Below are 121,896 nucleotides of genomic sequence, written 5' to 3' on the forward strand. Positions count from 1 at the left end.
AATAACTTGAGAAAATTATAGGAGAAAAGTAAAAATATATATTTTTGAGAGCTGCTGCTGCAGGGTTTGGTGAAGGGGAGGATTCAGTGAGATTCCTGGATGCTGTGCTGTCCTGGATAATTGCTCTCTCTCTCTCGCTCTCCCTGCCCAAGGCTCTTTTTGTACTTTTCTCCTACAAATTTCTGAAGTTATATCTCAATTGTGGTATTGGTCTCATGTCATGGTTATCAGTGGTTTCGTTATGTTGCTGTCATCATGACTTTACATCACTCGAAAAGCAAGGCACACTGGGAAATGTGCAAATTAGGCTTTACACCATACAGTGTGAAAACAACATCCCAAAATGAATTACTGTAACACTATAGGTGTTCATTTTCTGCTGGGTATTATTGCGAAGGAGTTTAGTTCCCTCTTAGCAAAATGTTGTGGTAGGATCCCATTTCTATCCATAGGCAAAGAAATGCATTGCATTAGGCCTACAGTGCTTTCCAGTACAACCTCTCATAATGACTAACATTGTATGGTAGCCATTCACCCATCACAAATAGCCCCCAATTAGGGCTTTCTTTGTTTATCCTGGCCTGTAGGTAGTTACATTATGAATGTATGGTATGTCCTATAAGTCTTGGAATATCATTATGGGACTTATTTGTCTGTATGTTAACAGTGGAACATATTTTTTGATTCACTTGTTCAGCCCTGAAGGTTGAGCCAGGGGACTTTGTGTTTGTGCTTTGGGGTAAATGTGGGAAGGTGGCTTGCTTATTATTGAGTCTTGATTTTAATAAGTGGATTTTTCATTGTGTTGCTTATGTTTTTGCCTCAGTATATTTATAATGGATTCCTCCGCAGGCAGACACTGGGCTAGTCTGAGAACTCACAGCCGCAGACATGATCATCAGACTGGGACCCCTGACCCCTGGATACTTCCGTCTCCTCCAGGTTTGAGTGTTTCTATGGATCATTTTAAACCTTGGTTTTGTAGCTTATGCTCTGCACACAATGTTTATCTATAGTTGATTTGTAAAGAAATGTGTTGATATTTTAGCATAGGATTCCATTTTACTGTAGGCTAGTTGTGATGGCTAAACTACACAGGATAAAGTAGGCATTAATATTTCATAGTGAACTATTGATTCAGGCCTTAAGTGATTATATAATACAACTGCCATGACTGTTTTTCTGACTGAATGAACTAGCTCATATTATTTGAAGCTTCTGCAGAATTGTACGTTTTTAAATAAATTGTAAATTTGTTGCTTGCATGCCCTTCTCGTGGCTGTAAATTAAATAACTATGCACCGAAGAGTGAATTCCTATCAGAAAACTAAAGTGTGTCACAGTGGTCTGATGAGACGTTTAAATATGAGCTGCCCCTCAGTGACAATGTTTCATGTCTACAGACTTTGTTCTCCGGGCCTCATACCACTGTGTTTCCTAAACTCAAATTCCCCGTTTCCCCTCTTAAAATGTTTCTAGTGTGGCAGTGCAGGCCAGCTCATGTTGGGTTGTGTACAGTTGATTCCCATATTGGGTTGTGTACAGTTGATGCTCATGTTGGGTTGTGTACAGATGATGCCCATATTGGGTTGTGTACAGTTGATGCTCATGTTGGGTTGTGTACAGATGATGCCCATATTGGGTTGTGTACAGATGATGCCCATATTGGGTTGTGTACAGTTGATGCTCATGTTGGGTTGTGTACAGATGATTCCCATATTGGGTTGTGTACAGTTGATGCCCATTATTAGCAAATGACACACACCGACCAAACCTTATCTGTCTGTCTGACTGGGTGTCTGACTGTGTGTGTGTGTGTGCGTGTGTCTGTGTGTGCATCGGTGTGTGCGTTAATGTGTGTTTCTCCTCACAGAGACAGGTGTCAGGTGAAGTCCAGATGCAGCCGCAGAACGGGTTAATCAACCAGATCGCCATGACGATGGCCACGGTGGGCATCACTGTGTCCTTCTACAGCACCCGGCAGATGGCGGATAGGGTCCGTCTCAAAGAGACAGCTCCCTGAACAGTCTGAGACCTAACCAGGGTTGGACAGTAACTGATTACATGTAATCTGACTACTTTTGAAAAACGACATAGATCATTACATCTAGGATTACTTTTAATGCGTTATGACACCTTTCTGTTTTCTCAATGACATTTCATTCAGCACTGAATAAAGGGTCAAGTTTAAGTTTGTTCCACCTGAGCAAGACTGACCACAAGTCAGAGACCACTATGATGTCAGAGACCACTATGATGTCAGAGACCGCTATGATGTCAGAGACCGCTATGATGTCAGAGACCACTATGATGTCAGAGACCGCTATGATGACACACCAAATGTGTTTAATGGATCCTTTTCATCGTCGTCTGTCTCCTAAGAGGAAAGTAATCCGAATGTAACTGAAAGTAATCCGATTACATTACTGAGTTTGGGTAATCCAAAAGTTAAATCACGGATTATAATTTTGGAGAGGTAACTGGTAACTGGTAACAGGATTACATGTAGAAAATAACATGGTAACCTACCCAACCCTGCTCCTAACTGGACCAGAGAGAGTAGAGGGAGAGAAAGGGAGGGAGGGAGGAAGAGAAGACCAGAGCAAGCTGCTGTGCTGCACTCCATCACCATACATTACAACGGTGGGCACCTTCACTAGACACTAACCCCACACAGCTACGCAACATGGTTCTGTGGTCTGTGTGTTTGTTGTTGTTTGAGAGATTGTCTGTGTTTGTTGAAAGAGGAATGGTACTGTTTTGAGAGTAAAACCATGCAGTCTTTAAAGAACTGCTGGGTTTGAAAGATTACCTGTTTGAAAATATGAGGGGTTCTGCATATATCTGCATATATCTGCATATATCTGCGACATTCTAAAGCATTCGCCATGTCAGGCCTAGTCGTTCTAGAATGTCTTTTGAATGTTGCATGAAGGCACATCAAACTGCTGGACCCCAGTAAGCATTTTTAATTTCATTTAGGGCTTTATCAGTTAAACATGAATGTCATGATGATTCTGTAGCTCTGTGGTTCTGACAGAATCGTTAGTCTCCTCAACGTATGCCACTATCAAACTAACTCTTAATGACATGTATATGTACCTTCTACTAGTTACAATTTTGAAAGACCAAATAAAACTCACTGTTAACTCAAAGAAGGTTAAATTATTTATTTTATTGGCAGCGTGAAGCACATAGGAAAATAATTGGATGTATTGGAATCATCATAGTCACTGATATATTCCTGTTTAATAACTGTGTGCCTATTTTATGTTAGTGATATGTCACCTATCAAGACTTGAGTAATGACCCTTTGTCATTCAACTTTGCAGAAACAGTTACGCAACTCCAAACTATCTTTCTAATTCTATGGTTAACCATGTAGAAGGTCCATTAGGTTAGGGAGTGATAGTGTCACACTGTAGGACGGCTGCACTGACTGTATGGGGTGATTGATGAGAAAATAACCTAAAGGAGAAAAATGGTTTAACTCTAAAGCTATGACACTACATGAATGAGAGATCCCATCACAGTGATGGGGCTTGCTGCATGTCCTACAGTGTGCCCCAAGACAAGGTTACAGGCTACACACTTTCTGACTGCTAGTGTTTACTTATGATCTTTATTGTGGAAATCTGCGTCAATTGGCCCATCATTCCCTGGAATCTGCCAGAAGCTCAGTCAGTCAGTCAGCCAGCCAGAGTCTGTGACTGTTAGAATACCTACTGGGGCCAGCAGTGGGATTCTGTGGGAACCAACCATGTTTAAGAAAGAATCCTGTGCCTAGTTAAACAGAAAGACATAGTAAACATAGTAAAGGTAAATCCGGGTTGCCCAAATTAGTACGATATGTTACGTTTCATATGGTATGTTTACATTTTTGGATGTCCATCATCCATTTCGTATGATATGTTAAGAATTATAATTTGTATGCTATGTAAGTCACAGGAGGCTGCTGAAGGGAGACGGCTCATAATAATGTCCGGGATGGAGCAAATGGAATGGCATCAACTACATGGAAACCATGTGTTTGATGTATTTGATGCCGTTCCACCAACTCCGCTCCAGACAATACCACAAGCCCGTCCTCCCCAATTAAGGTGCCACCAACCTCCTGTGATGTAAGTAGTTGCAAAGTTGGTAATTAGCTAAAATGGTAAAGTTGTCCGTGATGAGATTCAAACACACAAGTTTGCTAGATGTTCGAGTTATCCACCCCCTCATCCACCACGATCAACCACCCTACTTTCATTTTTGCCTTATATTGTCATCTGTCTTTGTAAACTATACCAAATGTGACGTATCATACCAATTTGAGTGTCCCGGATTTACCTTTACTATGTTACGTCTAGTCTATGAGACCAGGCTGCTCAGTCAGACAGGGATGTCATGAAGAGATAGCAGAGAGTCTGTGTTCAGTCAGACCGATATGACATGAGGAGATAGCAGAACTAAAACTAAATGCATGCTCTTCAACCGATCGCTGCCCACACCTGCCAGTCCGTCCTACATCACTACTCTGGACGGTTCTGACTTAGAATATGTGGACAACTACAAATACCTAGGTGTCTGATTAGACTGTAAACTCTCCTTCCAGACTCACATTAAGCATCTCCAATCCAAAATTAAATCTAGAATCGGCTTCCTATTCCTACAAAGCCTCCTTCACTCATGAAACCAAACATACCCTTGTAAAACTGACTATCCTACTGATCCTTGACTTCGGCGATGTCATTTACAAAATAGCATCCAACACTCTACTCAGCAAATTGGATGCAGTCTATCACAGTGCCATCCGTTTTGTCTTCAAAGCCCCATATACTACCCACCACTGCGACCTGTACGCTGTCGTTGGCTGGCACTCACTTCATATTCGTCGCCAAACCCACTGGCTCCAGGTCATCTATAAGTCTTTGCTAGGTAAAGCCCCGCCTTATCTCAGCTCACTGGTCACCATAGCAGCACCCACTCGTTGCACGCACTCCAGCAGGTATATCTCACTGGTCACCCCCAAAGCCAATTCCTCCTTCGGGCGCCTTTCCTTCCAGTTCTCTGCTGCCAATGACTGGAACGAACTGCAAAAATCACTGAAGCTGGAGACTCATATCTCCCTCACTAACTTGAAGCACCAGCTGTCAGAGCAGCTCACAGATCACTGCACCTGTACATAGCCCATCTGTAAATAGCCAATCCAATTACCTCATCCCCCATACTGTTTATTTTATTTATTTTGCTCCTTTGCACCCCAGTATCTCTACTTGCACACTCATCTTTTGCACATCTATCACTTGTGTTTAATTGCTATATTGTAATTTTTCGACACTATGGCCTATTTATTGCCTTACCTCCCTTATCCTACCTCATTTGTACACACTATATATATAGACTTTTCTATTGTTATTGACTGCATGTTTGTTTATTCCATGTGTAACTCTGTGTTGTTGTTTGTGTCGCACTGCTTTACTTTATCTTTGCCAGGTCGCAGTTGTAAATGAGAACTTGTTCTCAACTAGCCTACCTGGTTAAATAAAGGAGAAATACATTTTTAAAAAGCAGAGAGTGGGACTGGGACAGAGAGATTAGTGTGCTTTCCCACGCGGCTCACATCGAGCGCCCACAGACGATGGGATCTGACACACAATGCCTCTGCTTCCTGGTGCTTCCTCCTTGCCTTTCACTGGGTTCATCCAGAGTTTAATGTGGTTGGTATAGTACAGTAGTCTGATTGGTATGGCCGCCCAGTTACTATGGCAATTGGTATCTGACAACCAATTAGAACTGAGAGATTCAAATAAGTAGACTCTTGGATGAATTCTTTGTTCTTTGAAGCAGGTCATACCACAGACCACCTGTTCATCAAACTGCACAAAAATGTCCTCTGTCTTTCCTTAATGCACCATGAGAAAAGTGTATTCAAATTCAGCCATGTCCCCATCCCATTCCCAACAGCTCTCCTCTTTAAAGAGTCTACACTACTTTGGTTTCCATCTGTTCCGTAGTGGTAGATGTCACCATCAAAACAAGAAAAAGGACATGACGACTAGAGTGCTTCCCATGTCCAATAGATCTCACCTTATAACACTAATCAGCACAAGACGAATTGGAGATGTCAGAGTGGAGACGTCAGAGGAGAAAGAAAGCTCACGTCAATCACTGGAACAAAGATTGTCTATATTGACAAGATGGTTGAGTGACCACGCTAACAATGGAAGTATATGTCCTCAAAGATGGAAGGCAGGTGAGAGGAGACAAGAGCAGGTTGGACCAATCTAACCAATGAGCGGGCAAATACGCGGGTGAACAATGGACCATAGAGATAGATAGAGGACTTTCCTTTGTATCTGTGCCATTATAACAGGTTTTCCCAAACTCGGTCCTCAGGACTCCAAGGGGTGCACATTTTGGTTTTTGCCCTAGCACTACACAGCTGATTCAAATAATCAATGAATTATCAAGCTTTGATCATTTGAATCAGCTGTGTAGTATCAGGGCAAAAACCAAAATGTGCACCCCCCCGTTGGAAATGCTGCATTATAGCATTTGTGACAGCCTCAATGGCACTGTCCATGCTATCTTCATTTTAAAGTAGTCAATTTTCTTCTTCATTGGCTGATTGCTCCCAACTCATAGGAATCCCCACCCAGTTGAGTACTTTAAAATGGTGGGAGCCCTCAATGGCAATGTCCATGCTAAAATGGATTATATTCATGATGAGCCCTCTCACTATCTCTATAACAACAGGCACAAAGTTGCCGAAATGCCATGTGCGTCCACTTATATCAGTGCATTCATAACAACCTAACCATTGCGAAACTTCTATTCGATCACATAAGCCCCACATAGCAAATTTGACACTCTCTCATTGACCTCCATACAAAATGTATTATATTTGTGGATTTTGGCCGGAGAAATCCCCTCGCTTCGCCTCTTCCTCTCTGACTGAAATCAAAACAATGGACAGTGCAGGCAAATGCCGACTGATTGATATACAAATCACCTTGCATCATAAATAACTACTCATTATTATTTGTAGATCAGTCAGTCAGTACCCATTTACCCACAATGCATCATGGATTTGATGCTCTCCAACATAGCCAATGATTTTGTCTGGAAAGTTCAAGACATCCAGCCAGAGATCTGTCGATAATGCAGAGGAGTATTTCTGTCTGTAATAAAGCACTTTTGAGGGGGAAAAAACTCATTCTGGTTGTCTGGACCTGGCTCCTATGCCCTCCCAGGCCCACCCAAGGCTGTGCCCCAGTCATGGGAAATCCATAGATTAGGGCCAAATGTATTTATTTTGAATTGACTGATTTCCTGTTATATGAACTGTAACTCAGTAAAATCATTGAAATGGTTGCCTGTTGTGTTTATATTTTTGTTCAGTATGGTGGCTGCATAGTTTGGGTGATGTTGCATCCACAGAGTCGGTCTCTTCAGACAAAGCACCCTCACCAATATTGTTCCAGGTCTGGCTTTACCAAAAGCATCATGGCACTAAAATATTATTTTGTCCATTTAGTTTCCATTAAGATGATCCGTGCTACGATGCTTTATGGAAACCCAGACCAGGAAATGAGGCACAAATGGGAGTTGATTGTTTCCCCCTTAAATGTAACAGCTATTCCTCTTTAAATGCTCAAACATTTAAACAGCAATTGAATCATCAACAACGGGGTTAACGAGTAATGGGTAACTAACGGCACACATAGGCCTTGTTCGATATGATCAAACGCGCAATATATCGTGAGTAAATCGTTACTGACTGGCCGATCTACAAATAATAATGACTTGTTATTTATGATACAAGGTGATTTGTAGATCAGTCAGTCGGCAGTCCTTCTGATGCTCTCGAACATGGCCATGGAGTGTGTCTGAAAATGGGCGTGTCAACAGAAGTGGGAGGATCAACAGAGATGGAAAGCAAATCAGCTAATTGGGCAGATTTGTTGCCACTCATGACCGTATTTATTTTTAGTCCCCAGTCACCGCAGGAGGCATTTTGCCTTTTGGTAGGCCATCATTGTTAATAAGAATAACCCTAACCCCAGGAAGAGTAGCTGCTGTCTTGGCAGGAACTAATGGAGATCCATAATAAACCCCAGGAAGAGTAGTTGCTGCCTTGGCAGGAACTAATGGAGATCCATAATAAACCCCAGGAAGAGTAGTTGCTGCATTGGCAGGAACTAATGGAGATCCATAATAAACCCCAGGAAGAGTAGCTGCTTCCTTGGCAGGAACTAATGGAGATCCATAATAAATCCCAGGAAGAGTAGTTGCTGCATTGGCAGGAACTAATGGAGATCCATAATAAACCCCAGGAAGAGTAGTTGCTGCCTTGGCAGGAACTAATGGAGGTCCATAATAAACCCCAGGAAGAGTAGTTGCTTCCTTGGCAGGAACTAATGGAGATCCATAATAAACCCCAGGAAGAGTAGCTGCTTCCTTGGCAGGAACTAATGGAGGTCCATAATAAACCCCAGGAAGAGTAGCTGCTTCCTTGGCAGGAACTAATGGAGATCCATAATAAACCCCAGGAAGAGTAGCTGCTTCCTTGGCAGGAACTAATGGAGATCCATAATAAACCCCAGGAAGAGTAGCTGCTTCCTTGGCAGGAACTAATGGAGATCCATAATAAACCCCAGGAAGAGTAGCTGCTTCCTTGGCAGGAACTAATGGAGATCCATAATAAACCCCAGGAAGAGTAGCTGCTTCCTTGGCAGGAACTAATGGAGGTCCATAATAAATACAAATGCATCAATTAGGTGCCTGATGGCGCAGTCAATGATGTGGTACGCATCCATTGGTTGACGCATGCAACGTGTCACCAGGGGAACGCGACCAATCTGAGTGATGCTCTAGCATAGGTGTCAACCTCATTCCACAGAGGACCGAGTGTCTGCGGGTTTTCACTCCTCCCTTGTACTCAATTGATGAATTAAGGTTACTGATTGGTTAAGAACTCCCCTCAACTGGTTGTCTGGGTCTTAATTGGACACAAATTCAAAATGTATTGACCAAAACCAGCAGACGGTTGGATTGGAATGAGTTTGATAGCCCTGCTAAGTTTAGACAGCCTTATACAGTAGTCTATCTGTGAGAGAAGGAAACAGCACACTTTGACCTGCTTATGTAGACTGGGATCACGTTACAACAGCTGCTGAGGGGAGGACGGCTCATAATAGTGGTTGGAACGGAGCAAATGCAATAACATCAATCACATAGAAACCCTGCGTTTGATACCATTCCACTCCAGCCATTGCCATGAGCCCGTCCTCCCCAATTAAGGTGCCACCAACCTCCTGTGCTTTACAACTACTGTAACTAGCACTTTTATGTTGGCGTTTTCAGGGCATGACAATCAGACCTTTGGTTGAGCTACTGGCTGTGAAGCGGAAGGAGAGCAAGCCTTCCATCAACCAGGAAATTCACACCGAGGTGATGAGCAGTATTATATGGGATACTAAATATTATACTGTTTTTTTTTTAGTTTAATATTATTATTTTATATGTATGTGTACACTCTTAGTGTGTTTTTAATCAGAAACACACTTCATTTTCTCTCTTAGTTCCTGGACCATCTCCTTACAGGCGTTGAGGGTGTCTGTGGTCATTATGGACATTATCACTGGAAGGAGAAGTATGGACGCCATTCCAAACATACTGGATGATTGATAAACTTGTGTTGCCATTTAAATGTCCACATATCACCAACTTTCTCACTCTTTCTCCCCCGTCCTTTCGCTCCCCCCCCCCTCTCTCTCCCCCGTCCTTTCTCTCTCTCTCTCCCCCCCTCTCTCCCCCGTCCTTTCGCTCTCTCTCCCCCCCGCACTTTCTCTCTCTCCATTCCTCTCCTCTTATCATATCAGGCTGAACCGCTTCAACAAGATCTATGTCCAGAGGTGGCTGATAGCTGGTGAGAACTTCATGGAACCCGAGTTGATCGCCTTCTACCCCAAGATGGAGCTGAAGCAGGCTATCATGCTGGTGGAGAGTGGGCAGCTGCCCTCTGCCCTCCCTTCCATGGTCTCCATGGAGTAAATACTGTTTCTGTTTAACGTTGCTTTTTTCTTGTTTTCTTTTTTTTGTTTGTTTAAGAAGAAGAATATATTTAATTTTGTTCCTCTGCAACCCGTCCTTAGTACTTATCATCCATGCAGTTAAGGGCCCATTACTGTCCACTTCCTCTCCACCAGAGTCCTGCTTGACAATGCATGACAATGACCAGGAGTTGGCAAGACGGTGTAAACCGATCTGGGACCAGGTTAACAGTAGTCTGAGTTTCTGACTTAAACTGGGACCAGGTTAACAGTAGTCTGAGTTTCTGACTTAAACTGGGACCAGGTTAACAGTGGTCTGAGTTCCTGACTTAAACTGGGACCAGGTTAACAGTAGTCTGAGTTCCTGACTTAAACTGGGACCAGGTTAACAGTAGTCTGAGTTCCTGACTTAAACTGGGACCAGGTTAACAGTGGTCTGTCAGAGTTCCTGACTTGGGTGTGAAGGCATTTTGGTCGTTCCTTTCTGATCTGTGTCTTCCCAGGAACATCCAGCCCAGAGCGACTCTACGGCTTTCTAAGAAACGTGAGGAAGAGATCAGAAGGATCCTGAGGTCCAATCTACAGAACAACAAGCAAAGAGTGAGTTGGACACTTTCAATTACAAGACTGAGTTGAAGTTGAATATCTGAAGGAAATACCACTCAGATGTGCTCCTTCTCTTACAGCAGATACACCCTGTTCCCTGTCTCCTCAGATGTGCTCCTTCTCTTACAGCAGATACACCCTGTTCCCTGTCTCCTCAGATGTGCTCCTTCTCTTACAGCAGATACACCCTGTTCCCTGTCTCCTCAGATGTGCTCCTTCTCCTACAGCAGACACACTCTGTTCGACGCCGATAAGGAGGACAATGTGAGTCAGTTGCATCTGAGGAAGATGGAGAGGAGGGTCAGTATGATGGAGGAGAGGGCCAGTGGGATGGAATGGTCCCCAGTCTAGTGTTCTTTCTTGGCTATGTCTCCAACACTGTAGAGATTTTACCTCGTTGCAATAATGAAGCCTATTTGTGATGTTGTAACATTATTGTCTCTGCAGATGAGCCACTACCTTACTGTTCCAGCCAACTGGGAGTCACCTAGGCCTGGAGTCTGGAGATTCCGGTTTGAATCAGGTGAGTCAGTCTTAACACAGGGTTTCCTGAACTCGGTCCTAGCCCTAGCACTACACAGCTGACTCAAATAACCAACTCATCATCAAGCTTTGATTATTTGAATCAGCTGTGATGTGTTAGGGAAAAACATTTTTAAATGTGAACGCAAGGTGGGGGTGGCGGCGCAGGACTGAGTTTGGGAAATCCTGGTTTAACCCCTGGGTCGTATTCATTAGGGTAAACTGTAGCACAACGTGAAATGAAAACTACAGTTACTTAGTGGACAAGTTCAGATAGTACATCCCTGTTTTCATCCTTTTGCCTTGTTGCTTCTGTCCGTCACCATAAAGCTGAAACCGTTATAATGTTTTTAAAAAATGTGTCAATCGATATCCCCATTATGTTGTGTTATTGAAAACAAATGGCAATATGTATTAGCAAGAGTATGGTCAGAGTCTTGTATCTTATTCAAATCAAATCAAATCAAATGTATTTATAAAGCCCTTCGTACATCAGCTTATATCTCAAAGTGCTGTACAGAAACCCAGCCTTAAACCCCAAACAGCAAGCAATGCAGGTGTAGAAGCACGGTGGCTAGGAAAAACTCCCTAGAAAGGCCAAAACCTAGGAAGAAACCTAGAGAGGAACCAGGCTATGTGGGGTGGCCAGTCCTCTTCTGGCTGTGCCGGGTGGAGATTATAACAGAACATGGCCAAGATGTTCAAATGTTCATAAATGACCAGCATGGTCGAATAATAATAAGGCAGAACAGTTGAAAGAAACTGGAGCAGCAGCACGGCCAGGTGGACTGGTGACAGCAAGGAGTCATCATGTCAGATAGTCCTGGGGCATGGTCCTAGGGCTCAGGTCCTCCGAGAGAGAGAAAGAGAGAATTAGAGAACGCACACTTAGATTCACACAGGACACCGAATAGGACAGGAGACGTACTCCAGATATAACAAACTGACCCTAGCCCCCCGACACATAAACTACTGCAGCATAAATACTGGAGGCTGAGACAGGAGGGGTCAGGAGACACTGTGGCCCCATCCGAGGACACCCCCGGACAGGGCCAAACAGGAAGGATATAACCCCACCCACTTTGCCAAAGCACAGCCCCCACACCACTAGAGGGATATCTTCAACCACCAACTTACCATCCTGAGACAAGGCTGAGTATAGCCCACAAAGACCTCCGCCACGGCACAACCCAAGGGGGGGGGGGGGGGGGGGAGCCAACCCAGACAGGATGACCACATCAGTGACTCAACCCACTCAGGTGACGCACCCCCTCCAGGGACGGCATGAGAGAGCCCCAGTAAGCCAGTGACTCAGCCCCTGTAATAGGGTTAGAGGCAGAGAATCCCAGTGGAAAGAGGGGAACCGGCCAGGCAGAGACAGCAAGGGCGGTTCGTTGCTCCAGAGCCTTTCCGTTCACCCTCCCACTCCTGGGCCAGACTACACTCAATCATATGACCCACTGAAGAGATGAGTCTTCAGTAGAGACTTAAAGGTTGAGACCTTTATCTTATTGATGTATAATACTCTACTCATTTATTTTAGACAACCAGGTTTTCAGTGCCGACAGTGTCCCTACCGTCCATTTTGAGCAGCCTTCGACTCCAAGAACACCTGACACGGTCAGCCTAGAAGAGGAGGTATCCAAGGTAACCTGATGGCGGATGGCGGAGGACCCAGGGGTTCTGTATCAGACAGCAGCAGGGAGAGCTGAACTACCAGAGAGACTAGCACGCTGTCTGAGCGACCCCGGTCCCAATAAGGTTGAGAATGATCCTTTCATGTCCTGATAAAGCACATATTTTGAACTAAAGTACATGAAGTTGGCCAGACTGGCCAACTACCAGTCTGTTTGTGCTAACATTCAAATCAAATGTAGTCATGTGTGGTATGATACAGAGTACAAGGAGTGGTATGTTGGCACAAAACAGGTCTGGATTTCAGGCTAACATCCAGTGGGGAGGATAATAATTCTCTTTGGCATTCCTTTGTGTGAGATGAAGACATCTTCAAGTCAAATTATGTCATGGTATTGAAGGATATTAGTTTCTCATTTATCCACGTTCCATTATTGTATTTTTCATGTTCTTTGGTGTTTCCTCTTGTGATGTGAGATAATGTTAATGATTTGCCAATGGATCACATACCATTTTTTTTGTCACGAAAGCAAGTGTCAAGATTTGTTTGCTTTTTAAGATTTTTTTTAGTGATGTAATATCATTCAACTTCCTACTGACTGCCTCACGGGGTGGACGGCCAACTACTGACTGCCTCACGGGGTAGACGGCCAACTACTGACTGCCTCACGGGGTAGACGGCCAACTACTGACTGCCTCACGGGGTGGACGGCCAACTACTGACTGCCTCACGGGGTAGACGGCCAACTACTGACTGCCTCACGGGGTGGACGGCCAACTACTGACTGCCTCACGGGGTGGACGGCCAACTACTGACTGCCTCACGGGGTGGACGGCCAACTACTGACTGCCTCACGGGGTGGACGGCCAACTACTGACTGCCTCACGGGGTAGACGGCCAACTACTGACTGCCTCACGGGGTGGACGGCCAACTACTGACTGCCTCACGGGGTGGACGGCCAACTACTGACTGCCTCACGGGGTGGACGGCCAACTACTGACTGCCTCACGGGGTGGACGGCCAACTACTGACTGCCTCACGGGGTGGACGGCCAACTACTGACTGCCTCACGGGGTGGACGGCCAACTACTGACTGCCTCACGGGGTGGACGGCCAACTACTGACTGCCTCACGGGGTGGACGGCCAACTACTGACTGCCTCACGGGGTGGACGGCCAACTACTGACTGCCTCACGGGGTGGACGGCCAACTACTGACTGCCTCACGGGGTGGACGGCCAACTACTGACTGCCTCACGGGGTAGATGGCCAACTACTGACTGCCTCACGGGGTAGACGGCCAACTACTGACTGCCTCACGGGGTGGACGGCCAACTACTGACTGCCTCACGGGGTGGACGGCCAACTACTGACTGCCTCACGGGGTGGACGGCCAACTACTGACTGCCTCACGGGGTGGATGGCCAACTACTGACTGCCTCACGGGGTGGACGGCCAACTACTGACTGCCTCACGGGGTGGACGGCCAACTACTGACTGCCTCACGGGGTGGACGGCCAACTACTGACTGCCTCACGGGGTGGACGGCCAACTACTGACTGCCTCACGGGGTGGACGGCCAACTACTGACTGCCTCACGGGGTGGACGGCCAACTACTGACTGCCTCACGGGGTGGACGGCCAACTACTGACTGCCTCACGGGGTGGACGGCCAACTACTGACTGCCTCACGGGGTGGACGGCCAACTACTGACTGCCTCACGGGGTGGACGGCCAACTACTGACTGCCTCACGGGGTGGACGGCCAACTACTGACTGCCTCACGGGGTGGACGGCCAACTACTGACTGCCTCACGGGGTGGACGGCCAACTACTGACTGCCTCACGGGGTGGACGGCCAACTACTGACTGCCGCACGGGGTGGACGGCCAACTACTGACTGCCTCACGGGGTGGACGGCCAACTACTGACTGCCTCACGGGGTAGACGGCCAACTACTGACTGCCTCACGGGGTGGACGGCCAACTACTAAAAGCACAACCCTTTGCAGCAAAAAAAACACTACGGTAACTACAGAATACCAATTAGTGGAAAAAGATCAGAATTGGGCTGCCTGTGTAAACGTAGCCTAAATGCTCATGCCGTTTCCAGTATTTATCTGGATAAAGGCCTTTTCATAGGAAGAAAATATCAAAATAGAGCCCATATCAGGCCTTGTCTCCACTGTATTTTTTTTGGGGGGGGGTACACCTAAGATACCTGTCAAATAATATTTTGTTTTGTATTAAAAAAAAGGTCTACAAGTGTGCCAAGTTTTTAATATTTTTTTAACAAGAAAGACGATGTATTTGAAATGAAAATGGTTGAACTGTTTGCTGTTGGTAGTGAGAAGAAAAAAAGCTTTACAGATTACATGCATCAGAAATGAAGATGACTATGTGAGTTCACCAATAAAGTGTTTATAAATGTTTTGTTGGACATTTCAACAATGGAATTTGATGTAAAAAATAATTCAGATGTACTACCATCAGGGGTCAGTGTGTAACGGGAGGGGGGGGGGGGGGGGGGCAAGATGGGGGATGACTGAGAGATTATCAAAATCCAGGAAAGAGCTGTTGAATTCTACAACCATCTAAAAGGAAACGATTCCCAAAACCTTCCATTACAAAGCCATCATCTACAGAGAGATGAACCTGGAGAAGAGTCCCCTATGCAAGCTGGTCCTGGGGCTCTGTTCACAAACACAATTTTTTATTTAACTAGGCAAGTCAGTTAAGAACAAATTCTTATTTACAATGACAGCCTAGGAACAGTCAGTTCTGCCCCTGCCTTGTTCAGGGGCAGAAAGACAGATTTTTTCCCTTGTCAGCTCGGGGATTCAATCTAGCAACCTTCCAGTTACTGGGCCAATGCTCTAACCACGAGGCTACCTGCCGCCCTTACCTGCATACTCTTGCTATCTGCATACTCTTGCTGTCTGCTACCTGCCCCACAAACAGAGCGCCAAGACAGCAACACAATTAGACCCAATCAAATCATGAAAAAACTAAAAGATAATTACTTGACACATTGGAAAGAATTAACAAAAAATAGAGCAAACTAGAATGCTATTTGGCCCTAAACAGAGAGTACACAGTGGCAGAACACCTGACCACTGTGACTGACCCAAACTTAAGGAAAGCTTTTACTATGTACGGACTCAGTGAGCATAGCCTTGCTATTGAGAAAGGCCGCCGTAGACAGACCTGGCTCTCAAGAGAGGACAGGCTATGTGCACACTGCCCACAAAATGAGGTGGAAACTGAGCTGCATTTCCTAACCTCCTGTCCAATGTATGACCATATCAGAGACACATATTTCCCTCAGATTACACAGACCCACAAATCCTTTGAAAACAAACTATTTTGATACACTTTTTTGATAAACTCCCATATCTACTGGGTAAAATTCCACAGTGTGCCATCACAGCAGCAAGATTTGTGACCTGTTACCACAAGAAAAGGGCAACCAGTGAAGAACAAACACCATTGTAAACACAACCCATATTTATGTTTATTTTACCTTTAGTACTTTTGTAACTATTTGCACATCATACAGCACTATATACATAATGAAATTTGAAATGTATTTATTATTTTGGAACTTTTGTGAGTATAATGTTTACTGTAAATGTTTGTTTATTTCACTTTTGTTTATTATCTACTTTCCCATGACAATAAAGCCCTTCACTTGAGAGGAGTGGGTGGAGAGGGGGGGGGGGGGGGGCGAGTGCACGCTTCTACTGTTCCGTGTTGAAGAATTCTGAACATGCTTGAACGACATCTGATTATGAGTGGCTTCACGGTTCGTTCATCCATAAAATCACCTTCGCCGTGACGCAAGCGGACTGGGTGCTGTCTCGTCATACATTTTCACTTTAATGATTTTCTTCATTATTTTGTAGCGTTCAAGAGCTAAAATGTAAGGAGAGAACAACTTACCTATTATCAACAATTTTGCTTTGTGTTGGCAAACTGAGACAAGATTATTTTCACAGGTAAAACTTCAGTCGTGGGTTTTCGTTTACCTCAGAAACGTATATTCTTACTATTTCTCTGAGGTTTAGGTTTTGGATCCTTGTTCTTTTTCCTTCAAGCAACTTGTTTGAACCTTCTTTTTCAAAACAATCCGGTCCTTCGGACAGCTCTACAATTATCTGTGAATAGACACCATATGGGCTCATTGGAGCCCCTACATTGGATATTGCTGTTACGTTCACAACCAAATGTGAAACATAAACGAAAGGAGTCAAATATGTATTTTCCGTTGAAATTTAACCATCTGGTGATACCGACAAGGTGTATACAGGGCGCGTGGTCATATCCAATAGCACAGCGCTCACCTGTGAAGTTGGGGAACTGTATGGTGAAACAGACAAAAATGTTGCCAATTATGTAAACCTAGTGAACCCGAATCTCAGCAGTGTCCGGTGAAAGTCTACCTCGTTGAGATTCGGGTTCACTAGGTTTACATAATTGGCAACATTTTGTCGGTTTCACCATACAGTTCCCCAACTTCACAGGTGAGCGCTGTGCTATTGGATATGACCACGCGCCCTTGTCGGTATCACCAGACAGCCCTGTCTGCATTTCCATATGGTATCCTAATAACACATGTGTGGAGGAGGCAGGAGGGTGAGCCCTTACAGGCTAATGTATGGACATTATGTTTTTACTTTACTATGGGGTCCACAAAGAAGATGTATTCAATTTGAATCACCATTATTTCATGCTTTTTTTAATCACGTCTTTTTTTATTTGGCTTTTCAGTATTTTACACGCAAATGGAAAAATCAAACAACCAACTCTCTACCCCTTCCCCACCATCACCACCCTCAATCCCATGCTCTAACAGAACCCTACCCCCCCCCCACCACCACCACCACCACCACCCTCAATCCCATGCTCTAACAGATAGATAAGTGAGGATTTGTACAGTCAGCCACTTGCATGAATACAGAAATTAGTTATATGAAAAGCACAAACATTAAAATTCCCTTACACATGATCAGTGCATGGGCAGAGTATGGTGTGCATGGGGAAAGTCTGATTGGCTGAAGCCACGAGCTGGAGGTGATTTTATCACTCATGTGAGGGGGAGCTAAACTACTTGTTGCCAGCCAGACATAAACAACAACAACAAACAGGCTGGAAATGAGTCCCACAATGCCCTCTGCAGGGGGATTCTGTAACAAAGCCAATGGCATAAAAAAGGTGTAAGGCCTAGCTTTGGTTTGGTGTTGTAGGTAACCCTTCATTCCAGGTCCTGTGGTGACGCTTTCTTGGGGATGGTGTCATACAAGGATGGGCAAGCATCTCTCTGAAGACTTGTGTAGTCGTCATCCTGTATGTCATTATATTCATAAGGGTCTAGGTGCATATCATCAATGGTTTCATAGATACAGGCGCTGGTCGTCTCACTCACAGCTGAGTTTGAGGAATCGTTATTGGCATAATAGATGGTTTGTGTGTCTGCTCTGACATCACAACCTTCTCTGGATCCACTTCCTCCTCTGACATCACAACCTCCTCTGACACCACTTTCTTCTCTGACACCCCTTCCTCCTCTGACACCACTTCCTCCTCTGACATCACAACCTCCTCTGACACCACTTCCTCCTCTGACATCACAACCTCCTCTGACACCACTTCCTCCTCTGACATCACAACCTCCTCTGACACCACTTCCTCCTCTGACATTACAACCTCCTCTGACACCACTTCCTCCTCTGACATCACAACCTCCTCTGACACCACTTTCTTCTCTGACACCCCTTCCTCCTCTGACACCACTTTCTCCTCTGACACAACTACATGGTCTGACACCCCTTCCTCCTCTGACACCACTTCCTGCTGTGCGTCTCCTCTTCAGTGTACAGTAGATGAGAACTGAAGCTTTAGCAGCCAGGACAACCCCAACCACCCCCAGTACAGAAGCCAAAACAGACACTGGAAAAAACACACCTGTGTTGAGGTCCAAGGCAGTAGAGTTCTGAGCTCCCATCTTGTTCTCAGCCCTACAGTAATACTGGGTCTTGTCTCCCAGACTGACATTGGGGATGATGTACTTGTCTCTTCCTGCTCCTGTCTGTAAGACGCTCACTTCAGTCCCATTCCTCATGTACCAAGTGTAAGACTTCACTGGTGGGTTGGCATCACTGCTGCAGGTCAGAGTCACTAGACTGCCCTCGTCTATTTCACCACTAATGGACACTGAAGTGTTCTTAGGGCCATATCTCACAACCAGTGTAGCAGCAAGGGATGGAAAATCCTCAAAGCCTCTTACAACACAGAAGTATCTGCCTGCATCCTTACTGCTGACGGCATCGAGAATCATGGTCTTGGACTTGCCAGTGGCAGAGGCGTTGTTCTTGTACAAAAGTAAGTCACTGAAGTTTGGACAGGAGGTCATGCAGGAGATAATGACGAGATCTCCCTCATTTGCAACAGGAGGAGTAACTTCTACTTGTAAGTTTGTGACAGACAGATTGACCCCAAATGGATCACTGTACTTTGGAACCCCTTGCGTTTCTAATGAGAATGTGTAATAACCAGAGTCACTCTCTCTCAGGTCTGTGATTCGCAGGGTGCAATCGTTCTCCTTCTTACCACGATACTCTATGCGATCATTGTCCAAGTATTTGACACCAGATTTTGACCAGATTGTGTCTGTGATGGTTTGATTACTGGGATATGTGTAATTGCAACGGAGTTCAATGTTAGTCCCGGCGAAGGCGCAGATGGTCTTGTGTTGGTGTGTCACATCCCAGCAGTTACCAAGGAGACAGAGTGCAGGGGAGTGGAGCTTATCACTGTCTTTTACAGCACAGATGTAACTGCCTGCATCCTGACTGCTGACTGGGTCTAGGTACAGGTTGACATTCAGGGTCTTTGGGTTGGTGAGCTGTTGTCCGTTCTTGTACCAGATGTAGTTGGGGTTGAGATTGTCACTCAGAGTACAGGTGGTGCTACAGGTCAGTGTTACTTTCTGTCCGTTGTTCACAGTGGTTGTATACTTTGTCACCTTAAGAGCTGTGACAGTAACAGTGATTCCAGTTTTGATTAATTTCCATCCGGAGTTCTCTGACGGAACCATAACGCGATAGACAGCGGTGTCACTCTTTCTTAGATCTTTGACTTGGAGAGTTTTCGTGATAGAGAAGGAGGCGTTGTGTTTTATAAACCTTCCTGAAACATCAAACAGCCACTTAAAACGTCCGGAATACGCTTTGTCATCTGTCAAGTCCTCGGGAATGGTCTTGTCCTTCCATTTCTTCTTGTTGTCATTGTTAAACCAGAATAAATTGCTAATATCTGACAACAAATTGTCATCGTCATTTGAGAAATTGCAGCTCATGTTCACTGACGATCCCTCTAAAACACAAACGTTCTTCTCATCGCAACTCATTGCATCTACAGCCAACAGACTGGATATAAAGAGGAGTAGACCTGCAAACATGTCTCTTGCCGATGTGACGGGCATCAGTTAGAATGTGAAAGAAAGCTCACAGTCGAACAAAGTGTTGAGAATGGGTCTTACTGCCTAAAGGAGGACGAGCCTAAGTTCCTGATACAGATCTGAACTTTCGAAGTGTGTTTTTTTTTATCAAGATAAGCATCTTACAGGGTGGACATTGATTGAGGCCACAATGAGTTATGTTGCATGCACTTAGGCCCACATTAACATCCATGTATATGTACAGATGTGCATATGGGTAGCCTGTGCACATACCCAAGGACTTATAGAGAGTATAAGTAGATTCATAAAAGTATAAAGTACTATATGATGACTACATGGAGGAAATGACTAAATATGACCAACTTGAAGGCCTAGTTTACAGTCTGTTGACTATGGAATCACGTTGATCACGTTATTCTTTCTAGGGGGTTGAGGCAAATATGTTCAGGTCTTATACAAACATATGTGTAGCTATAACTGTTTTTATTCAAAAAGCTATATTCAACTGCTCCTTTGCCAGAGAGTGACCCTAACAGAGCGGAAGACCTAATCTATAACATCTAACACGATGCTGCTGTTGTTAGTTCCTGTTGAGTAATTTCACAAGATGTGTTGTTCTCACAACTTTGATAAAGATCGAGCCATCTCACTTTTCTTTTAGTGTGTGTGTGCGTGCGCGTGTGCTTTTTTAATAAAAAAAAGAACTTCTTTATATTCTATACATTTCCCTAGACTTCTTGGTTCTCACACAGAGGTCCAAAGCACTGCGTGATCAAGCGTCCTTAGAAGTGTGAACATCTTTTCCATAGCAGGAAGTCTACACATTTTGATGTCAGCATCTTCTTCAGTTGCTACTTTAACTTGCTACTAAAGTCCTTTTTGAAATATGATTATAGTGAGTCAAGATCTGAAAGTGGTTGCATGGAATGAAGTTAACCTATAAGACTGTAGGACCCGTGCAGAGCCTAGCGCAAATGCCTAGCGCAAATGCCTAGCGCAAATGCCTAGCGCTAATGCCTAGCGCTAAAGCCTAGGGCAAATGCCTAGCGCAAATGCCTAGCGCTAATGCCTAGCAGTAATGCCTAGCGCTAATGCCTAGCAGTAATGCCTAGCAGTAATGCCTAGCAGTAATGCTAACGGCTCAAGGCACATATATTGCTCCACACTAGCGATCGGGGTTCAATCCCTGAGTGTAGGACGTTGACAGAAACAATTGTAATCACACAGCTCCCTCTCTCCTATGACTATTCTCCAGCAATATACATTTTAATCTAACCTAACATCCAACAGTCACTAAACTGGGCCTAACCTGAAAACCAACTTCATGTACTGTAGAATGGAAATCATTGTCCGGTTCTTGCAGTTAAAGATGGGATTATACTTTTGTTTTACAGGCTCTGGAGCAACACTGTTGACTTGCCATAGGGTTTTTTGGTATCGTCAATATCTACGGCCACATTTGGGCTCCCGAGTGGCGCAGCGGTCTAAGGCACTGCATCTCAATGCAAGAGACATTGTTGTAGTTTCTGATTCGATTCCAGGCTGGCTGTGATTGGGAGTCTCATAGGGCGGCACACAATTGGCTTAGGGTTTGGTCGTCAGTAAGAGTTTGTTCTTAACCGACTTGCCTAGTTAAAGAATAAATGCTGAAGTGTGTGAAGGAAAACTTTGAAAATGAAGGAAGGAAAACATGAAAATGAAAAGTGAAGGAAAACATGAAAATTTTTTCATGTGTGCTATTTTCTTAATTTTTCTGTGCTTTCCACTACTGGCTCAGTTGGTAGAGCATGACACTTGCACAACCTGGGTTGTGGGTTCAATTCTCCATGGGGGACCAGTGTGAATAAATATAAAAATGTATGCACTCACTATTATAAGTTGTTCTGGATAAGAGTGCCTGCTAATTGGCTTAAATGTAAAACATAACACTATTGTATAGAATGTGTCAGTGTTTGCTTCCTATTGTGTTCAGGAAGCAAACACTGTGTTTTGCTCTCTCCTCGTATGTTTTCATCTCCGAGGCCTTGCCCTTAGAGAGACAAAAGAGTCACTTTGATTCAACTGCAGAAGATGGATGGTCACATTAGTCAGTGAGACATATCTCTGACTTGGAATTGACAATGTGTCTTCACTGGGAAAGCATTTTCTGTGAACCATCAGAAGCCAACAGTGAGTACCTATAACCATCTACTTCTTTTCATCTGTGAAGAAAATACTAAGTAACCAGAACTTCAGAACTCAGTTGTCTGAATGTCAATATTTATCTGTGAAATATCCAATGTGCATTAAAATGTTCTGCTATGACAAGAAAATAGAAACATGTCTCGGTGAATGCTTTTCTGCCCTTGACAGTTATTTGTGTTGTCAAATCATTTAAATGTCTCCGATGGATTTCAGCACTTCAGCACTTCTCCCCCCCCCCCCCCAAAAAAAAAAATCTCTGGTGATAGTGACCAATATGTGTGCGTGAGAGGAACAAAGTGAGAGAGAAAGTGGGAGGGGAGAGTTCTGTCTCAATGAAGACACCTGTCACAACATATGGACTTACCATCCATTTGATTTGCCTCGAGGTTAAACTACTGCAGCAGCAAGTGGACTGGGGTGGACTGGGGACAGCAAGGAGTCATCAGCCCAGGTAGTCCTGAGGCATGGTCCAAGGGCTCAGGTCCTCTGAAAGAAGAGAGAAGAGAGAAAGAGAGAGTTAGAGGGAGCATACTCACAATACTGAAGGAGCCAACAGGTCCACTGAGCTAAACATGGGTATTCAATAGAACATGATGAAGATCCACAGTCAGGAGAACCATGAGGAGTTTCCTAGAAAGGCAGGAACCTTAGCTGTACCTGAGATGCTTGTCAAGATGCACAAGGGTCTCAAGCCAACCACAATCATTGAGCAGAAGGGTGACGACTACACCATCAAGAGTTGAGACTCCTCTCCTCTCCGCACTGTCACCAACTCATTCAGTATAGGAAAGGAGTCCGAAATCATGGATAGGGGGGGTTAGGGTATTGAACATGTCGTCTGTGTTTCTACCACACTTTATGAATGAGTTTAGAACTACAGACACATTAAAACTGAAGTGAATGTATTGTATGTGGCATGATCGACCATAGACCTAGGCATGACTCTGCATGATCGACCATAGACCTAGGCATGACTCTGCATGATCGACCATAGACCTAGGCATGACTCTGCATGATCGACCATAGACCAAGGCATGACACTGCATGATCGACCATAGACCTAGGCATGACTCTGCATGATCGACCATAGACCTAGGCATGACTCTGCATGATCGACCATAGACCTAGGCATGACTCTGCATGATCGACCATAGACCAAGGCATGACACTGCATGATCGACCATAGACCTAGGCATGACACTGCATGATCGACCATAGACCTAGGCATGACACTGCATGATCGACCATAGACCTAGGCATGACTCTGCATGATCGACCATAGACCTAGGCATGACTGCATGATCGACCATAGACCTAGGCATGACTCTGCATGATCGACCATAGACCTAGGCATGACTCTGCATGATCGACCATAGACCTAGGCATGACTCTGCATGATCGACCATAGACCTAGGCATGACTCTGCATGATCGACCATAGACCTAGGCATGACTCTACATGATCGACCATAGACCTAGGCATGACTCTGCATGATCGACCATAGACCTAGGCATGACTCTGCATGATCGACCATAGACCTAGGCATGACTCTGCATGATCGACCATAGACCTAGGCATGACTCTGCATGATCGACCATAGACCTAGGCATGACTCTGCATGATCGACCATAGACCTAGGAATAACTCTGCATGATCGACCATAGACCTAGGCATGACTCTGCATGATCGACCATAGACCTAGGAATGACTCTGCATGTCTCACCTTGTTTAGCCAGGAGACACTAGAGAGCATTACAAAGCTTTGTTTATTTGCATTAATCAATCAGATGTATTGATAAAGTCCTTTTTACATCAGCCAAGTGCTATACAGAAACCCAGCCTAAAACCCCAAACAGCAAGCAATGCAGATGTAGAAGCATGCTGGCTAGGAAAAACTCCATAGAAAGGCAGGAACCTAGGCTGGAACTTAGGAAGAAACCTAGAGAGGAATCAGGCTCTGAGGGGTGGTCAGTCCTCTTCTGGCTGTGCCGGGTGGAGATTATAACAGTACATGGCCAAGATGTTCAAACGTTCATAGATGACCAGCAGGGTCAAATAATAAGTGGTTTTAGAGGGTGCAACAGGTCAGCAGCTCAGGAGTAAACGTCAGTTGGCTTTTCATAGCCGATCATTCAGAGTTAGAGACAGCAGGTGTGGTAGAGAGAAAGTCGAAAACAGCAGGTCCGGGACAAGGTAGCACGTCCGATGAACAGGCCAGGGTTCCATAGCCGCAGGCAGAACAGTTGAAACTGGAGCAGCAGCAGGTGGACTGGGGTGGACTGGGGACAGCAGGTGGACTGGGGACAGCAAGGAGTCATCAGCCCAGGTAGTCCTGAGGCATGGTCCAAGGGCTCAGGTCCTCTGAAAGAAGAGAGAAGAGAGAAAGAGAGAGTTAGAGGGAGCATACTTAAATTCACACAGGACACTGGATAAGACAGGACAAATACTCCAGATATAACAGACTGACCCTAGCCCCCGACATAAACTATTGCAGCATAAATACTGGAGGCTGAGACAGGGGGGGTCGGGAGACACTGTGGCCCCGTCTGATGATACCCCCAGACAGGGCCAACCAGGAAGGATATAACCCCACCCACTTTGCCAAAGCACAGCCCCCACACCACTAGAGGGATATCTTCAAACCACCAACCTACTACCCTGAGACAAAGCCAAGTATAGCCTACGAAGATCTCTCCCACAGCACAAACCCGAAGGGGATGCCAACCCGGACAGGAAGATCAAGTCAGTAACTCAATCCACTCAAGTGACGCACCCCTCCTAGGGATGGCATGGAAGAGCACCAGTAAGCCCGTGACTCAGCCTCTGTAATAAGGTTCGAGGCAGAGAATCCCAGTGGAGAGAAGGGAACCGGCCAGGCAGAGACAGCAAGGGAGGTTCTTTGCTCCAGTGCCTTTCCATTCACCTTCACACTCCTGGGCCAGACTACACTCAATCATATGACCCACTGAAGAGATGAGTTTTCAATAAAGACTTAAATGTTGAGACCGAGTCTGCATCTCTCACATGGATAGGCAGACCATTCCATAAAAATGGAGCTCTATAGGTGAAAGCCCTGCCTCCAGCTGTTTGCTTAGAAATTCTAGGGACAATTAGGAGGCCTGCGTCTTGTGACCGTAGCGTACGTGTACGTATGTACGGCAGGACCAAATCAGAGAGATAGGTAGGAGCAAGCCCATGTAATGCTTTGTTGATTAGCAGTAAAACCTTAAATGCAGCCCTAGACTGCACAGGAAGCCAGTGTAGAGAGGCTAGCACTGGAGTAATATGAACACATTTTTTGGTTCTAGTCAGGATTCTAGCAGCCGTGTTTAGCACTAACTGAAGTTTATTTAGTGCTTTACCCGGGTAGCCGAAAAGTAGAGCATTGCAGTAGTCTAACCTAGAAGTGACAAAAGCATGGATACATTTTTCTGCATCATTTTTTTACAGAAAGTTTCATATTTTTGCAATGTTACGTAGATGGAAAAAAGCTGTCCTTGAAACAGTCTTGATATGTTCGTCAAAAGAGAGATCAGGGTCCAGAGTAACACCGAGGGCCTTCACAGTTTTACTGGAGACAACTGTACAACCATCAAGATTACTTGTCAGATCCAACAGAATATCTCTTTGTTTATTGGAACCTAGAACAAGCATTTCTGTTTTGTTCGAGTTTAAAAGTAAAACATTTGCCGCCATCCACTTCCTTGTGTCTGAAACACAGGCTTCCAGGGTTGGGCAATTTTGGTTTCCAATCTCTCCAAAAGAATGTGGTGATCGATTGTATCAAAAGCAGCACTAAGGTGTAGGAGCACGAGGACAGATTCAGATCCTTGGTCTGAATATTAAAGTCACCAAAAATTAGAATATTATCTGCCATGACTACAAGGTCCGATAGGGAATTCAGGGAACTCAGTGAGGAACGTTGTATATAGCCCAGGAGGCCTGTAAACAGTAGCTATAAAAAGTTGAGTAGGCTGTATAGAGTTCATGATTAAAGCTCAAAAGATAAATGCAGTCTTTCTTTTTTTGTAAATTGACATTTGTTATTGTAAATGTTAGCAACACCTCTGCATTTGCAGAGGGGGGGGGGGGGGGGGGGAATTTGGTCACTAGTGTATCCAGGAGGAGAGGCCTCAATTAACACAGTAAATTCATCAGGCTTAAGCCATGTTTCAGTCAGGCCAATCACATCACGATTATGATCAGTGATTAGTTCATTGACTATAACTGCCTTGGAAGTGAGGGATCTAGCATTAAGTAGCCCTATTTTGAGATGTGAGATATCACAATCTCTTTCAATAATGACAGGAATGGAGGAGGTCTTTATTCCAGTGAGATTGCTAGAGCGAACATCGCCATGTTTAGTTTTGCCCAACCTAGATCGAGGCACAGACACGATCTCAATGGGGATAGCTGAGCTGACTACACTAACTGCTAGTGACAAACCACTAAGATGACAGGCTGGCTAACAGAGGAGGCAGGCCTTTTCCTTTTTCCCGAGGTACTGGCGTAGCCTCTTCCACAGAGAGGCCTTCTTTTTTTGGGGGGGGGGGGGGGGGGGGGGGGGGTTGAGGCATATTCCTCTGCCCAAGTGGTGACCCATCATTCACGGCAGGTGGGGCATGTTATTTTGGCATTAATATGTGTCACATATCAGTTTGCAAACAATGTAAGAAAAAAAAACATTTAGTTAATAAATCCGCATACAAACATGGTCTCTTTTTTGCTTTCTAGAGTAAGGCAGCTCCAAAATACATCACCGCAAAATCTACAGGGGTGGTTAGAAAGTTCAAGCCCCTTGGGTGCTGCCATCGAATTACATTAGAAGTGCCCATCCAGGAAGGCTCAAGGTCATTGGCCACAGATAAAATGACATAAAATCACGTTATATCTACCGTTGATTTGATTGGACTGATCATGTCAACATCATACTTTCAAAATCTTAGCTAGCAAGCATCATCATCAAATTGACAATCTACTGGCAAATCCTTTTCATATTTTTTTTACCTTTATTTAACTAGGCAAGTCAGTTAAGAACAAATTCTTATTTTCAATGACGGCCTAGGAACAGTGGGTTAACTGCCTTGTTCAGAGGCAGAATTACAGATTTTTACCTTGTCAGCTCGGGGATTCAAACTTGCAACCTTTCGGTTACTAGCCCAATGCTCTAACTACTAGGCTACCCTGCCGCCCCAATATGAAGAGAAATTATAGATAAAATGTATCGATGCTCATCGGCCATTGGACATAAAGTTGGAAATCGCAAGTTCAACAATGAGTGGTTTGGAAGGGATCAGTGGCTAACTATAAGCAGTGCAAAGCAATCACTAGCCTGCTATTCAGTGAAGTGGGTGTGTGGTCCAAATCTAGGGTTTAAGGGTCACTTTTCCAAGCTTAAAAGGATAAACATTCAACTTTGGCCATGCTGTCAGTCCAGCATGACTTCTGCCGAGTTGACAACAACTAGAAACTCGGGAATCTCAGACTTCAGTGAGTTCAAGACAACTGAGAACTCGTTTTGAACAGTCATCCAACTCAGAATTCCAAGTCGGCCTCTTTCTAGCGCTCCGACTTGAAAGTAATGCTAAGTGTAAGTTGTGTAGTAAGCTGTTAGTAGTCCATGTGCCACACCCTATTAATTTGGTCCCTTTCCCCCTCATAACTTAGCCTACTGTTCTGACTTGGTGGTGCACATGTAGCCTATAGTCTGTTCTAGAGAAATTTACAACATCGAATATTGTAAGAGCTTTCATTGTCTGCTTATGACCCCTTACTTATCCCATGGCTCTGACTTGGCATACAGGGAGAATACTGTAAGAACGGCCCATGTTCTGAATTCTGACGCTGTACATTTCAAAAGTGCTGAAAAAAGAGTTATATTGACTACGTACGTCCTAGCTCACTCATTAATGACTTAATCTAAATTATGGATTGCCTCTTATCCGCTTGTCATCCCCTTATGCCATAGTTTGTACAGCTCCGTTGTCAGTAGAAACCACATTTCTTTAAGCTAGTCAGCCATATCAGCTATGTTTTTTTAGAAGGCAGTAAATGAGACTGAATGAGCCTTTTCGCTGTCAGACAAGGCTCAGCTGATAGCCAGGTGTAGCAGAGGTAAGGTGTTGGGACAGTTTTATGTAGGGCTTAACAGTTTGTGGGCACCGTTTGTCACCGTTATAGTGCAATTCATGTATTGTTTAGTGTAGTTTAGTGTAATGTTTGCCACTGCTCAGCCCACATCTCTGGTTGGGTGTCCACAGGCAGGCTGATGTGGTGGCAGACTTCCAGAGCCTAATCCTCTGGGATACTTGCTATGGTCTGTTGTGAGCATCTTTCCCCCAGTGACTAGGGTCAAGATGCTAAAGGTAGAGGTGGGAGCTCCAGGAACTGATCATGATCCTCACAAGGGGTCTGAAGCGAAACCACCTTTTACATTTTACGATGGACTAATTTGATCCATGATGAGAGCTTTTGATCAATCGATAGTAATAAAGGAAGATAATTTATTTTAACCTAAATATACAGTGCATTTGGAAAGTATTCAGACCCCTTGACTTTTTCCACATTTTCTTATGCTACAGCCTTATTCTAAAGTTGATTTTTTTTATTTTATTCATCATCAATCTACACACAATACCCAATAATAACAAAATGAAAACAAGTTTTTGGCAATTTTTGCAAATGTATTAAAAATAAAAGAACCGATACCTTATTTACATAAAAATTCAGACCCTTTGGTATGAGACTCGAAATTGAGGTGCATCCTGTTTCCATTTATCATCCTTGAGATGATTCTATAACTTGATTGGAGTCCACTTTTGGTAAATTCAATTGATTGGACATGATTTGGAAAGACACACACCTGTCTATATAAGGTCCCACGGTTGACAGTGCATGTCAGAGCAAATATCATTCAATTTTCTGTAGAGCTCTGAGACAGGGTTGAGTCAAGGCACAGATCTGGGGATGGGTACCAAAACATTTCTGCAGTATTGAAGGTTCCCAAGAACACAGTGGCCTCCATCCTTTTTAAATGGAAGGAGTTTGGAACCAACAACACTCTTCCTAGAGCTGGCCACCTGGACAAACTGAGCAATTGGAGGAGGAGGGCCTTGGTCAGGCTGGTGAACCTGAACCTGATGAACCTGATGAACCATGAACCTGATGGTCACTCTGTTAGAGATCCATAGTTACTCTGTTTTGATGAGAGAACGTTCCAGAAGGACAACTATCTCTGCAGCACTCCACCAATCAGGCCTTTCTGGTAGAATGGCCAGACAGAAGCCACTAATAAGTAAAAGGCACATAACAGCTTGGGGTTTGCCAAAAGCCACATAAAAGACTCTCAGATGATGAGAAACAAGATTCTCTGGTTTGATAAAACCAAGATTGAACTCTTTGGCCTGAATGCCAAGCGTCACGTCTGGAGGAAACCAGGCACCATCCCTACGGTGAAGCATGGTGGTGGAAGCGTCATGCTGTGAGGATGTTTTTCACCGGCAGGGACTGGGAGACAGGATTGAGGGAAAGATGGACGGAGCAAAGTACAGAGAGATCCTTGATGAAAACTTGCTCCAGAGTGCTCAGGCCAACACATTTTTTTTTTAAATTATGCAAGCATGGAGTTTTTTATTTAACTAGGCAAGTCGGTTAAGAACACATTTATATTTACAATAACGACCTACCGGGGAACAGTGTTTGTTCGGGGGCAGAAAAATACTTTTTCATCTTCTCAGCTCTGGGATTTGATCCAGCAACCTTTTGGTTACTGGCCCAACGCCTCAAAATGCAGGCATTAATGATACAAAATTCTATAATTGTATTATTATTTTACCTAAAAAAATTGTCATAATTACAGGCAGTTTACAGGTAGCATACCTAGTTGGGACTGGCAACAAAACCCACCGAGATTATTTTATGTTACTCTTTAACAAAACCACCTACTCAGTACCTACAGTAGGGATATTGCTGCTTCCTCAGCACGCTGTGAAAACGGCACCTAATGTGTTTATTTGTGTGTTCATGCAGGGCTCATCTGACTCCCTGGTCATACACAATTTAAAAAAGAAACAGCAGATGTTGCTGATTTTGTTTGCGCTTTCACTTGCTTACAATTGCGCGAAGTAGAACACGCGCCTGCGCATTCCTTCTTCCACGTAGCTGCGCCACAATCTCTGTCTGCGCATAAAGCCAAAACATAGCAGAAATATTTGCTGTAAAGCTGCGTTCTTGCTGAATATTTTGAACATGGCCAGATATTTGAGACCTCCAAATACATCGCTTTTCATCAGAAACATTTCCGATGAATCCAGGTGAGTACACATTTGGAACAAACCCCCCTAGTCGAGTCAACTAAATACTTCGACGCCCCGAGCTAGCTAACATTAGCCCAATGCTAGTCGGCTAGCCACGCGCTTCGGCCTGACTTGACCTTATCGGGGTAGCTAGACCAGAGGTGGCTAGACTGAAATCCTAGTCCATAAAAATCAAAAGAAAGCTACTATCATTAGATCAGATTGAAACATACGTTTGTATCTATATCAATCTGGCAATAATTCGAAGTAGTTAGTTGTCCTGCCTAATGAGCTAACGTCGTTAGCTTGCTGTAGCTTCCGGTGCACACTTCGGTGGGAAAATAAACTCCGCTTTTGCTTTATGGAATTCTAATATAAATGGCTTAAACATATGACTGTTAGAATGACATATTACCCATATCTAGTTAACAGCCAGGTATTTTATTTGCAAGAACAACACTACATACACAGGCCTACACATAGTAACACAGTAGCCCAAAGGCAGGCAGATGGCGATACTGAGGTTTAACCTTACTGTCCAAAGGGGAATGCAACGTTATGCAGCCAACTAACTATACACTCATCTCCCCCGTGGACCGGTTTATACTTTAAACATTCTCAATTCAGGCAAAAAAAAGTCGTCGATAATCGTTTTAATGTCGACAAGGCTATAAATATATAACCTACTTTAATTAATGAAACGCCATTTTCCACTACCATGCTACTGTGGCTAATGCTAGTCTCGGATGTTGCGTATCGCGTTCTACCAATCATGTTGCAGCAGTCTGTTTTTCCACAGCTGGTAAGATGGTTTCAAAATAAGTTGTTCCCAGAAATCCTTTAATATAATGTACCATATCACCCAGTCATCTGTCATCACACTATCACAATTTCCTCACCAAGACCAGTATACTGTCTCCTCGAATAATGCACAGTCCAGTTTATTGTCTGTTTACATATTGAAATAATTTATTTGATTAACAAATATAGTGTGTCAATCTTAACTGATTTATGTATCAGGAAATGGAATGCGGCACACTTCAATCAATCACATTTATTTTGTAAAGCCCTTTTTACATCAGGAATTGTCAGTGTTTTACAGATATCCAGCCTAAAACCCATAATGAATACAGGGTGCGGACACTTCAAGACTGTAAGGACAGGTGGTCTTTAATGTTTTAGGCAGTCAAGGGATGTGGTGGTAAGAGGCATGGTAGTCAGAGATCAGTCCAGGGCAAGCCAGCTAGCCTGCAGCATGGGATGGGCAGGTCAACCAGGTGGATTGGTGACATGCAGAGCTGGGAATCCTCAGGCCAGGGTTTCCTCAGGCATAGTGAGAGAGAAATGGGGTTATTGGTGGCAGCATTCGGATCCATTAAATAAAAAAAAGTATAATCATTTATTTACTATTAATGACACTTTTCAGATTGCACAAGTTTATGAACATATCACTTAATAGACCTGTAAACAAAACAATCATTACATTAATTAATGTGGGTTAAAAATCAATGTATTCTACTTTAAATCTAATTTAAACCTGATCATTTCACATCGTAAATGTTTCATCTTATTAAAACTGAATATCGTTCTGTAAATTAGTTCATGCTAACAAATCCAATACATGCCATTGAAACTATCAGAACGGGGGGAGAGACTGCTGCAAGTCTATTGCCGCACTGGTGTGTCAATTTCAGTAACATAATAAAAAGCAATCCATCAATATCCGTCAGTTTAAGTTAGAGATGTTTTTTTTTGTTGCATGAACTGCATATCAATAGGCGGCCTTCCGCATCTGCGGTGGTAGATAACCGAGCTACAGTGACGTTTGTCAGACCATGAGACATCCCGAAAATCGGTCTTCTCACGAAGACGTCTGCACGGTTTGGCTCTGCGGCCCCCACAATTGTCACAGGTCGGAAGTCTGTGCAATCCGTGTCAACTTCTGTTGGTAACGTTTGGGCTACTAACTGTGACCCCACCGTGGAAAAGGGAGATTCTCACGAACATGTCTCCGTTTTGCTCTACGACTCCCACAAATGTCACGGGACTCGTGACTATTATTTCTACATTGTAGAATAATAGTGAAGACATCACAATTATGAAAATACACACATGGAATCATGTAGTAACCAAAACAGTGTTACATCAAAATATATTTTAGATGTGAGATTCTTCAAAGTAGCCACCCATTGCCTTGATGATACACACTCTTGACATTCTTTCAAACAGCTTCATGAGGTAGTCAGTCACCTTGTTAAAAGTTAATTTGTGGAATTTCTTATCTTAATGTTTTTTAGCCAATCAGTTGTCAAGGTAGGGGTGGTATACAGAAGATGGCAAGAACAGCTTTAACAAGCAAATAGATAAGACAATCCAATTCTTAAGACATGAAGGTCAGTCAGTCCGGAAAATGTGAAGAACTTTGAAAGTTTCTTCAAGTGCAGTCGCAAAAACCATCAAGCGCTATGATGAAACCGGCTCTCATGAGGACCGGCACAGGAAAGGAAGACCCAAAGTTACTTCTGCTACAGGAAATAAGTTCATTAGAGTTACCAGCCTCAGAAATTGCAGCCCAAATAAATGCTTCACAGAGTTCAACTAACAGGCACATCTCAACATCAACAGTTCAGAGGAGACTGTGTGAATCAGGCCTTCATGGTTGAATTGCTGCAAAGAAACCACTACTAAAGGACACCAATAAGAAGATACTTTCTTGAGCCAAGAAACGCAGGCAATGGACATTAGACCAGTGGAAATTGGTCCAAATGTGCGATTTTTGGTTCCAACCGCCGTGTCTTTTTCAGACCCAGAGTAGGTGAACAGATGATCTCCACAGGTGTGGGTCCCACTGTAAAGCATGGAGGAAGAGGAGGTGTGATGGTGTGGGGGTGCTTTGCTGGTGACACTGTGTGTGATTTATTTAGAATTCAAGGCACACTTAACCAGCATGGCTACCAAAGCATTCTGCAGCGATATCCCATCTGGTTTGCGCTTAGAGGGACTATAATTTGTTTTTCAACTGGACAATGATCCAACACACCTCCAGGCTGTGTAAGGGCTATTCAACCAAGTAGGAGAGTGATGGAGTGCTGCGTCAGATGACCTGGCCTCCACAATCGCCTGACCTCAACCCAATTGAGTTGGACTGCAGAGTGAAGGAAAATCAGCCTACAGGGGCTCAGCATATGCGGGTACTCCTTCAAGACTGTTGGAAAAGTTTTCCGGGTGAAGCTGGTTGATAAAGCCAAGAGTGCAAAGCTGTCATCAAGGCAAAGGGTGGCTACTTTGAAGAATATAAAATATATTGTTATTCAACACTTTTTGTTGGTTACTACATGATTCCATATGTGTATTTTCATCATTTTGATGTCTTCACTATTATTCTACAATGTAGAAAATAGTAAAAAATAAAGAAAAACCCTAGAATGAGTAGGTGTGTCCAAACTTTTGACTGGTACTATGTATGTTAATAAAACATTTTAAAAATCCTGAGCTCTTATCTCATCCTAGATATAGCAAAGACATTTTTTTGCCATTTATGAATGTGTTATTCAATGCGTATGTATGGACTATAGTAGTAAAGGCCAAATTAATTATTTTATCCTAAAATTCACGGGGGATACGAGTGTATAGCTGGCTGCATAATATTCCCATTGGCCGGTAAGCTGAAACAACTAAATATTGCGATCTGCCGGCATTTGGGCTACTAACACAGAGGATTTGAACAATTCTTGGAACTAAGATACATTTCAGAGTGTGCATGAACCTCAAAAAAAGTTTCAGTTGTGTTTTTAATGCAAAGAAGTGGTATCTTCATATTGCCCAACAGAAGCCACCGGTCTCAGCGGTCTGTCCGTGGCTCCCATGGTGGTGCCACTTTATTCTGGAACTTAAGACTTTTCCTCCAGGTCATTGAAGTGAAATTTCTATCTATTTACGGTATTCAGGCCTGAGGATTTGCGGCGTGAGTTTGGTCGCTATGGGCCTGTAGTAGATGTCTACATTCCACTTGACTTCTATTCACGCCGACCGAGAGGATTTGCATATATTCAATATCCTTTCCCTTCTACAGTGAGCGTTATGAAATGTGTTTATCTCTTTTTGTTTTAATTTTGAATGTGGTGTAAACTTAACATGCTTCCTCAGACGGTGTCTTCAAGCATTGAGTTTTGGTTGTATAATTGATTTGCTGTGACTGTTTTCTGTATGTACACGCTGAAGAACTTTTTAATATCTAACTTACATTTCTCTGTTGCCCCAGAAAATGTAAAGGTATCCAGTTGTTGTGGAAAGTCCGGTGTAGAGTAGATCTAAAGACAAGCAGCAAAAGACCGCCAGGATGCAAGAAACAGAGAGAGGGAGAAAGGTTGAAAAAAAGAAAGAGAATTTAAAGCTTGAAGAGACAAAGGAAAAGGGGGACGGAGTCGAGGCTTGGATATGTCATCAAAAGAAAGAGGCAAAGGGAAGAGATTTTAAAGGGCAAAGACGAGCAGGAAACCCAAGTTCTTCTGGGAGGCGGTTAAAGAGCTTAAAGATCAAGATGTAAGTCAAAGTCGAGCGTGTTTAAGGTAACAAACCTGAATTATTTTGTATCCTCTCCAAAAAAAATGAATCGACAAATATTACAGGAAAAGCAATCGATACATAGCCAATATGCTAAATTTGATTCTTAATTGAACTAAGAAATTATAATTGTACTCTCATCAATATATTTTGCACTCAACAATATCATTTGAAACTAAAGCAGTATTGGTTACTTGGTAAAGGCCATAAAATTAGCGACACATTATTGAAACATGTTTGCCTCATCTTTAATCTTCAGAAGAACCCAACATGCACTTAACAATTGTTCCAGAACCTACGTTTAGCTTTATACTGTCAGCCAATATGGCTTCCCTTATGATTAAGTGGCAGAAGATGCATTGTATTACAACAGTTGTGCTGAAAAGAATTTAACCACATGAGACCAGAAGGTAAGAACCTTAACAGCTCAGCAAGTTTGAAGATGTGCGCGACGCAGAAGATGCTCTTCACAACCTGGACAGGAAGTGGGTGTGTGGCCGACAGATTGAAATCCAGTTCGCGCAGGGAGATCGAAAGAGTAAGACAGTTACCCCAATTTATTGTTTGCTGAAGTAACTATGTACCATATCGAGCAATTTACTGATTTTATTTTCAGCTGTAAGTTCAAATACATGCATTTCCTACCTGACGTGGTACAGCTGTAATACTTTCAAGTAGAGCTAAAGCATTTGGTACTGTATGTCTGCTAGTTGGGTTTTTCTCTCTTTACCCAAGCACCCTTATGTTTCCATCACAGCACCCAATCAGATGCAAGGGAAAGAGGGGGGATCTTCGCGCAGCTCTTCGCGGCATGATGATCGTGATTATGATCGGGACAGCCGTCGTAGGCGCTCTCGCAGCCGTAGCTACCAAAGACGCAGGTCACGCAGCCCATCTTACGAGCGCCGGCCCAGACGTTCTGAGAGTCCCCGAGAGTAAGGCCCTTTCTAGTGTTTTCCAACTAGCATGCTTCAAATAACTCTATTTGGGGGGGGGGGGCGTTTCAAGCTGCGAAGCTTCTATAAAATGTCAGTTCTGCTGAGTACATTCTGCTTGACAATATACTTTTGTTACCCAGCTCCCGTGGAAGGATGTATGGTGGTAGAGGAAGAAGCAGGAGCCCGGAAAACGACAGGTGGGTCCTTCACAGCTGAACCACTGACAATGATTGCATCCCAAATGGCACCTCTATTCCCTATATAGTACATTACTGTTGACCAGGATTTATTGGGCTTTATTCAAAAGTAGTGCATTATATAGGGAATATGGACCTATTTGGGAGGTACACAGAGCTATGTTCTGGGCACTTTCAATTCATCTATCAATCATTAGTTGGCTGTGATCTTCTGTCACTTCTGCTGTCTTCGTCAGTGGAAGCGTGATTCTAATAATCCGATGGTTTTGTTCTTTATGCAGGCACAGGCCACCCCCACGTGACCACAGACGACCCCCTCCTGGGCACTCCCCTCACAGCCAGTCCCGGTCCCCTTCTCACTCCAGATCCAGGGCCCAGAGGGAGTCCAGAGGGAAGTCTCGTTCCCACTCCAAGTCCCTGAGCCCACAAGATGGCGACTTCCACCAAGCCCCCGGTGGCTATGAGCCCCGGGACGAGGCGTCGTCCCGTATGCGTTCCCTGTCCCGCTCGCGTTCCCTCTCGCGGTCCCGCTCTCGCTCCAGGTCCTGGACTGGGCGCAAGTCAGGGGGACACTAAACATGTTTGTTGGATCTTTTTGACAGTAGTTTTCTTGCTGGATAATTGAATGTTCATGGAACAGTTGTTGGTTGGTTTGTTTGTTTGCAAAAATGATATTCCTTTATTTTTTTTCCCCTTTTTTTTTAAATTTTTTTTTTTTGGAGGAAAGAAAAACATGGTATCCTTCTGTTTTTAAATCCATCAATCCCAGAAATGTCCTGTCGTTTACACCCTCTGTTTCTAGTCATTATATCTTATGTAAAAGGGTTGTCTTTCATAAGACCCAGGGCTATAAGTACTGTACAAGCCAAGATCAAGGCCAGGATTGCATCCCATCAGTGGTAGGTTTGTGTAATAACACACACATGACATTTTAAAGGTCATTTCCGTTTGAGCCAACATATGCAGCGTTTACTATGAATGCGGTCTCAGCAAACGAGGGAATATTGCTTTTTTAAAGTTGCAGAGCTGAAAAGGGCTGATCAGAGTGAATCCTGGCCCTTGTCACTAAAATCATTACCTTGACTGTCTAGTCGGGTACATTGGACACCGTTCCACACAGTTGGGATGATTTGTAGTGTAAGTTACCTGGCCTGTATAAGAGCCGCTAGCCACTGGTGGGACAGTTCATTTTCTAATGCTGTTTTTTTTTTTTTTTAAGATTTGTTCAGCGATACAGGCCCATGTTAGTCCTGTTTTGATTTAATACATTCTGATAGCCCTAATTTTCATGCCTTCCAGGAATTCTATAATAATTTCAGTAGTGTCATCCTGTCAACGGAAGGTTTGCTTTAGTTGCTGTGGTTTTTACAGAGCCTGTTGTATTTTGTTTTGTTTTCTGACATAAAAACATGACCTTGATCCTTCTCTCTGTGTTAGTGCTTCATACTCAACGGTTCCTATGGTGGCTTGTATTATTCTATAATCTTTGTTTCCTTCGACAGAAACTCAAGAAGTGTAGTCTTCCTTCCTTCTAAATATCAGTTATACTCCACTGTATATGCACCTGTATCTTGAGTAATAAATGTGTAAAAATGAATGGTAGCTATCTAGTTTGGGTGGCATTCTATCGGACATTGTTTGCTTGCATTTCTGCATGTGAGGATGTTTTAGAATTCAATAGGGTGTGCAATCATCAGTCTTACTGAGACGTCGACTTAAATCAGAGGATATCTGTACCTGGCAATCTATTTGATTCTGTAATATCACTATACACAAAATACCTTGAATGCTAATACCATACACGTGATTCGGGAGGAATAATTCATTTTCATCTTGATAAAGGTCAGACAAGCTTATTCAAATCTAAATAAATATAAGTTGGATGGATAAAATGAGAGAGTAGGATTTGAATTTGGTATGAAGCATAAACTTTGAACTGAGCTGAACAGTTGGAACAACTGCAAAGTAACCAAAACATTAAAATATATCAATCAAATATTCCACTCAATTGCTTACATGTTCCATTTGATTCCAATTTTAACTTGTAAGTTTTGGTACATAAAATAATAAATTTCGCAATGGAATGTGTAAGGTAACCATAGCAACTGCAAGTGTGGGTGTTCAGTCATGATGCTTATTTTTTTAAACATTCTCAGTTTTTGGATTTAAAGATACTCCATATGACTTACATTTAGTCCTGCATTTTTTTCCAATACAAAAGAAAATCTATTTTAATCCCGTCTGTGCTGTGCATAGTTTTCCCAGATCATTGCTCATACTTTCCGTGATCACAATTGCTGTGTATAAAATGCCCAAGAAGGGGGAGCACAGAAAGCACTGTTTCTACAGAAATTAATGACAGTCCTCAAATAAATAACAATTAAATTGGTGAAAATATTACATAATACACTCCACTACAGACAGCAACAAAAACAGTTGAAACCAAGTAGTATTGCTGTGGTAGAATACCAATTTTACAGCAAAATAGTTCCTCCAACTTTGAGGTCAGATGCTCTATTTAGTGCCAAAGCTTGGTATGTGCATTACTCCATTACTTCATAGAACAACAAGCAGTAACAATATAGCCTGGGTGTCGGTCTGTTTCTGCTCCCTTGTCAACTAATGCCAAACAATGGAGTAGGCAAGAGCACAAACTGATATGGGACCAGGTTAGTAACAATGAGGCAGGGCAACCAAGAGGGACTGCAGACTTAATACAACAAGACTGATGCTTCATTCTACTGCTCTGACTGCTGCTTCCTTCTACTGCTCTGACTGCTGCTTCCTTCTACTGCTCTGACTGCTGCTTCATTCTACTGCTCTGACTCCTGCTTCCCTCTACTGCTCTGACTGCTGCTTCCTTCTACTGCTCTGGCTGCTGCTTCATTCTACTGTTCTGACTCCTACTTTCTTCTACTGCTCTGACTGCTGCTTCATTCTACTGTTCTGACTCCTGCTTCATTCTACTGCTCTGACTGCTGCTTCCTTCTGCTCTGGCTGCTGCTTCCTTCTACTGGTCTGACTGCTGCTTCCTTCTACTGCTCTGACTGCTGCTTCATTCTACTGTTCTGACTGCTGCTTCATTCTACTGTTCTGACTGCTGCTTCATTCTACTGCTCTGACTGCTGCTTCATTCTACTGCTCTGGCTGCTGCTTCCTTCTACTGCTCTGACTGCTGCTTCCTTCTACTGCTCTGACTGCTGCTTCATTCTACTGTTCTGACTCCTACTTCCTTCTACTGTTCTGACTGCTGCTTCCTTCTACTGGTCTGACTGCTGCTTCATTCTACTGCTCTGACTGCTGCTTCCTTCTACTGCTCTGACTGCTGCTTCCTTCTACTGCTCTGACTGCTGCTTCATTCTACTGTTCTGACTCCTACTTCCTTCTACTGCTCTGACTGCTGCTTCATTCTACTGTTCTGACTCCTGCTTCCTTCTACTGCTCTGACTGCTGCTTCATTCTAATGCTCTGACTGCTGCTTCATTCTACTGCTCTGGCTGCTGCTTCATTCTACTGCTCTGGCTGCTGCTTCATTCTACTGCTCTGGCTGCTGCTTCATTCTACTGTTCTGACTCCTACTTCCTTCTACTGCTCTGACTGCTGCTTCATTCTACTGTTCTGACTCCTGCTTCCTTCTACTGCTCTGACTGCTGCTTCCTTCTACTGCTCTGACTGCTGCTTCATTCTACTGCTCTGACTCCTGCTTCCTTCTACTGCTCTGACTGCTGCTTCCTTCTACTGCTCTGGCTGCTGCTTCATTCTACTGTTCTGACTCCTACTTTCTTCTACTGCTCTGACTGCTGCTTCATTCTACTGTTCTGACTCCTGCTTCATTCTACTGCTCTGACTGCTGCTTCCTTCTGCTCTGGCTGCTGCTTCCTTCTACTGGTCTGACTGCTGCTTCCTTCTACTGCTCTGACTGCTGCTTCATTCTACTGTTCTGACTGCTGCTTCATTCTACTGTTCTGACTGCTGCTTCATTCTACTGCTCTGACTGCTGCTTCATTCTACTGCTCTGGCTGCTGCTTCCTTCTACTGCTCTGACTGCTGCTTCCTTCTACTGCTCTGACTGCTGCTTCATTCTACTGTTCTGACTCCTACTTCCTTCTACTGTTCTGACTGCTGCTTCCTTCTACTGCTCTGACTGCTGCTTCATTCTACTGTTCTGACTCCTACTTCCTTCTACTGTTCTGACTGCTGCTTCCTTCTACTGGTCTGACTGCTGCTTCATTCTACTGCTCTGACTGCTGCTTCCTTCTACTGCTCTGACTGCTGCTTCCTTCTACTGCTCTGACTGCTGCTTCATTCTACTGTTCTGACTCCTACTTCCTTCTACTGCTCTGACTGCTGCTTCATTCTACTGTTCTGACTCCTGCTTCCTTCTACTGCTCTGACTGCTGCTTCATTCTAATGCTCTGACTGCTGCTTCATTCTACTGCTCTGGCTGCTGCTTCATTCTACTGCTCTGGCTGCTGCTTCATTCTACTGCTCTGGCTGCTGCTTCATTCTACTGTTCTGACTCCTACTTCCTTCTACTGCTCTGACTGCTGCTTCATTCTACTGTTCTGACTCCTGCTTCCTTCTACTGCTCTGACTGCTGCTTCCTTCTACTGCTCTGACTGCTGCTTCATTCTACTGCTCTGGCTGCTGCTTCATTCTACTGCTCTGACTGCTGCTTCATTCTACTGTTCTGACTCCTGCTTCATTCTACTGCTCTGACTGCTGCTTCCTTCTGCTCTGACTGCTGCTTCCTTCTACTACTCTGGCTGCTGCTTCCTTCTACTGCTCTGACTGCTGCGTCCTTCTACTGCTCTGACTGCTGCTTCATTCTACTGCTCTGACTGCTGCTTCCTTCTACTGCTCTGGCTGCAGCTTCCTTCTACTGCTCTGGCTGCTGCTTCCTTCTACTGCTCTGGCTGCTGCTTCATTCTACTGCTCTGACTGTTGCTTCCTTCTACTGCTCTGACTGCTGCTTCTTTCTACTGCTCTGACTGCTGCTTCATTCTACTGTTCTGGCTGCAGCTTCCTTCTACTGCTCTGACTGCTGCTTCCTTCTACTGCTCTGACTGCTGCTTCCTTCTACTGCTCTGGCTGCTGCTTCCTTCTACTGCTCTGGCTGCTGCTTCATTCTACTGCTCTGGCTGCTGCTTCCTTCTACTGCTCTGACTGCTGCTTCCTTCTACTGCTCTGGCTGCTGCTTCCTTCTACTGCTCTGACTGCTGCTTCCTTCTACTGCTCTGACTGCTGCTTCATTCTACTGCTCTGACTGCTGCTTCATTCTACTGCTCTGACTGCTGCTTCATTCTACTGCTCTGACTGCTGCTTCATTCTACTGCTCTGACTGCTGCTTCCTTCTACTGCTCTGACTGCTGCTTCATTCTACTGCTCTGACTGCTGCTTCATTCTACTGCTCTGACTGCTGTTTCCTTCTACTGCTCTGACTGCTGCTTCATTCTACTGTTCTGGCTGCTGCTTCATTTTACTGCTCTGGCTGCTGCTTCATTCTGCTGTTCTGACTCCTGCTTCCTTCTACTGCTCTAACTGCTGCTTCATTCTACTGTTCTGACTCCTGCTTCCTTCTACTGCTCTGACTGCTGCTTCCTTCTACTGCTCTGACTGCTGCTTCATTCTACTGCTCTGACTGCTGCTTCATTCTACTGCTCTGACTGCTGCTTCCTTCTACTGCTCTGACTGCTGCTTCATTCTACTGTTCTGGCTGCTGCTTCCTTCTACTGCTCTGACTGCTGCTTCATTCTACTGCTCTGACTGCTGCTTCCTTCTACTGCTCTGGCTGCTGCTTCCTTCTACTGCTCTGGCTGCTGCTTCCTTCTACTGCTCTGACTGCTGCTTCCTTCTACTGCTCTGACTGCTGCTTCCTTCTACTGGTCTGACTGCTGCTTCATTCTACTGCTCTGACTGCTGCTTCCTTCTACTGCTCTGACTGCTGCTTCCTTCTACTGGTCTGACTGCTGATTCCTTCTACTGCTCTGACTGTTGCTTCCTTCTACTGCTCTGACTGTTGCTTCCTTCTACTGCTCTGTCTGCTGCTTCATTCTACTGCTCTGACTCCCCAAAAACACAAGTATTGCTGAGCCTGCTGTGCTGTACACACATTTGACTATAACCATGAAGGTGAGTGGGGAGGGGTGTCCAGTTAACAGTACTAATCTTTGTTCTACAGTATGTCCAATTTTGCTCAGTTTTCATCAACTTCTAAGCAAATGATGTGGTGTTTATACAACATTGATATATGAAAGGTTGTACTGTATGTGTCACACACACTCGCTCTACAATTCATCAATGTAGGTATATTGGCAATTGACCAGATTATTCAAATGAGATATACTTTGAGACATCTTGCCAACAAAGCTATCCAGTTTTCTTCCAATGCGCTCATTTGTGAGTCAACTGATTGTAATCTTTCATGGTGAATTTCAATAAAAATTCAGTTTGAGCTTTTCAAATAGCCAGATTGGTTATAAGTGCATCACAGGTTGCTGTGAAAATGACAAACATTGGTTTAACTTCCAACAAGCTCCTACTCCTGACAATCAAAGAGTACAAAAACGTTAATCTGACTGGGTCATATTCACTAGGAGCCAAACAGATGGAAAGGGGCAGAAACGGAGAGGGACTACCTGAACATACTAAGAAATAAGAAGATTGTTTCCATGTGTTTAGGTCAGATACAACAACACCACCAGCACAGTTCTGGTTATACGGGAGAAAATGTGTATTGTTGTTGGTCTCTGCTGGTGTCTTCTACCCGAGGCTTCTGCATACTACAGAGAGATCTCTCTTTCTTCTTCTTGTGAACAAATTGACCTGATTATTGAAATGAGATATACTTTTGAGACATCTTGTCAACAAAGCTATTCCGTTTACTTCCAATGCCAATGTGCTCAGTTGTGAATCAACTGATTGTAATCTTCTTTTTTGCGAGCAGAATCAGGATGAACCTCAGTAACTGTTACACTGCTCCTTGATGCTGCATGTTCATGTTGGTCACAGACGGGAACCTTTGCCCCTGCTCTGCTGCGTGTTGACACGGTCCTCCTACCACGCTGACTTTACTTTGTCACCTGGTAAGATGTTTAAAATGTACATAAAAACATGCTTGGATACAAAAGCATCACTAACTAACCAGTTCAGAGACTTATGTTAAAGATACTAGCCTATGGCTCTGAACCAAGTAGAGAGTTACCCTCAGTTATGACACATGCCATTGCTTTGTTCTGTACTGATGTTATGGTGTTTGTGTTTTTCTGTGTTGAACATCAGTCAACCTCCGCAAACACTAGACTACTTTGTACCTGGAAAGTGAATCAATGAGCGGCTAAAGTTAATAATAGCAAGTAAATCATTTAATGATGAACTAACGTTAGTGCAGTCTATTGACTTTAATTAACTATGCGACCCAGACCAATGATTTCCAGACCGATGGTCATTTGTCACTAGTTACTACAGCCATAATGGCAAAATTGGCTATGGGAAAAATTCATGAACATTTTTTGGTCATAATTTAAGGTTAGGCATAGGGTTAGTAGTGTGTTTAAGGTTTCGGTTAAGGTTCAAATCTGATTTTAAGAAGATACATTTTTAGAAATACGCGGGGTTTAGCGATGAACTATGACTTTGTGGCTGTAGTAACTAGTGACGACCCAGACTAACGGGGTAACGTAGAGGATAAAGAGAGGCCCAACTCGGCGGAAAATCTGTCCCTCTCCAGCAGGTGGCGTTTTTTTCCTTGTTTCGCCTACCAAGCAAGGAGTTTTTGTATGGAGGTCAATGAGAGTGTCGAATTTGGTCAACAACAAAAATGTATGGCTTATTTGACAAGTTTTTGTATTTGTCTTTAATTGGGATCCCCATTAGCTGCTGCCTGCCGCAGCTAATTTTCCTGGGGTCCAAACACATTAAGGCGTAAAACAATCCAGTTTACACATTACACCTAAAACAAAAATATAAAACAGTACATCATATAACATTAGTACACCACTACATATCTACAATACAAAACGTATAATACCACCATACAACAATATTACAATGTACGTGTATGTAGAGTGCGTGTACTAGCGTTTGTGTGCATCACAGTACCCGCTGTTCCATAAGGTGTATTTGTATTAAATAAATATATGATCCTACTGCTGCATCAGTTACCTGATGTGGAATTAGAGTTCCATGTAGTCATGGCTCTATGTAGTACTGTGCACCTCCCATAGTCTGTTCTGGACTTTGTGAAGAGAACTCTGGTGGTATGTCTTGTGGGTATGCATGGGTGTCCGAGCTGTGTGCTAGTAGTTTATCAAAGAGACAGTTCGGTGCATTCAGCTTGTTAACACTTCCTACAAAAATAAGTAGTGATCAAGTCAATCTCTCCTCCACTTTGAGCCATGAAAGATTGACATGCATATTACTAGACTGCTTTGTACGACTCCCATTGTTAGGGCGGAGAGACACGTATCTTGTCAGTGTATCCATAATCTTTGGGAAACATTAGCTAATGCCTGCATAGCTCATATAGATAGATGTTATTAAATTACTAATTAGTATTAGCTACGTGGCTTTGGTAGAACACTAGGAGCGGGCAGCTATATTATGCAAGCTATATCGCCTATTATTAGCTGGCTAACGTTGAACTTATCATTTTGGTTGTTAAAAGTAAATACGTTTAATTTGATAAAGTAAAGATATTACTTAAATCGGTCAGCTAGCTAGCTGTGTTATTAACTTTTTAAAAAGGAAGCAAAATTCATATTTCGGTCTGAACTCCGTCCAGTAAGTGGCGGTGAAGGCAATTAAAGGTGTGACATCTGCCTTAAAACGAAAGTTAGATGGAAGAAGACGCCATTTGAACCTTGTTATTTAGCAAGCGAGTGATTTAACAAAACACCGATAAAAAATAAATTAGAAGACAAGATAGCGCAAGACGGGACAGCCAATCTTCATTTACTATTAGCAGCTATCCTACATTTTGACCGACACCCCTCCCCCCAAAAAGAAGTTGTTTCCTGGACTAAGTTAGCTACCATGGCGTGCACAGCTACTTTGAAGCGTTCAGTGGAGTTGGAGGCCCTTCACAGCCCTCAATCTCCAAAACGGCGAAGGTGCAGCAATCTGCCAGGGACTCCGGTCTCCCCGTCTCCAAAGCGATGCAACCTGCTGTCTGCTACAGGTGACAACAGTTCGATGTCACCCCAATCGACTTGTGGAGGAGAACACAGGCTCACCCCAGGTTAGTCGAGTGCCCGAATTGAGCTGGATGGACATTGTAGTAAAAGAGGCTATCTAATAATAATTAAGCCTGATTTTTAAAGTCTGTAGCTAATAGGCCTACACTGAAGCAAGACAAGATCATTATGATGTAAAAGGCATACAAATATAATATGTAGTTAGCAAACGTTAGCCACTAGTCTCAACTCACAAGTTTTCCAGAATGAACCCGGCCCTGATTGTAACATGTTTATCCTAGCTAGCTAAGTCAATTCGTTTCTAGTCGATGACAATACCTAGGTAGGAAACAGTGGTGGGTGGAAAAAGTACCAAATTGTCATACTTTAGTAAAAGTAACGATATCTAAAATAGAAAATGACTCGAGTGAAAGTCACCTGGTAAAATTCTACTTGTGAGTATATGTCTCAATTTCTTTCATGTCAAAAATCGAATCAAATTATATTTGTCGCATGCGCCAAATACAACAGGTGTACCTTACGACAAGCCCTTAATTAACCAACAATGCAGTTCAAGAAATATAATTAAGAAAATATTTACTAAATTAAACTGAAGTTTAAAAAAGTAACATAATAACAATGAGGTTAGGGTAAGAGTCTATGTGCGGGGGTACAGGTTAGTCAAGGTAATTTGTACGTGTAGGTAGGGGTAAAGTAACTATGCACGGATAACAAACAGGGAGTAACAGCAGTGTAAAAACAAAGGGGGTGTCAATGCAAATTGTCCGGGTGGCCTTCTGATTAATTGTTAACTGACATTGCCTAGTAGATACAGTTTAAGTCAGAAGTTTGCATACACCTTAGCCAAATACATTGAAACAATTTTACATTTTTCACAATTCCTGACATTTAATCCTAGTAAAAATGATCTGTCTTAGGTCAGTTAGGATCACCACTTTATTTTAAGACTGAAACGTTAGAATTATCAGAGTGATTTATTTAAGCCTGTATTTCTTTCATCACATTCCCAGTGAATTAGAAGTTTACATGCTCTCAATGAGTATCTGGTAGTGTTGCCTTTAAATTGTTTAACTTGGGTCAAACGTTTTGGGTAGACTTGCACAAGCTTCCCACAATAAGTTGGGTGAATTTTGGCCCATTCCTCCTGACAGAGCTGGTGTAACTGAGTCAGGTTTGTAGGCCTCCATGCTGGCACATACTTTTTCAGTTCTGCCCACACATTTTCTATGGGATTAAGGTCAGGGCTTTGTGATGGCCACTCCAAATACCTTGACTTTGTTGTCCTTAAGCCATTTTGCCACAACTTTGGAAGTATGCTTGGGGTCATTGTCCATTTGGAAGACCTATTTGCGACCAAGCTTTAACTTCCTGACTGATGTCTTGAGATGTTGCTTCAATATATCCACGTAATTTTCTTTCCTCATGTTGCCATCTATTCTGTGAAGTGCACCAGTCCCTCCAGCAGCAAAGCACCCCCACAACATGATGCTGCCACCCCCTGTGCTTCACAGGTACACCTCCACTTGACTCAAATTATGTCAATTTGGCTTGCAAGCCTCCCCCTTTTTCCTCCAAACATGATGGTCATTATGGCCAAACATATTTAATTTTGTTTCATCAGACCAGAGGACATTTCTCCAAAAAGTACCAACTTTGTCCCCATGTACAGTTGCAAACCATATAGTCTGGCTTTTTTATGGCAGTTTTGGAGCAGTGGCTCCTTCCTTGCTGAGCGGCCTTTCAGGTTATGTCGATATAGGACTCGTTTTACTGTGGCTATAGATACTTTTGTACCTGTTTCCTCCAACATCTTGACAAGGTCCTTTGCTGCTGTTCTGGGATTGATTTGCATTTTTCGCACCAAAGTACGTTCCTCTCTAGGAGACAGAATGCGTCTCCTTCCTGAGCGGTATGACGGCTGCGTGATCCCATGGTGTTTATACTTGCGTACTATTGTTTGTACAGATGAACGTGGTACCTTCAGACATTTGGAAATTGTTCCCCAGGATGAACCAGACTTGTGGAGGTCTACAATTTTTTTTTAGGTCTTGGCTGATATTCTTTTGATTTTCCCATGATGTCAAGCAAAGAGGCACTGAGTTTTTGAAGGTCGGCCTTGAAATACATCCACAGGTACACCTCCAATTGATGTCAATTAGCCTATCAGAAGCTTCTAAAGCCATGACATTTTCTGGAATTTTCCAAGCTGTTTAAGGCACAGTCAACTTAGTGTATGTGAACTTCTAACCCACTGGAATTGTGACACTGAATTATAAGTGAAATAATCTGTCAACAATTGTTGGAAAAACCTGTCAGGATGCTCTCGTTGGTGGGCTGTATAACTTTTTGAGGATCTGGGGTCCTAGGCCAAATACCTACATGTTTAAAACAGACCACCATAGTCCCTGTGCCCAAGAAAGCAAAGGAACCTGCCTAAATGACTACTGACCCATAGCACTCACGTCTGTAGCCATGAAGTGCTTTGAAAGGCTGGTCATGGCTCACATCAACACCATCATCCCAGAAAGCCTAGACCCACTCCAATTTGCATACCGCCCCAACAGATCCAAAGATGATGCAATCTCTGTTGCACTCCTCACTGCCCTTTCCCACCAGGACAAATGGAACACCTATGTGAGAATTGTATTCATTGACTACAGCTCAGCCAGCGTTTAACAACAACAGTGCCCTCAAAACTCATCAATAAGCTAAGGACCCTGGGACTAAACACCTCCCTCTGCAACTGGATCCTGGACTTCCTGACGGGCCGCCCCCAGGTGGTAAGGGTAGGTTACAACACATCTGCCACGCTGATCCTCAACACAGAAGCCCCTCAGGGGTGCGTGCTCAGTCCCCTCCTGTACTCCCTGTTCACTCATGACTGCTCGGCCAGGCATATCTCCAACACCATCATTAAATTTGCAGATGACAACAGCGGTAGGCCTGATCACCAATAACAACAAGACATTCTATAGGGAGGAGGTCAGAGACCTGGCCATGTGGTGCCAGGATAAACACCTCTCTCTCAACGTAATCAAGACAAAGGAGATGACTGTGGACTACAGGACAAATTGGACCGAGCACGCTCCCATTCTCATCGACGGGGCTGTAGTGGAGTAGGTTGAGAGCTTCAAGTTCCTTGGTGTCCACATCACCAACAAACTATCATGGTCTTCACAGTCGTGAAGAGGGCACGACAAAACCTATTTCCCCCTCAGAGACTGAAAATATTTGGTATGGATCCTCAGATCCTCAAAAGGTTATACAGCTGCACCATCGAGAGCATCCTGACTAGCGGTCGACCGATTAATCGGAATGGCCCATTTAATTAGGGCCGATTTCAAGTTTTCATAACAATCGGAAATCTGTATTTTTGGGTGCCGATTTCCGATTTATTTTTAACATTTTTATTTCTTATTTTTATACCTTTTTATTTAACTAGGCAAGTCGGTTAAGAACACATTCTTATTTTCAATGACTGCCTAGGACTGTGGGTTAACTGCCTTTTTCAGGGGCAGAATGACAGATTTTCACCTTGTCAGCTCAGGGGTTCCAATCTTGCAACCGCACAGTTTACTAGTCCAACGCTCTAACCATTGCACTCCACAAGTAGCCTGCCTGTTACGCGAATGTAGTAGAAGCCAAGGTAAATTGCTAGCTAGCATTAAACTTATCTTATAAAAAAATAATCAATCATAATCACTAGTTATAACTACTAATCCAGTTTAGCAGGCAATATTAACCAGGTGAAATTGTGTCATTTCTCTTGGGTTCATTGCACGCAGAGTCAGGGTATATGCAAGTTTGGGCTGCCTGGCTCATTGCGAACTAATTTGCCAGAATTTTACGTAATTATGACATAAATTGAAGGTTGTGCAATGTAACAAGAATATTTAGACTTAGGGATGCCACCCGTTAGATAAAATACTGAACGGTTCCGTATTTCACTGAAATAATAAACGTTTTGTTTTTGAAATGATAGTTTCTGGATTCGACCATATTAATGACCAAAGGCTCGTATTTCTGTGTGTTATTATGTTATAATTAAGTCTATGATTTGATAGAGCAGTCTGACTGAGCAGCAGCAGGCCCGTAATCATTCATTCCAACAGCACTTTCGTGCGTTTTGCCAGCAGCTCTTCGCAAGCACATCACTGTTTATGACTTCAAGCCTATCAGCCCAATGGCTGGTGTAACCAATGTGAAATGGCTAGCTAGTTAGCGGGGTGCGCGCTAATATTGTTTCAAACATCACTCGCTTTTAGATTTGGAGTAGTTATTCCCCTTGCTCTGCAAGGGCCGCGGCTTTTGTGGAGCGATGGGTAACGCTGCTTCGAGTGTGGCTGTTGTCTATGTGTTCCTGGTTCGAGCCCAGGTAGGGGCAAGGAGGGGGACGGAAGCTATACTGTTACACGGGCAAAACTATAGTGCCTATAAGAACATCCAATAGTCAAAGGTATCTGAAAGGTATATTTTACATGGCACATATTACTTTCTTCTCCAACACTTTGTTTTTGCATTATTTAAACCAATTTGAACATGTTTCATTATTTATTTGAGGCTAAATTGATTTTATTGATGTTTTATATTAAGTTAAAATAAGTGTTAATTCAGTATTGTTGTAATTGTCATTATTACATATTTAAAAATTGGTATCGGCTTTTTTGGTCCTCCAATAATCGGTATCGGCGTTGAAAAATCATAATCGGTCGACCTCTAATCCTGACTGGTAGCATCACTGCCTGGTATGGCAACTGCTCGGCCTCCGACCGCAAGGCACTACAGAGGGTAGTGCAAACGGTCCAGTTTTTTTGTCTTCACTATTATTCGACAATGTAGAAAATACTACAAATAAAGAAAAACCCAGAAATGAGTAGGTGTCAACTTTTGACTGGTACTGTACATACGGTCACTGTAGGGACGACGACGTCGTCAATGCACTTATTGATGAAGCCGGTGACTGAGGTGGTATACTCCTCAATGCCATTGAATGAATCCCAGAACATATTCCAATCTGTGCAAGCAAAACGGTACTACAGCGTAGCATCCACATCTGGCCACTTCCGTATTGAGCGAGTCACTGGTGCTTCCTGCTTTAGTTTTAGCTTGGTAGCAGAAATCATTTAAAATTCCTTAAATTAAGCAAACGGCACCATTTTCTTTTGTATTTATGGATAGCCAGGGGCACACTCCAACACTCAGACTTAAAAAAAAATATATATATTTTTTTACAAACGTGTGTTTAGTGAGTCCGCCAGATCAGAGGTGGTAGGGATTCCCTGGTCATGATAAGTGCATGAATTGGACCATTTTCCTGTCCTGCATTCAAAATGTAACAAGTACTTTTGGGTGTCGGGTAAAGAAGTACATTATTTTCTTTAGGAATGTAGTGAAGTAAAAGTTGTCAAATATAAATAGTAAAGTACAGATACCACAAAAGACAACTTAAGTCGAAATTGAGTATTTTTACTTAAGTACTTTACACCACTGCTAGGAAGTCATTTATACATCCATCTACCTACCAAATTGAAAATATGATGGGTTGATTAGGTGCATGCATGTGTGACCATGTTTTATCACGCAACCGAGAGACATGTGGGAGGCCTGGGTTGATGCGTGAGGAAACACTCATTCCAGGATACGCCAATCATGTTAAGATTACGTTTTCTGTTTCTCCTCTCCACAGAGCAGATTGTCCAGAATCTTAGGCAAGAATACAGCCGCTATCAGAGGAGGCGGAAGCTTGAGGGGGCCTTCAACCAGAGCCAGTCCCAGAGTCTAAGTGATGGCCCAGGCCAAAGCCCTGGCGTCATGGCACCAAGCGCCCAACCAGGTGTGTTTTCATGCACATGCAAATAAATGATTGTAAGAATGAATAACACACACATTGTGCTGTCTCTCACTGTAGGGATGAATAACACACACATTGTGCTGTCTCTCACTGTAGGGATGAATAACACACACATTGTGCTGTCTCACTGTAGGGATGAATAACACACACATTGTGCTGTCTCTCACTGTAGGGATGAATAACACACACATTGTGCTGTCTCACTGTAGGGATGAATAACACACACATTGTGCTGTCTCACTGTAGGGATGAATAACACACACATTGTGCTGTCTCACTGTAGGGATGAATAACACACACATTGTGCTGTCTCTCACTGTAGGGATGAATAACACACACATTGTGCTGTCTCTCACTGTAGGGATGAATAACACACACATTGTGCTGTCTCACTGTAGGGATGAATAACACACACGCTGTGCTGTCTCACTGTAGGGATGAATAACACACACGCTGTGCTGTCTCACTGTAGGGATGAATAACACGCACACTGCTGTCTTGTTTTTTGGTGTGGTGAATAAGAGCCACCAGAGTTAAATTCTTAAGAATTCTGCATGTGTTTATTCTAGATGTTTCAACATCCTGACCTAGTAAGGTGGTTCTTTTTAACCATCCATAGGGCACCCTATTTCCTGATGTAGTGCCCCTGTTAAAAGTAGTCCACAATAAAGAGAATAGGGTGGGATTTGGGATTTTGCATGTGCAGTTGTCAGGCCACAGACCACTCCTTGTCATGTTATAGTGTCTCCAGGGTCTTCTGTGAAGAGGGACCAGCCCTGTTTCACACTGCACCAAGTTGGCTCTCTGTGTGAACGCATTCTCAAGGACCATGACGAGAACATCCGTGAAGAGTATGAGCAAATCCTCAACACTAAACTGGCAGGTATACTGAGTGACTTCCTCTTTACAGATATGTGCCCGGATTCATGAAGCATCTGAGTAGGAGTGCTGATCTGGGATCAGTTTCACCTTTTTTAGACCATAATTAATCAGTTTACATAAGGGGGAGTTGGGACCTGATGCCAGATCGGCTCTCCTACTCTTAAAGGCTTTAGGAATACAGGCCCAGATTGACATCTCATGGTCAGACAGCTCAGTTTAATTGGTTTTAATTCCATAGATAATTTGATGTTTTTGGTTCCTTCCCAGAACAATATGAATCGTTTGTGAAGTTCACACATGACCAGATCATGAGACAATATGGCGCCAGACCCTCCAGCTGTGAGTTCCAACGATATCACAACACGTTCACTTTTATCCTCGTTTCTGCAGGGCCTGTTTTTAAATCATAATTTTCTTATTTTTCAGATGTCTCATGAACTATCTTAAATAAAGAAGTTACCTGCTCTCACGTCTAGACTGCTGCTCGCCTATCTCCACATTTTTCTTCACTACTTCAGTGCTATGATTTTCTTTTGACTTTTAACACTCAATAATCTGAGTTGTACTTGTGTGGGTGTGCTATTTTTTTTTTTTGGAGATGGACGGTTGACTTCTATTTAACCTCCCAAACTCACTGCTGCAGCATGAATCCTCACTTTTCACCAACCATACATGAAAATGTGGTTCTCTTTTTTAATTTTTTTTAATTTTTTAGAAATGAAAGTTATTTGCCGTTTTGTGCTTTATCTAAATTGTATTTGATGTTATACAGGGGGTACTTCAGTGTACTACAGATGGTCAATTGTAGTTTTGCTTTTCTTGAAACATATTTTTGTACATGGCTGATGCCCCCCTTGTCTTGCATATTTCAATTGATCTAGCCTTTCCAGAAACTGATCATGTCAACCCCACGAGAATCTGTTTGGAATTTGCAGGGTTCTTGTTCAGACATTCTACCCAATTATGCTGCAATTGAGGAGATGCCAGCAAAAGCATGTGTCGTTATACTGCGCTCTTTATGAAATATGCAGGCCATTACTATTACATTTGTTGACTGGTTAAGATCCTTTTTTCACAGGGATAGACTATGGTTGAGGCTTTGTTTCATGTGAGAATGAAATGCGGGGAAACTGCACCTATCCTCTCTTGGTTTGGAATAAAACACCATTCAAGAAAAAAAGATTGCGGTCAGAGTAAAGTATAACTGCAGTTATTCTGACATTACTGTGTCCAAAATACCCACGGTTGAAACTGCAGTCTTTTTTTTTTTTTTTTTAAAGGAGTCTGTATAGACTTGATTCTGTTATCTATAATACTTGGGCCCTTGAGAGGTTTGTAAGGGAACCACACTCATTGTTGTGACCTTCTCAAAGTTTTGAATCTGTAGCTGGTCCCCTTTTAAATTTTGTATTTTATTTTATTGAATGTTCTGCATATGATTTATAAACTCTTAATGTACTACTTGATATCCCTATTAAATTACTAGTTTTGGGTTATTAGCCAGGGGATCCTATAATACTGGTGTGTTCTGTAAAGCCTGTGATTTGGACTGAAGGGGTTATTTAGTCCTTTTACATAGTACTACTGAATACAGTGAATGTATGTCTTTTAACGGATGGCTTTGGGTTGAAACAAAACTGATTTTCATCATTCAAACATGAGCTAATGTGCTTCTTTACAAGCTGTATACATAGGGTGCAATCCTACCATTAGGAAGTGCCATTTTAAATGCATCATGAGTTATGACCATTTCTTTACACAGACGAAGACTTGATTCTCTAATTGTGTGGTTTTGGATTGAGTTCTACAAGAAGATCTTACTATGAACTTTTAATCAAAAAATACCCAATCCATTTTTTAAAGTTGTCCTACATGTTGTAGTAATGTGTCCTTTTTGAGCTCAGTTTTGCTGTACACAATTATAACATTGTTGAATATAAAGCCTTGATTTGAAGGGAATCATTTTTATAACATTGTTGAAATAAAGCCTTGATTTGAAGGGAATCATTTTGAATGTAGTTCTTGTGAGTTAAATTAGAAGACATTAAGTAAGCTGAATATGAGCTGGCACAAGTGTTATATTTGTAGCAAATGAAAATGGTGCCCTGGGGGACAGCATTAATGTAGCATTTTGAACAGCATTTTGTAAACATTTTTCATAACTATGGAGAATATCAGTCCATGAAACACAGTATCACAAATACTTGAAAGATTTCTAGTATCGAAAGGGTCCAATATATTCAATGTACTGTCGAAGTACACAGTTGTGATTGCTAGAAACTACTGAAGCTACTCAAGAACAATTGGTATGGGAGGGAGACTTCCATTTTCTATGGCTTCACAATTAAACCAACAACAAACCTGGTAGAACAACCTGTTCTCATAGCATTTTGCTTTATCTAAATCTGGACCGGACAACATGGCCTCCGATTTGACACTGAACTCTGTCTGCAAAGTAGTTGGTGAACCAGGCAAGGCAGTCATTAGAAAAACCGAGGCTACTGAGTCTGCCGATAAGAATGATGATTGACAGAGTCGAAAGCCTTGGCCAGGTCGATGAAGACTGCTGCACAGTACTGTCTTTTAGCCACGCTCAAGGTATCGTTTAGTACCTTGAGCGTGGCTGAGGTGCACCCGTGACCGGCTCGGAAACCAGATTGCACAGCGGAGAAGGTACGGTGGGATTCGAGATGGTCAGTGATCTGTTTGTTGACTTGGCTTTCGAAGACCTTAGATATGCAGGGCAGGATGGATATAGGTCTGTAACAGTTTGGGTCCAGGGTGTCTCCCCCTTTGAAGAGGGGGATGACTGCGGCAGCCTTCCAATCCTTGGGGATCTCAGACGATATGAGAGGTTGAACAGGCTGGTTATAGGGGTTGCGACAATGGCGGCGGATAGTTTCAGAAATATAGGGTCGGAGCTGTTGGCCGAGATTGGAGTAGCCAGGAGGAAGGCATGGCCAGCCGTTGAGAAAAGCTTGTTGAAGTTTTCGATTATCATGGATTTATCGGTGGTGACCGTGTTACCTAGCCTCAGTGCAGCTGGGAGGAGGTGCTCTTGTTCTCCATGGACTTTACAGTGTCCCAGAACTTTTTGGAGTTAGAGCTACAGGATGAACATTTCTGCTTGAAGAAGCTGGCCTTTGCTTTTCTGACTGACTGCGTGTATTGGTTCCTGACTTCCCTGAACAGTTGCATATCGCGGGGACTATTCGATGCTATTGCAGTCCGCCACAGGATGTTTTTGTGCTGGTCGAGGGCAGTCAGGTCTGGATTGAAACAAGGGCTATATCTGTACTTAGTTTTGCATTTTTTGAACAGGGCATGCTTATCTAAGATGGTGAGGAAGTTACTTTTAAAGAATGACCAGGCATCCTCAACTGATGGGATGAGGTCAAAATCCTTCCAGGATACCCGGGCCAGGTCGATTAGAAAGGCCTGCTCGCAGAAGTGTTTTAGGGAGCGTTTGACAGTGATGAGGGGTGGTCGTTTGACTGCGGACCCGTAGCGGATACAGGCAATGAGGCAGTGATCGCTGATATCCTGGTTGAAGACAGTGGAGGTGTATTTGGAGGGCCAGTTGGTCAGGATAACGTCTATGAGGGTGCCCTTGTTTAGAGATTTAGGGTTGTACTTGGTGGGTTCCTTGATGATTTTTGTGAGATTGAGGGCATCTAGCTTAGATTGAAGGACTGCCGGGGTGTTAAGCATATCCCAGTTTAGGTCACCTAACAGAACAAACTCTGAAGCTAGATGGGGGGCGATCAATTCACAAATGGTGTCCAGGGCACAGCTGGGAGCTGAAGGGGGTCGGTAGCAGGTGGCAACAGTGAGAGACTTATTTCTGGAGAGAGTAATTTTTAAAATAAGTAGTTCGAACTGTTTGGGTATGGACCTGGAAAGTATGACATTACTTTGCAGGCTATCTCTGCAGTAGACTGCAACTCCTCCCCCTTTGGCAGTTCTATCTTGACGGAAAATGTTATAGTTGGGTATGGAAATCTCAGAATTTTTGGTGGCCTTCCTAAGCCAGGATTCAGACACGGCAAGGACATCAGGGTTGGCAGAGTGTGCTAAAGCAGTGAGTAAAACAAACTTAGGGAGGAGGCTTCTGATGTTGACATGCATGAAACCAAGGCTTTTTCGATCACAGAAGTCCACAAATGAGGGTGCCTGGGGACATGCAGGGCCTGGGTTTGCCTCCACATCACCCACAATCAAATCACAATGATGTTTGACCAGTTTCTGTTTTAGCCAACTCCAATGACGCTATATGAGAATGACGACAGTAGAGAAAGCTAAAACAGCCAGTGACATCCTGACAGACTTCATGGACAGCCACTACAAATAGTCATTTGACTTTAGTAACAAATAGAGCAAGCCTTAAGGAATTATGAATTAGACGCTACATATTTCACAACTTTGAAACTCAAAAAGGGCCTGGATTGGCTGGTTCAACTAGTACTCCTAGGGCACAGGCCACAGTAAACAAAACCAAGGATTCGTCCAAAATGGCCTCCTATTCCTTTTATGACTTAGGGCCCATCGGTCAAAAGTACCGCACTATATAGGGATGTGGTGCCATTTGGGATGCAACCCTAACCTTCCAACAAGCCATAGCTATTGATTTTGTGTAAATTGAATAAAAAAACATGCAATGGCTGGGGGGGGGGTCAACTTAATTAGATTCACAGGGAGTCATCCATGTATAAAATCGGACATGACCGATTGATCTCCAGTACGGAGAAAAAGCACTGATCGAAAAGTATAGTGTACCATGGTGGAAGCACTCCAGACTCTCATATAATTTAATATGGCATGCGTTCACTTTGACTTGTATATGTGAAGAGCAACTGAATCTAGGCCCCCGAATCCCTTGAATCAGGAAGTGAACACGGAATGACAGTGAGATTGCAACAAGAAGTACTTCAAACCAGAGGCCTCATTTATAAACATGTGCTTTGTTTTTACACTCACATTTTAGCATACAATCAGTTCTTACAATGAGAGGAAACAACATTATATATAAAATCCCAATGTTGGTGTGGAGTAGTACAGGTGTAGTATAGTAGGTTGATTGGGCTCAAGGTCATGGCAGAGGGCATAGAGACCAATAGTGATGACAGAAGGGTCAGTATTATTAACAAAACTACAGGAAAAACTAAAGGCAATTATTGGACAGGGTTTATTGAGTTCAGCGACATAGCTGCTTAATGACTCGGAATATCCCTTTCATTGGAAGTGCCACACAGCCAGCTGCTTGTGAACAGATTTAGCAATAATCTGACATTGCATATCAGAACAAGGTAAGATAAATTATATTTGGACTAATATGGACAATTTTGTTGAGTTTATTTACAGCCAAGATAATTAGATGACAAGAGAATCCATTCCAACGTGTCTTTTGAACAGGATTGTAACCTGCAGATTTGAAATCACCATGGCTATGGCTTCGTTTACACAAACAGACAAATTCTGACGTTTTTGCCAAACTATTGGGAAAAGACGCGATTTGATTGGTCAAAAGACCAATACATTTGGGGGGTGGAAATCTGAATTGGTCTGTGTAAATGCAGCTATTGTGCCAGTATTGTGATGTTAAAACTGTGTTTGGGACCAGTGCTAAGGAACAATCTACAGTTATGTATTAAGAAAACATGTATTGCATAATATATGTTACTAATAACTGATACAGAGTATTGTTTAATCTGTTGTAGGTTTCAAAGGTTCATTCCAAAAGGCCAAAGTGTATTGATTGACGGTGTGTGGTTATCAATGATCAATAACTTATCATGGCCCATGGATAAATAAAAGAAAATGAGCTTTCCTATTCAGTCCGTCTCACTATGAAACATCAAGAAATTCACACATTCTGCAATTGGTTACCAACAGTAGTTTATTGAGAGTTGAGTTTGATCCAACTGTCATTCTCCAAATTGAGTAATTCTGCAACACAATTCTGACACATGAGAATACAGTGACTTGATGAATAATAGGAATGAATAGTATCCTAATTGTTTTGTACTTATTCCCAAAGTAGACACCACTTAGTAACCACTGGCAGGCATATCAATCCACTTCAGATATATTTGACCTAATGGATTTTTACTTTAACTGCTGGCTCCCCATAGAGATGCACTCAGAGCCACTGGAGCCAAAAGGGGGTAAGCCAGTGCTCTGGCTCAGTGTCTGTGTGTCGGACAGACCACATCATATTCCACTACAGGCATCACAGGGTAGAGCGCCACCGAGGGTCACAGGGGTTTGAGGTCCTCTGAGAGCAGCCACAAATAGACAAACGATTGAATATTTTGGCGGTCCCCTATTACCCGATGTCCTGCAGGGCTCCCCACCACCGGCAGTCCGTTCATACTGCTGCAAGGTAAATGACAACTAATAGTATAATTGATTTTTCTTGGCAGGCTATAAAGTTCTCACCAACCCTGGCCAACGGGCTGCTTTTTGCTTTGTTTTCATTTAAATCAGCGGTGGGAGTTCTGGGCTGGGTATCCTATGGTTTACTAAGAAGATAAAGAGATTGACAATGAGCACAGGATTGTATCAAACGTCCAAATTTTTTTGTTCTAAAATGTCTGTTTATGTGCATATTATTTCCCCAATGAAAGGTAAGTTTACTTGTGTGATTTTAGATTTGAGTTTTAACTTGCTTTTCCCACCAAGAGGTCTCCTGATTTAAACTCACAAAGACCACTGCATTCTGATTCATATAATTTGCATTTTTTTTTTGGGGGGGGGGGGGGGGGGGGGGTGATCATTTTTTTCTGTAACTAGTCAATTATTATTTCATTTGATGTTGTATGACCTAATGATCATTCAATTAGGACTAGTGGTTATCATTAGTCCTTGATTAGCAAGTGATATAATGATTATTAAAGAGACAAATCAGCAGTTGAAACAATAAGTGTTTTTCCCACCTGTTTCATTAAAACGCTGAGGGATGGGGCTGGACATTTTTTTAACCACTCTCAAATTCATACAGAACTATGGATGCAAGGACTGACAATCCATGATATCAACATTATAGTTTTAACAATTTTTTGAGGCTGTATAGTGTTTGTTTACGTTTAATTTGTTAAAAAAAACATTAGGAGCAAAACAAGCTTATTATTTTGGGTTCTGACAGGGTACGACAGTTGAATTAAGCTCATGAGGCATTTATAAAAGTTATATTCTTCAAGAATCAATGGGTACATATCCTTAATTTAGAAATGCCAAAATGGATGTAGGAATGTCAGGTTTCCCCTTTTATATCATCGTCAATTCTGCTTTATAATAAACATTGATTGTCCATAATGTCTGTCCATGTATTATTGACCTCACCCTACACTTCATCTCGACAATCCATTTCCTGCTTTTTAACATATAATTTTCCCCATTAATTAGCAAGACCCGCGTGAAGATGGGAGATTGGAACTTCCTGGGTGGGATCTTGGAGGAAGTGCATATCCACTCCACCATGGTGGGAAAGATCTGGCTGACCATCCTGTTCATCTTCCGGATGCTGGTGCTTGGCGTCGCTGCAGAGGACGTGTGGAACGACGAGCAGACCGACTTCATCTGCAACACCGAACAGCCAGGGTGCCGCAACGTGTGTTACGACCGAGCCTTCCCCATCTCACTCATCCGCTACTGGGTGCTGCAGGTCATCTTCGTCTCCTCACCCTCTCTGGTTTACATGGGCCACGCTATCTATCAGCTGCGAGCTCTGGAGAAGACGCGCCACACTAACAGGGCAGCATTGCGTCGGGAGCTGGAGGCAGTGGCCGTGGAGCTGATCGAGGTGCGGAGACGCATCGAGAGGGAGATGAGACAGCTGGATCTGGGGAAGCTCAACAAGGCCCCGCTGAGAGGGTCCCTGCTACAGACCTATGTGGCCCACATCGTCACCCGCTCTGTGGTGGAGGTGGGCTTCATGATGGGCCAGTACCTCCTCTACGGCCATCACCTGGACACTTTGTTTAAGTGCGAGAGGGAGCCGTGCCCAAATGTGGTGGACTGCTTTGTCTCCAGGCCCACGGAAAAGACTGTCTTCATGATGTTCATGCAGGGCATCGCTGCCGTCTCCCTCTTCCTCAGCCTGTTGGAGATCACGCACCTGAGCTACAGGAAGCTTAAGAAGGGCATCCTGGCCTACCACCCACACCTGAAGGATGACTACTACCGTAGCAAATCCAAAAGAAACTCTGACGTCAAACAAGTTAACATGGGGGGATCCTCTGGGGGCTGCAAGCCTGTTATCCCCAGCGGACCCAGTGGGTACACACTCCTGATAGAGAAACAGGGCAACGGACCGACGCATTCCCTCCTCAATGCCTCCTCTGCCTTTGTTCCTATTCAGGTGGACCCTGGTGTCAAGCCATGTACAGACAGTCACGATACAGCCAGTAAGGAGGCAGTGCCAAGTCCTGAGCACAACAGCAACTCAAAGAACATCAACCGTGAGACGACACGCTCTGCCCTTGTGGACAAGAAGGATGAGCCAGAGGATCTTGTCGTGCATCCTCTTCCCCACCATGTAGATCCTCTCACCCACCACATGGACTTCACAGGGTCACGGGGCTCTGAGTACCCCACCCTACCCGTGCTACCCTTGATGGATGCCTCCTCATGCCCGACCCTTTCGGTCATTGCAAGAAAACCACGGAGGGTCAGCGCCCCCTGGAACTGTTCCACTGTGGTGGAGGGGAATGGCTCAGACAGTGGGGACTCCTTCCCTGGGACTATAAGCATGAAGCCACGCTGTAGCTTTGCTGCCAGCCGAGCCAGGGCCTTCTCTAAGCCGGACATCAAGAGACTCAGCAGGCCCCAGAGCCAAGACTCAATAGAACTGAGATCAGTGTCTCAGCACAGCCGCGATGGCAACAGCCCTCTCGTCTGCTCTCCCAACCGCCGAATGTCACTGGCAAGTAACGGCAGCAGCAGGCGAGCTCCAGGCGACCTGCAGATCTAAGGTTTATTACCTTGTCTCATCATGTCACAAGAAATTGTTACGATGTTGGGGCTCCGAGTGGCGCAGCGGTCATTACAGACCCTGGTTCAATTCCACGCTGTATCACAATAAGCCGTGATTGGGAGTCCCATAGGGTGGCGCACAATTGGCCCAGCGTTGTCCGGGTTAGGGGAAGGTTTGGCTGGGGTAGGCCGTCACTGTAAATAGGATTTTTTTCTTAACTTGCCTAATTAATTAAAGGTTAAATAAAAAAAAATAGGCTATGCTTCAGGGTACACTGTTACTGTGTTAGTTAAGTGTGCCCTGAAGTGTAGCCTATAAGAAATGATATTATTCCATAGAATTGCAGTTCTTGAGACAGTGCTGTTTTTCTGTCAGTGAAGTTGAGTACACAGTATTACCGTTAAGATAAACTGCTCTGGGCCCAGGCCACAATGCATTTTGTCAGAGTCTGGTTTTATCCACCAAGTTTTCACCTGTTATTTTCAGAAGACAAAAAGCAAAGCAGAATTTTGCAATGGAAAACACTTAGTACATCTAGATAAAAAGACAGACATTGTTGACAGGTCTGTTTTAGTTTGAAGGACTTTCATTGCATTGCGTGCATTTAAATGCAAGGCTTACAGCAATGAACCAAGGGCAATGGAAAGCAGAATCAGAAAATCTATATCCTTTAGGCTGTAATTCGCAATTACGTAACACAAAACTCAATCAATGATATTCATTGGAAAGAATGTGTTAACAAGGAAAAAGTTTCAAAGCATGATTTCCTCAATATTGTATTTAAGGTATTGTACTTTTAAAAAGCACAATAACCAAGTGAATTTGACTTTACAATTTAAATTGGTGGCTGGAGTTCACTAGCTACCAATCTAATCAGAGGACATTTCCCCAGTGACATAATCTAATTTGAGTATCAGCCCAATTGACAGTTTCTTTGCTCATGATATAGGCTACTGGCCAACTTTATTTACACTATCCAATGAACAACAAAGCAACAGCTTATTTCAGTTCAACTATAATTGAACTACTACAACAATGTAGTCTTTGGCTAAACCAGTTACATAATATTTTCAACTTGTTCTGTTTTCTTTCAGGTCGGGATACTGCAGATGTCCTCCATCCTGAAAAAGCGTTGATATTGTGGCACAAAGCCCACTAATCATTTGACAATATAAATTAGACATTTTGATTGGGAGGAAATGGGACTGATTTTGAATAGGTCTATTGCTTATATGAAGCTGTACTTTGTTTTTTACTAAACACTACATCATACATTGATTTGTATATTCACAATTGTATAATCATTTTACTTGATAAAATAAAGTACTAATATTCTTGAATTACTAATGAGATGATATTTTAACATAATTCTATTACAGAGATATAAAAATTTAAATCCAAAACAGCAAGAGGCAAGAAAATTGGCTTTGAACGCTAAGCCCATACTGGACCAGAAGTAGTAGGCCTGTTGTCACGGTGACCCTGTGTGTGTGGCAGTTAAATGAATAGGTGAATAGGCAAGGATCAGTTGGGAATTCCATCTAGAGATACATCAACACAATAAGTTTTTATGAAGAATATTTGCTGAAAATAGTATTTATTGACTTGAAATTGGAGAGAAACAGTTGACGCTTTAGATTGAACAAGTGCCTGTACACAGAAAATACTACTTAACAAAAAGACATTGCTTTTGCAATTACAAAAAAAACAGTTTTTCCATCCTTGGGTATAGTGTCATTATACTACTAAGAAATAACAAAAAAAGTGCCTTTTTTCTCTCAAAACAGTGGACAAAAAGAACAATTCAACCACCTCCGCTACTCTGCTGCTCCATCCTCGGGTGCTGGTTCATACTGCAGAAGCTGTAAAACAAGGTAGAGAAAAGTCTGGTATTTGCAATGTACCGGGATTAGATTTTTTGGGGGAATTTAGGAGTGGTTTCCCCGGATACAGATTAAGTCTAGTTCTGGGCTAAAAAAGAAACAAGATCAATGGAGAATCTAAACTTAATCTGGGTCCAGGAAACAAAGCCTTGAATTTAGGAAAAAAATTAAATTCTCTCTGACCCTGTTTCTGAGGTCTTTGTTTTCCTCCATGAGCAGATCCCACTTCTGCTGTAGCTCAGTTAGCTCCAGACGAAGGGCCTCCGTGTCTCCTGGCTCAGCACCAGCCACACCAAGGTGATGCTTTAGAAAGCTGGGGTTAGGTGAAGGCTAGTCTAAACTTGTTGTTGTAGCTACCGTGAACAAGAAGTGATTGAGATGGGGAGATAGAGGAGAGCTGCTGGTGCATAGAATGGAAAGTGGTGTAAATCAGGGTTTGAACCCATATCACCAGAGCACCACCACTCCGGCCAGCCACTGTCAAAAATGTGATTTTCCTGTGTTTTATATATTTCCACACTATGAGGTTGGCATAATGCTGTGAAATGAGAATAATGATAATGTAAGAGCTGTTTGAAAAGGCCACCTGAGATTTCAGCCTGTTTTGGTGGGGTGGAGTTTTGGCCTGCCTGGTGACATCACCCGGCGGTAAATGAGTTAATAGACCAATAAGAAAAAGAGCCTTTAAAAGACGTCACATGAACAACGACAATTTTAGACGATACTACTGTAACGTACACAAAGTCTACGCTTGATCGTTTTGCACCGGGGGGGGGGGCACTATTCATCAGATTTCAGGCAAGGTATACTCTCTCTGCCCAACGCTATGAGTGACTAGCTGAATCAGCAAGCAACATCTGCACCAACGGGATCAGTTGAGACGGCGGTCATGGTTGTCATCATATTGGAATATTAATCAAACCAAGACAAAAGGATACTCCAAAGCATTATTAGGTTTATCTGGCTCCTCGTACAGGGCGACCAACACTGCAAACAGCAATACAGTTGTTATGGATATTGGTTGTGATATGTGAGTCAAAGGTTTTGTTATAGACCAGGGGTGTCAAACAGGTTTTGCCCTGGGGGGTAAGGTCCCATAGGGCCTCACTGAATACGTGTTATACATCCTCACCGTGAAAAATAGCAAAAAAAAATTTAAAAAAGAGTAATCATCGATGTTTGTATTCGATGCTCCCCGACTGTCTAGTTTTCATTTCGGTGATTATAGCTGAACGAAGTCAAGAAACGGTATGAATTTAGGTGTATTAAAATGTATACAGCGTTTCAATTTGTTTTTTTTTTTTGTGTATTTTTGTCATGGGCGATAGGTAGCCTTGCGGTTAAAGGGAAAACATGTTTAATGTCTACTTCATTGTCTTTTTTATACTACAAAACATATACCTACGCCATTTTCACTTATGTTAATGTTGAGGTGGTGCTGGAGATTATGAATGAGAAATATAGGTTTTTCAATTACATCAACTAATTTGTAGACCATTAGTATTGCCTACTAATGATTGGTCAAAAAAAATAAATAAAAAAAATCACCCGATACACACCGATGATGTCATTGTAAACACTTATCTACCATTTTCACATATGTTGATGTTGGGGTGGTGCTGGAGTACCTATGACGTTGAAAAAAGGTTAAGTTTCCCTTTAAGAGCATTTCGGCCAGTAACCAAATGGCCACTGGTTCGAATCCCTGAGCCGACAAATCTGGCGATGTGCCCTGGAGCAAGGCACTTAACCCTAATTGCTCCTGTAAGTTGATCTGGATAAGATGTTATGCTAAATGACTAAAATGTAAATCTAAAATGTTAAAGTGTGAGTTTTTTTTGCAACTCAAATCACATGCGGGCCATATTGGACACCCTTGCCTATGTTTGACACCCCTGCTATAGACTATGCAAGTGGTTAGGATTTGGAATCAAAATGATTAACATTTATTCACAAAATCAAAGTATACCGCTTGAGAAACTTTAGACTTTATGCATATTAAAAATAAACTTTGCCAGTAATGTTCTTCCATTTCTGAAAGAGGCCTACCATTGGTGAGACTGTCAAGAACTCCAGCTTTTTCCAAATACCTTCGAAATTGTTCTCTCTTGGACTCGGAAGCCTGTGAAATCAACAATGATGAGAAGAATCAAAAGACTAACAAAACATTTTTTTTGCATAGGCTATTTAAAGCTGTAGCTAGATAACTCTACTTCAGTTTCTTTTGAACGTTTCCAGGCAGGTAGAATACAAATATATATATATATATATATATATATATATATATATATATATATATATATATGCCTAAACTTTGAAAACAAATAGTTTAACTCGCACAACCACACAGCTGATTCCAATAAAGGAGCGCTACCCAAGATAAAGTAACCAATGAATGCAGTTAGTTAGCTAACTTAGTTTACAAAGTAACACGTGAAAACATAGGACATGAAAGAAATATTTTCAAACCACTGTTCATTGAAGAACAGTTTCGTATACTTACTCTGTAATGGGCCATTATTGCGAACAGATATGTAGCGTTAGGATGATTAAAGGTTAGTAAACTAGCTAGCTAATCAACGCAACAGCCGACAAGACCCAGAGCCAGAGTGCAAACAAAGCAATTTCTCCCACAGTGGTGCGGTTGCTACAACGACAGAAACGACAACAAAACAATTATCTGGACTGTGAATTATGGGATAAAATGTCAATGATTGATGATGTTCTAATATGAAGATGGACTTTTCTATACTCTGTCGGTTACTTCACTATTTGCTATTCAATAAATGAAACTGAAACTGAGCTACTTGTGTAAAAGGCAAAACCCCCTAGCTATATATTTGGCGCCATCTCTTGGCCATGTAGTGAAACAGCGTTTGCCTGGAGCACCAATGAGATTGAGGAAGCGGGGGAAAATACAGTTCATGGCGGAAATGAGACGAAACAGACAAATTGACGCTCGTCACTAGTTACCACAGCCACAAAGTTGAAAAAAATAAAGTTCTAAGTCAAAAATTGCATGAAAACAAAAATGTGCTTTTAGGTCTTAATTTAATTTTAGGCATAATGTTAGTAGTGTGATTAGGGTTAGTGCTAAACAGCGCACTTGCACTTGATATACGATTTTAGGCTATGAATGAGAAAGTGAATGTCATTTCCAAACGTTTAACTCAGTCTTATGCTGCTTTGCGAACTATTAACAGCAAGGTTTGCATTTGGCGATGTTAAATTCATTCGCACATAACGTATTAACAAAAGCAATCACAGCGAAAGTTAATACATGTAGGCCCTTCATATATAAACTATGAGCAGCACTTTGTTAAATTTATCGAATCAGTTAATGTTTTTTTGCTCAAACTGCGAGCAACACTTGTCAAAGTCAGACATACATCTCTCAAAACACAGGGATGTCGATTCGCACAGGACTAGTATTATCAGAGGATTTTGGAGTTAGCAACAAAAAAAAACATTAGGTTATTCTGTCTGGAATTGTTACTCTACTGCCGTGTAACAATTATTGACATGGCAGATTCGGACGGGACTAAAATGACAGATTTTGTGTGTTGTGCTCGTGTACATAATGACATTACTCGAGCTCGCCCAGTAAAACTAACCCCGTCCGAATAGGGCTTTATATCCTGTTTCCCATATACACATCTACCTCCATCATTCCAATATCCCTGCACGTTGTAAATATGGTATTGGAACTGACCCTGTGTATATAGTATGCTTACTGTTTTTTCCTAGTATTACATTGTTATTGATTGTTGCATTGCTGGGTTTTGAGTTTACAAGAAATGTACTCCACTGTACTTGCTCATGTGACATTAAAAAGGCGGGGTTTAACCATAATTGTGATTTTGTGATAACTAGTGATGACCCTAGTTGACAAACTCACACTTGGGAGTGCTTGGAAGCAGAATTACAGTGTAAATTAATGTTGACTTTGGCACTAAAATGCTGGTATTTATTTCGTAGTGAATACACCATATAACAACAACACTATAAATTATTTTCAAGTCACGAATTGGTTGTCAACTAAACCAGTGCTAGCTAAACACGATAGAATTTGATCAGTGGATTTAACAGCTGCTAGCGGGCAGATTTGAGGCAAATGTCGATTCAGTACGAAGATCCTGTGCAGGCAGGGAGATATGGTGTTGTACAATCTTTCGCAAATGATTAAGGCTACGGAGTGGAGGAACCAGATATCGAGAACACGTCAGGTGACAGTAAACCAAGGACTGCGGAGAAGTGGTAAATCGTACATTCAAAGGGTTTGTTGTGTTCCTAGTTCAGGTTAGTTATACAATGAGCCTGTGCATCGTTGCCGCCTAGTCATACAAACTATAATGTTTATGCATGGCACACGACTCAAATTGATAAACTAGCTAGTCAAGTCATCTACACTAAAAGGCTCTATTGTTTATCTGATGTCTGAAGTGGCCGTACAGCATTTACTGCGATGCAGACGTGAGGGCTGTCCTACTTCTTGCACTTAAACGGAGCAGAGCTACGGTGATGGAAATTGTCAAGGAAGTGTGTTTGTACAGGATTTACCGCCCCCACCTACCGTCAACCAATCATGTCAATGCGGAGCTATACGGTGCCCTCCACAGAATGTTAGAGGCCATGCTGTACAGAGCTTGATTTGGCCACTGCGTGTCTCTGGCAGATTCGCAATTGCGTCACACCCGCTACACGAAGCCTCCGACCACATTTCGGATCAAGCATAAATTTGCTTTGTCTATTGTGCTCCACTATCCAGGTTGTATTCCACAAGATGTCGCCAAACGAGACCCTGTTCTTGGAGAGCACCAACAAAATCTACAATGTTGACATCTCCAGTAGCTCTTTCGTCAATTTCCAAATCTGGGATTTGCCTGGTCAAGTGGACTATGAGATGATCTTCAGGGGTACGGGGGCTTTGATCGTGTCATTGATGCTCAAGTGAGACTATTAGAACAGTTAGATGTTGCACTACCCATGGCAAACATTGAGAAGGCTGTATAGCCTACAGTTTCAGATTTGTATGTAATTAATTAAATAGGTGACTCTCCTCTGCTTAGATGGGTTTGTCTTTGTTACTTTTTTGACCGGACCAGGGCCTGGTCAAAAGTAGTGCACTATATAGGGCAGGGGTGGACAACTCCAGTCCCCGAGGGCCTGATTGGTGTCACACTGTTTCTCCATCCGTAACAAACACAGCTGATTAATCACATTGCATTCTAAACTGAAGATCATGACTGGGTGATTATTAGAGTCAGGTGTGTTGACTGAGGCTGGGTTGAAAAACTGTGACACCAATCAGGACCTCGAGGACTGGAATTGCCCACCCGATATAGGGGATAGGGCGCCATTCAGGACAACCATTATGATTATATGGTTTGTCAATCATCTGACAACCCATTGGGTTGATTCTGCTGGTTCTACCATTGTGAGATTATGCTTGCATTGCTTTGTTCTGCTTTAGAGTGCAAATGGAGTGAATCATATCTAATATGTTGTCAGATGCCATAAGGTTATAAATACCTTGTTTTTTTTAGTATATAAAAAAAAATAGAGTAAATTAAGCATTTAAATGGTTTGAATTACAAGAGAAATGTGAATGTCTCCCACAACATTTTTCTGAAATTGTGTGAAGCATTAAAGATATTTTTTCATTTGAATATTGTCGTTCATCACTGTAACGTCACCGTTTTAAGCATCCAGTCTACCATTTCGGATCCTATGGTAAATGTATTGTCTTGATCGAAACAAAATTTCCTCAGTGGTTGGAACAACAAGCAACTTGTCTAAATGGAAGAAATTAAGTTTGTTTTGGCTCGTCATGGTGTAAAACTTCCATCCCTCTCCTTGCCCCTACCTGGGCTCGAACCAGGTACACTCTGCACACATCGTTACCCACTGCTCCACAAAAACCGCGACCTTTGCAGAGCAAGGAGAACAACTACTTCAAGGTCTCAGAGCGAGTGACGTCACGGATTGAAACGCTATTAGCGCGCACCACCGCGAGCTAGCTAGCCATTTAACATCGGTTACAATAGCACTGTTGGTGTGTCACTGGGAGCAGTACTGTACATGACTATTGATCTACTAAGGAAAAGAAGCACAAAAAAGCAGAGTATGGTGTCTGTCACCAGGTTACCATCCGATCGTTTTATGCACGTAAAGTACATATTGGATAAAATATAAAGTGTTAACGACAGTCCTGATGGATACAGCAATTTTTTCGGTAAACTTTCCAAATGTCGACAGCAAAAAAATACGCTAGACAAGGTGGGATGTTTTTTTGGCGGTAAAATGAATGACGCGAAATTGGGGGTGGAAACAAATAAACAAATAATAACCATCATATTGAAGTGAGTCACGCGATGACGTCGTGTGGTCCTCCCACTACGACTCGAGAACACGTGCAGTTTATTAGGCTACAGATTAAATAAATTACAATGAATTTCACAGGGTGGTGAAATGCAAGATGATGAGCTTCATGCTACTTTCCAATAAATATCAAGGGTTTTATTCTGGGGACATGATGATCGATGCTTGGCTGTCGTTTGACAAATAAAAAATGATCTAGCTCTTTTGTCCATAATAATCTCCTGCAAGGCTATACCAGCACTGTATCTGCGAGCTGTTGACTAGAGAGCAAATGCCAATCAATATCAAGAGTGGGTACGTTCGCTATATTACGCAACATTCTTTATGACAAAACCATCAGAAGAGTTGAAATAGAAATGGAAACCCATTTCACTTGTATTTTTTTATTTGGTACATGCGAATGTAAAAAGAAACGTTATATTTATGTGCACTACGTCATCACGGACAGACAAGTCAATTTGAAGGAAACACATCAATGGGGGGAACGTTTGCATATTTTATTTAAGCATATTTTATAATATTTGCATGAAAATCTGTCATTAATTGGATGGAAACCTAGATAAAAATTAAGTTTCCATCCACAGTTTTTATGCGAGTAAAGACATACCATATACAAAATGACAGTGATGGATGACAGTGATGGAAACAGAAAGTTACGATACAATTTTACAAATGCCAACAGATCATTTTTTTCAGTGAACATGGTGGGATCTTTTTGTGTCGGTAAGATTAATTATGCCAGTGGAAATGCCTTTATACGTAAATATTGATATAATAATCATAATATTGAAGTAAATCTACCCCCACAGCCTACCTGTACTGTATCTTGGCTAGAGAATACGTGCCAAGACCAAAGTGGGCACATTTTAACACAACAGTTTTTGTGACAAAACTATTAATAGAGTTGAAAATGCGATGGAAACAAATTGAACTTTAGATTTTCATTCCGTATGTGAAAACTTAAGTGAAAAGGTACATTTTGTGTGCACTATGTCATCACTCACAGATTTTTATCTACAGCAAGTCAGTTTGGTGGGAACACACCACTGGTGGGAAAATGTCAATATTTTCTTAATGTAGATTTTAGAATATTCACATGAAAATCTGTCACCAATCAGATGGAAACCGAGCTAGTGTTACTCTACCCGTGACTTTGTCTCAACATTGGTGACCTTACTCTGTGTACAGTTGAAGTCGGAAGTTTACATATACCTTAGCCAAATACATTTAAACTCAGTTTTTCACAATTCCTGACATTTAATCTTAGTAAAAATTCCCTGTCTTGGGTCAGTTAGGATCACCACTTTATTTTAAGAATGTGAAATGTCAGAATAATAGTAGAGAGAATAATTTATTTCAGCTTGTATTTCTTCAATCACATTCCCAGTGGGTCAGAAGATTACATACACTCAATTAGTATTTGGTAGAATTGCCTTTAAATTGTTTAACTTGGGTCAAACATTTCGGGTAGCCTTCCGCAAGCTTCCAACAATAAATTGGGTGAATTTTGGCCCATTCCTCCTGACAGAGCTGGTGTAACTGAGTCAAGTTTGAAGGCCTCCTTGCTCACACACTCTTTTTCAGTTCTGCCCAGAAATGTTCTATGGGATTGAGGTCAGGGCTTTGTGATGGCCACTCCAATACCTTGACTTTGTAGTCCTTAAGCCATTTTACTACAAATTTGGAAGTATGCTTGGGGTCATTGTCCATTTGGAAGACCCATTTGCAACCAAGCTTTAACTTCCTGATTGATGTCTTGAGATGTTGCTTCAATATATCCACATAATTTTCTTTCCTCATGATGCCATCTATTTTGTAAAGTGCACCAGTCCCTCCAGCAGCAAAGCACCCACACAACAGGATACTGCCACCCGTGTGCTTCACGGTTGGGATGGTGTTCTTTTTTTTCATCAGACCAGAGGACATTTCTCCAAAAAGTACGATATTTGTCCCCATGTGCAGTTGTAAACCGTAGTCTGGCTTTTTTATTGCGGTTTTGGAGCAGTGGCTTCTTCCATGCTGAGTGGCCTTTCAGGTTATGTCGATATAGGACTCGTTTTACTGTGGATGTAGATACTTTTGTACCTGTTTCCTCCAGCATCTTCACATGGTCCTTTGTTGTTGTTCTGGGACTGATTTGCACTTTTTGCACCAAAGTACCTTCATCTCTAGGAGACAGAAAGCATCTCCTTCCTGAGTGGTATGACGGCTGCGTGATCCCATGGTGTTTATACTTGCGTACTATTGTTTGCACAGATGAACGTGGTTCCTTCAGGCGTTTGGAAATTGCTCCCAAGGATGAACCAGACTTGTGGAGGTCTACAATTTTGTTTCTGAGGTCTTGGCTAATTTCTTTAGATTTTTCTATGATGTCAAGCAAAGAGGCACTGAGTTTGAAGGTAGGCATTGAAATACATCCACAGGTACACCTCCAATTGACTCACATGATGTCAATTAGCCTATCAGAAGCTTCTAAAGCCATGACATTATATTCTGGAATTTTACAAGCTGTTTAAAGACACAGTCAACTTAGTGTATGTAAACTTCTGACCCACTGGAATTGTGACACAGTGTATTATAAGTGAAATAATCTGTCTGTAAACAATTGTTGGAAAAATGACTTGTGTCATGCACAAATTAGATGTCCTAACCGACTTTCCAAAACTATAGTTTTTTTAAAAGAAATTTGTGGAGTGGTTGAAAAACTAGTTTTAATGACTCCAACCTAAGTATGTAAACTTCCGACTTCGACTGTATATGTATGTGTAACCGATGTGAAATGGCTAGCTAGTTAGCGGTGGTACACGCTAATAGCGTTTCAATCGGTGACGTCACTCGCTCTGAGACCTTGAAGTAGTGGTTTTTGTGTAGCGATGGGTAACGATGCTTCGTGGGTGTCAGTTGTCTTTGTGTGCAGAGGGTCCCTGGTTCAAGGGGTGAGGGGACGGACGAAAGTTATACTGTTACATATGGGACTCCCGAGTGGCGCAGCAGTCTAAGGCACTGCATCTCAGTGCTTGAGGCGTCACTACAGACACCCTGGTTCGACTCCAGGCTGTATCACAACCGGCTGTGATTGGAAGTCCAATAGGGCGGGGGTGTAGGCCGTCATTGTAAATAAGAATGTGTTCTTTAACTGTCTTGTCTGGTTAAATGTTAGATTTCAAAAAGCTTACGTTTAAGATGTTCAAAATGAATGAGCCATGAGTTGTTGTCCCTCAGGTAGATCTTCTGATGTTGGGAATGATTTGGTCAGGTGGTTGATATCAACCATAGAGGATGTTTCATTATTCCATTGCATAATGTGACCCCCCCCCCCCCCCCCCCCCACATTATTTAAATAATTGAAGCATTATAGAACCCCCCTGAAGCACATCCACAAGCTGTTTAACAGAACAGGGTAAACTATCAAGATAACTAGGTTGAAATATGTATGTGACACAACGCCTCGTTAATACTCCACATGTGCTCATACATTTTGTCATGCCTAATGAGTAGTGGCAGGATGGAGCCACATCGTATTGAACGTACATCTCTAATCAACCCCAGACCTGCAGTTTGGAGTGGTGGAAAATGGAAGGTACATATCTTGCTTGCTAGAGGGGGTGATATCTTACTTGCTAGAGTTTCTCAGGGACCAGCAGTTTCTTGTGACCGCAGAGAATGTAATCTGGTGAGTAAATCGGTAAGGAACCCTAATTGAGTCTGAATGAATGACAACACAAAGTTTTTCACCTTTATTTAACCAGGTAAGCTTGTTTGAGAACTAGTTCTCATTTGCAATTGCGACCTGGCCAAGATAAAGCATAGCAGTTCGACACATACAACAACACAGAGTTACACATGGAATGAACAAAACATAATCAACAATACAGTAGAAAAAAAGAAAGCAAAGTCTATATAAAGTGAGTGCAAATTAGGTCAAATAAGGGAGTTAAGGCAATAAATAGGCCATGGAATGGTAGATGTGCAAAAGATGGATGTGCAAGTAGAGATACTGTGGTGCAAAAGGAGCAAAATAAATAAATACAGTATGGGGATGAGGTAGATGGGCTATGAACAGGTGCAGTGATCTGTGAGCTGCTCTGACAGCTGGTCTTAAAGCTAGTGAGGGAGATGGGAATCTCCAGCTTCAGTGATTTTTGCCGTTCGTTCCAGTCAGTGGCAGCAGAGGACTGGAAGGAAAGGCGACCAAAGGAGGAATTGGCTTTGGGGGTGACCAGTGAGATATACCTGCTGGAGCGTGTGCTACGAGTGGGTACTGCTATGGTGACCAGCGAGCTGAGATAGGGTGGGGCTTTACCTAGCAGAGACTTGTAAATAACCTGTAGCCAGTGGGTTTGGCGACGAGTATGAAGCGAGGGCCAGCCAACGAGAGCGTAAAGGTCGCAATGGTGGGTAGTGTATGGGGCTTTGGTGGCAAAACGGATGGCACTGTGATAGACTACATCCAGTTTGCTGAGTAGATTGTTGGAGGCTATTTTATAGATGACATCGCCGAAGTCAAGGATTGGTAGGATGGTCAGTTTTACGAGGGTATGTTTGGCAGCATGAGTGAAGGAAGCTTTGTTGCGAAATAGGAAGCCGATTCTAGATTTCATTTTTGATTGGAGATGCTTAATGTGAGTCTGGAAGGAGAGTTTACAGTCTAGCCAGACACCTAGGTATTTGTAGTTATCCACGTATTCTAAGTCAGAGCCATCCAGAGTAGTGATGCTGGATGGGAGGGCAGGTGCAGGCAATGATCGGTTGAATAGCATGCATTTAGTTTTATTTGCGTTTAAGAGCAGTTGGAGGCCACGGAAGGAGAGTTGTATGGCATTGAAGCTCGTCTGGAGGTCAGTTAACACAGTGTCCAAAGAAGGAAGTATACAGAATGGTGTCGTCGGTGTAGAGGTGGATCAGAGGATCACCAGCAGCAAGAGCGACATCATTGAAAGTAAAGCCTTATGGTAGTTCACTGCTTCAGTTTTTACCCAATCGCTTCTTATCAATCAATATTAGTGCGACATACAGCCTGGTCCCAGATCTGTTTGTGCTCTTGGCAACTCCATTGTTCATGGTCAAGCAAAACATGACATGTCAATTGGGAGTTGACACGATAGTAAAGACTGGCATTCATTCACTCAGGCTAACATAAAGCAGGGACGAAGACATGAGTGGTCTGTGATCCAGAAGTAGCCTATACAGAAGCCTATGGAGTTCTGTTCGTGTTTGACTTTTTCACATTCAAGTCAAAAGCAGCTTCTACAGTGACAACATTGACATGTTGGCTAAAGAAACACGTTTCAAGTTAACGAAAAGCTCAGTAAAGTTTTGTTTGTCTGTGCCATTTGCATTTACTTATGGAAGCCTGTTGACCGCCACCCCCCAAACAATCTGACTTTTGGGGTAAGACTGTTGCTCATGAGGCATTTCCAAGTTACATTCTTCAAGAATCGCTGGTTATATATTCATAATTTAAAATTCAAAAAATATATTAATTAAGTCTCATGTCAACCAGATGTCATCAAACAGGTACCAACTCACATCAACAAAACGGTCCATTCCATTAATATGGAACATTATCACCACAAACTCTCTCTCTCATGAACACTCACACACACACAAACACACACACGTGAGATTGACTATAGGATATACATAAGGTTATCCTTGAAAGTTGAGCACATTGGATTCTAATGATATGTTTAGGCAATCTGTATCTCATAATAATGACTTACTGTCTCATAATGATGACTTACTGTCTCATAATAATGACTTACTGTCTCATAATGATGACTTACTGTCTCATAACTATTACTTACTGTCTCATAATGATGACTTACTATCTCATAACTATTACTTACTGTCTCATAATGATGACTTACTGTCTCATAATAATGACTTACTGTCTCATAATAATGACTTACTGTCTCATAATAATGACTTACTGTCTCATAACTATTACTTACTGTCTCATAATGATGACTTACTGTCTCATAATAATGACTTACTGTCTCATAATAATGACTTACTGTCTCATAATAATGACTTACTGTCTCATAACTATTACTTACTGTCTCATAATGATGACTTACTGTCTCATAATAATGACTTACTGTCTCATAATAATGACTTACTGTCTCATAATAATGACTTACTGTCTGGTAATGATGACTTACTGTCTCATAATAATGACTTACTGTCTCGTAATAATGACTTACTGTCTGGTAATGATGACTTACTGTCTCATAATAATGACTTACTATCTCATAATAATGACTTAATGTCTTGTAATGATGACTTACTGTCTCATAATAATGACTTACTGTCTCATAACTATTACTTACTGTCTCATAATAATGACTTACTGTCTCATAATAATGACTTACTGTCTCATAATGATGACTTACTGTCTCATAATGATGACTTACTGTATCATAATAATGACTTACTGTCTCATAATGATGACTTACTGTATCATAATAATGACTTACTGTCTCGTAATAATGACTTACTGTATCATAATAATGACTTACTGTCTGGTAATAATGACTTACTGTCTCATAATGATGACTTACTGTCTCATAATAATGACTTACTGTCTGGTAATAATGACTTACTGTCTCATAATGATGACTTACTGTATCATAATAATGACTTACTGTCTCGTAATAATGACTTACTGTCTCATAATGATGACTTACTGTCTCATAATAATGACTTACTGTCTCATAGTGATGAGTTTCCTGTTACCTATGCTTCAGCAGTAGAGCGAGGAGGGACGTTTTTTGGGCGGGATTTTACGGCTTTGATTGATGCTGCTGCGCACAGGGAGGTAGCAGGCTCATTATGCATTTCATAGTAGTTGAAGTAGAGGAGGGTGCGCAACTTCTTCGGAGGAGTGTGATCTTGATTGGAGTCAATTCAGCTGCCGGAGAAAAACTGCAAGCCACAGATTGGCGACTGAAACCAAGGGACTACATTTCGCAAAGTTCCCTGACACGCAAAGAGCTGGTGGTAAGATATTTGACATTTGTGAACGTGTTAAAAACGAATAATAACACACTTATAGGACTCGATATTATCAGTATTCGATTTAAAACGTGAATTGCCTTATTTCGTTTTAATTTTACTTGACTAAATGTCAACTTTCAGGCAAAGAAAGCACCTAGATAATGCAGTGTCAGTCATGCGAATCGATTCACTGTTCATCCGTTGATATTTATCAGATAACATATTTGGAATATGTTAAATACTTTCATAAATTGGGAAAGGTAACCTGTGTGTTTTTATCAAGAGAACAGATATTCCCGTGGCTTTGTAGGTCAAGAAATCTGGACACACAAAGATAGCCTATCTATCACAGCTGTAACGAGACACCTGTCCGACTGTGAGTCAGTAACTAAGGAGGAAAAAGACTCCTGAGCTGAGTCCCGACATCCGTTTTTAAGTGGAAGCAGAATTTAGGTTGAAAATCTGTATCCCTTAAAATCTAAAAACGTCCCTACCGTTGACCCCTCAGAGAGTAGTGTTGGTGTGATACCAAACCAGTGATATGAATGCGGGTTGAAAACAAAGCAGATACAGTGCTCTTTAGGAGAGATGTAGTGCTCTTTAGGAGAGATGTAGTGCTTTTTAGGAGATATGCAGTGCTCTTTAGGAGAGATGCAGTGCTCTTTAGGAGAGATGCAGTGCTCTTTAGGAGAGATGCAGTGCTCTTTAGGAGAGATGCAGTGCTCTTTAGGAGAGATGCAGTGCTCTTTAGGAGAGATGTAGTGCTCTTTAGGAGAGATGCAGTGCTCTTTAGGAGAGATGCAGTGCTCTTTAGGAGAGATGTAGTGCTCTTTAGGAGAGATGCAGTGCTCTTTAGGAGAGATGTAGTGCTCTTTAGGAGAGATGTAGTGCTCTTTAGGAGAGATGTAGTGCTCTTTAGGAGAGATGTAGTGCTCTTTAGGAGAGATGTAGTGCTCTTTAGGAGAGATGCAGTGCTCTTTAGGAGAGATGCAGTGCTCTTTAGGAGAGATGTAGTGCTCTTTAGGAGAGATGCAGTGCTCTTTAGGAGAGATGCAGTGCTCTTTAGGAGAGATGCAGTGCTCTTTAGGAGAGATGCAGTGCTATTTAGGAGAGATGCAGTGCTCTTTAGGAGAGATGTAGTGCTCTTTAGGAGAGATGCAGTGCTCTTTAGGAGAGATGCAGTGCTCTTTAGGAGAGATGCAGTGCTCTTTAGGAGAGATGCAGTGCTCTTTGGGAGAGACGCAGTGCTCTTTAGGAGAGACGCAGTGCTCTTTAGGAGAGACGCAGTGCTCTTTAGGAGAGACGCAGTGCTCTTTAGGAGATACGCAGTGCTCTTTAGGAGAGACGCAGTGCTATTTAGGAGAGACGCAGTGCTTTTTAGGAGAGACGCAGTGCTCTTTAGGAGAGACGCAGTGCTCTTTAGGAGTGACGCAGTGCTCTTTAGGAGAGATGCAGTGCTCTTTAGGAGGAACATTTTATTGGGTGTTGTTTTACACAAGACACAGGCAGAACATGTGACTTATTTATCTCATAGCCTCTCTCTATCTCTCGCTCTCTCTTTCTCTCTCTATCTCTCTCTCTCTCTCTCTCTCTCTCGCTCTCAATTCATTTCAGTGGGCTTTGTTGGCATGGTAAACATATGTTTACATTGCCAAAGCAAGTAAAATGGATAAACAAAAGTGAAAAACAGTTTCTCTCGCTCTTACATATTCTCTCTCGGCCTCATGCGCTCTCTCTCTCTCTCTCTCTCTATTTAGTCGTCATGCTCTCTCAATTCAATTCGAAGAGCTTTATTGGCATGGGAAACCTATTTCACTTGCCAAAGCAAGTGGAATAGATAATAAACAAGAGTGAAATAAGCAATAAAAAATGAACAGTAAACATTACACTCACAAAAGTTCAAAAAGAATAAAGACATTTCAAGTGTCACATTATGTCTATATACAGTGTTGTAACGATGTGCAAATAGTTAAAGTACAAAAGAGAAAATAAATATGGATTGTATTTACAAGTGTTAGTTATTCACTGGTTGCCCTTTTCTTGTGGCAACAGGTCACAAACCTCTCTCTCTCCATTACATTTTTTCTCTCTCAGCCAACAAATGGTTAAATGTCCTCTCTCTTTAAACTTTATTACCTGTATAGACAGTGTCCTGACTAGTATAGGTGTCACGACTTCCGCCGATGTCGGCTCCTCTCCTTGATCAGACGGCGTTCGGTGGTCAACGTCACCGGTCTTCTAGCCATCGCCGCTCCACTTTTCATTGTTCCATTTGTTTTGTCTTGTTTCCCCGCACACCTGGTTAACATTCCCTAATCACACTACATATATATTCCCTCTGTTCCCTCCCCATGTCTTTGTGTGGAATTGTTTCGTTACGTGTTTTGTGTGACGCGCCAGGCTGGTTTTTCCCCGGGTACCGTGTTCAACCCGAAGTATGTTTAATTGCTAAACATTTGCATCATTGTGACTGTTGTCGCGCTTTTCATTTTGCCTTTGGCTGTAGGTTTTTTGACGCAGTTGCGTCCGTCTGTTGTTTGCTTCTGCCAAATAAAGTCTGCGCCTGATCACAACTCTCTGCTCTCCTGCACCTGACTTCTATACCAGTAGAGCACAACTCTCCGCTCTCCTGCACCTGACTTCTATACCAGTAGAGCACAACTCTCCGCTCTCCTGCACCTGACTTCTATACCAGTAGAGCACAACTCTCTGCTCTCCTTCACCTGACTTCTATACCAGTAGAGCACAACTCTCCGCTCTCCTGCACCTGACTTCTATACCAGTAGAGCACAACTCTCCGCTCTCCTGCACCTGACTTCTATACCAGTAGAGCACAACTCTCCGCTCTCCTGCACCTGACTTCTATACCAGTAGAGCACAACTCTCCGCTCTCCTGCACCTGACTTCTATACCAGTAGAGCACAACTCCCTGCTCTCCTGCACCTGACTTCAACATCAGTAGAGCACAACTCTCTGCTCTCCTGCACCTGACTTCTATACCAGTAGAGCACAACTCCCTGCTCTACTGCACCTGACTTCAACATCAGTAGAGCACAACTCTCCGCTCTCCTGCACCTGACTTCTATACCAGTAGAGCACAACTCCCTGCTCTACTGCACCTGACTTCAACATCAGTAGAGCACAACTCTCCGCTCTCCTGCACCTGACTTCTATACCAGTAGAGCACAACTCTCTGCTCTCCTGCACCTGACTTCAACATCAGTAGAGCACAACTCTCCGCTCTCCTGCACCTGACTTCTATACCAGTAGAGCACAACTCCCTGCTCTACTGCACCTGACTTCTACACCAGTAGAGCACAACTCTCTGCTCTTATGCACCTGACTTCAACACCAGTAGAGCACAACTCTCTGCTCTCCTGCACCTGACTTCTATACCAGTAGAGCACAACTCTCTGCTCTCCTGCACCTGACTTCTATACCAGTAGAGCACAACTCTCTGCTCTCCTTCACCTGACTTCTATACCAGTAGATCACAACTCTCTGCTCTACTGCACCTGACTTCTATACCAGTAGAGCACAACTCTCTGCTCTCCTTCACCTGACTTCTATACCAGTAGAGCACAACTCTCTGCTCTCCTGCACCTGACTTCTATACCAGTAGAGCACAACTCTTTGCTCTCCTGCACCTGACTTCTATACCAGTAGATCACAACTCTCTGCTCTACTGCACCTGACTTCTACACCAGTAGAGCACAACTCTCTGCTCTCATGCACCTGACTTCTATACCAGTAGAGCACAACTCTCTGCTCTCCTGCACCTGACTTCTATACCAGTAGAGCACAACTCTTTGCTCTCCTGCACCTGACTTCTATACCAGTAGACCACAACTCTCTGCTCTACTGCACCTGACTTCTACACCAGTAGAGCACAACTCTCTGCTCTCCTACACCTGACTTCTATACCATTAGATCACACCTCTCTGCTCTACTGCACCTGACTTCTATACCAGTAGATCACAACTCTCTGCTCTCCTGCACCTGACTTCTATACCAGTAGATCACAACTCTCTGCTCTACTGCACCTGACTTCTATACCAGTAGAGCACAACTCTCTGCTCTCCTGCACCTGACTTATATACCAGTAGATCACAACTCTCTGCTCTACTGCACCTGACTTCTACACCAGTAGAGCACAACCCTCTGCTCTCCTGCACCTGACTTCTATACCGGTAGAGCACAACTCTCTGCTCTCCTGCACCTGACTTCTATACCAGTAGAGCACAACTCTCTGCTCTCCTGCACCTGACTTCTATACCAGTAGATCACAACTCTCTGCTCTACTGCACCTGACTTCTACACCAGTAGAGCACAACCCTCTGCTCTCCTGCACCTGACTTCTATACCGGTAGAGCACAACTCTCTGCTCTCCTGCACCTGACTTCTATACCAGTAGATCACAACTCTCTGCTCTCCTGCACCTGACTTCTATACCAGTAGAGCACAACTCTCTGCTCTCCTGCACCTGACTTCTATACCAGTAGATCACAACTCTCTGCTCTCCTGCACCTGACTTCTATACCAGTAGAGCACAACTCTCTGCTCTCCTGCACCTGACTTCTATACCAGTAGATCACAACTCTCTGCTCTCCTGCACCTGACTTCTATACCAGTAGAGCACAACTCTCTGCTCTCCTGCACCTGACTTCTATACCAGTAGATCACAACTCTCTGCTCTCCTGCACCTGACTTCTATACCAGTAGAGCACAACTCTCTGCTCTCCTGCACCTGACTTCTATACCAGTAGATCACAACTCTCTGCTCTCCTGCACCTGACTTCTATACCAGTAGCACACAACCTGACAATAGGGGAGTCCTTGTCCTGTTGCACATATTCCTAGGGCTCTAAACTGGATAGATTGGATAGACAGAGATCATCAGCTTGATTCGATCCACAGGCCACCAGTTGGGGAACCCTAATTTCCTGGATCATTCAAACTAAGAGCTTGATTGACCGTGTCCTGACTAGTATAGGGGAGTCATTGTCTAATAGGAAGAATACAATAGTTTTGTTTTCTACTGTTTTACTTTTGTGTGATTTGCCGGCCTTATCAGCATCACCGTTAAAGCAGTTCTGTATAGGATGCCTATGTATCCATCTAAACTAACCAATATCCTCGCCTTCATTCGATCCACTTTGGTCCAATTGTACATATATTGGTTTGATAATTTAAACAATTGGCTTTTTGTGAGGTGTCTTTCCCTGTGAGTAACCAGCAGAAAGGTGGCGGCAGACAGAAAGAACTCACTCATTATTTGTAGGAAAAGAGGAATTTGCCATTTTTAGAACAGAGGGGTGATGGTAGAAAATACATTTTGTCAGCTTTTTTTAATCCTAACATTGCAGCCACATGATTCTGCCCCATTCTGACCACAGTGGCACTCCCCTGACATTCTTCTCATAGGGGAAGGTTGGTTTTGTGTACAATCATTGAAGCTGTGCCAGACGGTTGGCAGGACTTCTAGAGATGGAGTCTTTCCCAGAAACTGCCCGAGAGGGTACACTCTTAGAAAAAATGGTTCCAAAGGGGTTCTTCGGCTGACCCCATAGGATAACTCTTTTTAGTTCTAGGGAGAACCCTTTTGTGTTCCAGGTAGAACCCTTTTTTTCCCCCTGGAACCAATAATGGTTCTTCAAATGGTTATCCTATGGGTACACCCAAAGAACCCTTTTAGGTTCTAGATAGCACCTTTGTTTCTAAGAGTGTTTACATCTCAAATGGCACTCTATTCCCTATATAGTGCACTACTTTTGACAAAAGCCCTATGGGGAAGTAGTGCACTATATAAGGAATAGGGTGCCATTTGGGATACACCTCGATACTGGCTCAGGCCATGAGCAGGGGCCATTGACCGACAGGTTTTGAATCATTCACTATCATTATACTGTCACTTCTGTTTCCATTTCCTACTTGCCTGGATAGTTATATAGTGTCAACTCCTTGCCTGGCTAGTGGTGTAGATGAGGCTAGGTCTAGTCATGCTATAGAGGGTGGTGTAGATGAGGCTGGGCCTAGTCATGCTATAGAGGGTGGTGTAGATGAGGTTGGGTCTAGTCAGGCTATAGAGGGTGGTGTAGATGAGGCTGGGTCTAGTCATGCTATAGAGAGAGGGTGGTGTAGATGAGGCTGGGTCTAGTCATGCTATGGATGGTGGTGTAGATGAGGCTGGGTCTAGTCAGGCTATAGATGGTGGTGTAGATGAGGCTGGGTCTAGTCAGGTTATGGATGGTGGTGTAGATGAGGCTGGGTCTAGTCTTGCTATGGATGGTGGTGTAGATGAGGCTGGGTCTAGTGATGCTATGGATGGTGGTGTAGATGAGGCTGGGTCTAGTCATGCTATGGATGGTGGTGTAGATGAGGCTGGGTCTAGTCATGCTAGAGATGGTGGTGTAGATGAGGCTGGGTCTAGTCAGGCTATAGATGGTGGTGTAGATGAGGCTGGGTCTAGTCAGGCTATAGATGGTGGTGTAGATGAGGCTGGGCCTAGTCATGCTATAGATGGTGGTGTAGATGAGGCTGGGTCTAGTCATGCTATAGATGGTGGTGTAGATGAGGCTGGGTCTAGTCATGCTAGAGATGGTGGTGTAGATGAGGCTGGGTCTAATCAGGCTATAGATGGTGGTCTAGATGAGGCTGGGTCTAATCAGGCTATAGATGGTGGTCTAGATGAGGCTGGGTCTAGTCATGCTAGAGATGGTGGTGTAGATGAGGCTGGGTCTAGTCATGCTATGGATGGTGGTGTAGATGAGGCTGGGTCTAGTCATGCTATAGATGGTGGTGTAGATGAGGCTGGGCCTAGTCATGCTATAGAGGGTGGTGTAGATGAGGTTGGGTCTAGTCAGGCTATAGAGGGTGGTGTAGATGAGGCTGGGTCTAGTCATGCTATAGAGAGAGGGTGGTGTAGATGAGGCTGGGTCTAGTCATGCTATGGATGGTGGTGTAGATGAGGCTGGGTCTAGTCAGGCTATAGATGGTGGTGTAGATGAGGCTGGGTCTAGTCAGGTTATGGATGGTGGTGTAGATGAGGCTGGGTCTAGTCTTGCTATGGATGGTGGTGTAGATGAGGCTGGGTCTAGTGATGCTATGGATGGTGGTGTAGATGAGGCTGGGTCTAGTCATGCTATGGATGGTGGTGTAGATGAGGCTGGGTCTAGTCATGCTAGAGATGGTGGTGTAGATGAGGCTGGGTCTAGTCAGGCTATAGATGGTGGTGTAGATGAGGCTGGGTCTAGTCAGGCTATAGATGGTGGTGTAGATGAGGCTGGGCCTAGTCATGCTATAGATGGTGGTGTAGATGAGGCTGGGTCTAGTCATGCTAGAGATGGTGGTGTAGATGAGGCTGGGTCTAATCAGGCTATAGATGGTGGTCTAGATGAGGCTGGGTCTAATCAGGCTATAGATGGTGGTCTAGATGAGGCTGGGTCTAGTCATGCTAGAGATGGTGGTGTAGATGAGGCTGGGTCTAGTCATGCTATGGATGGTGGTGTAGATGAGGCTGGGTCTAGTCAGGCTATAGATAGTGGTGTAGATGAGGCTGGGTCTAGTCAGGTTATGGATGGTGGTGTAGATGAGGCTGGGTCTAGTCATGCTATGGATGGTGGTGTAGATGAGGCTGGGTCTAGTCATGCTAGAGATGTTGGTGTAGATGAGGCTGGGCCAAGTCAGGTAATGGATGGTGGTGTAGATGAGGCTGGGTCTAGTCAGGCTATAGATGGTGGTGTAGATGAGGCTGGGCCTAGTCATGTTATGGATGGTGGTGTAGATGAGGCTGGGTCTAGTCAGGCTATAGAGGGTGGTGTAGATGAGGCTGGGTCTAGTCATGCTAGAGATGTTGGTGTAGATGAGGCTGGGCCGAGTCAGGTAATGGATGGTGGTGTAGATGAGGCTGGGTCTAGTCATGTTATGGATGGTGGTGTAGATGAGGCTGGGTCTAGTCATGTTATGGATGGTGGTGTAGATGAGGCTGGGCCGAGTCAGGTAATGGATGGTGGTGTAGATGAGGCTGGGCCGAGTCATGCTATGGATGGTGGTGTAGATGAGGCTGGGTCTAGTCATGCTATGGATGGTGGTGTAGATGAGGCTGGGTCTAGTCAGGCTATAGATGGTGGTGTAGATGAGGCTGGGTCTAGTCAGGTTATGGATGGTGGTGTAGATGAGGCTGGGTCTAGTCTTGCTATGGATGGTGGTGTAGATGAGGCTGGGTCTAGTCATGCTATGGATGGTGGTGTAGATGAGGCTGGGTCTAGTCATGCTATGGATGGTGGTGTAGATGAGGCTGGGTCTAGTCATGCTAGAGATGGTGGTGTAGATGAGGCTGGGTCTAGTCAGGCTATAGATGGTGGTGTAGATGAGGCTGGGTCTAGTCAGGCTATAGATGGTGGTGTAGATGAGGCTGGGCCTAGTCATGCTATAGATGGTGGTGTAGATGAGGCTGGGCCTAGTCATGCTATGGATGGTGGTGTAGATGAGGCTGGGTCTAGTCATGCTATAGATGGTGGTGTAGATGAGGCTGGGTCTAGTCATGCTAGAGATGGTGGTGTAGATGAGGCTGGGTCTAATCAGGCTATAGATGGTGGTCTAGATGAGGCTGGGTCTAGTCATGCTAGAGATGGTGGTGTAGATGAGGCTGGGTCTAGTCATGCTATGGATGGTGGTGTAGATGAGGCTGGGTCTAGTCAGGCTATAGATAGTGGTGTAGATGAGGCTGGGTCTAGTCAGGTTATGGATGGTGGTGTAGATGAGGCTGGGTCTAGTCATGCTATGGATGGTGGTGTAGATGAGGCTGGGTCTAGTCATGCTAGAGATGTTGGTGTAGATGAGGCTGGGCCAAGTCAGGTAATGGATGGTGGTGTAGATGAGGCTGGGTCTAGTCAGGCTATAGATGGTGGTGTAGATGAGGCTGGGCCTAGTCATGTTATGGATGGTGGTGTAGATGAGGCTGGGTCTAGTCAGGCTATAGAGGGTGGTGTAGATGAGGCTGGGTCTAGTCATGCTAGAGATGTTGGTGTAGATGAGGCTGGGCCGAGTCAGGTAATGGATGGTGGTGTAGATGAGGCTGGGTCTAGTCATGTTATGGATGGTGGTGTAGATGAGGCTGGGTCTAGTCATGTTATGGATGTTGGTGTAGATGAGGCTGGGTCTAGTCATGCTAGGGATGGTGGTGTAGATGAGGCTGGGCCGAGTCAGGTAATGGATGGTGGTGTAGATGAGGCTGGGCCGAGTCAGGTAATGCTAGTGGATGAGGAGAGTATAGTGGGGAAGGGTAAGCGACTAGGGGTGTTGGAGGAGGGTGTCATGCAGAAGAGGAAAAAGGTGGAGAAGAAAGAAGGTGGGAGAGGAGAGGCCGGTGTGGTCAACGGCACTAAGGAACCTTTTCCTGGTGCTGGGGAGGAATCCCCGACTAGAGAGAAAGGGCAGGTGGTCAGGATGGGAGGTGAAGATGAGGAGGAAGGTGAGGATGAGGAGACTTTCTTTTCAGACTCCTCCTCAATGGGTCCTGAGCTGACAGCCAGAGGGGTCAAAGTCCACAGTCAGAGAACTGTTAAGGTTCCTGAATGAGACTAAAAGGAAAAAGGTTCATCTTTAAGCTTTTTTTGCGACCTGGGAAAGTTTGTAAGATCAGTACAACACACTATGAAAATCAAATCAGTTTATTTGTCATGTGCGCCGAATACAACAGGTGTAGTACAGTGAAATGCTGAATACAACAGGTGTAGTAGACCTTACAGTGAAATGCTGAATACAACAGGTGTAGTAGACCTTACAGTGAAATGCTGAATACAACAGGTGTAGTAGACCTTACAGTGAAATGCTGAATACAACAGGTGTAGTAGACCTTACAGTGAAATGCTGAATACAACAGGTGTAGTAGACCTTACAGTGAAATGCTGAATACAACAGGTGTAGTAGACCTTACAGTGAAATGCTGAATACAACAGGTGTAGTAGACCTTACAGTGAAATGCTGAATACAACAGGTGTAGTAGACCTTACAGTGAAATGCTGAATACAACAGGTGTAGTAGACCTTACAGTGAAATGCTGAATACAACAGGTGTAGTAGACCTCACAGTGAAATGCTGAATACAACATGTGTAGTAGACCTTACAGTGAAATGCTGAATACAACAGGTACCTTACAGTGAAATGCTTACTTAAAGGCTCTAACCAACAGTGCAAAAAAGGTATTAGGTGAACAATAGGTAAGTAAAGAAATAAAAACAACAGTAAAAAGACAGTGAAAAATAACAGTAGCAAGGCTATATACAGTAGAGAGGCTATAACAGTAGTGAGGCTATATACAGTAGAGAGACTATAACAGTAGCGAGGCTATATCAGTAGTGAGGCTATAACAGTAGTGAGGCTATAACAGTAGTGAGGCTATAAACAGTAGTGAGGCTATATACAGTAGTGAGGCTATATACAGTAGTGAGGCTATACCAGTAGTGAGGCTATAACAGTAGTGAGGCTATATACAGTAGGGAGGCTATATACAGTAGTGAGGCTATATACAGTAGTGAGGCTATACCAGTAGTGAGGCTATAACAGTAGTGAGGCTATATACAGTAGTGAGGCTATATACAGTAGCGAGGCTATAACAGTAGCGAGGCTATATACAGTAGTGAGGCTATATCAGTAGTGAGGCTATAACAGTAGTGAGGCTATATACAGTAGTGAGGCCAAATCAGTAGTGAGGCTATATACAGTAGTGAGGCTATATACAGTAGTGAGGCTATAACAGTAGAGAGGCTATATACAGTGGTGAGGCTATAACAGTAGAGAGGCTATATACAGTAGTGAGGCTATATACAGTAGTGAGGCTATATACAGTAGTGAGGCTATATACAGTAGTGAGACTATATACAGTAGTGAGGCTATATACAGTAGTGAGGCTATATACAGTAGTGAGGCTATATACAGTAGTGAGGCTATATACAGTAGTGAGGCTATATACAGTAGTGAGGCTATAAAAGTAGAGGCTATAACAGTAGAGAGGCTATATACAGTAGTGAGGCTATATACAGTAGTAAGGCTATATACAGTAGTGAGGCTATATACAGTAGTGAGGCTATATACAGTAGAGAGGCTCCATACAGGCACCGGTTAGTCGGGCTGATTGAGGTAGTATGTACATTAATGTATAGTTAAAGTGACTATGCATATAAGATAAACAGAGAGTAGCAGCTGCGTAAAAGAGGGGTTGGGTGAGGCACACAATGCAAATAGTCCGGGTAGCCATTTGATTACCTGTTCAGGAGTCTTATGTAAAAACTGTTGAGAAGCCTTTTTGTCCTAGACTTGGCACTCCGGTACGGCTTGCTATGCGGTAGCAGAGAGAACAGTCTATGACTGGGGTGGCTGGGGTCTTTGACAATTTTTAGGGCCTTCCTCTGACACCGCCTGGTGTAGAGGTCCTGGATGACAGGTAGCTTAGCCCCAGTGATGCACTGGGCCGTACGCACTACCCTCTGTAGTGCCTTGCGGTCGGAGGCCGAGCAATTGCCTAACCAGGCAGTGATGCAACCAGTCAGGCAGGATGCTCTCGATCTTGCAGCTGTAGAACCTTTTGAGGATCTGAGGACTCATGCCAAATCTTTTTAGTTTCCTGAGGGGGAATATGCTTTGTCGTGCCCTTTTCACAACTGTCTTGGTGTGTTTGGACCATTCTAGTTTGTTGGTGATGTGGACACCAAGGAACTTGAAGCTCTCAAACTGCTCCACTACAGCCCCGTCGATGAGAATGGGGGCGTGCTCGGTCCTCCTTTTCCAGTAGTCCACAATCATCTCCTTAGTCTTGGTTACGTTGAGGGATAGGTTGTTATTCTGGCACCACCCGGCCTCTCTGACCTCCTCCCTATAGGCAGAGGGTTCTACATGAAGCCCTGGCCACTAGCAGGACTAACATCTAAGGAGACCTCCAGTGGAGGGTTCTACATGAAGCCCTGGCCACTAACAGGACTAACATCTAAGGAGACCTCCAGTGGAGGGTTCTACATGAAGCCCTGGCCACTAACAGGACTAACATCTAAGGAGACCTCCAGTGGAGGGTTCTACATGAAGCCCTGGCCACTAACAGGACTAACATCTAAGGGGACCTCCAGTGGAGGGTTCTACATGAAGCCCTGGCCACTAACAGGACTAACATCTAAGGAGACCTCCAGTGGAGGGTTCTACATGAAGCCCTGGCCACTAACAGGACTAACATCTAAGGAGACCTCCAGTGGAGGGTTCTACATGAAGCCCTGGCCACTAACAGGACTAACATCTAAGGGGACCTCCAGTGGAGGGTTCTACATGAAGCCCTGGCCACTAACAGGACTAACATCTAAGGAGACCTCCAGTGGAGGGTTCTACATGAAGCCCTGGCCACTAACAGGACTAACATCTAAGGAGACCTCCAGTGGAGGGTTCTACATGAAGCCCTGGCCACTAACAGGACTAACATCTAAGGAGACCTCCAGTGGAGGGTTCTACATGAAGCCCTGGCCACTAACAGGACTAACATCTAAGGAGACCTCCAGTGGAGGGTTCTACATGAAGCCCTGGCCACTAACAGGACTAACATCTAAGGAGACCTCCAGTGGAGGGTTCTACATGAAGCCCTGGCCACTAACAGGACTAACATCTAAGGAGACCTCCAGTGGAGGGTTCTACATGAAGCCCTGGCCACTAACAGGACTAACATCTAAGGAGACCTCCAGTGGAGGGTTCTACATGAAGCCCTGGCCACTAACAGGACTAACATCTAAGGAGACCTCCAGTGGAGAGTTCTACATGAAGCCCTGGCCACTAACAGGACTAACATCTAAGGGGACCTCCAGTGGAGGGTTCTACATGAAGCCCTGGCCACTAACAGGACTAACATCTAAGGAGACCTCCAGTGGAGGGTTCTACATGAAGCCCTGGCCACTAACAGGACTAACATCTAAGAGGACCTCCAGTGGAGGGTTCTACATGAAGCCCTGGCCACTAACAGGACTAACATCTAAGGGGACCTCCAGTGGAGGGTTCTACATGAAGCCCTGGCCACTAACAGGACTAACATCTAAGAGGACCTCCAGTGGAGGGTTCTACATGAAGCCCTGGCCACTAACAGGACTAACATCTAAGGAGACCTCCAGTGGAGGGTTCTACATGAAGCCCTGGCCACTAACAGGACTAACATCTAAGGGGACCTCCAGTGGAGAGTTCTACATGAAGCCCTGGCCACTAACAGGACTAACATCTAAGGAGACCTCCAGTGGAGGGTTCTACATGAAGCCCTGGCCACTAACAGGACTAACATCTAAGGAGACCTCCAGTGGAGGGTTCTACATGAAGCCCTGGCCACTAACAGGACTAACATCTAAGGAGACCTCCAGTGGAGGGTTCTACATGAAGCCCTGGCCACTAACAGGACTAACATCTAAGGAGACCTCCAGTGGAGGGTTCTACATGAAGCCCTGGCCACTAACAGCTGGTTGGCACGGAACGACTCGGGAGTCGGACAGGGGTGTCCTTTCTGTGTCATGAGTGAAACTGTGCATGATGTGTTTTCTGTGTGACAGGTTAATGTTTCTGTTAGAATGTCTGTGTGAGAGGTTGGGAGTGGAGTTTACTGTCGGGATGTTTATAATGGGGTACAGGTATTCGAGTAAGGAAAAGACCAAATGTGTGTTGTTGAATTTTCTGTTTGCTCAGACAAAGTTGGCTATTTGGCTGACCAGGAGGAACAGGGTCAAAGGTGGGGGGATAACAGACCCTTTACTATTATTTAATGGGATGGTCTCTGCGCGCCTTAGGGTGGAATTTGAGTTGTATAAAATTGTAAAAAGTGTGGAGATATGGTGTTTCGGAGAGGCCGTCTGTATAGCTGGGGAAGATGATTTGGATATACGGTTGTAGAAATGGTGAGGTTTTGGTTAATGTGATGTGGTTTTGTATCGTGGGGTAGAGGGCAAGGTGAGTATGCAGCACAGGGGATATTTGTTTTAAAGAAATGAGGATGTATCATTAAAGAAAGGCAAAAAGTCAAAAGTCTCTCCCTGTCTCTCTCTCTCCCCAGTCTCTCTCTCTCCCCAGTCTCCCTGTCTCTCTCTCTCCCCAGTCTCTCTTTCTCTCTCTCTCCCCAGTCTCTCTTTCTCTCTCTCTCCCCTGTCTCTCTCTCTCTCTCTCTCCCCAGTCTCTCTTTCTCTCTCTCTCCCCAGTCCCTCTTTCTCTCTCTCTCCCCAGTCCCTCTTTCTCTCTCTCTCCCCAGTCCCTCTTTCTCTCTCTCTCCCCAGTCTCTCTTTCTCTCTCTCTCCCCAGTCTCTCTTTCTCTCTCGCTCCCCAGTCTCTCTTTCTCTCTCGCTCCCCAGTCTCTCTTTCTCACTCTCTCCCCAGTCCCTCTTTCTCTCTCTCTCCCCAGTCCCTCTTTCTCTCTCACTCTCGTTCTCTCCCCAGTCTCTCTCTCCCCAGTCTCTCTCTCCCCCGTCTCTCTCTCTTCCCAGTCTCTCTCTCCCCCGTCTCTCTCTTATATTGATTTGTCCTCCACTCCATCTTATAGTTCCTCATACTCCCTCCCTCAAAGCTTGTTGAGTTTCTGGGTTGTGTTGACAGACATTTGTCTCAACAATCCTAAACTGCTTACACATGGAGATGTTACACAAAAAAGTCTAAAATCAATCAGCCATGAAACAGAGGCAACAGGCCATAGGGGTGCCTGGGGCTCTGGGAAAATAAACAAAGTTGAGAACATTAACACTCGGGGTCTGGGGTTGGATGGATGGATGCTCCACTGGCTACCAGCAGCTATTTGTTTGGAAAATGTGTTTACATTTTACAAGCATGTTTGTTTTGGAATATGACTGACGGCTGATTGTGCAGATCAAGAAAACTTTTGTTTATTTCTTCTTTAGTCAAATTTCCACAGAAAAATAATCTAAATGAAACAGCCTGTTGCCACAAGTAACATTGCTCGAGAAGAGGATTCCAGAGATTCCATGGCTATCTATGACTACATGAAGAATATACAAGATTTATACAGTATAGATGTACACAGTATAGATGTATAAAGTATTGATTTATACAGTATAGATGTATACAGTATAGATGCATAAAGTATAGATGTATACAGTATAGATGTATACAGTAGATTTATACAGTATAGATGTATAAAGTATAGATTTATAGAGTATAGATGTATACAGTATAGATGCATAAAGTATTGATTTATACAGTATAGATGTATACAGTATAGATTTATACAGTATAGATGTATACAGTATAGATTTATACAGTAGATTTATACAGTATAGATGTATACAGGATAGATGTATAAAGTATTGATTTATACCGTATAGATGTAAAAAGTATTGATTTATACAGTATAGATGTATACAGTAGATTTATACAGTATAGATGTATACAGTAGATTTATGCAGTATAGATGTTACAGTATAGATGTATACAGTATAGATTTATACAGTATAGATGTATACAGTATAGATTTATACAGTATAGATGTATACAGTATAGATTTATACAGTATAGATGTATAAAGTATAGATGTATACAGTATTGATGTATACAGTATAGATTTATACAGTAGATTTATACAGTATAGATGTATACAGTATAGATGTATACAGTATAGATGTATAAAGTATTGATTTATACAGTATAGATTTATACAGTATAGATGTATACAGTATAGATGTATACAGTATAGATGTATACAGTATAGATTTATACAGTAGATTTATACAGTAGATTTGTACATGCTATATTCCTAATTTCAATAGATTTTTCTTCAGATTTTCTTCTAACTTTATGCTCTTTTTTGTTCGCTTGACTAGACCGACTTCAGCACCAGATCATGCTCAGGCATTCAGCGCAAAGAAGGCCTTGGCACAGTGATATCTCTATTTGTTATCTGGTTTGGCCCTTTGTTTTGGTATGCACCAGAGGTGGTGTAGGGGGGACGTGGTTCTAAGAGTGGTGTAGGGGGGACGTAGTTCTAAGAGTGGTGTAGGGGGGACGTGGTTCTAAGAGTGGTGTAGGAGGGACGTGGTTCTAAGAGTGGTGTAGGAGGGACGTGGTTCTAAGAGTGGTGTAGGGGGGACGTGGTTCTAAGAGTGGTGTAGGGGGGACGTGGTTCTAAGAGTGGTGTAGGAGGGACGTGGTTCTAAGAGTGGTGTAGGAGGGACGTGGTTCTAAGAGTGGTGTAGGGGGGACGTGGTTCTAAGAGTGGTGTAGGAGGGACGTGGTTCTAAGAGTGGTGTAGGGGGGACGTGGTTCTAAGAGTGGTGTAGGGGGGACGTGGTTCTAAGAGTTATTTCAGGTGCAGCTTGCATTGTTCTCTGCAGGGTAAAAACGGTCAGCTGGAAGCCCAAGCTAAACACAGCCAAGCACGTAGCCTCTCATTAATTTAGCTTTTAATGTTCCTCAATGGGCAGGTGAAAGATCACAGACTCAGGGCTTCTGTTTTAATGTCAGCAAGGGATATTTTGATTACTACCCTACGAGCAGGTGGAGACATTTAATCAGTCCGTGCTCGTAAGTAAATTCAGATAAGAATGAAGATGTCTTCACTTGTCTTCATGTGCTACGCCATCATCATCCTCATCATCATCCTCATCATCATCCTCATCATCATCCTCCATCATCATCATCCTCATCATCATCCTCATCATCATCCTCCATCATCCTCATCATCATCCTCATCCTCATCATCATCGCCCAGTGTGTGTTTCCCAGCGCAATGCAGTCTTTTTTCAACACATTGCTTGAAGTGACCTCAGAAGGACGTTGGTCTAGGAATGTTGGGCTTGGTTGACATTCAAGAACTCAGTGTCTCAAAACATCCCGTTTGGGAATGTTGAAACAGACAGAAATTGCATATCGATTTGATGAGAGCTTTCCCCTCAAAGACAACAAATGCGAATGCCAGTAGTGTTCATTTTGTTTTGGGTGGCGCGCAGGCAGCTAACAGCGCTTTGTGATCCGTCAGGACATCAGCCACTTCACATTGGGGGTGCCGGTACCCGGATAAAAGAAAGGAGCAGTCATCTCTTTATACTGGGATAAATGAGAGAGAGGAGCAGTCACCTCTTTATACTGGGATAAAGGAGAGAGAGGAGCAGTCTTCTCTTTGTACTGGGATAAAGGAGAGAGGGGAGCAGTAATCTCTTTATACTGGGATAAAGGAGAGAGAGGAGCAGTCACCTCTTTATACTGGGATAAAGGAGAGAGAGGAGCAGTCTTCTCTTTGTACTGGGATAAAGGAGAGAGAGGAGCAGTCACCTCTTTATACTGGGATAAAGGAGAGAGAGGAGCAGTCTTCTCTTTGTACTGGTATAAAGGAGAGAGGGGAGCAGTCATCTCTTTATACTGGGATAAATGAGAGAGAGGAGCAGTCACCTCTTTATACTGGGATAAAGGAGAGAGCGGAGCAGTCTTCTCTTTGTACTGGGATAAAGGAGAGAGGGGAGCAGTAATCTCTTTATACTGGGATAAAGGAAAGGGGGAGCAGTCATCTCTTTATACTGGGATAAACTAGAGAGAGGAGCAGTCACCTCTTTATACTGGGATAAACTAGAGAGAGGAGCAGTCACCTCTTTATACTGGGATAAAGGAGCGAGGGGAGCAGTCGTCTCTTTATACTGGGATAAAGGAGCGAGGGGAGCAGTCTTCTCTTTATACTGGGATAAAGGAGAGAGAGGAGCAGTCATCTCTTTATACTGGGATAAAGGAGAGAGGAGCAGTCATCTCTTTATACTGGGATAAAGGAGAGAGAGGAGCAGTTATCATTATACTGGGATAAAGGAGAGAGAGGAGCAGTCATCTCTTTATACTGGGATAAAGGAGAGAGGAGCAGTCATCTATTTATACTGGGATAAAGGAGAGAGGAGCAGTCATCCCTTTATACTGGGATAAAGGAGAGAGGAGCAGTCATCTCTTTATACTGGGATAAAGGAGAGGGGAGCAGTCATCTCTTTATACTGGGATAAAGGAGAAAGGGGAGCAGTCATATCTTTATACTGGGATAAAGGAGAGAGGAGCAGTCATCTCTTTATACTGGGATAAAGGAGAGAGAGGAGCAGTCATCTCTTTATACTGGGATAAAGGAGAGCGATCTCTTTATACTGGGATAAAGGAGCGGGGAGCAGTCATCTCGTTATACTGGGATAAAGGAGAGAGAGGAGCAGTCATCTCTTTATACTGGGATAAAGGAGAGAGAGAAGCAGTCATCTCTTTATACTGGGATAAAGGAGAGCGATCTCTTTATACTGGGATAAAGGAGCGGGGAGCAGTCATCTCTTTATACTGGGATAAAGGAGAGAGAGGAGCAGTCATCTCTTTATACTGGGATAAAGGAGAGAGAGGAGCAGTCATCTCTTTATACTGGGATAAAGGAGAGAGAGGAGCAGTCATCTCTTTATACTGGGATAAAGGAGCGAGGGGAGCAGTCGTCTCTTTATACTGGGATAAAGGAGAGAGAGGAGCAGTCATCTCTTTATACTGGGATAAAGGAGAGAGGGGAGCAGTCATCTCTTTGTACTGGGATAAAGGAGAGAGAGGAGCAGTCATCTCTTCATACTGGGATAAAGGAGAGAGGAGCAGTCATCTCTTTATACTGGGATAAAGGAGAGAGAAGAGCAGTCATCATTATACTGGGATAAAGGAGAGGGGAGCAGTCATCTCTTTATACTGGGATAAAGGAGAGGGGAGCAGTCATATCTTTATACTGGGATAAAGGAGAGAGGAGCAGTCATCTCTTTATACTGGGATAAAGGAGATAGAGGAGCAGTCATCTCTTTATACTGGGATAAAGGAGAGCGATCTCTTTATACTAGGATAAAGGAGCGGGGAGCAGTCATCTCTTTATACTGGGATAAAGGAGAGAGAGGAGCACTCATCTCTTTATACTGGGATAAAGGAGAGAGGAGCAGTCATCTCTTTATACTGGGATAAAGGAGAGAGGGGAGCAGTCGTCTCTTTATACTGGGATAAAGGAGAGAGAGGAGCAGTCACCTCTTTATACTGGGATAAAGGAGAGAGGGGAGCAGTCATCTCTTTGTTCTGGGATAAAGGAGAGGGGAGCAGTCATCTCTTTATACTGGGATAAATGAGAGAGAGGAGCAGTCATCTCTTTATACTGGGATAAAGGAGCGAGGGGAGCAGTCGTCTCTTTATACTGGGATAAAGGAGCGAGGGGAGCAGTCTTCTCTTTATACTGGGATAAAGGAGAGAGAGGAGCAGTCATCTCTTTATACTGGGATAAAGGAGAGAGGAGCAGTCATCTCTTTATACTGGGATAAAGGAGAGAGAGGAGCAGTTATCATTATACTGGGATAAAGGAGAGAGAGGAGCAGTCATCTCTTTATACTGGGATAAAGGAGAGAGGAGCAGTCATCTATTTATACTGGGATAAAGGAGAGAGGAGCAGTCATCCCTTTATACTGGGATAAAGGAGAGAGGAGCAGTCATCTCTTTATACTGGGATAAAGGAGAGGGGAGCAGTCATCTCTTTATACTGGGATAAAGGAGAAAGGGGAGCAGTCATATCTTTATACTGGGATAAAGGAGAGAGGAGCAGTCATCTCTTTATACTGGGATAAAGGAGAGAGAGGAGCAGTCATCTCTTTATACTGGGATAAAGGAGAGCGATCTCTTTATACTGGGATAAAGGAGCGGGGAGCAGTCATCTCGTTATACTGGGATAAAGGAGAGAGAGGAGCAGTCATCTCTTTATACTGGGATAAAGGAGAGAGAGAAGCAGTCATCTCTTTATACTGGGATAAAGGAGAGCGATCTCTTTATACTGGGATAAAGGAGCGGGGAGCAGTCATCTCTTTATACTGGGATAAAGGAGAGAGAGGAGCAGTCATCTCTTTATACTGGGATAAAGGAGAGAGAGGAGCAGTCATCTCTTTATACTGGGATAAAGGAGAGAGAGGAGCAGTCATCTCTTTATACTGGGATAAAGGAGCGAGGGGAGCAGTCGTCTCTTTATACTGGGATAAAGGAGAGAGAGGAGCAGTCATCTCTTTATACTGGGATAAAGGAGAGAGGGGAGCAGTCATCTCTTTGTACTGGGATAAAGGAGAGAGAGGAGCAGTCATCTCTTCATACTGGGATAAAGGAGAGAGGAGCAGTCATCTCTTTATACTGGGATAAAGGAGAGAGAAGAGCAGTCATCATTATACTGGGATAAAGGAGAGGGGAGCAGTCATCTCTTTATACTGGGATAAAGGAGAGGGGAGCAGTCATATCTTTATACTGGGATAAAGGAGAGAGGAGCAGTCATCTCTTTATACTGGGATAAAGGAGATAGAGGAGCAGTCATCTCTTTATACTGGGATAAAGGAGAGCGATCTCTTTATACTAGGATAAAGGAGCGGGGAGCAGTCATCTCTTTATACTGGGATAAAGGAGAGAGAGGAGCAGTCATCTCTTTATACTGGGATAAAGGAGAGAGGAGCAGTCATCTCATTATACTGGGATAAAGGAGAGAGGGGAGCAGTCGTCTCTTTATACTGGGATAAAGGAGAGAGAGGAGCAGTCACCTCTTTATACTGGGATAAAGGAGAGAGGGGAGCAGTCATCTCTTTGTTCTGGGATAAAGGAGAGGGGAGCAGTCATCTCTTTATACTGGGATAAATGAGAGAGAGGAGCAGTCATCTCTTTATACTGGGATAAATGAGAGAGGGGAGCAGTCATCTCTTTATACTGGGATAAATGAGAGAGAGGAGCAGTCATCTCTTTGTACTGGGATAAAGGAGAGTGAGGAGCAGTCATATCTTTGTCCTGGGATAAAGGAGAGAGAGGAGCAGTCATATCTTTGTACTGGGATAAAGGAGAGAGGAGCAGTCATCTCTATATACTGGGATAAAGGAGAGAGGAGCAGTCATCCCTTTATACTGGGATAAATGAGAGAGGAGCAGTCATCTCTTTATACTGGTATAAAGGAGGGGGGAGCAGTCATCTCTTTATACTGGGATAAAGGAGAGGGGAGCAGTCATCTCTTTATACTGGGATAAAGGAGAGCGATCTCTTTATACTGGGATAAAGGAGCGGGGAGCAGTCATCTCTTTATACTGGGATAAAGGAGAGAGAGGAGCATTCATCTCTTTATACTGGGATAAAGGAGAGAGAGAAGCAGTCATCTCTTTATACTGGGATAAAGGAGAGCGATCTCTTTATACTGGGATAAAGGAGAGAGAGGAGCAGTCATCTCTTTATACTGGGATAAAGGAGAGAGAGGAGCAGTCATCTCTTTATACTGGGATAAAGGAGAGAGAGGAGCAGTCATCTCTTTATACTGGGATAAAGGAGAGGGGAGCAGTCATCTCTTTATACTGGGATAAAGGAGAGAGAGGAGCAGTCATCTCTTTATACTGGGATAAAGGAGAGAGAGGAGCAGTCATCTCTTTATACTGGGATAAAGGAGAGAGGGGAGCAGTCATCTCTTTGTACTGGGATAAAGGAGAGAGAGGAGCAGTCATCTCTTCATACTGGGATAAAGGAGAGAGGAGCAGTCATCTCTTTATACTGGGATAAAGGAGAGAGAAGAGCAGTCATCATTATACTGGGATAAAGGAGAGGGGAGCAGTCATCTCTTTATACTGGGATAAAGGAGAGGGGAGCAGTCATATCTTTATACTGGGATAAAGGAGAGAGGAGCAGTCATCTCTTTATACTGGGATAAAGGAGATAGAGGAGCAGTCATCTCTTTATACTGGGATAAAGGAGAGCGATCTCTTTATACTAGGATAAAGGAGCGGGGAGCAGTCATCTCTTTATACTGGGATAAAGGAGAGAGAGGAGCAGTCATCTCTTTATACTGGGATAAAGGAGAGAGGAGCAGTCATCTCTTTATACTGGGATAAAGGAGAGAGGGGAGCAGTCGTCTCTTTATACTGGGATAAAGGAGAGAGAGGAGCAGTCACCTCTTTATACTGGGATAAAGGAGAGAGGGGAGCAGTCATCTCTTTGTTCTGGGATAAAGGAGAGGGGAGCAGTCATCTCTTTATACTGGGATAAATGAGAGAGAGGAGCAGTCATCTCTTTATACTGGGATAAATGAGAGAGGGGAGCAGTCATCTCTTTATACTGGGATAAATGAGAGAGAGGAGCAGTCATCTCTTTGTCCTGGGATAAAGGAGAGAGAGGAGCAGTCATATCTTTGTACTGGGATAAAGGAGAGAGGAGCAGTCATCTCTATATACTGGGATAAAGGAGAGAGGAGCAGTCATCCCTTTATACTGGGATAAATGAGAGAGGAGCAGTCATCTCTTTATACTGGTATAAAGGAGGGGGGAGCAGTCATCTCTTTATACTGGGATAAAGGAGAGGGGAGCAGTCATCTCTTTATACTGGGATAAAGGAGAGCGATCTCTTTATACTGGGATAAAGGAGCGGGGAGCAGTCATCTTTTTATACTGGGATAAAGGAGAGAGAGGAGCATTCATCTCTTTATACTGGGATAAAGGAGAGAGAGAAGCAGTCATCTCTTTATACTGGGATAAAGGAGAGGGGAGCAGTCATCTCTTTATACTGGGATAAAGGAGAGCGATCTCTTTATACTGGGATAAAGGAGAGAGAGGAGCAGTCATCTCTTTATACTGGGATAAAGGAGAGAGAGGAGCAGTCATCTCTTTATACTGGGATAAAGGAGAGAGAGGAGCAGTCATCTCTTTATACTGGGATAAAGGAGAGGGGAGCAGTCATCTCTTTATACTGGGATAAAGGAGCGAGGGGAGCAGTCATCTCTTTATACTGGGATAAAGGAGAGAGAGGAGCAGTCATCTCTTTATACTGGGATAAAGGAGAGAGGGGAGCAGTCATCTCTTTGTACTGGGATAAAGGAGAGAGAGGAGCAGTCATCTCTTTATACTGGGATAAAGGAGAGAGGAGCAGTCATCTCTTTATACTGGGATAAAGGAGAGAGAGGAGCAGTCACCTCTTTATACTGGGATAAAGGAGAGAGGGGAGCAGTCATCTCTTTATACTGGGATAAAGGAGAGGGGAGCAGTCATATCTTTATACTGGGATAAAGGAGAGAGGAGCAGTCATCTCTTTATACTGGGATAAAGGAGATAGAGGAGCAGTCATCTCTTTATACTGGGATAAAGGAGATAGAGGAGCAGTCATCTCTTTATACTGGGATAAAGGAGAGCGATCTCTTTATACTGGGATAAAGGAGCGGGGAGCAGTCATCTCTTTATACTGGGATAAAGGAGAGAGAGGAGCAGTCATCTCTTTATACTGGGATAAAGGAGAGAGAGGAGCAGTCATCTCTTTATACTGGGATAAAGGAGAGAGGAGCAGTCATCTCTTTATACTGGGATAAATGAGAGAGAGGAGCAGTCATCTCTTTATACTGGGATAAATGAGAGAGAGGAGCAGTCATCTCTTTGTACTGGGATAAAGAAGAGAGAGGAGCAGTCATCTCTTTATACTGGGATAAAGGAGAGAGAGGAGCAGTCATCTCTTTGTACTGGGATAAAGGAGAGAGAGGAGCAGTCATCTCTTTGTACTGGGATAAAGGAGAGAGAGGAGCAGTCATCTCTTTATACTGGGATAACGGAGAGAGAGGAGCAGTCATCTCTTTATACTGGGATAAAGGAGAGAGAGGAGCAGTCATCTCTTTATACTGGGATAAAGGAGAGAGAGGAGCAGTCATCTCTTTGTACTGGGATAAAGGAGAGAGAGGAGCAGTCATCTCTTTATACTGGGATAACGGAGAGAGAGGAGCAGTCATATCTTTGTACTGGGATAAATGAGAGAGGAGCAGTCATCTCTATATACTGGTATAAAGGAGTGGGGAGCAGTCATCTCTTTATACTGGGATAAAGGAGAGGGGAGCAGTCATCTCTTTATACTGGGATAAAGGAGAGAGGAGCAGTCATCTCTTTATACTGGGATAAAGGAGAGGGGAGCAGTCATCTCTTTATACTGGGATAAAGGAGAGGGGAGCAGTCATATCTTTATACTAGGATAAAGGAGAGCGATCTCTTTATACTGGGATAAAGGAGCGGGGAGCAGTCATCTCTTTATACTGGGATAAAGGAGAGAGAGGAGCAGTCATCTCTTTATACTGGGATAAATGAGAGAGAGGAGCAGTCATCTCTTTATACTGGGATAAATGAGAGAGGGGAGCAGTCATCTCTTTATACTGGGATAAATGAGAGAGAGGAGCAGTCATCTCTTTGTACTGGGATAAAGGAGAGAGAGGAGCAGTCATCTCTTTATACTGGGATAAAGGAGAGAGAGGAGCAGTCATCTCTTTGTACTGGGATAAAGGAGAGAGAGGAGCAGTCATCTCTTTGTACTGGGATAAAGGAGAGAGAGGAGCAGTCATCTCTATATACTGGGATAAAGGAGAGAGAGGAGCAGTCATCCCTTTATACTGGGATAAATGAGAGAGGAGCAGTCATCTCTTTATACTGGGATAAATGAGAGAGGAGCAGTCATCTCTTTATACTGGGATAAATGAGAGAGGGGAGCAGTCATCTCTTTATACTGGGATAAAGGAGAGAGGAGCAGTCACCTCTTTATACTGGGATAAAGGAGAGAGAGGAGCAGTCATCTCTTTATACTGGGATAAAGGAGAAAGGGGAGCAGTCATATCTTTATACTGGGATAAAGGAGAGAGGGGAGCAGTCATCTCTTTATACTGGGATAAAGGAGAGAGGAGCAGTCACCTCTTTATACTGGGATAAAGGAGAGAGGGGAGCAGTCATCTCTTTATACTGGGATAAAGGAGAGAGGAGCAGTCATCTCTTTATACTGGGATAAAGGAGAGCGATCTCTTTATACTGGGATAAAGGAGCGGGGAGCAGTCATCTCTTTATACTGGGATAAAGGAGAGAGGGGAGCAGTCATCTCGTTGTTCTGGGATAAAGGAGAGAGAGGAGCAGTCATCTCTTTATACTGGGATAAAGGAGAGAGGAGCAGTCACCTCTTTATACTGGGATAAAGGAGAGAGGGGAGCAGTCATCTCTTTGTTATGGGATAAAGGAGAGGGGAGCAGTCATCTCTTTATACTGGGATAAAGGAGAGGGGAGCAGTCATCTCTTTGTTCTAGGATAAAGGAGATGGGAGCAGTCATCTCTTTGTTCTGGGATAAAGGAGAGGGGAGCAGTCATCTCTTTGTTCTGGGATAAAGGAGAGGGGAGCAGTCATCTCTTTATACTGGGATAAAGGAGAGAGAGGAGCAGTCATCTCTTTATACTGGGATAAAGGAGAAAGGGGAGCAGTCATATCTTTATACTGGGATAAAGGAGAGAGGGGAGCAGTCATCTCTTTATACTGGGATAAAGGAGAGAGGAGCAGTCACCTCTTTATACTGGGATAAAGGAGAGAGGGGAGCAGTCATCTCTTTATACTGGGATAAAGGAGAGAGGAGCAGTCATCTCTTTGTACTGGGATAAAGGAGATAGAGGAGCAGTCATCTCTTTATACTGGGATAAAGGAGAGCGATCTCTTTATTCTGGGATAAAGGAGCGGGGAGCAGTCATCTCTTTATACTGGGATAAAGGAGAGAGGGGAGCAGTCATCTCGTTGTTCTGGGATAAAGGAGAGAGAGGAGCAGTCATCTCTTTATACTGGGATAAAGGAGAGAGGAGCAGTCACCTCTTTATACTGGGATAAAGGAGAGAGGGGAGCAGTCATCTCTTTGTTATGGGATAAAGGAGAGGGGAGCAGTCATCTCTTTATACTGGGAAAAAAACGAGAGGGGAGCAGTCATCTCTTTGTTCTAGGATAAAGGAGAGGGGAGCAGTCATCTCTTTGTTCTGGGATAAAGGAGAGGGGAGCAGTCATTTCTTTGTTCTGGGATAAAGGAGAGGGGAGCAGTCATCTCTTTATACTGGGATAAAGGAGAGAGGGGAGCAGTCATCTCTTTGTTCTGGGATAAAGGAGAGGGGAGCAGTCGTCCCACCGATAGCCTAATCCATTAATAAATATTAAAGTGAAGTAGGGTAACTATTAAATTACAGTTGACCCCTTGTCCTGTTACTACTGTTTCTTACTGTTTTCATTTGGTCTAGGACCACTGCAGTTTTAGGGTGTTACTGTACCAGATAGAGCCCCCTGCAGAACTAACTCCTGGCAGAGAGAACCCCCCGCAGAACTAACTCCTGGCAGAGAGAGAACCCTGCAGAACTAACTCATGGCAGAGAGAGAACCCTGCAGAACTAACTCATGGCAGAGAGAGAACCCTGCAGAACTAACTCATGGCAGAGAGAGCCCCCTGCAGTACTAACTCATGGCAGAGAGATAACCCTGCAGAACTAACTCATGGCAGAGAGAGAACCCTGCAGAACTAACTCATGGCAGAGAGAGCCCCCTGCAGAACTAACTCATGGCAGAGAGAGAACCTGCTGAACTAACTCAAGGCAGAGAGAGCCCCCTGCAGAACTAACTCATGGCAGAGAGAGCCCCCTGCAGAACTAACTCATGGCAGAGAGAGCCCCCTGCAGAACTAACTCATGGCAGAGAGAGCCCCCTGCAGAACTAACTCATGGCAGAGAGAGCCCCCTGCAGAACTAACTCATGGCAGAGAGAGCCCCCTGCAGAACTAACTCATGGCAGAGAGAGCCCCCCGCAGAACTAACTCATGGCAGAGAGAGAACCCTGCAGAACTAACTCATGGCAGAGAGAGCCCCCCGCAGAACTAACTCATGGCAGAGAGAGCCCCCTGCAGAACTAACTCATGGCAGAGAGACCCCCCTGCAGAACTAACTCATGGCAGAGAGAGCCCCCTGCAGAACTAACTCATGGCAGAGAGAGCCCCCCGCAGAACTAACTCATGGCAGAGAGAGAACCTGCCGAACTAACTCAAGGCTCACACACTTCCAACTGGCTCTGCACTCTGAATAAAATGTCAGATTAGAAAGAAAACAAGTTCAGATAGGCCTGGTCTCTCGCTGGGCCATGTGTGAGACAGGGAGAGGCGGCCTGGTCTGTCGCTGGGCCATGTGTGAGACATGGAGAGGCGGCCTGGTCTGTCGTTGGACTATGTGGAAGACGAAGAGAGAGAGAGTTTTGCTGTCTGGCTCACAGTACAAAGCCTTCAGAGTCAATGACTCCGATTAATCTTTTACCAGCCAGCGCAACCAATATATCACTGAAGAATACCCATGTGTCCTCCTGGCCAGTGTGAAATGCAGAGTTATAACAGCAGTGTGCTAGGAGAGAAAAACATCTCCCACTGATGGCTTTTTGTTTGACTTAACGTCTCACTGGGAGCGCAACGCGGAGACACGGATACATTTTATGTGGTTGGAAGAAAGACACAGTTGGTTGGAAGAAAGACACGTGTAGAAGGATGTGTTCAACCCATCTGTGGCTGAAAACAATGATGCCAGCCAACATATTTAGTGTGTGTGTGTGTGTGTGTGTGTGTGTGTGTTGTTCAGTCAATTATCTTTATTATTCTTCATACAGTGCCTTGCGAAAGTATTCGGCCCCCTTGAACTTTGCGACCTTTTGCCACATTTCAGGCTTCAAACATAAAGATATAAAACTGTATTTTTTTGTGAAGAATCAACAACAAGTGGGACACAATCATGAAGTGGAATGACATTTATTGGATATTTCAAACTTTTTTAACAACTCAAAAACTGAAAAATTGGGCGTGCAAAATTATTCAGCCCCTTTACTTTCAGTGCAGCAAACTCTCTCCAGAAGTTCAGTGAGGATCTCTGAATGATCCAATGTTGACCTAAATTACTAATGATGATAAATACAATCCACCTGTGTGTAATCAAGTCTCCGTATAAATGCACCTGCACTGTGATAGTCTCAGAGGTCCGTCAAAAGCGCAGAGAGCATCATTAAGAACAAGGAACACACCAGGCAGGTCCGAGATACTGTTGTGAAGAAGTTTAAAGCCGGATTTGGATACAAAAAGATTTCCCAAGCTTTAAACATCCCAAGGAGCACTGTGCAAGCAATAATATTGAAATGGAAGGAGTATCAGACCACTGCAAATCTACCAAGACCTGGCCGTCCCTCTAAACTTTCAGCTCATACAAGGAGAAGACTGATCAGAGATGCTGCCAAGAGGCCCATGATCACTCTGGATGAACTGCAGAGATCTACAGCTGAGGTGGGAGACTCTGTCCATAGGACAACAATCAGTCGTATATTGCACAAATCTGGCCTTTTATGGAAGAGTGGCAAGAAGAAAGCCATTTCTTAAAGATATCCATAAAAAGTGTCGTTTAAAGTTTGCCACAAGCCACCTGGGAGACACACCAAACATGTGGAAGAAGGTGCTCTGGTCAGATGAAACCAAAATTGGCAACAATGCAAAACGTTATGTTTGGCGTAAAAGCAACACAGCTCATCACCCTGAACACACCATCCCCACTGTCAAACATGGTGGTGGCAGCATCATGGTTTGGGCCTGCTTTTCTTCAGCAGGGACATGGAAGATGGTTAAAATTGATGGGAAGATGGATGGAGCCAAATACAGGACCATTCTGGAAGAAAACCTGATGGAGTCTGCAAAAGACCTGAGACTGGGACGGAGATTTGTCTTCCAACAAGACAATGATCCAAAACATAAAGCAAAATCTACAATGGAATGGTTCAAAAATAAACATATCCAGGTGTTAGAATGGCCAAGTAAAAGTCCAGACCTGAATCCAATCGAGAATCTGTTGAAAGAACTGAAAACTGCTGTTCACAATTGCTCTCCATCCAACCTCACTGAGCTCGAGCTGTTTTGCAAGGAGGAATGGGAAAAAATGTCAGTCTCTCGATGTGCAAAACTGATAGAGACATACCCCAAGCGACTTACAGCTGTAATCGCAGCAAAAGGTGGCGCTACAAAGTATTAACTTAAGGGGGCTGAATAATTTTGCACGCCATATTTTTCAGTTTTTGATTTGTTAAAAAAGTTTGAAATATCCAATAAATGTCGTTCCACTTCATGATTGTGTAATAATAATTGTTGTTGATTCTTCACAAAAAAATACAGTTTTATATCTTTATGTTTGAAGCCTGAAATGTGGCAAAAGGTCGCAAAGTTCAAGGGGGCCGAATACTTTCGCAAGGCACTGTATATCTTTGAGGCGTTCCCTCTAAACTGTTTCTATACCCAGGTCACGTCCATGTGTATTTCAACCCCCAGTCATAATGATGATGAACCACTGACGTGGCTCATTCAGGGTCAGTCATCTCCCCCACAGGAGACTCTTTGTAGTACAGTAGTTATTGCTATAACAGAAGAGTCTGGACATTGTATAAATGATCTGAAACTGAATTTAACAAAGCTGTTGTCTGTGGGAGGGTAGACTCAATAGAGTTAGATCATACAACAGAAAGGCCGTGGTTTTGTATTTCGGACATTTTCTCTTTTCTTTTCTGTTTTTTTTGGTATGACTTTCGTAGAAAGGAATGTCATAATGTCTGTGCTCGGTGACACAACAGCTGGAGTACAAAGAATGTATTTGCAGATGTCATGCCGTGGCCCTCAGAGAGCTGTAGAAGGAGGAACTATGTCCGGAAGAACGGCCATTGTATCAGTGTAGTGGTGATCCTAGGGACGTATGGACCAGAATATAAACCTGAGAGACATTAGCTGGGGAAGTCAAGCTGATTTCCACTGCTCTGACAATAAACAGACATGAAGTGTGATGGAGTTGTGCCTGTTTCGTGTTCCGTCCATTTTGTCTTTGAACTTGCAAAGCCTCAACCCTCTTCAGGCTGATGCGGTCTTGTTCATGGGAAATTATATGACTGAATTTTCCTCTGCTGCTATGACATTTTTGTAAAGGGGCTACTCAACCAAGTTTCAGTTGCTTGATAATAAATAAAATAGACAAATAAGGTGGATAAAACAAGAGTTGTTCTTTCACCAGCTCTTCTTTCTTGTTTGCTTGTCATGGTGTTTTAACAGGGACTCGGAATGTTAAATAAAGTCTGAGGCTCTTCATTTTAATGGCACGTAACATCCCACTCACTGCTGAGATGACTACTTAATGGACCAGATGCAAATAGCTTGTGGCTTCCAGTGCATTTACCTCAGTACCTGGAAAACAGAACATCAACTGTTGGATGGGATTCCTTTCATGGGCTATGGTTGACACCCCCACCCCACACACACACACTCCGTTCCATATCAAGACACCCCCCCCCCCCCCTGTGTGCAAATGCATTTCCGAGAAATGAAGTCGGCTTCATTAGGAGCACCAGGTTCTGCATCTCAAATTACACCCTATTCCCTACATAGGGCACTACTTTTAGACCGCAGTCCTATGGGCCCTGGTTCAAAATGGGTGGCACTATATAGGAAATAGGGTTTCCATTTGGAACGCAGCCTGTTCCTGGGTTCAGTCGCCACTTTGACATGGAGCCTGTGAGGCTGTGACGTCAGTTCTGTCTGATCGGCGGGGGCTGCTGAACCCTTCACCCCCAGGGCCGTCACTTCACTCCCACTTTTAAAAAAAACCCACCGTCTGTTTCTCAGCTGCACATCGCTTAACCCACAACCCTCCTCCTCCTCCTGCTCGCTCCACACTTTTTGACATTCTGAAAGCAGTTCAAGGGTATTCTTTGCCCCGAAAAGAGGGAAAATATAATAAACGAAACGGCTTCCAAGAGAAACATTTGTGTCTGCCTTTAGTCTCTGTCAATGCCATGTTCCTGACATTGTTTCCTTGAGCCGGTGATGCCTAAACTCTTGAGACCTTCTGGCAGTCGTGTAATTCCTGCGGTGAACTACTTTGAACTACTATAAAGGGAATATGGTGCCATTTGTAACGTTGCCAATATGGATCCTAATGGACCCTATCTGCCCTTCCTGTTCCATAGGAAAAGCTGCAGATCCAACCCCTTCTCCGTTTCAGTTTCCACCTCATTTTGTGGGCAGTGTGCACATAGTCTGTTTCTCTTGAGAGCCATGTCTGCCTTCGGCGGCCTTTCTCAATAGCAAGGCTATGCTCACTGAGTCTGTACATAGTCAAAGCTTTCCTTAAGTTTGGGTCAGTCACAGTGGTCAGGTATTCTGTGTAAGGGTCTATGTGTAGCTGGTGCAGAGGAGTCAGGCGCAGGACAGCAGAGATGAGTAAATAAAGGTAACTTTCCTCAAAGTCATCAAAATACAAGATAAATCCAAGCACACTTTACGGACCACAAATACAACAAACAATCACTCACAAACAAACATGGGGTACAGAGGGTTAAATACTAAACAGGTAATTGGGTGAGTGAAACCAGGTGTGTAAGACAAAGACAAAACAAATGGAAAATTAAAAGTCGATCAGCGGTGGCTAGAAGGCCGGTGACCAAATAGCATTCTAGTTTTCTCAATTTTTTGTTAATTCTTTCCAATGTGTCAAGTAATTATCTTTTTGTTTGGTTGGGTCTAATTGTGTCTAATTGTGTTGCTGTCCTGGGGCTCTGTGGGGTCTGTTTGTGTTTGTGAACAGAGCCCCTGGACCTGCTTGCTTTCGGGGATCTTTCCAGGTTTATTTCTCTGTAGCTGATGGCTTTGTTATGGAAGGTACGGAACTTACTTTCTTTTAGGTGGTTATAGAATTTAACGGCTCTTTTCTGGATTTTGATCATTAGCGGGTACCGGCCTAATTATGCTCTGCATGCATTATTTTGGTGTTTTACGTTGTACACAGAGGATATTTTAGCAAACTTCTGCATGCAGAGTCTTAATTTGGTGTTTGTCCCATTTTTAAAAAAAAAACTTGGATGGTGAGCGGACCCCAGACCTCACAACCATAAAGGGCAATGGGTTCTATAACTGATTCAAGTATTTAAAAAATATATCTATATATACAGTCGTTCCACTTCATGATTGTGTCCCACTTGTTGTTGATTCTTCACAAAAAAATACAGTTTTATATCTTTATGTTTGAAGCCTGAAATGTGGCAAAAGGTCGCAAAGTTCAAGGGGGCCGAATACTTTCGCAAGGCACTGTATATGTATTTCACCTTTATTTAACCAGGTAGGCCAGTTGAGAACAAGTTCTCATTTACAACTGCGACTTGGCCAAGATAAAGCGACAAAAACAACAACAGAATTACACATAAACAAACATACAGTCAAATAACACAATAAAGAAATCTGTGTACAGTGAAATGTAGAAGAGTGGGGAGGTGGGCAATAAATAGGCCGTAGTGAAATAATTCCATTTAGCCAGATCCTCGTTGGTGTGTCAAATTTGATGTTTCTTTTGATGGCATAGAATGCCCTTCTTGCCTTGTCTCTCAGATCGTTCAAAGCTTAGTGGAAGTTACCTGTGGTGCTGATGTTTAGGCCGAGGTGTGTATAGTTTTTTGTGTGCTCTAGGACAATGGTGTCTAGATGGAATTTGTATTTGTGGTCCTGGCGACTGGACCTTTTTTGGAACACAATTGTTTTTGTCTGACTGAGACTTACTGTCAGGGCCCAGGTCTGTCAGGGCCCAGGTCTGTCAGGGCCCAGGTCTGACAGGGACCAGGTCTGTCAGGGCCCAGGTCTGTCAGGGCCCAGGTCTGTCAGGGCCCAGGTCTGTCAGGGTCCAGGTCTGTCAGGGTCCAGGTCTGTCAGGGCCCAGGTCTGTCAGGGCCCAGGATTGTCAGGGCCCAGGTCTGTCAGGGCCCAGGTCTGTCAGGGCCCAGGTCTGTCAGGGCCCAGGTCTGTCAGGGCCCAGGTCTGTCAGGGCCCAGGTCTGTCAGGGTCCAGGTCTGTCAGGGCCCAGGTCTGTCAGGGCCCAGGTCTGTCAGGGCCCAGGTCTGTCAGGGCCCAGGTCTGTCAGGGCTCAGGTCTGTCAGGGCCCAGGTCTGTCAGGGCCCAGGTCTGTCAGGGACCAGGTCTGACAGAATCTATGCAGAATATCTAGGTGCTGCTCTATTCTCTCCTTGGTTGGTGACAGAAGCACCAGTTCATCAGCAAACAGCAGACATTTGACATCAGATTCTAGTAGGGTGAGGCCGGATACTGCAGACTGTTCTGGTGCCCGCGCCAATTCGTTTATATATATGTTGAAGAGCGTGGGGCTTAAGCTGCTTCCCTGTCTCATCCCATGGTCCTGTGGAAAGAAATGTGTGTGTTTTTTGCCAATTTTAACCGCACACTTGTTGTTTGGATTTTATAATGTGGTGTTATTCCCCCAACACCACTTTCTGTCAATTTGTATAGCAGGCCCTCGTGCCAATTTGCCTTTGTTTTGGTTTGTATGTTTGTCAATTAGAGTGGCAGGGTGAATACGTGGTCTGTCGTACGGTCATTTGGCAAAAAGCCAATTTGACATTTGCTCAGTACATTGTTTTCACTGAGGAAATGTGCGTGTCTGCTGTTAATGAAAATGCAGAGGATTTTCCCAAGGTTGCTGTTGACGCATATCCCTCCCTCTCTCTCTCTCTCTCTCTCTCTCTCTCTGCATCATTTGTTTTCATGTTCTCAGGGTTCCTGTTAATCACAGATCCAAATGGGTTTCTTATTGATAACAAAACAAACATTACTAGACTGTGTGTGAGAGTTCAATCCCATTAAAACCTCTATTCTCTATCTTCATCTCTAATCAGAGAGCAATAAAAGTTAATAGGCCTTCATTTCCCCTGTATCTGCTGTCTCTCTCTATTTCTCTCTCTCTCCTCTCTCTCTCTCTCTCTCTCTCTCTCTCTCTCTCTCTCTCTCTCTCTCTCTCTCTCTCTCTCTCTCTCTCCCCCTCTCTAACTCTTTCTCATTTCCCCTGTATCGGCTGGCTCTCCCTCTCTCTCTCCTTCCCTCTCTCCTTCCTTCCCTCTCTCGCTCTCCCTTTCTCTCTCTCTCTCTTTCTCCCTCTCTCTCTCTCTCCATCCCTCTCTCTCCCCCTCTAACTAATTTCCCCTGTATCTGCTGGCTCTCTCCTTCTCTCTCTCTTTCTCTCTCGCTGTCTCTTTCTCTCTCTCCTTCCTTCCCTCTCTCTCCTTCCTTCTCTCTCTCTCTCTCTCTTTCTTTCTCTCTCTCTCTTTCTCTTTCTGTCTCTTTCTCTCTCTCTCTCTCTCTCTCTCTTTCTCTCCTTGCCTCTCTCCTCCCTTCTCTCTCTTTCTCCCTCTTTCTCTCTCTCTCTTTCTCTCCTTGCCCCTCTCTCCTTCTTTCTCTCTCGCTGTCTCTCTCTCTTTCTCTCTTCTTCCTTCTCTCTCTCTCTCTCTTTCTCCCTCTTTCTCTCTCTCTCTCTCTTTCTCTCCTTGCCTCTCGCTCCTTCCTTCTCTCTCTCCTTCCCTCTCTCTCTCTCTTTCTCTTTCTCTCCTTGCCTCTCTCTCCTTCCTTCTCTCTCTCCTTCCATCTTTCTCTATTTCTCCCTCTTTCTCTCTTTCTCTCCTTGCCTCTCTCTCCTTCCTTCCCTCTTTCTCTCTCTCTTTCACCCTCTTTCTCTCGCTCTTTTGCCCTCTTTCTCTCTCTTTCTCTCTCGCTGTCTCTCTCTCTCTCCTTCCTTCCTTCCTTCCTTCCTTCCTTCCTTCCTTCCTTCCTTCCTTCCTTCCTTCCTTCCTTCCTTCCTTCCTTCCTTCCTTCCTTCCTTCCTTCCTTCCTTCCTTCCTTCCTTCCCTCTCTCTCTCTCTCTCTCTCTCTCTCTCTCTCTCTCTCTCTCTTTCTTTCTCTCTCTTTCTCTCTCTCTCTTTCTCTTTCTGTCTCTCTCTCTCTCTCTCTTTCTCTCCTTGTCTCTCTCCTCCCTTCTCTCTCTTTCTCCCTCTTTCTCTCTCTCTCTTTCTCTCCTTGCCCCTCTCTCCTTCTTTCTCTCTCGCTGTCTCTCTCTCTTTCTCTCTTCTTCCTTATCTCTCTTTCTCTTTCTCCCTCTTTCTCTCTCTCTCTTTTGCCCTCTTTCTCTCTCTCCCTACCTCTTTCTCTCTCTAACTCCCATCTCCTAAAACTCAGTTTACCGTTTACCTGTGGATTAATTTTCGGAGTAGAGGATATTGTGCATTTCAGCAAGCAAGCTAGCTAGCTAAATTGCCATAAATGTTTGCTTATCGACCTGTCCTCAAATTAATATAATTGGTTCAGAGTTCGTTTTGATATTTCAACCTACTTGTTCTGATCGCGTCTGGTGTGGGGGGACAAAATTAACATGCGTGTTCGGTCTGGTCAACATGTCACTCCCCCGTCCCTCTCTCTTTCCACTCTGTCTCTCTCTCTCTCTCACTCTCTCTCTCTCTCTCCCTTGCTCTCTCTATCGCCCCCCTCTCCTTTACTCCCTCCGCCCTCACATGCTCACAGCGCTGTCCTGATTCCTCTCCTCCTTCTCTCAGCTAACACCCCTTCACTGTGGTTGTGATGTTTGACTTCAGGAGGTGAATCAGAAATAAGACAACATGAGTGACCGTTTTGACTGTGGTGAGTGCAAGGAGTCCCTGTACGGACGCAAATACATTCAGGTGGAGGACGTTTCCCACTGCATCCCCTGCTATGACCGCCTGTATGCCAACACATGTCAGGAGTGCAAGGAGCTCATCGCACACAACGCACGGGTAAGCATATACAAGGGGGTGTGTGTGTGTGTGTGTGTGTGTGTGTGTGTGTGTGTGTGTGTGTGTGTGTGTGTGTGTTTACTTGTGGTTAGTGGGTGTTTTCTGTTGTCTGTCTACATTTCTGTATGTGCGGTCTCTTCTGAGGTTTTCGCTTGTGTGTGTGTTTGTCCTTGTCCTCGTGGTTATCTTTTGTGGATTCTAAAGAGCAGGTGGAGTTTTTGGAAAACATAACTTTCCTGCTCTCTGTTGAGTACCCAGACGTCTGAAAATCCCCTTTGAGTTCCTCCAGCCAGACATTAAGGCCTTTTAGTTAGAGTCAAATGGCTGGAGGGAACACCCTTAGGCGCCACGGGGCGCGGGTAACCCCTGAGTTATAGACTCCCTTTGGAGGGGCTCGCAGTAAATCAAGGTTCTGTTAGCTTTGGCCCTCATCCTCCTCCACACACAACTCACAGCACTCATCCTTCTCAGTCCCATTCCCTGTAGTGGTTCTGTAAAAACCTACGCGTGTGTCAGATCTAATAGATTATATATATAGTCTTCACCCAGAACATAATGTGAGACATTAATCATGCAATGTGTGTTAACAGTGTTCGCTTGCACTACGGTTGACCTGGAACAAAAGTGGTGGTGTTTCAATATTTACTTAAAACCTCCTTGTTAACAGATCTGATCTAGTTTCTTGTTAATCTAGCTCCTTGTTAACAGATATAATCTCGTTTCTTGTTAATCTAGCTCCTTGTTAACAGATCTGATCTAGTTTCTTGTTAATCTAGCTCCTTGTTAACAGATATAATCTCGTTTCTTGTTAATCTAGCTCCTTGTTAACAGATATAATCTCGTTTCTTGTTAATCTAGCTCCTTGTTAACAGATATAATCTCGTTTCTTGTTAATCTAGCTCCTTGTTAACAGATCTGATCTAGTTTCTTGTTAATCTAGCTCCTTGTTAACAGATATAATCTCGTTTCTTGTTAATCTAGCTCCTTGTTAACAGATCTAATCTAGCTCCTTGTTAACAGATCTAATCTAGCTCCTTGTTAACAGATCTAATCTAGCTCCTTGTTAACAGATCTAATCTAGCTCCTTGTTAACAGATCTAATCTAGCTCCTGGTTAACAGATCTAATCTAGCTCCTGGTTAACAGATCTGATCTAGCTCCTTGTTAACAGATCTAATCTAGCTCCCTGTTAACAGATCTAATCTAGCTCCTTGTTAACAGATCTAATCTAGCTCCTTGTTAATTGATCTAATCTAGCTCTTTGTTAGCAGATCTAATCTAGCTCTTTGTTAATCTAGCTCCTTGTTAACAGATCTAATCTAGCTTCTTGTCAGATTAACATACATTTTGAATGTGAATCAGAGGAGGCTGGTGTGCAGATATATAGAAGGATGGGCTCATTTTAATGGAATGGGAGGAATGGAAAGGTATGGACCACATCAAATGGTTACCATGTGTTTGATACCTTTCAAATCATTCCATTCCAACTATTAGAATGAGCCCGACCTCCGATATCTCTGCCCACCAGCCACAATGATTGTGAATGATCTTTCAATCCCAATTTTACGGACTATAATGCTGTGTTCATGATCAAGTAGGAAGGTGTTAATTACCAGTCGTAAAGTCAGTTGTAAAACCAGTTGGATGCATTCACATGCTTTGAACTCATTGAGAAATGCTTATTGGCTAATGGCCAACAAGCTGCAGCAACCATAAACTAAAAGTACAGCTATCAATCTTGTAAACAAATTATAGTATTTGTTTACAGTGTTTTTAAAAAAAAACGTAGGAATAGTTTGCTTTCTATAAATAAAGTGTTTTGTTGTTGCATTTAACTGCTGAGTTTCCCGTCAGTAATTACCAGTAATGACCTTTCCCTCTCCAGGAGCTGTTCTACGAGGACAGGCACTACCACGAACACTGTTTCCGTTGTTTGCGCTGTGACCGCTCGCTGGCGGACGAGCCCTTCACCAGCCAGGAGGAGGCGCTGCTGTGCAACGACTGCTACCACAATGAGTTCTCGTCCAAGTGTGTGGCCTGCGACAAGACCGTCATGCCAGGTACCCACACCTGCTACTGCTTCCCTTGAGTAGCAGAAACATCGAAACTCCCAAAAACGGATACATGACAACACCCTTTCGTCCTACTGAGCTGAGCCGAGCTGTACTGCGCTGACCTGGTTACCTATCCATCATAGTTGCCATGACATAAAAAAATGGCCTGCTTTGGCCTCAGTTACTCAACTGCTGTTCTCACACCTATCACTGACATGCATTTAACCACTGTCATGACTTTTGACTAAGCAGCTCTCTCTCTCAGTCAACGTCACGCAAGTATAGACATAGGAGTTTTCACAAGCAGTCGCGGAAGGCATAGCCGTATGGGCCTGGTCAGAAGTGGTGCCCTACATAGGGAATAGGGTGTCATTTGGGACGCAATCTAATGTATTTTTGTGGTTGAGCTGGGTGTGACACAGCTTAGATGTGATTGTGATTGTCTGCTCATTTGACCGAAAGTACCTCTCAGTTGACTTCTGGCCCAACGGTCTTTGTGACGGCATGGCAGTGTTACACCACCAGCAGGGGCTGGACAGGACAGGGCTGGACAGGACAGGGCTGGACAGGACACAGGATTCAATCTGGACAGGGCAGGTTGGGGGTTATTTCTCCACAGTTTCTGTACAACTGAGCACTGAGTAGTCGTTTTGGCTCGTTTCTATGGTCTACCGCAGTTGAACACTAAACTGCCTCCTCGCCCCTCTTAAAAATGCAGCCAATTGCGATTGCACTGGCCGACCTCCCCACGTGCGCATTTCAGTTCCCAAAGCTCGTAAAACAAAGGCAATGATTAAGAGATCTGATGTTCATTTTCATAGGCATGTCTTGCTGTTTATTTTGGCTACTTTTATGACCTACTTGGAGGAAGTGTTTATTTGTGGGGGACGCTTAAAGTCAGAAGTTTAAATAAAGTACGAATAATATTACTGGATGTTTGGATGGCGTTACAGCAGGTCAGACTGGATGGTGTTATAGCAAGTCAGACTGGATGGTGTTATAGCAAGTCAGACTGGATGGTGTTATAGCAGGTCAGACTGGATGGTGTTATAGCAAGTCAGACTGGATGGCGTTACAGCAGGTCAGACTGGATGGTGTTATAGCAAGTCAGACTGGATGGTGTTATAGCAGGTCAGACTGGATGGTGTTATAGCAAGTCAGACTGGATGGTGTTATAGCAGGTCAGACTGGATGGTGTTATAGCAAGTCAGACTGGATGGTGTTACAGCAAGTCAGACTGGATGGTGTTATAGCAAGTCAGACTGGATGGTGTTACAGCAAGTCAGACTGGATGGTGTTACAGCAAGTCAGACTGGATGGTGTTACAGCAAGTCAGACTGGATGGTGTTACAGCAAGTCAGACTGGATGGTGTTATAGCAAGTCAGACTGGATGGTGTCATAGCAAGTCAGACTGGATGGTGTTATAGCAGGTCAGACTGGATGGTGTTTTAGCAAGTCAGACTGGATGGTGTTATAGCAAGTCAGACTGGATGGAGTTATAGCAAGTCAGACTGGATGGAGTTATAGCAGGTCAGACTGGATGGTGTTATAGCAAGTCAGACTGGATGGTGTTATAGCAGGTCAGACTGGATGGTGTTATAGCAAGTCAGACTGGATGGAGTTATAGCAGGTCAGACTGGATGGTGTTATAGCAAGTCAGACGGGATGGTGTTATAACAAGTCAGACTGGATGGTGTTATAGCAAGTCAGACTGGATGGTGTTATAGCAGGTCAGACTGGATGGTGTTTTAGCAAGTCAGACTGGATGGTGTTATAGCAAGTCAGACAGGATGGTGTTATAGCAAGTCAGACTGGATGGTGTTATAGCAAGTCAGACTGGATGGTGTTATAGCAGGTCAGACTGGATAGTGTTATGGCATTTCAGACTGGATGGTGTTATAGCAAGTTAGACTGGATGGTGTTATAGCAAGTCAGACTGGATGGTGTTATAGCAAGTCAGACTGGATGGTGTTATAGCAGGTCAGACTGGATGGAGTTATAGCAAGTCAGACTGGATGGAGTTATAGCAAGTCAGACTGGATGGAGTTATAGCAAGTCAGACTGGATGGTGTTATAGCAAGTCAGACTGGATGGTGTTAATAGCAAGTCAGACGGGATGGTGTTATAGCAAGTCAGACTGGATGGTGTTACAGCAAATCAGACTGGATGGAGTTATAGCAAGTCAGACTGGATGGAGTTATAGCAAGTCAGACTGGATGGTGTTAATAGCAAGTCAGACTGGATGGTGTTCAGGTTTTACTGAATTATCTGGTTTGGTAAATAAAAAATATTACCTTTATTTAACCTTGATTTTGTCAGATAGTCATATTTAGAACAAAGTATATGAGCCCTGAATTACAACAACAAAATACCAAAAATACACGTCATAATATAAAGGCAAAATGCAAGCAGAAAGAAAACCACAGTCATAAAAAACAAACACATTTATCAGTAGTAAGGTCCTCAATCAGAACCAGCTGTAGCAGTAGGTGTCAGAACTAGGACATTACGCATACTGAGGTTTGACATTCTAACCCAGAACTCAAGTGGCTGACAAGGTACACAAACCGGTAGTTGTGATGACTACACAGGTGATGACTCTTGCAGACAGAGTGAATTATACCAAACCTGTCTGTGTCTCAATATATGTCTCAATCTCAGTCTCAATCTCTGTCTCAGTCTCAATCTATGTCTCAATCTCAGTCTCAATCTATATCTGTCTCAATCTCAGTCTCAATCTCTGTCTCAGTCTTTGTCTCAGTCTCAATCTCTGTCTCAGTCTCAATCTCTGTCTCAGTCTCAATCTATGTCTCAATCTCAGTCTCAATCTATATGTCTCAATCTCAGTCTGTCTCAATCTCAGTCTCAATCTCTGTCTGTCTCAGTCTCAATCTATGTCTCAATCTACGTCTGTCTCAATCTCTGTCTCAATCTGTCTGTCTCAGTCTCAATCTCAGTCTGTCTCTGTCTCAATCTCAATCTATGTCTCAATCTCAATCTATGTCTCAATCTCAGTCTCAATCTATGTCTCAATCTCAGTCTCAATCTATGTCTCAATCTATGTCTCAGTCTCAATCTATGTCTGTCTCAATCTCAGTCTGTCTCAATCTCTGTCTCAATCTCAGTCTGTCTCTGTCTCAATCTCTGTCTCAATCTTAGTCTGTCTCTGTCTCAGTCTCTGTCTCAATCTCAGTCTGTCTCTGTCTCAGTCTCAATCTATGTCTCAATCTATGTCTCAATCTATGTCTCTGTCTCAATCTCTGTCTCAATCTCTGTCTCAATCTCAGTCTCAATCTCAGCCTCAATCTCAGTCTCAATCTCAGTCTCAATCTCTGTCTGTCTCAATCTCAGTCTCAATATATGTCTGTCTCAATCTCAGTCTGTCTCTGTCTTAATCTCTGTCTTAATCTCTGTCTCAATCTCTGTCTCAATCTCTGTCTCTGTCTCAGTCTCTGTCTCTGTCTCAATCTCTGTCTCAATCTCTGTCTCAATCTCTGTCTCAGTCTCAATCTCTGTCTCAGTCTCAATCTCTGTCTCAGTCTCAATCTATGTCTGTCTCAATCGCAGTCTCAATCTCTGTCTCAGTCTCAATCTATGTCTCAGTCTCTCCCTTCCCCTCTCTCTCTCTCCTTCTCCCTCTGGCAGGCTCAAAGAAGTTGGAGTATGGGGGCTCTGCGTGGCACGAGGACTGCTTTGTGTGCCATGGCTGTGAGAAGCCCATCGGTGGCCAGTCCTTCATCCCCGACAAAGACGACTACTACTGTGTACCCTGCTACGAGGGCAGGTTCACCCCGCGATGCAGCCACTGCAAAAAGGTGAACCAGGGTCTCCTCGAATCAACATTATCTTCTCCCTGTCACTGTTATTGACGTTATCACGGTAGTAGATCGGTTTCTTGTGAAACCACTTTGTCAGATCAAGTCAGTAAGGTTGATGGGTATGTATCCTGCGTAGGCGCTGGCGACAGGAGGCGTCAGCTACAAAGATGAGACGTGGCACAAGGAGTGTTTGGTGTGCAACGGCTGTAAGAGCCCACTGGCGGGCCAGCCCTTCACCTCCCAGGGAGACACGCCCTACTGCGTCAAGTGCTTCAGCAGCCTCTACGCACAGAAGTGTGCCTCCTGTAACTCGCCCATCACAGGTCATGTCTTCTCCATTTCACTAGATAATATGGGTTGATTTGAAACACTCAAATGGCACCCTATTCCCTACTTACTGCACTTACACTGTGGCACTAAGTACCAGCCCAGGCAAAGACGCCCTGCATGCCAGAGCACAGACATACTGGAAATATACTGGTACAGCCTGTGGCTATTTAGAAATGCCAGTGTTTCAACTGAACACAGAGAACTGGCAGATGTTCAATGCTGATATTACAGCCAACCATAGAATTACCCACATGCCTTAATGTTCAGAATGTCATTTCTTACTGCACACCTGTCAATCCAGGAGAGAGTCAAAGTTCTCTATGTAGACATAGGCTACGTCCCACATGGCATCCTATTCCCTTTGTAGTGCACTACTTTTGACCAGGGCCCATAGGACGCTGGTCAAAAGTAGTGCACTAAATTGGAAATAGGGTGGCATTTGGGACGTACTCGTATGCTACTATACATGCTAAGTGTTTTATTCCCTCCAGGGTTTGGCGAGGGGAAGTACATTTCTTTCCAGGATCGGCAGTGGCACCAGCCCTGCTTCAAGTGCTCCCACTGCTCTGTCTCTCTGGTTGGGTCCGGCTTCTTCCCTGACCGGGACCAGATCCTTTGCGGAGACTGCAACAACGACCAAGAAGACCAATGAGAATCACTTTCTCTGTCCTTCAACTGTGCTTGACCAATCACAAATGTACAGTTATAGCCAAACCCTGTTTGTAACACACAGCGGTGACATGACCACCATGACCACCTATCGTACATTTAAGAGAGCCTCTAAACCTCAACCTATATTTAATACTACATCACCCTAAATATATACAGTACCAGTCAAACGTTTGGACACACCTACTCATTCAAGGGTTTTTCTTTATTTTTACTATTTTCTACATTGTAGAATAATAGTGAAACATCAAACTATGAAATAACACATGGAATAAACAAATCAAAATATTTTATATTTGAGATTCTTCAAAGTAGCCACCCTTTTCCTTGATGACAGCATTGACCAGCTTCATTAAGAATGCTTTTCCAACAGTCTTGGAGTTCCCACATATGCTGAGCACTTGTTGGCTGCTTTTCCTTCACTCTCCGGTCCAACTCATCCTAAACCATCTTAATTGGTTGAGGTCGAGTGATTGTGGAGGCCAGGTCATCTGATGCAGCACTCCATCACTCTCCTTCTTGGTCAAATAGCCATTACACAGCCTGGAGGTGTGTTTTGGGTCATTGTCCTGTTGAAAAACAAATGATTCTCCACTAAGCTCAAATCAGATGGGATGGCATATCGCTGCAGAATGCTGTGGTAACCATGCTGGTTAAGTGTACCTTGAATTCTAAATAAATCAATGACAGTGTCACCAGCAAAGCACCATCACACCTCCTCCTACATGCTTCACTGTGGGAACCACACATGCAGAGATCATCCGGTCACTTACTCTGTGTCTCACAAAGACACGGCGGTTGGAAACAAAAATCTCAAATTTGGACTCATCAGAACCAAAGGACAGATTTCCACCAGTCTAATATCCATTGCTCGTGTATCTTGGCCCAATCACGTCTCTTCTTATTAATGGTGTCCTTTAGTAGTGGTTTCTTTGCAGCAATTCGACCATGAAGGCCTGATTCACGCAGTCTCCTCTGAACAGTTGATTTTGAGATGTGTCTATTACTTGAACTCTGTGAAGCATTTATTGGGCTACAATTTATGAGGCAGGTAACTCTAATGAACTTATCCTCTGGAGCAGAGTTAACTCTGGGTCTTCCTTTCCTGTGGCGGTCCTCATGAGAGCCAGTTTCATCATAGCCCTTGATGGTTTTTGCGACTGCACATGAAACTTTCAAATATCTTGACATTTTCCAAGTTTGAATGTCCACGTCTTAAAGTAATGATGGACTGTTGTTTCTCTTTGCTTATTTGAGCTGTTCTTGCAATAATATGGACTTGGTCTTTTGCCAAGTAGGGCTATTGTAACGGCTGTTTGAAGGAGAGGACCAAGGTGCAGCGTGTTACGCGTTCATGATTTTTAATCAAACTGAACACTAAAACAAAAAATTAAAAAGCGGCACACACAAAACAGAAAATAACTACCCACAAAACACAGGTGGGAAAAGGCTACCTAAGTATGGTTCTCAATTAGAGACAACGATAGACAGCTGCCTCTGATTGAGACCGACACCCGGCCAAACACACAGAAATAGAAAACATAGAACTCAAAACAGAATGCCCACCCCAACTCACGCCCTGACCAAACCAAAATAGAGAAATAAAAAGGATCTCTAAGGTCAGGGCGAGACCGCTATCTTCTGTATATCACCCATACCTTGTCACAGCACAACTGATTGGCTGAAACGCATTAAGAAGGATAGAAATTCCACAAATGAACTTTTAGCAAGGCACACATGTTAATTGAAATGCATTCTAGGTGACTACCTCATGAAGCTGGTTGAGAGAATGCCAAGAGTGTGTAAAGTTGTCATCAAGACAAAGGGTGGCTACTTTGAAGAATCTCAAATGAACACTTCTTTGGTTACTACATGATTCCATGTGTGTTATTTCATAGTTTTGATGTCTTCACTATTATTCTACAATATAGAAAATAGTACAAATAAAGAAAAACCCTTGAATGAGTAGGTGTGTCCAAACTTTTGACCTGTATTGTATATATCTTAAAATATATAATACACATTTTTCCAGTGTTGCATGTATGTCTATGTTGTTAAACTGATTTTCAAACATAAAAAGCACATTGAAATATATTTATAATGTAAACACTTATTTTGTACCCAAAATATTTTTTACCCCTTTTTCTTCCCAATTTCGTGGTATCCAAGTGGTAGTTACAGTCTTGTCTCAACGCTGCAACTCCCTTACGGACTTGAGAGAGACGAAGGTCGAGAGCCATGCGTCCCCCGAAACACAACCTAACCAAGCCGCACTGCTTCTTGACACAATGCCCACAACCCAGAAGCCAGCCGCACCAATGTGTCGGAGGAAACACCGTACACCTGGGGACTGTGTCAGCGTGCAATGCGCCCGGCCCGCCACAGGAGTCGCTAGAGCACTTGTAAGAATACCTGAACTATTCGTATCCTAAAGGAGCTTACATATTAATGCAGCTGACCTGAGCTCTGCCGAAATATGGCATTAATGAGGCGCACACAGTCTGAACTAAATAGTGTCTTAACAGCTGTATTTTATTGCAGCTATATCAAACAGTCAATTATATTTCTTTGTATTATTTGATCACTTTCTTTCCTCTGTTTGCTGTATTGTAACCAGTAATATTACAACTCTAAACCAATCCAGTATGTACTGTAATAATAACCCTATTGGGTCAGAATACTGTGTTTGTAAAGGTGGGCCAAAATAAACACTTTGTAAGGCTTCTTTGAGGTGTGTTGTCTTCCAATGAGAACAGCCTTTGGACTACTGCGTACATTACACATGAATACTTTCCTTACTTAACCCCCGGTGTGAACAGATTTGATCATGTGATGCCAGGCCAGGGTGGTGTCCAGTGCCCACTCCCTGGAATCCAGTGAAGGTTCAGGGAGACCAACACAAAAGCGTTGTAGCAGAGGACAAAGGCAAACTGTCCCAGAAGGCTGATTGAATCTTTATTTAGTCTGGAATGTAATTTTCCTCA

The 121,896-nt window shown here is 43.6% G+C and overlaps 6 protein-coding genes across 11 annotated transcripts; 4 read left to right on the forward strand and 2 right to left on the reverse strand.

The window, feature by feature from the left end:
- Window positions 1-17,536: 17,536 nt before the first annotated feature.
- On the reverse strand, window positions 17,537-20,283 carry LOC149975640 (uncharacterized). The gene has a single exon (XM_090209295.1). The coding sequence runs from the start codon at window positions 20,260-20,262 to the stop codon at window positions 18,058-18,060; it is 2,205 nt and encodes a 734-aa protein (XP_090065421.1). The 5' UTR covers window positions 20,263-20,283; the 3' UTR covers window positions 17,537-18,057.
- A 10,269-nt stretch (window positions 20,284-30,552) lies between these two features.
- LOC110496687 (uncharacterized) lies at window positions 30,553-38,040 on the forward strand. 4 transcript variants are annotated; one of them, XM_090209297.1, is made up of 6 exons: window positions 30,553-30,758; window positions 35,002-35,329; window positions 35,739-35,841; window positions 36,061-36,238; window positions 36,382-36,438; window positions 36,720-38,040. In XM_090209297.1, exons 4-6 carry the CDS (start codon window positions 36,072-36,074, stop codon window positions 37,012-37,014), a joined length of 519 nt encoding a protein of 172 aa, XP_090065423.1. In that variant the 5' UTR covers window positions 30,553-30,758; window positions 35,002-35,329; window positions 35,739-35,841; window positions 36,061-36,071; the 3' UTR covers window positions 37,015-38,040. The 4 variants fall into 4 exon arrangements, with proteins under 4 accessions (XP_090065423.1, XP_090065422.1, XP_090065424.1 ...); XM_090209296.1 differs by lacking the exon at window positions 35,002-35,329 and adding an exon at window positions 34,688-34,791 and having other exon boundaries at window positions 30,574-30,758; window positions 35,737-35,841; XM_090209298.1 differs by having other exon boundaries at window positions 30,581-30,758; window positions 35,002-35,282; window positions 35,711-35,841.
- A 7,204-nt stretch (window positions 38,041-45,244) lies between these two features.
- LOC100499585 (akirin 1(2a)) lies at window positions 45,245-54,369 on the forward strand. Of its 2 annotated transcripts, none has more exons than XM_021570544.3 (5): window positions 45,245-45,676; window positions 51,319-51,465; window positions 52,235-52,366; window positions 52,633-52,704; window positions 52,792-54,369. In XM_021570544.3, exons 1-5 carry the CDS (start codon window positions 45,472-45,474, stop codon window positions 52,800-52,802), a joined length of 567 nt encoding a protein of 188 aa, XP_021426219.2. In that variant the 5' UTR covers window positions 45,245-45,471; the 3' UTR covers window positions 52,803-54,369.
- A 3,840-nt stretch (window positions 54,370-58,209) lies between these two features.
- On the forward strand, window positions 58,210-61,433 carry LOC110496957 (gap junction alpha-9 protein-like). Its single transcript, XM_090209300.1, has one exon. It carries the CDS (start codon window positions 59,786-59,788, stop codon window positions 61,334-61,336), a length of 1,551 nt encoding a protein of 516 aa, XP_090065426.1. The 5' UTR covers window positions 58,210-59,785; the 3' UTR covers window positions 61,337-61,433.
- Window positions 61,434-62,919: 1,486 nt separating this feature from the next.
- On the reverse strand, window positions 62,920-66,116 carry LOC110496688 (c-Myc-binding protein). The gene is made up of 5 exons (XM_021572716.3): window positions 65,726-66,116; window positions 65,272-65,344; window positions 64,161-64,209; window positions 63,406-63,535; window positions 62,920-63,201 (listed from the first exon to the last, which is right to left on the reverse strand). Exons 1-5 carry the CDS (start codon window positions 65,738-65,740, stop codon window positions 63,157-63,159), a joined length of 312 nt encoding a protein of 103 aa, XP_021428391.3. The 5' UTR covers window positions 65,741-66,116; the 3' UTR covers window positions 62,920-63,156.
- A 10,282-nt stretch (window positions 66,117-76,398) lies between these two features.
- LOC110496690 (four and a half LIM domains protein 3) lies at window positions 76,399-121,637 on the forward strand. 2 transcript variants are annotated; one of them, XM_021572718.3, is made up of 6 exons: window positions 76,399-76,605; window positions 111,862-112,041; window positions 113,926-114,100; window positions 117,741-117,910; window positions 118,050-118,236; window positions 118,735-121,637. In XM_021572718.3, exons 2-6 carry the CDS (start codon window positions 111,886-111,888, stop codon window positions 118,893-118,895), a joined length of 849 nt encoding a protein of 282 aa, XP_021428393.3. In that variant the 5' UTR covers window positions 76,399-76,605; window positions 111,862-111,885; the 3' UTR covers window positions 118,896-121,637. The 2 variants fall into 2 exon arrangements, with proteins under 2 accessions (XP_021428393.3, XP_021428394.3); XM_021572719.3 differs by lacking the exon at window positions 76,399-76,605 and having other exon boundaries at window positions 111,625-112,041.
- The last annotated feature ends 259 nt before the right edge of the window (window positions 121,638-121,896 follow it).

Source organism: Oncorhynchus mykiss, chromosome 18 (genome assembly GCF_057628025.1).
Source record: "Oncorhynchus mykiss isolate SJ-2025 chromosome 18, ASM5762802v1, whole genome shotgun sequence".
In the NCBI taxonomy this organism is placed as follows: domain Eukaryota; kingdom Metazoa; phylum Chordata; class Actinopteri; order Salmoniformes; family Salmonidae; genus Oncorhynchus; species Oncorhynchus mykiss.

Bases quoted from the DNA above. Each gene is read 5' to 3' on its own strand.
- LOC110496957 (XM_090209300.1), top strand. From the start codon at position 59,786: ATGGGAGATTGGAACTTCCTGGGTGGGATCTTGGAGGAAGTGCATATC.
- LOC100499585 (XM_021570544.3), top strand. From the start codon at position 45,472: ATGGCGTGCACAGCTACTTTGAAGCGTTCAGTGGAGTTGGAGGCCCTT. The intron at 45,677-51,318 runs GTTAGTCGAGTG...TCCTCTCCACAG, and splicing joins AGAACACAGGCTCACCCCAG to AGCAGATTGTCCAGAATCTT. The intron at 51,466-52,234 runs GTGTGTTTTCAT...TAGTGTCTCCAG, and splicing joins GGCACCAAGCGCCCAACCAG to GGTCTTCTGTGAAGAGGGAC.
- LOC110496687 (XM_090209296.1), top strand. From the start codon at position 30,694: ATGGCCAGATATTTGAGACCTCCAAATACATCGCTTTTCATCAGAAAC. The intron at 35,842-36,060 runs GTAAGACAGTTA...TTTCCATCACAG, and splicing joins CGCGCAGGGAGATCGAAAGA to CACCCAATCAGATGCAAGGG. The intron at 36,239-36,381 runs GTAAGGCCCTTT...TTTGTTACCCAG, and splicing joins CGTTCTGAGAGTCCCCGAGA to CTCCCGTGGAAGGATGTATG.
- LOC149975640 (XM_090209295.1), bottom strand. From the start codon at position 20,262: ATGTTTGCAGGTCTACTCCTCTTTATATCCAGTCTGTTGGCTGTAGAT.
- LOC110496690 (XM_021572718.3), top strand. From the start codon at position 111,886: ATGAGTGACCGTTTTGACTGTGGTGAGTGCAAGGAGTCCCTGTACGGA. The intron at 117,911-118,049 runs GTGAACCAGGGT...TATCCTGCGTAG, and splicing joins GATGCAGCCACTGCAAAAAG to GCGCTGGCGACAGGAGGCGT. The intron at 118,237-118,734 runs GTCATGTCTTCT...TATTCCCTCCAG, and splicing joins CTGTAACTCGCCCATCACAG to GGTTTGGCGAGGGGAAGTAC.
- LOC110496688 (XM_021572716.3), bottom strand. The intron at 64,210-65,271 runs GTAGGCCTCTTT...TGCTGTTTGCAG, and splicing joins TCTTGACAGTCTCACCAATG to TGTTGGTCGCCCTGTACGAG. The intron at 63,202-63,405 runs GTCAGAGAGAAT...CTTGTTTTACAG, and splicing joins ACAAAGACCTCAGAAACAGG to CTTCTGCAGTATGAACCAGC.